Below are 118795 nucleotides of genomic sequence, written 5' to 3'. Positions count from 1 at the left end.
GAGGTCAGTCTAGTTATTTTTCATGTGCAGTAGTTGTTCAGAGATTCGTTGTCAGGCTATGGCCCTTGCGGAGTGTGAAATAGCTCTGTTTGGGTGATTCATGTGGGATGGTGGCATTGCTAATGAGAAGTGTGGTGGCTTTTTAATGGTAGCCCTGAATTTGAAGCCATTTCCAGATTCCCCACTGAGGCCTGCCAAAGGGCAATTCTGACATCTCAACATTCTCCATATTCACTGTATTCACAGGCCTTTCTCTTCTTTGACCTCTGTGATTTGTTTTATTTTTTTGTTTGCTTGGGGTTTTTTTATTAATAGCTGAATGGACAAATGTTTGTTTTGTCTCCGTGTGTCTGTTTCAGTAGAAGTAGAATCCTTCGGCTTCAAAACCCATAATTTGGATGTGTCCCTTAGAGTTTGGAGCTGTGGAGGTGCTTGCTCAAGTGTCCTCTGTCCTTAAAGCCACCTTCTCTCCCCTTTGAGAGGGAGATGCTAATTGTAGTTCTGGTGTGTAAATAGTGTTTGAATTGTAAATAGTAGCATGCATGATTCTTGCACATGACTGCTTTTCTCACCCTAGAAGTGTTTGTAATAGATAAGGGAAGGTGTCCCACCCTGAGAGTGCAGTGCTGGAGTGGCTTCGGCTTCGCCTCTGCAGGAGGGGAAGCAGGAGTGCTTTCCTCGCCTGCCCTCTAGTGCCTACCCAGCCGTCTGCAGCAGGCACCTGCGGCAGGAGGCAAAACCACGGCCACCCACCCGGCCTCGGGTTGGTAGCAGGACCTCCCTTGTCTTTTCCCTCCGCTGCTTAGCGCTGGAACAGCATTAGCCTGCCAGACAGGGAGGGTCGGAGTCAGCAGCCCCTATCAGTTATGGGAAGTTGCCATCACTTGCAGCAGGACTCACCATGGTGCTATAAGAACTGTTCTGGATGTTAATCTGGTTTTACTACCTTAGAGATGCCCTGATGAACAATGTTGGTTTCAGGAGAAACTCATGTGAAAGTTTGCTTCTGTTTTCTTTCTTGCTGTGTGTGCCTTCTGGGTGCATTGAAATGGCAGTTCTGCAAGTACCTGGGAAGGCGATTAGATCTCAACAGGTGTTGAGCACCACTGAAGGTTCTCTAGTTCCTCCCATTTTTGTCTTCTCTCAGAAGCTTTTTCAGGTATCTGTTACTGGTTATGAAACTGTCTGAAGCAAACAAAATAAAACTACCCTATTAGTTACCAAATTTTGCCACTTAAATAAAAATCCATCTCCTTTAACATGCAGTATAACAGTAAGTGTTGTGACTGCTAGTGTGCAGCAGGCAGCACTGCTAGTGGTCTTTTCTGTTTCAGCAATATAAATGTGTTAATGAAAAGCTCCATCTGTATGTGTGTTCGTGTTCATGTTCATGCTGTGTACATGGTCGAGATGGACCCAAAACTGCCCTGAGCTCTGAGGAGCCTGGGATTTGGGTTTTGTGACTCAGCCCCATCTCTGATCTGTATATTCCACATCAGTTCCAACTGAGTCTCTCTTTCTCTCTGGGGTTCATCCTGGGGTGTACAGCAAGGTGTTGATATTTCCCCTTTGTGTATCATTCCTTTTTATACGAATGTATTCTCTTGTGTTCCTTTTTTAAAATGGGTTGTAAAATTGATTGTAAAAGCCAGCTACACTTACTGATTGAAAGTATTGCTATAACAGAACTGCATGCCCAGTAGAGTTTGACTCGAGCTTTATTTCTCTGATTTTTTTTTTTTTTTTGGGCTGGTTACCTTTTGTCTAGGAGAAAAGCATAGAACAGGTGCATAATGTTATTACTTGTCATCTTTAGCATTAGACTGTGGTATTGTATCACATGCTGAGCTCAATGGATGTAACTGGAGTCTACTTAGGAAGTCAACACAACTTCCTGTTAATTTCATTTTAAGCTATTGAAAGTGGTCTTGATCATGCTACTTGTGTTCTTGGGTTTTTGGTTTTTAATAGAGGCATTTTTTTAGGAATGTTTTAATACACTTATGATGGACAATACAATAGTTTTAATAGTTGTGCAGTATTCTGTATTTACTTGAAGTAAATCATTTTATATGCAATTTGTTAGATAATGACAATTTTATAAATAAAACTGCGTGAAATATGACGTTGTAAATGCGTACTCTTGATGCAGCACTGCACCTTAATGGTACAAAGATACATTCCTGCAAGATTCCTCCAGGAGAAGACTCCTGCCTGCCCTCCCTCTAACTAGCCGGGGAAAAAAATCCCCAAGCCTCTCGTATGCAATGAATATTGTGTCCTAATTAAGTCACAGAATGCATTATCACACTGCCAGCAGCTGCCCTTAAATGAATAAAAAGCTAATACATGAAGAGCACGTCCCCATGTGAAGAGATCCCGTATCTGCTGTCAACTGTTGTTGAAGTCTAATGAACATGCTCTGCTTCTTCCTGACAGGTCGGTGATGTTCCTCGGGCTGCTGTGGCTGCTGGTTAGTACAACTGCTGGAGCTCTCCCCATAATAATTCTAGTGAGCCTGAGGTGTTCAGGAGTTGCTGCTTTGCAGGGAGCAGCACTAGAAGGGTTTGTCACGATGTTAATTAAACTTCTGTAAAGGGAAGTGGGAATTTCACTTTTCTAAGTGCAACATGACACTGGTTATGCTACACCTTGAGTACTGTGTCCAGTTCTGGGCCCCTCAGTTTAAGAACGATGTTGAGATGCTTGAATGTGGCCTGAGAAGGGCAATAAGGCTTGTGAGGGGTCTGGAGCACAAGCTCTGTGAGGAGCAGCTGAGGGAGCTGGGGTTGTTTAGTCTGGAGAAGAGGAGGCTCAGGGGAGACCTTATTGCTCTCTACAACTACCTGAAGGGAGGCTGTAGCCAGGTGGGGGTCTGTTTCTTCTCCCAGGAAAGTGGTGACAGAACAAGAGGACACAGTCTCAAGCTGTGCCAGGGGAGGTTCAGGCTGGATGTGAGGAAGAAATTCTTCCCAGAAAGAGAGATTGGCCACTGAAATGGGTTGGGGCGGGGAGGTGGTAGAGTCACCGTCCCTGGAAGTGTTTAGAAACAGTCTGGATGAGGTACTTAGTGCCATGGTTTAGTTGATCAGATGGTGCTGGGTGACAGGTTGGACTTGATGATCTCGGAGGTCTTTTCCAACCTGGTTAATTCTGTGATTCTGTGATGCCCTTAAAAGTGGTGAGACCTGCCATATTTTATTGTGCAGGTAAAAATGGGTAACGATGACCTTCTCTGTATAGACAGAGGAAGAAGAAGCCCATCTTTTAGCACTGCAAAACCTGTAGAGGCAAGCTAATCCAGTTCAGTATCTCAGACCTACAATTTTGTCCACAGAAGACCACTGTGACTGATTTGAAAGCATGTTTCTATATCCAAATTGAAGTCCAATGCTTTTTGCATGTTTCAGGTACATACAGTTATCTGAATGTAGGGAAATGACTTGGCAAAATAAGAATGCAGATGTGAAGGCCTTGGCAAGGGAAGGAAGAACAAATTCAGCCAAAAAGAAGTTGAAGGTATTGCCTAAATCTTTGTAACATGCAACAGATGTGAGACACATGGATAAGCTATGTTCATGATGGGGGGATACCTGCAGTCTGTGAATCTTAACAGACTTGTTCTTGACATTGTGCCTGGGGAACATTTCTGTGGTGTTTGAACAAATGACTTCTGGGTCTGATGGTCTCACTTGATCATTGGAATCCCTCTGGATCTGTGGCACGTATTGTTGGGGCTTATGCCTTACCCAGGCAGAAACTGTTCCTTGTGTTTCTGTAGTGTGAAATGTGAAAAAAAACACACGCTTTTTGTCTTCCTGACTGGTGTGATGCTGGGTTTTGAAAAAGTCCTGCAGATGCAGACAAATGTAGCTCACCAGGGAGACACTGCCTGCAGTGTGACAGCAGTGCCAGTTTTGGCTTGGTTTGCTGTGACAAATGAAAAAGCCCCGAATCTGGCTTCACCTTCATAAAGACAGTCTGAGCAGCAGGTACCCAGCTGTGCTAAGCATCTAATCACTTCTGTCAACAGGTTCAATTCAGTTGACTTTTGTCAAGTGAGTAGTGAAACACACATTAGGGTCACATCCTTAGGTCCTGTTTCTCTTACTAGAAAGGCCCAGAGGATAAATGATTTACCAGCTATGCAGAGATGAGCTGCTGGCTGCAGCATACCTCAGAACAGCACAGCATGCACATGGATAGAAGGAGTCTCTTCAGCTACCCTCTTCAATTTGCCCTCAGGCAGACTTTCCTTCTGTGCATGCGCTTAGTGTGGATCTTGTCTAGAAATGAGTCACTTGATATTCCATCGAGGGAAAACATCTGGAAGTAGGACATTGGTGCTGGCCTATGTTTGTGCTTGCTGTGACAGTGATATCCCTAACAAGTGTTTGGTGGTAAGGACATGGCTAATGCTCAACCTGAGGTCCAGTTAAGACAGGCATGTGGTTGGAATGGGAATTTTGCTGGTGTCACAACTTTGTCAGGATCATGTTGGGAGCAATTAGTTTATACTTATGTCAGAAGGAACAGTCTCCTCCTAGAACCAGGTAAGTCATTGATAACATCTTTTCAAATGTGTTTTGAAATCTTTTAAAAATCAATGCAAATTATTTCCTTGCCAGGGAACACTTGGGGTCATGTGGGTCACTGTGAACTCTGATTGTGAACATGTTACTTACATTAAGTGGTGCAGAGGTTCTGTGTTTTGGAGAATCCCCTGATGTCACAACATCCTGGTCTGTGTTTACAGCTCTGCACTGTCAGTGGCTTTGTCAGACCACTACTAGCAAATGTGTTTTGATTTTTTTTTTTTTTTTTTTTTTTTTTAAATAAGAGACTGTTGTACAGTTGTCATAGGTTGAGTTGAAACTCTGCTGCTGTTACCCATACCACACTGCAGCCATACCAGCTTCAAAAACGAAAGTGCTAACTGGAACAAAGTATTATGGAGCTTGAACTTCAGACTGCAACATGGGAGCCTTCCTGTTCTGGTTGCTGATTTTGGGTTCCAGGTTCTTGGGTCTAGGCTTTTTTCTGCAGGCATGCAGGCAAGATGGGTGGGAGTCAGGTAGCTGCTGGCTTTGGCTTTCTGTTTTATGCTGGTTTTTTGGTTTTTTTTTTTTTTCCCTGTATTTCACTGTGTTGCTTCTGCAAATAGGTTTTTTGGTAATTATGCATTGCATTATTAGATGAATTAGATTATTAGCTAAGGTAATTATGCATTGTGATATCTTATATTAAACTTTCATCTCTTTATCTCAACCCTGAGTTGTGTGGGTTACTCTTTCCTTTGCTTTTGTGTTGGGGAGCAGGCAAGTTAGCCCTTGCATTAACCCCTTAGTATTAGACACTGCTTCTGTGTGTTTCTGCCACCAGATTAAATGGATGTGGAACCTCTGTTGCGTGATGCTCCTTTAGCATCTGCTGCGTTTTGCTATGGTCTTAGAGGTTAAACTATCTGAGGCGAGTTTCTTTTTATACCCAGTTTATGTACATAATCCCATTCCCAGCATGACTGACATCTTCCCCTCTCAGTACACGTGGGATAGGCAGTGGTTTCAAGGAGTTGGGAAGTCAGTTTTGTAGGTGTTTTTGCAGCCCCATGGCATGGGATTGCACATGTGCTTGGCTTCTTGAGCTTGCCCCTTCTGATGATTAGAAAAGGAGCCTGAAACTTCTGAGGCTGGCACTTAAGCACTGGCAGTGCTGAACTTGGTTTAAAATGTTGTAGATGTTATGATCTTTGTGCATTGTGTCTCTGATCAGGCTGGACAATGATATCATATGGTGAAAAATAACATGTGCTGGCTGGCTGGAAACTGCTTTCCCAGCTGTTCTGTCTTCCATGAGAGCTGTCTGCTGCTTCACTCACTGCCATGTTACAGATCTACAAAAGAGCAGCTGTGAGATAAGATACTTAAACTGGCAATTTCCCAGCTCTACCTAGGAAAGGAGGAAAAGGAAGACTCTTGCATGCTGCATTTCTCACTCAATGGGTTCTGTTGAAAAGTTGTTGCAAGATAAACCTTTAAAAATCCATCCACAAAAAAACCCAATCCAAGCAAGCCCCAGAGTGCTCATACCATATGGCTGTAAGGAAGAAGGATCGTCCAGTGTATGCCTGTTAGAAAGCAGGATTGTTAAACCACACAGTGCCTCTGTGAGTGCACACAGTGAAAGTGGTTGGAAGAGTTTCCTTTGTATTTGCTCAGCTGAAAGCCAGTGATTGCATCAGGGCCAGAGCCAGGAACGAAAAGTGCTCCTCACCAGTGCATGGTGGTGCAGCCATGGCCTCTGCATGTGATTACAATAAAGGACAAACCACAGGATAAAGTGAGAGCACTGAAATTTTTATTTGTTACCTCTAGGTACCACGAGTTTGACATTAATAGGCAAGACCAGTGAATGAGCAGCAGTACGTTGCATTCAAACCCGAATCTCCAAAGCACCAAAAATGGAGCTAGATTTACTTCTTAATCTTACAGTCAGCACGCTAGTCTGGACTTGCTGCCTCTTGTACTGTCCCTAATTTAGTAGTACATTGTTATGCAGTTAGGGGCATGAGGAAAGAGTCATTGTGTAGTACCACTTCTACATCATCATAGGACTACAACATGCACATTCTACTACGTGGCCCAAGCAACAAGAATACAAGTAGAACAGTTACAGGTGAAGACAGGTTCATGGTAACACCACCTATGAAGTTGTAGAAACCTTTTGGGATGGTACCTACAGCAGTTCATCCGTTTGTGTGGGAACATTACACGCATGCACAAGTGATACAGTGGAAAACAGAGCAGGAGCAGCAGCAGGACGGAGGACAAAGGTGAAATCTGTGATGGGATGCACCGGAAAGGAGACCTTCCTCAGCTTTCTACAGCGAGTCTCTGCTCTGTTAGCGAGGCCTGCTGGGCAACAGTTTTGTTCTCATGGCTGCGGAGTTTCGAGACAACTTCTAGAAACGCCATGCTCTGCACTTCCTTTTGGAGAGGCTCTGGGAAAAGAGTAAAAGAAATGGTGCTTTGTATGAGACCAGCAAAGAAACAGAAAAGCTTGGCAAGGGCAAGAAAGGCCTCTGCACACAAGTGCAGAAATGTGTGCGTATGCATCATCTTCTTACTGACTTCTTTTAATTGCTTTTGTGGATGGACAGAGAACTCTCCGGGGCCTGGGGCATGCAGACTCTGTGGGTTTCAGGCAGAGATGCATCACAAAGCTGCCGCATAGCAGTTAAAAAGTCCACCTGGGTTGCCTTCTAAAACAGGCTTGGGAAGTACTTTCAGTGACAATGCTCTTCTGCTTTATTCCTTAGTCTGTATCAAATCAGCTCTGGTTGGTTGTGAGGGAGTGGAGTGGGTGATGTGGTTCTTTAATGGAAGTGTCACCACTTGGTCACTGTTAGCTGTCATTAGTAACTCTGAAGTTAAACACAGATAGCATGTGGTGCAATGCCCACTGCTGTACTTATGTTCTACTCAAAGCTACGAGACGCTGCCCTATGATTCTCATCCTGGATTGCACTGTACCTTGTATAGGACAAGGGCAATGGCTTCAAACTAGAGAAGAGCAGGTTTCGATTGGATGTTAGGAACAGGTTCTTTACTATGAGAGTGGTGGAACACTGCAACAGGTTGCCCGGGGAGGTGGTTGAGGCCCACAGCCCTGGAAATATTCAAAGTGAGGCTCAACAGGACTCTGGGCAGCCTGATCTGTTTGAGGATGTCCCTGCTGACTGCAGAGGGGGTTGGACTGGATGACCTTCAGAGGTCCCTTCTGACCCAGACTGTTCTATGATTCTATTAATAAGCAGAGGTTGAGAACAACCCACAAAAACAGAGCAATTAAAAACAAATTTAATGAGCTTTCTGAAAGGCCAGTGCTCTGGATATCTCACAGTTGAGAGCAAAAGCAGTTAGGTTTGTTTAATGCCCTGTTCAGGCCACTCTCATGAACTCTCACTCAGTCACAAATATTTACATACAGTTTTGTTTCCCAGGTGCTGCTGGGAGCCTCATCTTTGAGCTTCACAGGAGAAGTCCCAATCCTCTGTTTCAGATAGCTATGCTGTATGCATATTATTCTTTTTAGTAGCAAATGTTGACATTTTGTTTCCCTTCCTACCTACATTTTGTTGACAAGTTTATACACCTGTGTATACAGAGGGTGAAGCACTTGGGGTGGTTATGCTCTGTAAGCAATCTCTGCTCTTCCTGAGATACCATCATGTTTAAGCAGATGTTACTGAACAGTGTAAGCAATTCACAGTAGCTGAGTATCTATTCAGCTGTGCTATTCAACTGTACTTAATATCCAGGTTCCTGTGAGCCTGGAGACCCTCACATAGAGAAGTGACTGTGCTAGCTGTGAATGCTCTGCTTTTGCTGATGTTCCATGTTTCTGTTTTCCATTGTTTCCTCTTTCCACCCATTTGCTCAGTTTCAAGAGCAAATTCCAGATGGCAAAAATTACATAAATATATATATTTACTTCTTAACACACAGCTGTTGGCAGTATCAAGTAAAATGTTGTGCCAGATACCCTGTAACAAAGGACAGTAACAACAGCAATCTCTAGAGAATTAAATTTGCCAATAATTAAAACAATGCAACCCCTTCTGGTTTTATGGAACTGTACTGGGGGTCAATTACTTTAAAATGACTGCACAAGTTTGATGACAGCAGAATACAGAGATGTCATTATAAATGCTCACTGTGTGGAGATGGTGGTGGAAATAAGAGAGCTGGAAGAGAGATGTATTTTAGTATTGTCACATGCAAAGAACAGGCTTTGCTCTTTGACACTCTTCCTCCCCCTTGTTTACAATTTAGAAGTGAAAGCCTGGGTTGCTCAGTTGTGACTCATGTACTCACTGGGCTGTTCATCAGGAAGCAGGGCTGAACACTGGGCCTTAACTTTGCATCCCCATGTTGCAGTTATGTGCTGTCTGTTCCCTGTGAGCCTGGGTGTGGGATAGGGCACCTCAAGTCTAAGCAAAGCTGATGGTGTGGTGGCAGACCGAACTCTGCCAGGTGGGTAACACTAAAAACCTCTTAGACAAGACTGCTCCTTACTCTGGTGGAATAGAGACAGGTATTTGATGTTAACTCTGTCAGATCTGTCTGCAGATGGCAAGACCCAGGGAAGAGAAAATGCAAGTGTCAGGCAGAACTTTTGGGGATGATGTTTTTAGTTGGAAGCAGTGGGAATGCTCACAAGACATCACAGTGAGGCTGAGGGGTACCCTCTGCAGAAAGGCTTCTGCTCTAAAATTGAATGGGTAATCTCAAGCAGGAAATGGCTCAAGAAGGTTGTGAGTAATAACTAAATTACATTGTCTTGGCATTAAAGTGAATGCTTACAGGGAGCTGAGGCTTGTTAGTGAAGTCTGAGCACAATCTTTGTATACTGCTCTCAAAAAATTGTTTGTTCCTTTAAGATGGCAGCAATGCAGCATTCACTCACATGGATGTACAGGCCACCAGAGTTCACTTACAGCAGGCATGGTGAACTCTGTTTAAGGGGGGGGGAAAGGCAGCTTTGTTTACAGAGAGAGTACACAGCTATGATAACTTAATTCAGCTGAATTGCTCTAAATTCATCTCTGAAGAACCTGCAGATGTTTCACACTTGGCAAGTCATATGCAGACAGGCTCTGAGTTTCTACCTTGCTGTACTTAATCCAGTTCATTGTCATCTTACTTGTCTGTAAAGTTCTGAAACCTTTATGGAATGAAATTTGTTCTCCTTCCACCGAGTAAACACTTCTTAAAGAACTAACTAAAGGAAATGTAGCTACTTCTTGAAACCTCAGTTGGAAACCAAATTTCCCCATGAAATCTTGCTGCTTTTTGTTTTGTTTTTATGTGCCCACGCAGAGGCAGGAAGCTGCAGTATCAAACCACAGGCTGCTGCACCATCCTCAGAACATCTGACCTCTTAGCAGAGAGTTAGCTCAGAAAGATTAGAGTTTACAGTGTCCAGCAGTGATGAGCCAGAGCATGTCCTGCTTGCCTTTCAAAGCAATCACAAACAGTTGTGCCTGCATGTGAGGGCTGCCAAGGACTCATCCTAGTGAGGTAAGTGTGGGGATCTCTCCTAAAGAAGGATTGTTGCTCTAAGTACTCAGCTGTGTGCACACATGTCCTTGCAGACATTACCTGTGTAGCTTTATTTGTTTCCTACCGTTTTTGTAGGAATTTAAAACTACAAGCGAGGCAGCTCCTTGCAACATTCTACCATATTGTACTTGGCTAAGTTGACCAATAAAAAAAAGAAGCCATTACACATTGATTATGGGGAACTTGTAGCTGAAGGGGAAAATGGAAGTTCTTATTATCTCCATATTTGCTAGGAGAGCCTGATAACAGTGGCATTCTAAATGCCTTTCATTTCTCTCCTGTCAGCTGAAATGTCAGTTTCTGCAGTTAATACCTAAAACTGAGTTAACAGCCTCTTTTTTTGACACTATAGAGAAACACCATAAAGAAAGTGTCACAGTAAACTGAACCCTTCTGTATAGGCTCCTTGTGACTGGAGAACCAGTCTCAGAGTTTCTGCCCATGCTCTATGCTCAGGCTAAGAAGAGTTTAAAATACATAAACCTCTTAGGATAGCAGCCTCTCCTGAGTACTCACCAGATCCTATAAGGGCACAGATCAGCACCATGGAGTTGTATTTTATTTCTGGAGCGCTCCTGTCATCTGAGAGCAGTCTGTGTAGAATCTGAACAAGCTGAGCGTTTTCCAGATCCTTTTCAGCAGTGCCTGAAACATAAGTGAAAATGTGTAAATCAGAAGTGCTGTTTGCTTTGATGCTTCTGTCTGTTACTCATTTGGTGAAACATGCATCTCTCACAGTAGTGAAAGCAGTGCTGTGGTGCATAAAACTGAAGCATGTATTAGGTGGTGTGATAACAGAAATCACAGCTCTTGCTATAAAAAAAGGTTAAACAACCTAACTGCTTGGAAAGACAATCAGAGAGTTTAATGACAAAATCCAATCTTAAACATGCAGTGAGCTGATGGAAAAGCCACCAGAGCTTTGGTAGCTATTTCTGCAATATTTAAGCTTTCCACTGCCTGGATTTGCTCTTGGAAATTGAGTAAATACTGATGGTGTAATTCTTGATTCCAGGATAGAGGGAGCTCAGGGTCCATTATAAGGGCTGTGAAAAACTTAGAAGATCAGAATGTGAGATACTTCCTTTGTAGTTTTCTAGGAAACATTATATACTGATTTCAGGATCAAGAGCTTTCATGTCTGAAAATGAGATAAAGAAAGCCTAGACAATCTGTGTGAATAGGAACATTTTTCCCTTTTAATTAAAAGAATTCCCTGCTGTATTGATGTGGAAGTCAAATGTAGCATTCCTGTAATATGCAATGGCAAGAGATGAAATCAAGAGCAAAACTATGTAATGTTGCTTGCTTAGTTCCTTATCTTAGTTGGCAAGCAAGGAAATAGGATAAACAGAACCTCTCTGGGGCATTTGCCTTTCTGTTTGGTGAGCTGAGGTACTTCAAAGGCAGGTCAAGACATGTAATCATCTCTGCCTTCATGTGGCAGCTCTTGCACCTTTTGCTGTGGAACGTTTTGGGAGCATCATCCACCTCTGCATGCTCTTTGGCTCTCACTGCAGAGGTAGCTGGAAGCTTTACTTTGACAAGCCCTCTCAGGAGGAGACGAACTGTTCCACTGTAGGAATGCAGGCAGTTCACACAGGCTTCACTATAAAGAATGATGTTTTTATCACTATAAAGAATGATGTTTTTAGCCCAAATCTGAAAGTTCTGTTGAAGGGCCTTTCTAGATCATATAATCACCTACCAGAGTGATGGAGCAGACATTACCAGCAGACATCAGTCCTCTGCATAACTTGACTGCCTGCCTATGACTGCATGAACTGTAAACTACTTCCATGCTTCTGAAAGGCAGGTGGAAGGAGGAGGTTGCTCTACATTGTGAAAGAAACTCAGACAGGTCTCCCTGGAGCTCTCTCTTCTTTCACAGACTGGAAGGAGAATAGGTAGTGAACTGCTGGGATACTCACCCAACTCTAAGGCTGCTATTAGTGCCAGTGCAACGAGAGCTTCGTTTTGCATTATTACGTGTTCACTGGTTGCCATGGTTACTAAATGCTTGATGCCACCGCTCTGTACAATGGTCCTAATTACATCCTAAAATAAATAAGAGAGATGAAGAAGAATTCCATGGCATACAAACTCTGTTAAGGAACAAACTTGTCACGACTGCTGGATTATCTTTGGGTAAGGGTACTCAATGGCTTTATGCACAAGTAATCGCTTCATACCTAAATGAACGTGCGTGTGGGCCTGCAAACATCTGCTGTTACTCTGCAAGTGCAGGGCACAAGCAGTTAGCCCAAGTTAGTTAACCATGTCACTAAATTAAGACACATGTAACTGACTGCAGTTATACTGTGTAACTCAAGTTCTTCTGGTGTGCCATCAACTGCCTAACAGTGACTCCGATGTGACCTCTGAACAGCTTGAGCTGAGTTCAGGCTTTATTAGTTTTACAATCACAGAATTGTCAGGGTTGGAAGGGACCTTAAGGATCGTCCAGTTTCAACCCCCCTGCCCTGGGCAGGGACACCTCATACTAGATCAGGTTCCTCAGAGCCACATCCAGCCAGGCCTTGAAAACCTCCAGGGATGAGGCTTCCACCACCTCCTTGGGGAACCTGTTCCCGTGTCTCACCACCCTCATGGGGAAGAACTTGCCCTAACATCCAATCTGAATCCACCCATTTCTAGTTTTGCTCCATTCCCCCTAGTCCTATCACTACCCTAAAAAGTCTCTCACCAGCTTTCTTAAGGCTCCCTTCAGATACTGGAGGGACAGAATAAAGTCTCCCTGGAACCTTCTCTTCTCCACACTGAACAACCCCAAGTCTCTTAGTCTGTCTCCATAGGAGAGGAGCTCCAGCCCTCTGATCATCCTTGTGGTCCTTCTCTGGACACATTCCAGCACATCCCTTCTTTATGGTGCGATGTTCAAAGCAGTTTATTAAAAGCACCCAACAAACCATTTGTGTGGGATAAGGAGACATGAGGACATTGTTTTAATAAAGCAATCAAATGCTTCATCTCTCTCCAAAAATTTTCAGGCTTTATTTAAAATGTTCAGGGAGCTGCACCTTGCTCTGGAACAGAAAAGCTGTACTTGAAAAAAGGTTTTTAGAAATGGGAGGGTAAATGAACTGCACTCTCTTGAAGAGCAATTCCACAACAGTTCAAACACAAAGCAGGTTAGGAAAGGATAGTTATGGGGTGCAAATGTGTTTGTTTCTGTTCTAAAGCCAGCGATTAAAATGAACTGTTGCCTAGTATCTAGGAAATGAAAATGCTGAATGGGTTAAATGGCTTTAAAGCAGTTCAAAACTAGGCAACTGGGATTCCCTTGTCAAGTCCAAGATTTGGTCTAACTCAAATGTGTCACAAAGGAGGAATAAAGATTTCTGCTGCCTGCAGGTCTTTGATTGCTTGTTAATTGCTGTTTAAAAAGTCATTTTGCATCTAATGTTTTCTTCGTTATATGTCCCAAAATGCTTGCAACATGTTTGAGAATGAGGTAATTTGGCACCTGCAAGGGAAGCTGAGGAAATGTGATTTGTTCTTTTTTTCATTTGTTCTGTGAGTGAATCAAGTTTTGAAATAGCAGTTACGTCTTGAAATAATTTGATAAAAAAATGAAGGTGCTGAATTTGCATTTGAAGTACACATTCATTTCTAACTTGAGCCACTAGACAACTCATTACCTGATAGGTGTGTTTAGAATGGTTTCTGTTCCAGTGCTTGCACAGGCTATGTGGTGACATTCTTTATGCAAGCAGACAGACACAAGGTTATGTTTTAAGCCCATGCACAATGCTTACCACCTAGAAGCCAATGCTTAGCCCCTTCCCAAGCTCTTATCCTCCGGTTAGGCAGTGAGCACAATGTCACATAGTATGGAACAGGCTGCCCAGGAGGGTTGTGGTGTCTCCCTCTCTGGAGATATTCAAGACTCATCTAGAGGTGTTCCTGTGTGATCTGGTCTAGGTGATCTTGTTCTGGCAGGGAGGTTGGACTGGATGATCTTTTGAGGTCCCTTCCAGCCCCTAATATTCTGTGAATATCCCCTTGGCTAATGGATCTATCATCTCACAGCTTCTTGTGAAAATGAACCTTGTCCCAGCCAAACCCATGACACTCAATGTGATCATAATCCTTAAAAACAGAAATACTTTTGGATGATCACACTGAAGATGCTAGTGGCACAAGTCACAGCCTGGTGACTGGAGAGTTTCACATTTAAGACAATTTTGGTTTTTTTGTCTGAATGACATAATATGAGTATGACAAGCATGTCAGTATGATGTTATTTGTGATGGTGGAATTCCCAAGGACTTTTGAGATTTCTATTTGAATTGGTGTGGAATTTTGGCTGTATAAGCCTTAGGAATCAATCAGCACTTTTGACATGAAAATTATTTTTTAATGTGAACATCACCCTCTAAAAGGCAGTACCAAACAGACAGAAGAGATGGCAGTGGTTGGGTTTGGTGCTAGTGTGGCTTAACTTGCAAGTACCCACTCCCTTTTTCAGAATGAGACATAAGCTTTCTAAATCACTGTTGTTTTTGTAAATATTACCCCAAATCCTTTAAAATTAAATCCTAAATCTGGTGCGAAGAACCATACAGTCGTGCTCATTCAAAACTAGAGGGCAGTAAAAGCATTAAAAACCTCATTCTCTCAGCTCTGTTTACAGGTAAGCTTCCTCTGTGAGTACAGAAACCACCCAAAAGCCATAACTAACTTCTCTGTTAATATCTATTTGATGCCATCAAGTGTCTCTTTATTTAGAACTGAATTCTGTTTTCCTGTGAAGGGTATTGATAAAAACTTGCATCTGTGGCAGCATGTGCCACCTACACAGGCATCTTGGGGACTCTGTGTGTAGTGCAGAAAGAAATGAGAACTTCAGGGGGAAATGAAACCTGGTCAGTTTTAGATGCTGAACATAAAGAATGGGCATTAGAAAGAGATAGTAATATTAGAAATCAGCAAAGGCTGAAATCTCCCTCAGGAAGGCTCAGTAGAGATCAACAATGTTTTTCACTCTGCAAATGCTATGCCTGAATGAAGAGGTCACTGTTGAAGACTGAGTTCTCCAAATCACACTTTTTATTTAAGCTCAGTCCTGCAGGCTGTGTTCCTGTCAGTGAACACGATAAATGAACTCTGAGCCTAGAATAGCTTCTTTCCAGAGGAGATGCTTTTGTCCCTTCTGAAGATCTGCTTTGCCTAATGGTCTCCTGAGCAGGACAGTAGGCTTGGACTGCTTATTTAAAGGTCTTTGGTCTCAATGTCTCTCTTTTGCCAAGTTTTGATAGAATTTGGAATCAATGACAGTTTGTAGTGATCAGTTGGAATCTTAAGACTCTGAAATAGTCTATCTCCCTACTCTTCATACAGCATATTTCTAGATCTCAGTATAAATACTTACCAAGATGGTAACAACTGAGTGCAATGATTCCTCATGTATTGCATCAATAAAACATAGAGAACATGCTGAACTTCAAGAGGATACAAATAAAACAAAGTAAAGACAGACAGGTGAATCCTAACAGTGTTGCTTCAGCTGGCCTGCCACTCTGAAATTGGGTATTTTGGGTTTTTTAACTACCTATTTGCAGTGAGCATTTAAACCTGTGCTTATGTCTGACTGGCAGGTCCCAGAGGCAAAGGAGATGTAACCCATGAATTCACCCCCTTGGCTCTCTAGAAGGATTACATACCACAGTTCAGAGGTAACTCTTAGTTCCCACAAGCTGACTGGTTTTTTTTCCGACTTACTTTTGATTTGCTGTGGCGTATAAGTGCAGAAAGTAGTCTGTTGGACTCTCCCATCACACCTGCGTGATCCTTGGCTTCACACCATTCCACCAATCGTTCCACCAGTTTTACATTTTTGCCCAGCTGTTCAGCTGCTTCTGCTACATGGTGCCGGGGCCAACAACAGAACAAAAAAGTTGTCACTTTAAGCAAGTGCTAGAAAAATAAGCTGAAAGTTACTAACTAGAAGGAGTGAAGAACAACTTTACTAGCTTGCACTAACAGTGGGAGAAGTTTAGGTTGAATGGAAGCAAGTAAAGCCAGTCAAAATGGACACAAAATACAGAAAAATATTTATAATCCAGTTTTTGAAAGCAATTTATTAGCCCAGTTCATGAGGAATGTGCACTGAAAACACAGGTGGTGTCCCACCCTCGTGTGAGGCAACTCCAAAATGTAGACCTAGAGGGAGCTGGAAGGGAGCACTGTGCTCAGTTAGATTAGGTTTCATAGACTCTAAGCCACATATATTTCTTCAGTGAATTTCTATTTCACACCTAATAGTTTTGTGAAAACTGTAGTGGAGCTTCCAAAAAAACGTGCAGGACTGGGTCAGAAATAAACACTTAGCTAATTTCTCTCATTAACTGGTTTTGGTTGTTAGCAGACTTCTGATTTGATAAATCCTCATCCTGATAAGCTAAAAGATGCTTTGTTCATTTTGAAATCTCCCTTCATTGATGAACAAGTGGATTGGTCTGTTCCAAGGAGCTAGGTAAGTGAGCAGTGGAACAGGAGTAGTGGCTTGGGACACTCACACCTCAGTACCCTCTCCTAACGTGACAGTGTAGAGGTCTGAAGCACAAAAGTAAATAAGCATTTGACACCTTATTCTGAGTGTCCTGCATAGCCAAGTTAGGAATTCTGGGGGGAGAAAAAAAAATCAACCCACATTCTATTCCGTTACATTTATTCCAATACTCTAGAAATAAAATGTTAAGAACCCCTCTGCTTCTCTCTTACAAGAATGTTAGCAGCATATGACAGACTGAACCAAAGAGAACCATTTAACATAGAGGACACTTTATTTTTACCTTGTGCATCTATTAACATTCTTAATGTTCCCAGAAGCTTGAATTGAACAGGGGGCATCTCCGATCTGAGGAATTTCAACACAGCTTCTGCAACGCCAGCTGATAGCATCTTTGCCTTATTTACAACTGCATGAATAAAGAACAGGGATCATCTCAGGAGCATTTCTGGAAGATGCAGTTAATTTCAAAGTCCGGAAGAGAAGGCTCTGATGTGGTTTGAAAAATAGCTTGTGAACACAGACTTGAGGAACATGACTGCGTGCTGACAGTACTGCCTTGTGGAAAAATGTCCTACTTGCTAAGGCGCTGGTGTGAAACTCACTGCTTTTTCCTAGCACACACATCTGCTTTTCAGTGTTCAGCCTGAACGTAAACTGAAGGCTAGTCTTTCCCCCTTGGTCTAGGAAAGGTGTCGCCCACAAAAGGCATCAAGTAGAAGCCCAGACTAGCAGTTACACTCAAAAACATTAGGAAACCTCCCTGTTTCCCACCAACGATCTTCTGGTTTACGTAGGCAAAGGAACTAAAGTGTCCAATTAGCAGGATAACCTACTACCCACTTCCAGTGCTTGATACAAACACCACTGTGGTTGTGGCCTGACAGTCCTTGTATTGCCCCCCTAAACTCTTTCATCCCCTCTTTTATCCCCTCCACTTGTCTCTGTTCTCTGCTTTCACAGAGCTCTCCAAACTAAATATGTAAGGTGCAAACTTGGTCCAGTATAGAATTTAGCAAGAGGCACTTATTCCGTATTCAAAGTAGCATTTCACAAGCAGTTAAACACAAGCACTGAGGTGTTAAGCACTGAGGCCAGTTAGGACTTGCTCGTTTTTCTGTAACAATGTACATGAAATGTTACCTAGGCCTCTGGCAGTCATCCTTGAGCATAGGCTACAGGGGAGCTTGCAGACTGATGGAAGTTCATGGAATTACTCACCTGAGACAGCTAAGCAAGTGGCACACCTCTAAAGCTGTGTGACTAATTATTGTATGCATGAATGTTTCTGGAAAGTTTTGGTTATCACAACTGCAAATATTAAAATGAGGTTAAATGGATGAAAGGTTATTTTTGGCTTGCTACGGGAAAGCATGCTCAAGTATTACAGACCTGCTTTGGTTTTATGTGCATGTGCTCTGCCTTTTATGCTTGGGTAATCAAAACTCACGTGAGTTATTAAAAATTGCCAAATTAGCATTCAGTTCACTGCCTACAAAGAGTAACTAATTGCAATAGGCTGCTGTTCTAACAGTCTGCCTCCAGCTCTGCTTTGGGAACTGTCAAAGCCTCAGGAAGTTTCAGGAAGATGATGTTTCCACAAAGTGGGCACTGCTGTCTGGTGGGGACTTTTCAGCTGTGAGAGCAATCCCAAATGAAACAAAACAAAATGCACACAAATACAGAGCTCTGTGCAGAAAGGAATGAGAAATCCTATCTGAGGCCTCCTCAGCTGCCTGCCTGTCACTAATGCTGCTGTTTCCTATGTGGGATCAAAGTGGCTAAGGACGGTCAATGGGCCTGTGATTATTTAAAACTGCTTGACACTACTGCTGTGTAAGAGCCATAAAAATGCTGATAGGCCTGAATGATGGGCACCAGTCTGACCTGCCCCTAGGACTGGGCAGTCAGTTCTCCCACCCTCATGCCCTGCAGGGTGCAGTGGAAGAAGAGCATTTTACCTTTGGGTAATGCAAAGTGAGACTTACCAGGAATAGCCAGGTTTCTGAGAGCACTCAGAGCAGCATGCTGCACAGTCACATTTCCATCCTCCACATGTCTGTCTAGCAGATCCATCAGCTTTTGAACTATGCCATTATCCACCATATGGATGCAGTTTCCATCTGTGCAAGATGACACATGTCACTTATGAATGGAAGATTATTGCTAAGATTTTTACAAGAGCTTTTTAAGAATAAAAGGGTTATTTCCTTGCTCCTTCCTAGATTTCCTTCTTGAGAATTTGACCACTCTTATCTGTGGTGTGGTAGTCACAATCAGTGATTGTGACAAACTTAGAGTGATGCAAGAAACAATGAAAGGAGGCAAAAAATCCCCTATACTTCTCTGCAAATGTGAAACAGTGTTTTAAAATTAGGCTTACCACTTTTTTGGAGTGTAAAGTATAAAATGACTGATGTAGCTGCAGAGCTCAATACCAGCTTTACTGCAACACACAGGTTGTGTTTATAGCTGTACGGAAAGAGCATGATAGAAGGGCACAGATACATTTACATAAATCTTTAAGGCATATTCTTACCATTCCTGGCAAAATTTGCAATGGCCAATGCTCCTGCAAGCTGTAGCTGATGGCTGTTGGAAGGAATCCATGATAGTACTCTTTGGAACACGCTGCCTTTTCCTCCTTCAAATAACTTTTGCATGGACTCATCTAGGGTAAAAAGCATAGACAGTCAGCAAGCCAAGGGAGTGATTGTTAGGGAAAATTCTTCATTTTTGTGCAGCTCTGCTGGCTTCACTACAATTCATGGGATGAGAGGAAATCTTGACCCATTGAATGTTAACTGGCAGGCAGCAGATCCTCTAAGTTACTCAAAAAATGAATCAACCGTAGAACTCAGCAGCCAAATGGCATTAGAGGTGTCTGGTGTTGCTTTGTGAAAGACAGCGAGAGAGCAGACTTACCCCCAAGCAATAATAAAACCATCAGATCAGAAGCTGTTTTAAGCTCTGCAACATCATCCTCTTTGTCACTGTCCACAGTCTTCTGGACGATCTCAAGTAAGCACTCCACCAAGCCTGCCTCAACCAGCTGCAGTTTAATGACATCTGAAAAACATCATGGATAAGAGGAGTCAGAATGGTGATTTTTGTTTTAAATACCTCCATGTAAGCAATACACATTGGTGAAAAGAAGTAGTGATGTCAATGGTTTCATCACTAATAGCTTGTGTAGATAAAACTGCAGCTTCTCAGGGGCAACTGCTGCTATCATTCACCTACCAGCCACTGTCTGGGCAGAACAAATTTAGGGTTCTTATTGTGTTTCATGTACAGAACTTTGGTGACTTCAGTGTCTTCCTGATTCCTACAGTTCCTACAGAACTTCCTGATTAAATCTCAGAGCAAATCATCACCTCTTTCTTGTAGCTGAAACAAGATTTCTACCATCTGCTGAAAGGGCTGCGGAAGTACAGTGAGGCGAAATCCAAACGGCTGAGTTGGGAGAGAAATTTGCTGTGATTGAAGAAGAACTGGAAACTGATGAAGCAAACCCATGTCTTGGTTCCTGGCAACAAGGCTCAACAGGTGGGGACATAAAACTTTTGGGAGCAATATTTTTTCTGTTGTTTCTACAACATAATCTTTAACAGATTTTTTTTTTTCCCAGTGAACTTGGAGCTGGGAATCTCCTTTACATGCCTAAATTCCCTTTCTGTTAAGTGGGACTGGCAGGTGGCCTGATGCTGTGCTATGTCTTTTCGTGATGTGAAAGTGATTCCGGTAGTTTTTGCACCCTGAATATAGAAAACACAGTCATGAATCTCTGCAGAAACGTGGATTTCTCTCAGCCCTCTGTATGAAATCATGTAGTAACAATAAGAAGTTTATCCCAAGTTAAAATGCTTTTAAAAGGCCAAAGCTTTGGGAGTATTTTTTTCACACAGTTTTTAAGCAACAGCTGGGTGAGGAAAAGAGTTCCACCTCTGGCGACAGATGTATCTGACTCTCAGTTTCCTGTTGTCAGTAGCTTTTTGCCTGAGTTCAATTCATTGTTTCTCTTAAAAGTAGGTGACCTTCTCATGAACTTGTTAGGGAATGTAAAATACCCAGTTGGGATTTTTTTAAATAGGCAAAGTATCCAGTTGGGTTTGGTTGTTGTTTTTTGTTGTTGTTTTTTTTAATAGGCACTTTTGAACTGAGGCACTTAAAAAAAGAAATAGAGAGCTTCCTTAGTTACAGAATATCAGGCTGCAGATGTTCTGTGATTCGAAATATAAATTGCTACAGCAGTGTGCTTAAACAGCAACAAAACAAAATGAACCTCAAAAACCCCCAAGGACCAAAATCGAGACTCTGCAAACACTTCATTTAGATGTTTTTGTCTCCTGACCTATTGCTAATTATCTATAATCAACAGCACTCAAACAGTACCAGCACAGTGAGCTCACTGAAGTATGCTTTGAATCCTCAGTGGGAGAGCAGCTGACTACCTTGTAATGCAAGCACCTGAGTTATGTTCAGCAGCAGTAAACTTAGCAAATTCTACTGTGACTACAAAATACAGTCTGAGAGAAATTAAGCAGCTGAACTATGTCAAACTTGCCAAAGTTTCAACCCAATTTTGTGCCAGTCTCTAAGGATGGAACAATCTTAGGCCAACTTGCTAGTTCTTATATAATAAATGAACCTGTTTTGGCAAAATGTGGATTTTTGTAACTGAACCCTGTTTTCATGTACCACTTCATATAAAAGACAAAATAACTTCTTTAGCTGAAGTAAAAATTTACTTTGATTTATACTATGGAAAAAAGATAGTCTGTGGTGTGTACAATAGAGTAGGATGAAACCTGAATCTTCAGAGTTTACAGTTCTGTCCAGTAATTTGTTAGCTTTAATGCCAATCTGATTACAACAGGGCTATAGAGCTGTCAAATATTGTCAGGTCATCCACACTCAGAACTGCTTCCCACTTTAGTCCAGCTCCACCTGTTAACTACCTCATTTCTTTCTTTTCTTTAAGGGCAGGTGGTAGGTTATACAAACCACCCAGAACTCCTTTGGGAGGAAGGTCCCTAAAGGGGTGATTTGGCACACACATTCCAGCACTGCCTTGATCAGTGAATGAAAATCAAGTTTCCTGAGGCTACCTGGAGCTATCATAATGTATGGCACCAAAAACCCAAATTAAATTCCTATAATCCCTCAATCTGAGAGCATCCAGTTTTTAAGCTCTACCATTAACATGCCCCTTGCAAAAGTGGCATCTCTAGGAAATGGAACTGCTGGTGGTTCTGTAATTCCAGGAAATGACACCATGGCCCATGTCCTCCTGCTGGAGTCACAGAATTATTGAGGCTCCAATAGACCTCCCAGATTATCGAGTCCAAGTGGACTGTCAGTGCCTGAGCCTGTGTTTTGCAGACAAAATGTAAGGCCCTCTAAAAAGCAGCTTTCAATATTCCCACCATGGGCACAGAGAAGTAGAATGTAACACAACCAGGCACAGAGTGAATCGGAGGTGCAATTAGCATCAACAGTGTGATAGCTCCTGTCATATGCTCAGACAATTAAGACCTATTCACTTCCTGAGAAACTATCATCCCAAGACCTGTTCTGGTAGCTTCTGAACAAGGCAGCCAGTTACTCTGCACTTAGTCCCTAAAAAAAAAAAAAAAAGACATTTCTATTAAAAATATCACATATAGGGGAAAAAATACATATAGGGAAACAAACAAATACTGTATGAAAAAAAACTCAAATTCTTACCATTTTCTGCCAAGGGAGCCAAAACTTCAAAAATCATCTCTTTTTTGTCATGCTCTATTTGCTTCTTGAACAGTTTCACAAGCTCTTCAGCAATGTTTGTGTAGGCGAACTGCTCTTTACTTGACTCTGTGAAGCAAAAGGAAAAATTTCAGTATCAAGTAAAGAAATCACATCAAAAGGCAGGGCTTTTTTTTTTTTTTTCTCTTTATTACCAAGTTTATTCAATATTGCTCTTCTCTGTGAAGAGCAATAGCCTTGTGCTTGTCACTAAATGAAAAATGCCTTAACGCTTTAAGATAAACATACTGACCTGAATTAGTTATGTTTAAGGCTGTTTAAATATACATAAATATACAATCAAGGTCATTGGGCTGTTTCTGCCTAACAGAAAGTAAAGGTAGCTATAGAAACAGTAATGCTACAGAAATATCTATTAAGTCTTTGGCTCCCTTCAGCTTACCAGGAAGGCTAGCAGATTATATATCACTTTTTCTGGGGGGAAGAGGAAGAGTTGTACTGAATGCTTTAATATTTACACGTTTTCACGATGGTGACCTTAAACTTGAAAGCTGGGCGTGGCTGTTGGGGGTCATTTCATACTGCAGAGACAGCATAAAGCAGCTTTACAGATGGGTGAGCTTGCCACCAGATAGTGGGTCTTCAAAGGTAGGTTCCACAAAAGCATCTCTTATTTCATCACCTGTATCTTACTCCTCCTCACTGGCAGTATTACAGGGGATACAGGTGGTAGGGTTGGTGTCCTGCATTCTCCAGTTGCCACCTTCTGAGGGCCATCTGTAGTTAGCAAACCTTCCAGCACTTTTTTTACTGCTCTGATGGATGATTAGAGATTATTTGTAAAATTGACATTGAGGCCTGGGGAAACGCTTGAACTGCAGACCTAGACCCTTTTGTGCACTCCTATGATTGTTTTCTCTGAATAGGCACAACTGCAAGCATAATGCAATGACTTTAAGCTGGAGAAGGGCAGGTTTAGATTGGGTGTTAGGAACAAGTTCTTTACTATGAGGGTGCTGGAGGTGGTTGAGGCCCCTTCCCTGGAGATATTCACGGTGAGGCTTGACGATGCCCTGGGCAACATGATCTACCTGGGGGTGTCCTGGCTGACTGTGGGAATGACCTTTGGAGGTCCCTTCTGTCCCAGACCCTTCTATGATTCTATAATCTAAGTGGATTTTTTGACCTTTCCAGTATTTTTAAAAGCAGAACCATCACTATCTTTATTGGGATTTTGCCCTACTTTGATACAGAATAAGAGTTTCATATAATGCATCTCAAGGGATCTATGTAATGCAGTTGTCTCCTAAGTGATGAAAAATGACAACCTCACAATAAAATTCCCTGAGGTTACAAGGCAAAAATAAAATATTAGAGTTACAATGTGACTGACTAAGCTATTGCTTAAGGGAGATTAAAGTATTACAAGCTAAATTAATTCTGTGCCAATCTTAAAGAGCAAACATCTTTTCAGCCTATGGGAACAGGAAGGGAAGCAGCTGCTGTTAAGCTTCTTTCTCATGGTTGTTATTACTCAACTGGACAGAGCAGGGTCTTTCCAAAGAGGGAAAGAAAATGTAGTTCTCAGTGAAAATACCATTTATTATCTTTAATATCTTTATGGGTTTAGTTGCATTGTAGCAGTAGAATTTCTAGTATACAATGCCTATTATGCTTTCTGTTGTGCAGATAAAATATATGATGCCCATCTTGAAGATCTCTGATCTAGTAATGTCTTTAGGGCTCTTTTGATGCCTTTCTGTTGCCATCTCCCAAATATCGTAGGCCTAAAATTTCACATAATAGGCTGGCAAAAGAAAAATAGTAATGTAAAACTCAAGTGACAATAAAACATGAGCCCTACAACCTGTTGGTTTGCATGTGGTGGAATTCCAATGAAAACTAATCCACTTCCAAAGACACTGGATCAAAGCAGGCTCACAACCTTCAACTGAAATGATACTAACTAAAAAGAACATCTGCATCTGAGTAGTATTCATGGTTTGTACATGCAAGTATTTAGACTAGAACACATTAAAGCTCTACATCTGTATAGGCAGATTGATGAGCTGTGCCTGTCTCAGCTTCACTCAGTGATTTCCAGGAGCCAAATGTAATCCTGATATAACTTGTGGAGTTACACCAGAATGGATTATTCGTGTCATTAATAAATACTTCACATTAAGTAGCATGCTCAATGAAATACTGCTTAGATGATTTAAAATGTGCTTAGGTGTAGTTGCATTGAGGAATGATAACATAAAATGTAAGTACCCAAATAAATTTCAGTTACTTAAGGGGGGAACCCCAAAAGACAACCACCTATTACAGAGACAATAAGCAGAAATTGCTTGCTTTAAATTTTGAATGCACCAAAAGGAATGCAACAGGCACCAGTGCAAGGCTTTTGTTAGTCTTAAGATTTAACTTTATGAAAACTGGATGTAAATGGAGATAAATATTGTGAACTTACCAAGTTCTGCTAAATTGCCAAATGCAACAAGGCACATCTCTGTCAGAGCTGCATTTTGGCAATGAATACCCAACAATTTCACTAATGTAGGAATAACACCCATATTGATAAGCTGTGACTGCAGGGTATCTACATAAAAAGAAAGTACAACAGTGAGTTAGCATTTCTGTTCCTAGTACTATTCATTACACCAAAAAAAAAAAGAGACTTTTTTTTCCACATAAAACAACTCCTAGGCTAAGAAGCATTAAAACATCTGTCGACTCTACACTTCTGCACTAGGACCTGGTCCAGACTTAAGATATGGACTCTTAAACCCCCCTGCCCCTAGCAATGGGATGTATTCCCAGAAATATTGCCTCCTGATATGGCACAATGAATTACACAGCTCCTGGTAACTATGTGGTCATTAGGATCCTACCTAATACATGTTGGGTTTGATTCTGAGCTCACTGACACTAACTGACTGAAATCAAACAAAACTATATCAGTGAAATAATTATTTGTTTGACAGGGTGTTCCTATATACTGTTTTCCCTTAAAGATCAAAACTGGAAAATTAAAATTAGAATGAATATAAACTGGCACTGAAATAAACATGAGAAGTCTTATAAACACAGCAAGTCACAATGCAGATTATGAGGAGCTTAAGAAAAAAGAAAGTTTAATAAAGACAAAAAAATGGAAGGTTTAAGAAAAGTCCTTAGAAGCCATTCTGATACTTTTTTTTTTTTTTTGCTTAAGATGAAAGTTTATAGTGATTACAAGTAAGTTAGTTATTGCTCCTAGATGTCTGCAAATAGAAAGATGCTTTGATGGTTAGGCAGAAACATGATTGTTTTAAAAGATTATTTATTACAGTGTTTTCTCTTACACACTTTACCTATAACAGCAAAGAAGAAAAGCTTTGTATCACAGCTGAACAGAATGAAGCAGAAATGAACATACCAGATGTTGTTTAGTAGTTCTTCCAATCATCTTTTTCTTTGATTCTAAGCACTTTAACCAGGTTTAAATAGTTACTCTAAAGACAAGGATCCAAAGCCTGGTTAATGCAAGAGAATTTAACTTTTGTTCAAAGCCCTTTTGTTCAAATTCAGGGCAATTAGTTGGTTTGGGGTTTTTTGGGGGTTTTGTTTGTTTGTTTGGGGTTTTTTTAGGAATCAATTCTGAGTAGGTGAAATAAGTTGGAGTTTTTATATCTGTGGAATTGAGACATAAAAATTAGAGGTTTTTACAGGGAGATAAAAACATAGTATATCTGAAGTCTAGCAAATTTAGTATAACCTTGTGCTCTCAGAAAACTGTTTGCCTTCAAGATTCTGTCAAGTGTTTAGAATGTTTATATAATAAAAATGATGAATGCTGAGTTCCTTTATTATTCAATGTAAAATACTTTTATAATAATTAGCCATTTGGTACACTAAGTAAGTGTTACTGGGGATGAGCAGGAAACCTTATGGTTTGACTAGACTGTATGGTTTTAATAGACTGTATTACTTACCAGTAACTGAATTTCCTTTTTTTTGGGGGGTGGAGGGGTTACCTCTTCCACAGATTCGAGATCTTTATAGAGAAATTTATGAGAACCCCACGTCAAACACCAAAGAGCTGTTGAAGCTGTCAAATTTCAGGTAAGTTCAAGTTGCACCAGCGCATGCATTGAATGCCATTTTACCTCCAGCAGATGTGTGAGTCACTACTACATCCTCCTACTTCAATCCAAACTGACTGTAAAAAGCTGCCTCTGAATAGGAAAATTGCGGAAGGGGTAGGTGGAATGGTTCTGTGGAGAAAATGATTGTGTAGGAGAACTCAAGTTACTGGTAAATAATCTGGGTTTGTCCTTGGTTTGTGATTGTCCCCTGTGAACACTGAAACATTCTGAAGGGAAAATGGTAGTCATGGAGAGCTGGAGAACAAAGACACAAATCACAAATGCCATAGAAAATTACATGAGAAGGAATTTCTCTATTACTAGACCTATGCCTTTAGTCACTCTAAAATCACTTCATCCAGCTGTAATGGGTGAAGAGACAATTAATCTCTATGGGCTTTGTTTGGCAGAATATTCTGACATCAGCAGCATAAATTCTATTTTAAGCTGTGGTTTGTTTGGTTTGGTTTTTTTTTAATGCTGTCTCTTAATACAAAATATATAAAAGGTGAGGAGCAGAAGACAAGTGGAAAAAGGGAAACCATATCCATCTTTGAATGGAAACAGGAATCTTAAGAGCCAAATAGAAGGATGTATTGTTGTGCAAGAGAGCATGGAATGCACTGATTAAAGGGCCTCTAGAATTCCCAAGTAGGAATGAAAAAAAGGAAACAGAAAATAGACTAAGGAAGAACATTTATGCTGGGTCAAAAGTCAGGTATTATACCTGATCCCATACTAGTCTCGTTTCCCTGGAGTAGAAGGATGGCACCTGCTCACAGGGGTGGCCTACAGTGTGGTAGGAATGGGATTACAATAACTACCTATTAGGTAAATATTGATGCCTTAACTGCCATAAGCAAAAGGATACACCTTGTCCTCTGCCAAAGACAGGAGAACCCTGTGAGCCACAAAACTGCACAAGAGGCAAAACCTTTGAAAATAAAAGGCTGCCAGCAGCTATTTGCTATGCTTGTGCTTAAGCCTGAGCTTGCCATGCAAATTGTCAAATCCTGAATGTGTAGTTTGCATCTGTCATTATGAGCAATGGAGGCTTCTTCTTTAGTAAATACAAGAGCGAAGTCTATTAAGAAGAGGTTTAAAAATAGTATGGGGACCTACAGCACTTAATAGTTGAGAGAAATTAAAAACATCTGAGCGGTTCAGTCTTAGCTGAAGGGACTGCCAGCAGTTCTCTATCTGTCCTATGAAAGGCTGCAGACTGGGTAACACAGAGTAACTGCTTACCTCAGTCTTTCACTGCAGGAAGTGTGCAAGGCCCTACTACAGCGGGAGGCACACTCAGGGAACGCATGCATCCTTCCTATGAGCACTTGCCTAACACAGGATTAAAATGAGCCATGAAGCCAGGCATCATCATCATGTCTCAGGACAAAACAGCATTTCTATCAGCTTCCTAGGCAGAACTTGATGCATAGTGAGCAGGAAGCATGAAAAACTGAATGCTCCTTCTGAATTTATGACTTAAAGCTGCAAAGGAGACTCTCTCAGATTTTACACTACTGCTGTATGTGGCACTAGTAAGAGGCCTCTGTGTTCTCTCAGGGTGAAAAGCACTGACAGGGATGCTGTACAGATGCATATACAGGTAGATAAAAGGCAATCAATACATGCGCCAGCACAAAGAATTACCTACCTAAAACTTGCATTTCAATGGCTCCATGTCCTTCGGTGACACACATGGAAACTCCAAAGAGTAAGATCTGGGGAGAATATCCCAAATTGAGAACTTTATCCGGGGGTATTTCAGTTAAAAATGCTGATTTAGGCTTGATCATGATTTTGGATAGAGTTTCAGAAAACAACTAGTCTTTGCCTGCCTCACGAGTGACCATGATTATAATGCTAAAGGAAATGTTCTTTTGTACAAATGAATGGCATCATTTCACACCTTAGAGAAACCTGCTTGTAATCCCCGTGTCTGTATTAAACCATCACATAAGTGACTGTAGTGATTATCTATCAATAAGATAGATAACCATCTTAAGAAACTATCATAAGAAACACACTTTTTATTTGCTTTTAGGTTACTTTGCATTTAAGTGATTTAGGTTTTAAAAGCGTGCTAGACATCTTTAGCTTGTGATGTAAATGAAGCAAAAACCACAGCAAGCATGAAAATCAGCAAAGGTAAGTCTTAGAAGGAAGCATTACTTGAAATACTGCTGTTAGACCTTAATAATGGTGCCACAAATCTTCCTTATTTATATAGCTCCTACAGATGGTAAACAGTGCAAATCAGTCCTCAACATTCATTCCAGTCCCTATGTTTGTGAGAATAAGAGAGGCTTGGCAGGTGTATGATTTAACATCAGATTGTTGCAATTTACAAAGGCACTGAAGGAAAGACAACCTCGACAGGCTGAAGTTTAATATGAAATGAGATGAGCAAGCAACCTACAGGCAGAATTATTTTCATCTACATATGTACACAATGTAAATATATGTATACTTTCACACATCTACTGGGTACAGTTAACTTCTGCTCTCCAGTTTGACCATCTAGAGCAAGCCAGCTGGCCCAGTTCTTCCATCAGTTCTGCATTTAACAAATGCTTTCATGGTTTGCTTTATAAATCTTAAGCTACCATGTAGACTGATCCCATTAATTTAGTCTTGGCTCACAGGATTATGAGATCTACAGCGTAACTGCTCACTTCACCAACTCTTTCACATGAATGTTTGCATATGATTATAAGTTATATATATAAGTTATTATAAGTAGAGTACTTATTACTTTTTAACTCTTTATCCAAGCCTGCTTTGCCTCTTGCTTTTAAGCAGATTCATTGCTACACAAGGACTATAGGTGGGAATAATAATAGTCTCTTCAAAACAGGAGAAGCACAACAACATTGTGGCAGGTGCCACAATAGCAGCTTTAAGCATGGGTGCTGTGTACCCCAAATGAAGTTTGCATAGCTTGGCAAAGAAAGAGTTCTTATAGGTCTTTGCCAAGACCTGCTTCTTCTGGGATTAAGCTATGAGCAAAACCATTCACAAACAAGTGTTTTTTTTCCATCCCTAGCCATACCTGCAACTTTGCATTTTAAGAATAACTGAAAGCAGGGATGAGCTACTTGTGTCTGACTGAATTTGGGCAGTAAAATACAATTGTGATAGAGAGGGTCAAGATAATCTGAGCTGAAGGCAAAGGGGTATGTGCCATCAGAAAAAAAAAGCTGCTGATTTCTAGCAACGCAATTAAAAATCAACACTGTTTAAAGCTTAAAAGAACTGCAAGAGATGCCAAAGCCAAGCTTGTTTTGTTAAATAGAAGCCACTAATGAAATGATCAAATTTCAAGGAGGCAAAGGAAGAACTGAGAAACAGCAGGCAAAAATAATTCCTGAACACAAGCAGATGTCACAGGAACCTTGTAATAGGAATCTTAGTTTTAAAGCTTAGTCAACAGTGTTACGGAGTTACAACTGCAAGGTGAGTGTCCAGAATTGGGATGAGATACAAGAATGCTCTGTTTAGGAAAAGAAAACATTATATGGAGCTGCTCTTTAGCTGCCATTTTTGTGTGACAAATCCCTATGCTAATGAAAAAAAGAATGAGTGTCTCGTGTTAAAGAAAAAAAAGACATTGATAGCTATTAAGAATAAAGCAGTAGCTAAGTAGCTATTGGAAAAAGAGGGCAATTAATTGACAGGGAGTGACAAACTGTTTAGAACCAAATGAAACAATTTATATAAAGGATTAGAAAATATTAGGATTTTCACAGACAATTAGATGCAACTAAGAACCAAATGTGGTGGAATGATCCTTCTCTGGATAGCCAGTGCGACTTCAAAGAGTATGAGTCATTAAAATCAGTAAAGAAATCTTCTAAGTCCCTACCTGTAATTTCGTAACATAGCATGCTAAGCAGGGAAAGATTACAGAAACAAGAGAAGGCACAAGTACTATTTCAAGAATTGAAACGTTTCCTTTCTCACATGTCTAATTTTTTCCTCCCCCCCCAGTTTGTTTCCGTAACTACAGAAGCAATCTGGGACTCCAGGCTGCAATCCCATACTCTTCGTCCTTCAGCAAACCAATGCAGTGCTTATCTACTTCCTAAGTAACACGGGATCAAGCCTCTGTAAGTACATCCTGGAAATTATATCTGCTAATCTGTGAGCACAATTAACTGTCAGGGCAGTCTGAGTTTTCATGTTTAACAGGTCAGCAAAGAACTAGATTGACTCAGAGTATCATCTACTGGATGCTGTAGTGCATAGAAGTAAGTAAGTGACTTTCTGAGGCTCGTGTTTGACATTGGCTGTTCTGAAAATTTATGATGGTCCACAGTTCAGAGCTATGGTCCAGCTGTACTTGTGGCTCTTAGGGCTGGCAAAGCAAGCCCAGCTCCTTGCCTCTGCATTCACATGTTGCAGGTACAGTCACTGACTTCTTTTCTAAAACTGTAATCTCCTTACTCATTTTAAAATAAATTGAAAAAAAAAGAAAATCAAAGAACCCACTCCAACTGATTTGGCAGATTATCTGGGGTTTAATTCAATGTTTGCCCCAGTCAGTGACCAAATTCACAATGGAACTACAAGACACAAGTCTTACGCAGCACACTGATGGGTCCTGGGCCAAACAGGAGCTGGGTCCCAACAGAAGGAGCCACTAAGTAAGGTGAGGATTTGGTAAGCCCCCCAGTATTCCTCCCTGATGCAATGGTAGAACACAGTGGTGGCATCCAGATCCAGAAGCTGGGAATACTTCTGCATTTCTCAGTTCTGACATTGCTTCAGTGGCCCCTGTGAATATTGTGTCTGTTCATTGGTTAGTGTGAGATGAAAGATGTCATTTAGCAGAGTGGAAAGCAGCTAGTGGATCCTCCTAGTTGTCACTCAACTACAAAACTGCTTTATGAATTGCATCAGAATAATCTCTCTTAATAGATGGAATGAGTAATTTATTCAATGTTTGTAACAGTTAAACTGTTCAGAAGCTGCTTGCTTGGGAGATTTATCATATAATTAATTTTCTGGAAGATCTTCTGGGATCTTGGTCATTAAATCAGAGCTGATAGGTTGTTTTTTCCCTGTGCAGCACTTTTGGACTTGTCTAAGTCTTGAGCCACCAAATATACTGCATGCTTATTAGTCTTAATTAATCCAGAGTATTCCACTATCTTAGAGGTGACACTATCTTAGAGGCTCCAAGTATTTTAACAAATAAAGACAACATGGAGTTATCACTGTGAAACAGAATGAAGTGTGACACTCATGCAGTTCCTGAACATGATCTGAAATAAAGGAACTAGAAAGTTGCTGTTTGGAGAAGAAAGAAGTACTGTAAACAAGCATTCTTAGATAATACTAGGAAAAGAGGAGGGGAAAAATGTAAGAACAAAAGAGGTGAGACATACAGCAGTGATATTTGGAGCTGGATGAGTAACACTAAGAGCTGAGAACTCTGGAGAGATGGCACAGAAAACACACTATGCTAGAAGAGATGAGGAAAGCAGATTAAAAGTTTATACAGTAAAGGTGGAAAAAAAAATTAAGTCTATGGACCATCCTGAAAGGCAGAAGAGATTTGGGAACATAGGACTTGAAGAGACCCTACAAGAAAGCCAGGAAGGCACTTTTTACAAGGGCTTGTAGTGATAGGATGAGAGGGAATGGACTGAAGCTTGAGGAGGGCAGACTGAGACTGGAGATTAGGAAGAAATTCTTTCCAGTGAGGGTGGTGAGACACTGGAACAGGCTGCCCAGGGAGGTCATGGATGTTCCCTCCCTGGAGGTATTCAAGGCTAGGTTGGATGAGGCCTTGAGCAACCTGGGCTAGTGGAAGGTGTCCCTGCTTGTGGCAGGGAGGTTGGAACTTAGATGATCTTTTAAGGTCCCTTCCAACCCAAACCATTCTCTGAATGTATGAAAGCGAGTTACAGCAAGTGACAGCTTTAAGGGTCTGGTGAGCAGCTAATAAAGAAGCTATGCCTTCCTAAGATACAACACTGCAGCTCAGGGAATGGACATGAGCAAAGAAATGGTGTAACAAGCTAAGTGTATTTCAATCTGTGCCATTACGACTCAGAACAGCCTCTCTTGAGCCTTCCTCATTTATCCCAATTGTTTAGAGATTCAAATGTTGAAAACGTGGAGATGTGTGAATGCTGTAAAATATGCTTGGGCATATCACCATGCTTGTGAGCAGGAGCAAGCTAAGTACTCAAATACCAGCACATCCTTATAACTAGTGTGGAAAGCTACTTTCTAACCCTCACTGGTCACGGATTTCTCGTTTAAGATACTTCCTTTTTACTGTTGTCCCAGCCCCTAAACATCTCCATTTAACAGGGTAAGGAACATAAACTTATAAATTTTTAGACACACACCAGAGCTGATCATACACATTGATTATTTTCCATTTATCTTAGAAGAAAGTAACACGTTCCACAAGGAGCAAAATAACTAAGGATACAATCATCAACAAGGCAACACTGCACATCTGCAACAAATTAATCTTATGGTGGTGTTTGATACTAAATGAAAAAGGAAGGACTTTTAGTTTACTTCTGTTGAATCACAGAATTGTTTTGGTTGGAAAAGACCTCTAAGATCATCGAGTAGGGTCCTCTATCTGGGTTAGGGCAATCCCAGGCACTGATATAGGCTGGGCAGTGACTGGCTTGAGAGCAGCCCTGAAGGAAAGCACTTGGGGGTGCTGGTAGATGAGAAGTTCAATATAAGCTGCAGATGTACACTTGCAGCCCAGAAAGCCAATTCTATCCTGGGCTGCATCAAGAGAAGTGTGGTCAGCAGGTGAGGGAGGTGATTCTCCCCCTCTACACTGCTCTCGTGAGACCCCAGCTGGAGCCAGTGCTGCTGTCCAGCTCTGGAGCCCCTATTACAGGAAAGATCTGGAGGTGCTGGAACGTGTCCAGAGAAGGACCACAAGGATGATCAGAGGGCTGGAGCTCCTCGGCTATGAGAACAGGCTCAGAGAGTTAGGGTTGTTCAGCCTGGAGAAAAGAAGGCTCTGAGGAGACCTTATTGTGGCCTTCCAGTATCTTAAGGAGGCCTACAAGAAAGCTGGGGAGGGACTTTTTAGGGTGTCAGGGAGCAATAGGACTGGGGGGAATGAAGCAAAATTAGAGGAGGGGAGATTTAGATTTAGACGTTAGGAAGAAGTTATTCCCCATGAGGGTGGTGAGACACTGGAACAGGTTGCCCAGGGACGTGGTAGAAGCCTCATCCCTGGAGTTTTTTAAGGCCAGTCTGGATGTGGCTTTGAGCAACCTGATGTAGTCTGAGGTGACCCTGTCCATGGCAGGGGATTTGGAACTAGATGATCCTTGAGGTCCCTTCCAATCCTGAAATATCTGTGATTCTGTAAGTCCAATCACGAACCTAACACCACCGTGGCCATTAAACCAGGTCCCATAGTGCCATGTGCACAGACTTCTGGAATGTTTTTTTCCCTAAGATGTACGATAGATCTCCGTGTATTTCTTTTAGACAAAGTAGTAAATTCTAGATGTACATTTTAAAACTTTTATATGGTACACTACATGGGACTGCATAGTATCTTTGGGAACATAATTTTACTGAAACAGCGAATTCTATATGTGAATGAAGGTGCTTGATCTTTTCAGAATAACTTAGTGTTAGTATCCACAATGTAAACCTAGAGTTGACTTTAACTTTTATCTTTTACTTTTTTGAGGGAGTTGTTCTCCTGGTAGACATAAAGCAAATGTTTGGTGTTGTTTACCATTCTCATTGCTATAGTTCATCAGCATGCCACAAAAGACAGTCAAGAGCTTCTCACTGGCTGGATCTGTTTTACTGCACAGTGACCTTATCTGGTCTACTACAATATGTGCACCACCTGCATGGTCAACTGCGTTCCTGCCCTCATCTGTAAAACAAAGAGTTACATTAAAAAAAGAAAAAAAAGAAAGAAATCAAATCCCATTGTAGAGTCCCAAACGTAACAGTAATCATTGAAAACAAAGTTGTTAAACAGAGTGAAGTCATTCATCCAGTGCTGTCAAATTCAGCTAGAGAGATGCTTGAGGGCCAGCTTTTAGTGCCACAGAACTAAGAAAGTGAAAGCACCTACAACAAAAAGGAATCAACCACTTGGCACTGATACCTTTGCAAAGAAGTTCAGTGTTTGAGGCAGAGCTGCTGCAGCTGATAAATAACATTCTGTACATTGGGTTTTGCCAGAGGGAGGTTCTGAGCACTTTGCAAAGTCTAGTCCATACGTCCTTGTGGACCAGGTAAATTATTCTTGCTGTTATGCACAAGACATTGAAACGCAGAAAATAAATTGCTTAGGTTATGTGGAAACAAAATGGGAAATAAACCAAAGCCAACAGGGGTACCAGTTCCCAGCCACAAGCTGTTTGTACACTCTCTGCCACACAGCGTGTCACAGGATCACAGGATGCTAGGGGTTGGAAGGGACCTGTGGAGATCAGAGAATCCAAACCTCTTGCCAGAGCAGGACCATAGAGTCTAGTGCATTTGCTCTTCTGTGCCTGCCATTTAATACGACTAGCAGATGCTTAGCCATTCAGACAATGGCTAGGAGAAAAATTTGCTCTTAATCTATAAAAGACTACAATGCTCTGAGGTGTCATAAATAACACTACAATCTCTGTAAGGAACTCCTTCTGTGTAACAAATCAGATTTGATGTATCAGTGTAGGAATAACAGAAAAATTGGTCTTCTGTTACAGTAATTGATATTACCACTTCCTTTCCCAGCAGGCAATCAGCAACAAACAATCAATAACCTAAATTCCAGGATTTCCAAAAGGAGAAATTTCCAAGTGAGTCACAGTTACAATCAACTGGAAAATCTGGACCAAACCAAAACCCTGGGGAGCAAATCACTACAGGAAAAGCTTTTGTAGATTAAGAAAAAAACCCCACCCTCTCCTCAATTTCTCAATGGCCTCAAAGCAAATCACAGAATCACAATCTCCTCTTTCCCTTGTTATTCACCCCTCTATAATCACTATTCTCTCTCCTTGTTGTATGTAGAGGTCAAACTACCAGGTTTTCTTCACTCTGCAAAGTGTGCAGTATGAAAATCCAGGTTGTCTACATTTAGAGTATGATCTTCCACTATAAAGTGTTCCAGAGTTCTTGCTAATATTGTTTGTGAGGCATATGTACCCCTTACATTATACATATATATATATATACACACACACACATATATGTATACACACACATATATATGATAAGTATTTTATATACACCTACATGGATATATTCATTAATATAAATATATATATATATATATATGTGAGGGGCATATACAGGGACTTAAGATAATTTGCTGAGTGGAGCTGAAAGAGGAAGGGTAATTCTTGCTGGATCTAAGCTATTAAATATATTACCACTGCAATAAGTGTTTTGCAGAATATCTGAGATGGATGCAACAGAGGAAAAAAACATCACTGCCATGTCTGTCTCCACCTTGAATGTGATCAGGACGTCAGGGGTCTGTGTTTCACTGCAAGTATGTATCTCCATTTGAAAAAGGAGAAAATGGAATCTGTATACAGTTCAACAAATCCAAGGTAAGATTCTGTGTCAAGGAAAGACTATTTAAAAAAAGGAGAATTATAAAAGAAAGAAATCTCTCACATCCTTGAAGCAGTGACAAATTTAAGCGTAATGCTGAACTGAAAGGAAGTCCCCCACCAACAGTGAGACAACACAGTCAGGTGTTCAGATTCAGTGCTTACATTTACCAAACCAGCAAAGAAAAAAACCAACACTGGCTGGAATATTCCAACATCCTGTTTTATTTATCCTTATTGATTCCAGCATCCTCTTCTTGTGTTTGTTTATTATGAATGTTACACAAATACACGATTTTGTATTTGACTCAACTCTTATGAGTTGAGTCAAAACAGGTAGGCAAAATAAAACCGAATCACTGATTCTAGATCAGATAGACTCAATGTAGTCCAGAAATTACCATAATGCAATTGAAATCAGCAAACTAAAACCATAAAAAAATGAAGCTTAAGATCAGAGTTGTCAGTCCTGTACCTGTGCTGTGATATGGAACTGCATATGCAGTATGTGAGCAGAGAACAATATAGAGTTGGGTGAGGGTTAGGAGCAAGGGTTTAAAGATTCCAAAAACCAGTTACAAGCCAAGTTCCTTACCTGGATGGAATTTGGCACAACTCCACTGAAAACAACTGTTTGATAATGTCTTACAACAAATGAAAATCTAACTTGTATATCCCTTTACTTCCATTCCCTCTGTTTTTGTCAAAGAAGTTATATATCAAAAGCTGCTGTATCTGTAAGTAGGTAATAGTCTCTCACTTCAAATACGAAATTCTTATCCACGCAATATTTTTGTTAGGTGGATAGATATCAGCTTCCGCTCTCCAGACAGCAAAAGTAAGTCAGAAAGATTCACAAATAAACCTCATTCCAAGAAATGACTTTCTGTATCTATAGTATAACCAAAAAGAACAAAATGAACTTTAGGATCCCTCCCAAGAAGGTGGCAAGCTATAGTTGCCAGGTGTTGATGGGACTATATAGGCTGGTAGATTAATATTGCTGGTAGATTAATAAAATGACTTAATTGAGTTTGTTGCTTCAACTCTTTCCCATGCTAGAGCTCACTCTGGGTAGCTGCCTTGGGCATCTGGGTGAAGATCAGACCTGGGTTAGTGCTATAATTAGGATTTCCTGATGCTGCCTTCTTAGGCTCAAGAGGATTAACTCAGCTCATTAGTGCAGAGCCACAAAGAATCCTGTATCTAACGTAGGAGGAAAAATCTGAAGGTGCTGACTACCCACTCCAAGCTCACACTGTGCCATCCTGTTGCATCCCCAAGCAAAAAGCATGCTTCTGACTCAGAATGCTCTATGTACTTTTTACTGACTCGCTTCTCCCTGCTCCGTCGCTAAGAAACAGATTTTGCACACAAGACTACTCACTGGGCTCCAAATCATTTACAGTCAAAGCAAGACCACAGCATGTTGCTGTGCCTTGTTCTTGATCCAACTACTACTTTGCAGTTCAGCAGCTCTATGAACTCCCACACTTAACGTGCTTCCAGCCTCCCAGAAGCTGTGCTGATTTTTTTTTCCTGTGACCTTTTAAAATAAACATTTGTTATTCCTAAGAGATCAGTGATGGAACAGTTTCTGCTTAAAACTGCTTCGCTGCAGCTCACAAAGGGAAATGCTGCTGTGTAGCTTTTGTTTTTTCTTAAGTACACACAATACTGTTTAAAGATGTTTAAACAACCCAAGCAACCACAGAGGGTTTTTTTTTCCATGAGTTATTACTTCCACTGTGTTCTTTAGCCCAATGCCACAACCATGTCTAAGAATTAGTACAGTCTCTTTTTATATCATGAGTGGCTTACAGAAGTCTTCTGTAAAACTAAATGTGGATGATCAAATTACTGTGACTGCTCACATTCCCTCCATGAACACAGGCTTATTTCAGGGTGGCAATCAAATGCAAGCCAGATTCAATTCCACAATTTAATTCCAATAACGTTTGCCTATTTTTCATATTCCTCTTATGTCAGACACATATCAGAAAAATCCCAAGTTTCTGATTTCAGACAAAAGAACAGTGATGAGTTTACTGTTCAAGATTTTTTTAGTAGTTTTTTAGTAGTTCACTCCCAGTGGACCTGAGATTTCAGTAACAGCAGAAATGTTTTTATTAGCATCAAGAACAAAATGCTGCTAGTCTCAGTACTGACAGGTGATTTGTTCTGGCTTCCAAAGAGATTTTGGTTCTGAAGTAGAGCAAATTCTATTTGAAAATGAAGAAGCCATCCAGTATGAAAAAGTTCTACTAGATCTATAAAAGCAAGGTAAAGGCCCTCAAAGCTGAAGGGAACACTTCCCTCTGCCTTGCTTTTCATGTGCAACATGCTGACAGCAGATTCTTCAGTTGAGTTTATGACTCTATGTAATTCCTTAGTAATTCCATTGCAGTGAAACAAATTAGGTTTATGGAAGCACAAGTCAGAGCTGAAGCCAGCCTGTGCTGCTTATTTCATACAGCATGAAATAAATCATGGAATCCAATTACACAGCAAAATATCAGGCAGTTTTTCCTACACTGGCAAATAGACATTTATAGCACCACATGCTATTAACAAAATAAACTTGCACACAGCAATTAATCTAGAAATTTTACTCCCAAGCCTTGAGTGCAATGCTTCAGATGGTCCAAGAATAAGAAACAAAAACTAAATCCAAACCAAAAAAACCCACCATAAAGTATATTTGTGGGTCCTGCTAGGCACTGGGAAGAAAATTATTCAGTGAGAATGAAACAAGTGGCCCTGGGATCTAGGAAAAGCTGAGGTGAGTGTTGGGTTTGGGGTCAGTGCTATCCTTGCCCCAAATCATAAAGCATAGGGGGAAGTAAGAGGACCTGGCCTTCTGAAGCAGCTCCAAACAGAACATACAGACTGTTGCTTGTTTGTATGCAGCCTGCACAGAGGAGCTGACCTGTAGAAGATTCTTGTATCTGAAAAATTGTAGGATACGGCCTGAGCAATACCTGCAAAGTGTTTTGTTTCAAGAAATCTTTTATCTCCCTAGCAGGAGGCAACCCACTGGTTTGACTGGAGGGCAGCTAGCAATGCCCTACAACTGGAGAACAATCCCCACTCAAAAGAGGCCAGGTAGTGCCAGGATGAGGTTGATACACTGGACACTGTCTCAGGTAAGTGACTCTTCTTCAGGGAAATGTGGATGCTGTTGTAGGTAGGGTTTTCAAGGCATTCACTCTTGACTCCTCAGGCTGTTCTGCTGCCTGCACAACTAACCAGATACAGCAGTAGCAGGATCCAAGAGGCTTAAAGACTAACTTCATACATGCTAACATTTCATGTGGCTGGAACACAGCTCAGTTACTGCTAATGCTAACCATCTTGCTATTACCTGTAGTTTCACCTAACTCTTTCCTCACTATCTTTTAGCAGATAATTAGACTGCAACTTCCTTTGGTGGATGCTCTCTTGATTTATATTTGTGTATGAACAGTAGTATAAAAACTCTCCAAGTAAAGAGAGTCCTGGTCCCCTGGCTGTGACATCCAAGAGCTTCACTGCACTAAGGGAGAGATTGTAATACTGCAGTTCTTTGCCGATAGTGTCCAGTTTCAGAGAGTTGCCCAGTATTACTCAGATAAGAACACAACAAGTGTAACTGAATTTAGGTGGTTTGCACCTTGGATGCTAACTCTGTGCTGTTACTACACTGTATGAACTGCTGTATAAAATCAGATGCCTGTGTGGCCATCGTGTCAACAACCACAAGGCTCAGCCTGTGCCATGTAAGCATGGTATGTGCAGTACAGTATATTCTACATTATTATTTAAGAAGCTACAATTATATAGTCAGACTGTATTAAAACCTAAAGCTAAAAGGAGAATAATGATGGCTGCAAGCTTAACAAAAAGTATTAATAAACATTTATTTCCCAGTTATACTGAAGCAGTTCTTAGCGAGGTGCTAATATTTTTAATTCTGTTTTCCCTGGATGATTTTTTTTTTGCAATTGCTGATCCGGTGACATTTGATATTTGTGGTCACATAACGTCTGCTTTTTTAACTGAAGTTGAACAAGGTTTTACATTTGGGCCATGTCTAGACACTCAACTATCAAACTTTATATTCTGAGGGGCTTGAAAGCACCATGACTGTACAATTGTCTATAAATATGAACAATTTCAAATAAAAGGCAAAGCGATAAAAGATGTGAAAACAGAGGTTGAATGAAAAGAACAGTGAGATACATATTTTGTGTAGTTCACTTGTTACTGAAATTCTAAAAGCTTTTCTTCCTGATGGGGACTTTTTTTTAGTCTTCATAAATACTAGGGGAATTCCAAGGTTTGGTCTTTCCTACTTTGTTTAGCTTTGAAGTATGAACAAGTAGCTCAGTCCTTAAAGTCTAAATTCTTAACTGGCTTTTAGGGTGGCAGGAAGATCTAGGGGATAAAGTGAGATTTTTTTTCCAAGTCTGCACATGACCTTGTTTAAGACTCTGGAAACACTTTCCTTTGTGTTTTGTTTGTTTTTTTTTTTTAAATGTTTATTTTCTTGCTGCCTGTGGCTTCTGTTTTGACTGTAAATTAAGCAGATGTGTCCTCTGAGCTTGTTGAAGTATGAGCAATACACAAACTTCACAGACTGTGAATGAAATGCTCGAGGGGGAGTAAGTAAGGAATTGGAAAAAGATCTGCTTTGTTTCTTAGATTTTATTTTCTATGTACCTGTACTGACTGAATTCTGATCTACTTTTTCTGTTTATTAAAATAAATCTCCCTGGTAAAAACAGGAAGAAATAAATATCTGCATTGAAAAAGTAAGCAGGACATGCCATACCTATACTCTAAAACAACAGAAAATCAGGCCTCATACCTTCAGCTTAGAGAGTGCAAAAGCTCCAAATCTATGGCAATTTGGGCTTGGTGGGGTTTTATTGAGTTTTTTCTTTTTTTCCTCCATGTGAGCTTTTGTTAAGTTCTGACTTAAGTCATGAGAGTTTTGTTGCTTGTTTCAGTAGAGTTAGTATTTAGAATGTGTATTTTAAAAAGAGTAATAGCCTGAGAATGAGAATTTGGCTTTGATATTTCTTTAACAGCTCTTTTTGATGCTCTAGGAAGATTTCCTCATCACAATGATGAGGCCAGTCAAAAATAAGGAAATTAGAGTAATATCATTTTAACAGCTTCCTAAGAAACATTAATGATGAGTTGCTGTTAAGTATTAAATACTACTGTGAAAGTAATATGTTGGCATACACATGGTATGTGTAGTTTCTAGCTGATGCAGTACTTGTGCTGCAGAGGCTTGGGAAAAAATACTGCATGTCAAAGGACTTCTAACTTTAAGATTGCTATAGTTTTCTAAGGTAAAATACTGTTGTTGTACAATTAGAAACTCAAATTTTAATTCTCTGCAAGCTGTTCTAAACAGTTTTCAATCAACAAGTTAAAGCCTCTGGTCTCAATGTCATGATATTGCTTGAGGAAAGAGCTTAGTAGATGGCATTTGCATTTGGTAGGATCCACTACAATGAAAAAATTGTGGCCAGATGCCACAAGGGTGACCTTCATAAAAATGATGAGCCAGTCGTGTGCCATTATCAATACCAGTTGTGTTCCAGGATTCTGCTGGTTTTCCATATGGTACTGAAAAAGGTTATGCCATTTTTTGAAGAAAACTGAATTTGACTTGTTTCCAGTATGTTTAATTCTTAAGTGTCTGGTTTCTTGCTTTAGATCCTGAGGTACAATTGAGTAGCTTTTTATTTTTGTACTTAGCCTGTCTTAGCAGATCTCTGCAAGAGGTCTGTGCATCCTTAAACAGGCAGCTGAATACACATAAGATCTTTTTAAAGAGAAGTGGTACAGTATCACAGAAACATTCAGGTTGGAAAAGACTCTCAGGACCACCAAATCCAACCAATAACCCTACTCTGCAAGGTTCACCCCTAAACCATATCCCCAAGGACAGATCCAAACCACCTTTAAACACATCCAGGGTTGGTGACTCAACCACCTCCCTGGGCAGCACATTCCAATTCCAATGTCTGACTGCTCTTTCCCTGAAAAAAAATTGTTCCTAATGTCCAAACCTACCCAGTCACAGCTTGAGGCCATTCCCTCTTGTTCTATCACTAATTACTTGTGAGAAGAGACCAGCCCAGACTCTCTACAACATCCTTTCAAGTAGCTGTAGACAGCCCATGAGGTCTCCCCTCAGCCTCCTCTTTTTCAAACTGAACAGCCCCAGTGTTCAAGGTCTAGTATTAAGGCAGAGGTAAGAGAGCTCTGGGTCTTAGGGTCTTGAACTGGGCAATGCCTAAGAATTTAGCTTTGATTGTAAGTGAAATAAACTGTAACTGGTGGTTAAAAGGAATGGGTGGGCTTGAAGCTTTGCATCTAGTAATAGAATTCAGTCAAAATTCTGTCCCTGAGTGAGGCTGAGGAACCCCTTGCCTGGGGATACAGAAGTAAAAGCAGCTGTACTTGGCACAGGCTGCAGATAGAGTCAGGGAGAAAGCAGGAGGGAGAGATCATGTCTCCATTTCTTTGCTTTGCACTTTCTGCTTTGACAAAAACTTGAGGGCAAAGGTGTATGTGGCATTTTGAAGATAAAGCATGTTCAACAATTACAGCCTATACAGGAACACCCAGCAATGAATCTGCTCTTAAATTGTAGGACATCACTGAACAGTCTGCATACTGTGATTAGTTACATTCATTGCTGCAGATTTAAAATCCTTTTGGCTGTCTCAACTGTTTCTTTCTCTTCTAGTTCTCTAGGAAGTTCTGGGAGACTTAGATGCCTCAGCAGCCCTAACAAGGCTTCCTTCTACTCTCCTTTGCAGCTACATTTGCCTGTGTTCTTGATGTTCAGAGAGTCACATGAAGCAGATGTCTTCACCACATAAATACTTTAAAAAGGATGCTCTCAGGGCTGCTTGGGATAAATTTGACCTCATTTTTCCTCTGCTCATGAAATGCACTTAAATCTCTCTATTTTTTTTCAACACTCAGGTGATGAAATATTAATTTTGGGGGCTAGCCCTGAGAAGCACCCGAACATAACTCTGCACATAGGTACCTCAAACTTAATAGAGAAGAAAATCCTGTAAGTAAACAGGATTTCATTTCAAGTTTTCTGTGAGGAGATGAGTCTATTCAGTAAGGTCTCTGGCCAGCACATGTGTAATTCCACTTTCACCTTCAGGAAGGTACTAAACCTCTTCCAGCATTGGGACTTACTTAGCCCTGAGTTACCTTTCCACAGCAGCTGTGTTCCACGAGTAGCCCCTCCTGAACTTAAGTGGAAATGGTCTTGCCTTCATGGAGCAATTCTGGGATCTGTGAATTCTGAGAAACCACTGCCATTTTCATATAACCAAGAAAAAATGTCAGGCAATCCTCCTCTGCAAGGCCACTTTTAAGGGGGCTTCCCAGCAGGTAAAGCCTTTTGCCCCATAAGTTTCATCCTGCACCATGCAGTCTTCTCTCAAAACCAGAGACCTGATGAACAAATTCTTGCAAAAAATGTCACTAAGCAAAGTGATGCATGCCTGCTGGGATGAAATACAAGATAATTGGGGCTTTCAATAAATAGAAATATTGCTATGAGTCATTCAATATGGGCTTGATTTTGTAACTTCAGCCTAATATTGATTTAGGATTTAAAGGCCTTCTTCATCACTGCATGTTGTAATTACATGGGCAGGAGAAATGAAAAAACACTCCTGTATAAGGCAAAATGCAGTTGTTTGTGTATTTCAAGTTTCTGTATGAGTCCAAATTATCAGTAAGTAAGAGCTGTTTCTTTCTCAAGTGAGAAGGCTATCAATGCACAACATTTTTCTCTAGAATTATAGGCTTCCACATCTTGTCTTCATTATACTTTGAAAGTCTTTGTTTTTCTTTTAAAGTTCTTTGTTAGGGAAAAATAAGAGTCAGAAATTAAAAGCAGATTAAATTTTGTAGTAATTGAAAGTATTTGTCCTAAATAAAAATTTAGGATAGGATACATAACTACATAATCATTGCACATTAAGATAACATACAAAATAAAAGTCAGATAGGGTGGATATGATAAATGAGCACTGTGAATAGCCTCTTCCCCTCAAATTCAAGGTGCTAATCTTGATTTTTGTGACATTTTATTACCTTTTATTCAGTAATCTTATCCAAAGGCATGCAGTAGGTAGTGACTATCCTCCCAGAGGAGCACAGCAACACATGCCATACACATTACTGATTACTGTAGATTTTTATCAGGGCCAGCTTTGCTCCACAGAAGGGCAACACAAAGTGTGTTAGCACAGCTTTTCTGTACTGGGTAAATCCTGCACCACAAAAGGCAGCTGTAATCCAAAGTAACTGATACCACAAAACCATTTCTGTGGGTCCTTATTCTATTTCATGAACGAAGGTGAGGATAATGACACGAATAGTTATGTCGATTTGACTTATTAGGACATAAAGCACTGCCACCTTGGAGTGAGCTTTACATCACATAAGACCCTGAAATAAACTGTAATAAGTAAATTAAGTTACAGAAAGCTCAACAGCTTCTACTTGAAGTTTCCAGGGGGAAGCAGTTGTTCAGTTGATTGGTCACCTTAAAGAAAATCCTAAATGAGAGAATTATACATTAACATCCTCAAGCAGTAGTTGTCTGTAAATGAAAATTCCAGCATGGAAAAATCTAGTTAGATTCCCCAAGATCAAAGGCAAGGTAACTAAAAACAATAAAAAATGCAAATTTCCAAACTAGGATGAAAAAAACCAGCTAGGAGAAAGGCTACTAATAATTCCATTCTTTCAACAAACAGTATTCAGAACAGCAAAGCTTGTAGTAAATGCAGCACATAGTACAAAGACAATTCCTTGCCGCATGAAATAAGTCACTAAATCTCAAGGTAACAAAATGCTTTTATAGTTTCATCTCACTTCCAATCTGCAGACATCCATAGGCTTCCTTCATTGCACAGAAAGATGTTCCTGTCATCCCTACTTCTGTACCAAAATGGGATAATGAGGCTGCCTTTTCAAAACACTGCAACCCGTGGCTTGGGTTTGCAAACGACATATCCACACATGTGATCAGCACATGGAGTCTCAGTTGCGTTTCAAAACTCAATTGCTTGGCTGTGCAAAATTTATTGTCCTCATAAAAACCTAAAAAAACCCAATCTCCCCCCACAACTCTTGACTCCTAAAAAAAACAGTATGTAACCTTGGAGCAATTGATTGGACATGTCAAAATCATGAGAATCAAATGAGAGCTTAGGCATCATTTCAGCCATATATGCATCTTTGCACACCCCTGAGACTGGTAAAATGTGAATACTCCCTCCTGACTCATCTGTTCGCTTCTGAGACGTTCTCTTTGAGGAAAAAACTAACTATTCAGGCTTCTGTGTATGCTGCACCTGCTCTTTGAAAAACCAGCTAATTACGTTTAAAAAAACCAAAACAAACCCAGGATCACAAATATTTTCTGGTTTTATATCCAGTTATATTGCAATACTGCAACAGGGTTTTTTAATCTTTCTGTCCCAAAAGCAAAATGCCAGGTGTGACATTCAGTTGTCCCATACAATCACAAGAGTCATGTGGTAAATAAAAATGAAGAAAAGAGGAAAATGACCCCCACAGCACACAATGTACAGAAGATCAAAACATTCCCCTCCCTCCTACAGGAGCATCTACCAACTATGGCATAGTTCAACACTCACGGCTGTCGTAGCATATATTGCCCAGAGCACGTCCTGTTTGAAGCAGCACTTCCTGGTCTTTGCAGTTTAAGAGCTGCACCAAAGGAGGGACCAAGCCAGCATCCACACACGGGTTCCGCATGAATTCTGCAAACAATGCACAGCCTGTTACGAGCACGCCAGCAGGTTCCAGTTTCAGCCACCCTAAGTCACACTGGCACTGCAGCTGGGCCTTGTGTGAGAATAAACAGCAGCACAGAAAAAGCAATGTCAGTTTTCATACAAGTTTCTAGAGAATAAGACCAAGGCAGGAGCTGAGGTTGTATTCTTTCTGTTTCCACACCTGGAATACGGTGCCCAGTTTTGAGTTCCCCAATTCAAGACAGACAGGGATCTGCTGGAGAGAATCCAACAGAGAACCACGAGGATGATTAGGGCACTAGATCATCTCCCCTACAACGAGAGACTGAGAGCCCTGGGGCTGTTTAGTCTGGAGAAGAGAAGGCTGAGAGGGATCTGATCAATGTCTATCAATAGCTGAGGGGTGGGGGGCAAGTGGAGGGGGCCAGGCTCTTTTCGGTGGTGTGCAGTAATAAGCCAAGGAACAATGGAGACAAACTTGAACAGAGAAGGTTTCACCTCAACGTGAGGAGAAACTTCTTTACAGTGAGGGTGACAGAGCCCTGGAGCAGGCTGCCCAGAGAGGTTGTGGAGTCTCCTTCTCTGGACACATTCAAAACCCACCTGGATGCGTTCCTGTGTGGACTACCCTAAGTGATTTTACTTTTGGCAGGGGGGTTGGACTTGATGATCTCTGGAGGTCCCTTCCAACCTCTAACATTCTGTGATTCTGTGATTATTCGTTAATTTAGAAGGAATTAAGAGTATTTAGTTGACTTTCATGGCAACAAACTTAATGTTGCTCAGGCTGAGCCTGTTTTTAACACCATAAGGAAGTGCTGAAAAGAACAGTGAATTCATAACCTTTCCTTCACCCCAACAAATTCAACATAAATTAAAACTACTAAATGAGACAAAAGATGACTTTAAATTAGTATTCATGCTTCAAAATGAGCAGCAATTTCTACTCCCTGTCCCCTTAATTAGAACTCCCAAAAAATTTCTGCTTTAAACACTTTTTTTTAAAAAAAGGAATTCAAGCTAAGTTACATATTCATTATTTGGAAAACAAGGAAAAGAAAATGAAAGGATGGGAAATACAAGAAAGACTATGTGAGCCCAAAGACTTGTACCTTTCCACAGCCTAACATGTGGGAAATGTCCTTGCCATGGGAGGAAAGCCAGAAGACCCATCCATGGGAGGCTCTCTGCCTTTCTGTCCTTCTTTCCTTCTGCACCCCCAGTCACAGGGAACCAAAGTGTTACTTCACATCCACACAAGTCATAGAATTAAGCTGGTGTCAGAGATGTAAGGGACTGGTGTCCAGAAGGAGGCACAGGCAGACAGGCACTGTGCTGCACATTTTACATGGGAAGTTTACAGAAGCAACCACCTGACACAGCAGTAGTCATTGGTATAGTCAATGGATGGAGCCAGGCACAAGGGGCAATGGGTGGAAGCTGAGGCATAGGAAGTTCAATGGAAACAGAAGGAAAAATTATTTTACTGTGAGGGTGACAGAAGACTGGAACAGGCTGCCCAGGGGGGTTGTGGAGTCTCCCTCTCTGGAGATATTCAAAACCCCCTGGAAGTGTTCCTGTGTGATCTGGTATAGGTGATCCTGCTCTGGCAGGGGGGGATGGACTAGATGATGCTTCAAGGTCTATTCCTGCCCCTAACATTCTGTGATTTTATGATTAATAGTAATAGTTTACCACAGAACACCTTTCAGAGACATAGCATTGCAATAGGCATGTTTTCATTTGCAGTCAGTTGCAAATCACGTTTCTTCCTGATCCTGGACTCTTCCAAAATCCTTTACTTTCCTGTTCCTTGGTCATTTATTGTCATGGGTTTAGCCAGTTGCATCTGCTGATGTGTATATTCAATACCATTCTGCTGTCATGCTAGCTTCAAAATGAAAGTGCTGGCTGGAGCAAAGTATCATGAGGCTTGAAGTTCAGATTGTAATATGAGAGGCTTGCTTTTCCAGTTGCTTCTTCCAGTTTCTGGTTTGGGGTGTTGTCCTTTTCCACTGGGCTGGCTGCAGGCTTCAGGGGTGGGGAGGTTGTTTTACTGCTGGCTTCTGCTGCTGCTTCTGCTTTTCTGAGAAACATGCTAAGGTAATTCTACATTGTGTCATTTCATTAACTCCTTATTTCAACCACAGGGCTCTTTGGTTACTTTCTCTGCTCTTTTTTTTTTTTTTTTGGGGGGGGCGGTGGAGGGAGGTGTGTGGAGGTGTGGGGGGTGGGCTTGCTTGTGAGAGCAGGCTGTGTTAAACCAGGATATTTATGAGACAGAATGAACCAGGATGTACAGTCCCCATAAAAAGAGGTGAGAACATTTTTCTGATTCTGGATCAACAGAACATGTCAATAACTCAAACATTTCATACAATGCTTGAAGGATGAATACATCTTCTTAAGTACTCCCTCTGTTGCACTTAATCTATTTCAATGTTCTTTGATCTTTCTGTAGCTCCAAAATCTTGCACCTTTTGTTGTTAGTCTTGCAGTGTTATTTTAGCTAACAAAGTAACTGTCACAGAGGTAAGCAATCCCCATGTGACGGTAAACTTCGATGTACCAACAAGCAGTTAAGTAGAACCAGCAGTATCTATCCTCTGATACTGTAAACATTTTAGAACTGTAGACAGATGCTATATTGTGATTGCATGCATCATAATGAACATGACAAATATCAGTTACATTTTGTCTTTATTGCTGGTCTTCCCATGGCCTTGTTAACTTTTTGTTTCCTTGCCACCCACTTTCCTTTTCGTCTCAATGTTTATTTGCTAAAGGCATTGTTCCTCCCTCTTTCCTCTCCTCCATCTGAAGCTCTTTCTCTCTTAATTGCCTATAAAAATTGTTTCCTGTTTCTCAGTTCTCCTTACATCATTTTCTTTTACACCTGTTAATTTGCTATAGTTTCTAAATCAGTCAGGTTTTTTAATTTTTTTTTCTCTTTGTGACAGGAAATGGAAGTTGTTCTCCTCTGAAAGATTCAGACATCTCAGTCTGTTCTGTTGTATGTTTAGGTTCTTGCTCCTGTGGTAAACAGGAATAAGAAAGCCCTCCTCCACCATCTCCCCATTCAGAATGAACAGAAGCTTTCACTTTGCCATTCAGCAGCAAAATAACTAAGCAACATATTAATAAAATTCGTATTTACCAAGGTCATGCAAGGGCAAGAAGTAAAAGAATTGGTGCCATATATAGTAACATAGATCTGAGACAGCAAGAAAAATGTAGTAGCTGCAGGTGATATACTACACAGGAGTAATAGAAGAAAGTAAGCAACAATGGAGTCATTTAGAAGGTTTCCACTAACCTGCTGGGGAAGTGAAGCTGATCCTTTGAAGGAAACAGTGAAAATCAGGTAAGTTAGGAGAACCATTGAGGACAGAGAAACATAAACCAGAGGAGGACAAGATCGCAAAAGACAAATGCAATTGTGTTGTAGCATTACAGATTGTGAAGATGATGTTCTCATTCCTACACCTGGCAAAGAACAGGAGACTAAATAACTCAGGAGGGGGGTGAAAAGGTCCACAGTGATGAGAGAAGCTCCACATAGCAAGGGTGTATTATCATTCAGCATACTCACAGTTGAAAGGGAAATGGCTGTAGCTGGATAGACAAGAGTGGTTAAAGGGAATTTTATGTGTTTGGGTATCTAAAATGGCAGAGACTAACACAAGCTCATGCTGGGAGGAGGAAGAGTCATGTGTGGAACATCTTCCTTATGAGGAGAGACTGCGGGAGCTGGGGCTCTTAAGCTTGGAGAAGAGGAGACTAACAGATGACCTCATTCATGTTGATAAAGATGTGCAGGGTGAGTGCCCAGAGGCTGGAGCCAGGCTCTGCTCAGTGGTGCCCAATGACAGGACAAGGGGCAATGGTGGAAGTTGAGGCATAGGAAGTTTCATGGAAGCATGAGGGAAATTTTTTTCCCTGTGAGGATGACAGAACACTGGAACAGGCTGCCCAGGGGGGTTGTGGAGTCTCCCTCTCTGGAGATATTCAAAACCCACCTGGAAGTGTTCCTGTGTGATCTGGTCTAGGTGATCCTGCTCTGGCAGGGGGGTTGGACTGGATGAGCTTTCAAGGTCCCTTCCAGCCCCTAACATTCTGTGATTCATGTGAGCTGGAGAGGTGAAACAAAGCAAGAGCACCAAGAGGTGAAAAGGAGGAGCTGAAACATGAGAAAACCACTGAGGCAAGTAGAGGAATTTGATGTGACCAGATGTGTGTGTTTAGGACCAGATGAGGGGAATGGGAAAGGAAAACAAGAAGTTGGGAAGAAAAGGATGCTCTTTTATCAGTAAAGCCCAGATTCAGTCAGAGGCACTATTCCCAGCTCTGCTTGTGCTGCGTGGCATGACCATAGGGAAATCAGTTCAATTGCCTGCGTTTAATGCCTACTATCTGTAGGATGTTGATAACACCGATTTCTCCAAGTGCTTGCTGAAAAAAGGTGCAATATAACCACAAAACACTTGTGTGCTTATGTACGAAGACAAACAACAGAATTCAAATGAGGTGCTCCCTGCTATCCTAATTAAGCAACTATTTCAACAGAGTTACACTTCAGAGGGAAACACCCAGCTCCTCTCTGTCTTGAAAAGAACAAGACAAATGCTATTTTGTATGATGAAGCAGATAGAATGCCAGCTCTACTGAAGAGTGAACTTGTAACAGAAATCTATAAGCTGGCAGGGTAAAGGTTACATTAGAAACTATTCAGAGATTCCATTAATTAAATTGGATTTGAGAGATACTGACTGTAGTAGTCATGAGGTCTTGGGTGACAGGTTGGACTTGATGATCCTTGAGGTCTTTTCCAACCTTATTGATTCTGTGATTCTGTGTGATTTTGTGAAGTGCTCTGTGAGAGAATCTTGCAGGAAACAATGCTCAGTACTCAGTTAAAATCTATTGTGGGCATTGGTTTTATTCTTAACTTTCCCCCTTCTGAGGCTGGAGCTAAAAGGACTAACTGTGAGGGCACGCAGTTGACAGTGATATTCTAAATGTATTTATTATGAATTTATTAAGCACAGAATAAGGATGTGATACGGTTGCATAAAATCTCTATCGTTCAGAAACATTCCTAGGTTTAAATTTCTGTGTTGACATTTTTTACTGGCTATTTATCTCCCTAATTTTAAAACTTAAAAATCTAACCACATATATCTTCTTGTTAATTTTGTTTCTGAATATCCATTGCTGGAGAGATGGCCCAGGTGAACTTCACAAGGTTCAAAAAAGAGCAAGTGCAGGGCTCTGCACCTGGACTGTAACAATCCTCATTATCGATACAGGCTGGGGGATGAGATGTTAGAAAGCAGCCCTGTGGAGAAAGACTTGGGGGTGCTGCTGGATGAGAAGCTGGACACTGGAGGAGCAGGCAGTGTGAGCTTGCAGCCCAGAAAGCAAATCACATCCTAGGCTGCATCAAAAGCAGCATTGCCACCAGATCCAGAGAGGTGATTCTGCCACTTTGCTCTGCTCTGGTGAGACCTCACCTGCAGTACTGCGTCCAGGCCTGGAGCCTTCAATACAGGAAGGACATGGACCTGATGGAGCAGGTCCAGAGGAGGGCCATGAAAATCATCAGGGGGTTGGAGCACCTCTGCTATGAAGACAGACTGAGGGAGCTGGGGGTGTTTAGCCTAGAGAAGAGGAGGCTCTGGGCTGACCTAATAGCAGCCTTCCAGTACCTAAAGGGGACCTGCATGAAGGATGGGGAGAAACTATTTACAAAAGCCTGCAATGACAGGACAAGGGTCAATGGCTTCAAACTAGAGCAGAGCAGATTTAGATTGGATGTTAGAAACAGGTTCTTACCATGAGGGTGGTGGAACACTGCAACAGGTTGCCCAGGGAGGTGGTTGAGGCTCCTTCCCTGGAGGCTTGACAGGGCTCTGGGCAGCCTGATCTAGTTGGGGATGTCCCTGCTGACTGCAGAGGGGGTTGGACTGGATGACCTTTGAAGGTCCCTTCCAGCCCATACGATTCTATGATTGTCTTAAAATAAGTGAGGTCACACACAGGCTATCAGTTAGAAGCTGTAGTATTGTGACTCCAAAGAAAAGGTGGAAAGGACAGTAATGATGTAGGCCCTCCTCTGAAGAAGCAGCGTGAGAGTTGAGAAGGAGGAAGCTGCCAAGCTGCCAGACCTGCATCCAGACAGCAGTTACAAAGCATCCTACTTTTTTCTGCTTGGCATCTGGGGAGGGAAAGTGCACAATGCAATCTGTGCCTCTGGATGGGACAGCAACAAGTCAAGGTGTAAGAAAAGTCAGCCACAAACCTCCTCTACCCTTGGTACAGGGTCTGTCAGTAGCACCTGCCTACAGGTAAGAGGCATTTTTTTGAGGGTATTGGATGAACTTTAAGATAATTCTTTCTAAAGAAAAAAATTTAAATAGTTTTAGATTATCTCCTGTATATGACTGCATGTATATAATACATACCAAAATGGAGCCCTGATTCTCATCTGAGATCTTGGGCTCTTACCTTAACATGTGTAATAAATACCCTTTAGGTTAGCAGTAACTGGTTTTAGTGTAGTATCAAAGGCCTTATGATGGTAACAATGTTATTATAAATCTCAGACCAAAGAAACATGTATTATCCCGTAACCACCTGTATACACACTACTGTTTCAACTGCTGGATGTAGAAATGATGCACATCTTTTTCTTTCATTATGCCTTTCATAAAGCCAGTGGCTTGCTACTTCTGCCCAATATATTATACTATTGATTCTCTTAAAAAAATAATAGCACGAAAGTAAGGACTACAGAATTTCCAGCAGCCAAATGCGGTTTTGATTGTATTAACAAGCAGCCAAACAAAATCTGACGAAACAAAAAGAGCGGAAGGGAGGGATACGAAAGGTGTTGTCTAATCTACAAAATGAAAACATAAATGAAGTAAAACATACTGACAAGTGAGGTGAAAAACTGAAGATGTTCCAGCAGAAAAGTTCTTGTAGAAAACCTCACCATTTCTGGCTACTTCCGCTATGATGTTAGCTACTTTTGCTGTGCAGGAAGATTGTGGCGTCAACAGACTCGCGAACACCTGAAGAACTCCACTTTTCTGGATTTTTTCACTTGTCTCCATATCTGAAAAACACATCACACACAAAAAAATGACTTGTGTATCTACTTGCTCTGGGGAAGAAAGAAAAGCAAAAGGGAAGTGAGGTCTTCTCCAAGGTAATTATTAAAGTAATTATTCTGCCATGTAGTAAACCAGCTGCTATTGCAATTATCTTCTTTATTTTATATGATGTGCTCACAGACCTTAGTACTTTGCCATTCCTGACAAATTCATCTTTATAAGGTGACTCAGTGTTATGTAAGCAAATGCAGATACACAATCATGCATACATAGGGAAACTACTGGGGAGAGTGGTAGAAAAGACTAGAAGTCATGGAGTGATACACAGCAGCCTAAAGTACTATGTAAAAATCAAGGAGCAGTACTGTCCGGTGATCAATTATTGGAAGCATCTGTAGAACGATGGGGAAGATTCTTACAGATGAGGTAGAGGTTCATGTGGTGTAGGAGTCAAACTGGAGAAGAGGGAGAGCTAAGCTGATCCTGTCAAGACTCTGCTTCACTCTTGTGTTGCTCTACTAAGCTCCAGTAGCTCCAGTATAATCTCAGGAAAAAGAACACTAAGTGTCGTGTAGCAGATATCAAAGATCTGGGACAAAATCTTTCCTCTTTTTGCATGTAGTAGAGAGGAACTGTGTAGTTGCTCCATAACAGGGCCTCACCTAGCATTTGCTCTGTAGCGAAATGAAAATTAACATTGATTCAGCTGCAATTAAGGTACTAGCTGCTAAACCATACTTTGCTAATACTTTCAAATAACAGCATATTTGAGATGAATATGAGTGTGACATAGAGTTATTAGATGGCAGATATCACTTTAGAAAGTGATGACTGTGAGGTGCTCGAATTGATGACTTTTGCAAAGCAGAAGAAATCCAAATGAATCCCAAGGCTCACTGTTTGACAGCCCTGTCTCACAGGGCCATTTCTAAGCAGTAAAGCATGCACAAACTCCCTCACATCACTTAAAATAAAAGCTTTACAGTAAGAGCAAGTTAAAATTAAAAAAAACAGAGCTTGCCAGTAACTGTGAGAAACAGATGTAGACATTTCAGAGCTGAGAAGACAGACCTCTAAGTATCACTTTCTGCAGTTTCTTAGAAGCACCTTTACTCTGGTCTGAGAGCTATCAACACAATCAGGCTGGGCAGCAATAGTAGTAATCAATAGATAGATATAACGTCTTTCAAATCCAGGAGTAAAGGGAGAGGATATTATATACACTTGAATAGCAAAAGAGAAACCTTAATATAATCCAGTATTTTTTTTCAAGATGTTCTCTGTTTTTCTCCTAGTAAATGCACATTTTGTGTACCACAACTCATCTTCTAGGGAAGCAGTTTGCAACCCCTCTTTAGCTGTGCTTCACAGTGAATTAGTAATGATGTATCACTGGAATCACCATCTTCTCCAATCCTGCAATTGATTTTTGACATGTGTGGCTCCAGGACAACATCAGCTGCCTGCAAGCACAGGAAGGATCCGCTCAGGCTGGTCCTGAGCAGGAAACAGCACAAGCCTGGCTGAAGTGACTCAAATGGGTTTTGTGGCTCACAAAATTTACAGGTATGTAAATGCTTTGCTGGCTGGGAGCCAGTGATGTCTCTGTGACAGAAAATGGACTAAAAGGAGAGAACTTCAAGTTTGGGTTACTTTTGTGACTCTGTAATTTTACCTTCAATTTCATCTTGGAATGTTGGTCTTTGGCTAGGACTACTCTACAACTACCTGAAGGGAAGCTGTAGTCAGTTGGGGGTTGGTCTCTTCTCCCAGGCAACTAGCAACAGAACAAGAGGACACAGTCTCAAGCTGTGCCAGAGGATGTTTAGGCTGATGTTAGGAAAGAATTCTTCACAGAAAGAGTTATTGGCCATTGGGATGTGCTGCCCAGGGAGGTGGTGGAGTCACTGTCCCTGGAAGTGTTTAAAAACAGCCTGGATGAGGCACTTAGTGCCATGGTTTAGTTGATTAGATGGTGTGGGGTGATAGGTTGGACTTGACAATCTCAAAGGTCTTTCCCAACCTGGTTAATTCTGTGGTTCTGTGATACTCATCTACAATATGTCAATGATAACATCTGATTACAAACAGATTAGGTATAAAATGAATATTGATTGATTTTAACATAATGCATAATACAAGTGCTAATTATTATTAATCTGTTTGCAATCTAGTTAATCACAATTTTTTAAATAGACTAAGCACTCTTATAAGATATAATGTAGATTATGGCTTATTTGAAAGCTTTTTAAAGTTCTGACATACAGCATATAACTTGATAGATATATTCTCCCATGGATATATACAGATTAAAGATAAGCTTGAATTCAAAAACATCTTGTCAAGACTAAAGATGTCTTGTCAGACATCTTAGCTGCCTATTAACAAGGAGCTCCTCCTCCTCTCTTAAATTCCAAACTGAAAGTACAGAATTTGAAATTGGAAATGTAGATACCTGTGTACCTCTGTGGTATCCACAACTGGTAGGTGGGAGACATTAATGCACTTTCTCCTGCCACACTGCTGGGATACACAGCATCCAGTCTTATAAGTGTTGAATTACATTTCTGTCTTGGTTTAAAGAGCAGGCAGAAATGATTTTACTCCCAAAGGAGGTAAACTGGAGACGCTCTCGTTGAATTGCAGAGAAATACAGAAATTGCATTCAGAAATACGCAGACCCTGGTCTGCACGATGTGCTGAAGGTATAACTACAGCAGTAAAAGACTGCAGCTGCTGACAGCATGAAAAAGCAGATAACCACCTGATATTAAGCCAAGCTTTTCTTCTCCTTTTTTTTCACTTGCAACTAGAGAGTGGCATGGTTGTCAGGGCAGGGGCTTTAGGAAGCATGGATTTAGACTGCCTGCCTGTTAAGGCCCAGGCATGTCTGTCTCTTTTTTGCTCAGCTTTATATAACATGAGTCCTATCTAAAAGCGTGAAAGGCAAAGGGACATAGACTGAAATGAAGGAAAGTGTGTGTGTGTGAGCATTCTTTTGGAGAGGAGGATGAAGAGCTCTGTGAGACCCCACCTGGAATACTGTGTCCAATTCTGGAGCCCCTATTACAGGAAAGATATGGATGTGCTGGAGCATGTCTGGAGAAGGGCCACAAGGATGATCGGAGGGCTGGAGCTCCTCTCCCATGAGGACAGACTGAAAGAGTTGGGGCTGTTCAGTCTGGAGAAGAGAAGGCTCTGAGGAGACCTTACTGTGGCCTTCCAGTGTCTGAAGGGACATCTGGGGAGGGATTTTTTAGGGTATCAGAGAGTGATAGGACTACGGGAAATGGAAAGAAAATACAAATGGGTAGATTCAGATTGGATGTTAGAAAGAAGTGCTTCACCATGAGGGTGGTGAAACACCGGAACAGGTTGCCCAGGGAGGTGGTAGAAGCCTCATCCCTGGAGGTTTTTAAGGCCAGGCTGGATGTGGCTCTGAGCAACCTGATGTAGTGTGAGGTGTCCCTGCCCATGGCAGGAGGGTTGGAATTAGATGATCCTTGAGGTCCCTTCCAACCCTAACAATTCTATGATTCTATGACTGTGCTGGTAAAAACCATTATTTGGTTTTCCTTCTGCAGAACCTAAGGCTGGAAGACCACATATCAATGTTGCCAATCATACTACTGCCTGTATGCATGAAAGAGGTATTATTTGTCAAGAATATGAATCTGCTTCATGCTAGCTTCATTTAGTTGTCACCTTTTGAATTGCTGTTTCAGTGTATCATCAGTTGTAACCGGACCAAGTAAAATCGAATGGTTCTCTAGATGCAAGAAAGATACAGGCAAAATCTCCACTACATAATCTCCTCTCATGCTTTCTATAGCACAGAAAAAGAAATTACAGCCAACAATCATACACTAAAAAGCTGGCTTATGCTTACTGTTTTAACTGCTTTAGCAGAACTAGATCCCCTTTCAAATGTATTCAGTTTGTCTCTTTAGAAAACTTAATCTAGGCAGCCAGATGTCAGGGTGCTGCCTTTAAGTCCTATATGTTACTGTATGTGATATCCAGATTTCAAATGCTGTCTTTTAAAGCCCAATTTTTGGTCTGCATGCACCAAGCCACCTGTAGAGCACCCAGTGTCCCCAGTTTTAAAGCAAAGAGACTGTAGGATTGTAACAATGCTGCCTTAGAAACAGCCCTTTTGCACATGATATAATACAGGGGGGAAAACCTCTAAGGTTAAACCTGCAGCTTTAGATGTCTCTGTATCACTAGATATCAAAGCAAAGAGTATGTTAGATCACATAGTGTCAAAATCTTATTAATGTCCTAGCTGGGGTGGTTAAAATGTCAATATCCTTGCTTTTCATGGGTTTTGCAGTGCCTGCAGTCAGAATAATAAAGGGTGTGGGCAGGAAATTCATTAATGCCACAGATAAGAGCTGGGGAGCTCAGCGCCGTGGCTATCAGACTGCTTAATTAAGTAGCAGAAATCGCTGCAAGACAAAAATTCCAACAAGTGTCTCAAATTAAATTCTAGATTCTCTCCCGTCTCAGCTCTATTTCATGTGAAATTTCATGCTTCTCTCTTTCACTCTTTTCTTCTCCCTGCATCACTTCCTCCACCTTCAAGTGAAAGAAAAGGCAGTGAGGGGGAAAGGAAAGGCAAGGCATATTTGTCAGAAGTGCTAATTTGCCCCCAGTAGCAAAAGAAAATTATAGGTTCACCATTCCTATGCTCTATGCACAGTGAGTTTAAGTTACACTGTTGGATATAACCCAACTGTAGTCAAGGCTAGCACTGAAATAATTCCCCTGTTGTGGAGTTTTACATGAGAAACAAGGCAGGCAACAGAACTGTAAACGAGGAGCTTTCTGAGTGCCCTCTTTATTAAGCCAACCATGTCTGTAATGTATTCTTTTGAAAAATGTATATATTTCTAGTTGCAAAGATGTTTTATAAACCTCCTGAAACTAGTACAGAAAATTACCTTGGCTTTGTAATGTCCCTCCTACATGTACTCTCATCAGAAAGATGAACTCACAAATAAATAACGATGAGCCATGTATATCATGAAAGGAACCTTCCATCTGCTCTTGCAGAAGGGAGGAGAATGAAGAGAGCAAGGATATCTAACTGTCATATTCCCCTAACCACCACAGTAAAAAAAGGTTCACATGACCAAGAGCAAGTATGGATGCTCTCTCCATGTATGGCCTCCCTGCAGAAGCACTGTCTCTTTGTAGCCTCCTACTGTAATTTCCAAACCACAAAATGCAGATTTTAGTCTGACTATAAGAGCACAAAAACTGTGTTGGAAAGAACATCAGTGAAACAAATGTGTTCTCACGCAACAAATAATGTTGCTTTTGCTTAACATACCTTAGCCAAAAAAAACCCCAAACTATTCAAATTATGAAGAATTCTTTCTGTAGGAAAAAAAATCCTCTAATAATAATTTTTATATAGAAATAAATCTGTAAATATAACTTCATTTTGGCATGCTCCTCCTTACGTGGGGAAATCCCATCAAACACAACCTGCTTGCTCACCTATCCTTCAAATTAGATTCCTAGGAGACAGGGCAGGAGGATTCTCCTTTAGCTGCGTCAAAGTTTCCATCACGGTGTTTGCTCTGTTCTGTCTCTGCCAGCAGCAATAGGGAAACTTCAATTCCTATATTTAATGAAGAAACTGAGATAGTGCACAGATGTTTGTAATTAAAGTCTCAGCTCTAACAAGGAAGGAAGGACGGACAGATGGAGAGACAGATTCACCAACCAACTAGCTGCATGATTCCCACTGATTAAATTCTCCAAAAGCTATACCCAAAGAATAAAAAGTGAATTTCAGGAGACCCACCCCTTGAATAGGCTGTTGCAGCTACTAGTGAGAACATTTAATAAAACTACATGCCAGCTTTGCCTTCAGTGAATAAATATGCACATCAAAACTTCCATGCATATGTCATAACACAAGGCAGAATATTAAAGTCGGGCAACCCCTGAGTTCCTGAACTGGATCTAATTCAGAGTTCTGAGCTGTTAGTTCCCACATTCATCTTTTCAGACACACCCTCTGCAGGAGCCTAACCACTTTTACAGCAGAGTTGCTGAAAGAGTTTGATATTAGTGTCTCAGCTGCCAAATTTGTTTTCTGGCATCTTAGTACAAATGCCATCCACTAGCACCTTCATGTTTTATACTCGGTCTGTATTGATATTTTAATCTGCCTCCTCTGTTTTTTGTACTAACTGGACTTAGTTAAGGCTAGGTTCCTCTAATACCCTCATTCTGTTCTATTATCTGGAACTGCTATTCACTGATGTCTTCTGTGGAAAAAAAAATAAATATAATAGTTAATCTTTATTTGGCACATTGTGTATTCAATGAATAGCACTTGGAATTTAACACTTGGATAAACATCATTTAACTATCTGGCACTAACTAAATACATCACTATTAAGAAGAATTTATGTAAAATAATCCTACTAAAGTAGCAATGATTACCATTCAGTATCATTAGGCTCTGCCAGTTTACTGGGAGGCAGTCCAATAAAAAGCAGTCACTTTGATTTAGTATGTTCCAATTAAGTAGGTATGCTGTAATAATAGATTATACACAGTACTCAGGATGAAACATTTCTGGATTATGTGTATACAGTGCCACAAAAAGGCAACAGCTTCATGTGCTAAGATGCAACAACCACCTTCAGCAAAGAGAAGGAATGCTTCCCAATGCAGTACTTGTGCCAAAACTCCCTCCTGTACAATATCCATCAGGATCCCCACCTTGCAGAAGAGCATTTGACGAGACGTCTTCTCAGGTAAGCTTAATGGACTGCAAAGAGCTTAACTGACTGAGCTGGCCCAGTTGTATTGGAAGCTTTGGCTATACTACAGTAGATTATTTGCATCAGAGGCTGACTAGAAATTCTTGCTTGTGGAAGTACACTGGTCCAAGATACAGGTTTTTGATTTGACAGCTTTCTACCAGCAAACTCTTACTCTGATGCAACTATACTGCTAAAAGCTACAAAAATAACAAAGGACTATTTTTTGGTAATGTTACTTTCTGAGGGATGTGGTCTAAGGTATTGTAGCAAAGGAATGTTGTAGGCAGTAGAAACTGCATCTGTACTAAGGTAGTTTTCACCCTTGCTAGTGCCAAAGCAGGCCTCAGTTTTCCCTAGCAGCAGAATATAAACCCTTCTCTCTACATGAAAGTGCTCCTGAAACAAAATAGATTTTTTCTTTTTATTTTATTCCTCTGTCATCTGTGATTACCATTTCTATGTAATGTGAGATACATGAGATGTAAGACTTGATTTTATTGCATACAAGCCAATCCAAAAGATTTTGGTCATGCAAGATATTCCCATGCATGTTAAATGTTTTATTAACTTCTACTAATATAGATGTTGTAAAACATAATTCAATGGCAAAAGTTAAATGTGTATGTCATGCTTTTTCCTTCAGTTTTACAGCTTTTTACTTCCCATCAAGAAAACCAGGTTTATATGACACCCAGCAAAGACAGTGTACTAAGAAATAAACTGGAAATACATCGTTGAAGGAAGAACACTTTTGACACCTGCTCTTATATAAAAATCAGGACTAATGATGACTCAAACCAAAGGAATTGCTAAAGGAGTCTGTACACATTTTGACTGTGAATGTGCAAATGCTTTGCCATGTGTATCAAGCTCTTGAGCTCAGTGGGACTACCAGAATGTAAGAATATATGTCCTTAAAGGTAAGAATATATGTAAATGTTGGCAGAATCAGGACTTTTCTTTATATTCCTTTTACTAATTTTACTCTGTGCTCTAAACATGTACCATGCTGCCTTAACATACTGAGCTAAATCAGTAGTGCTCCTGAGTGTAAGTACCTGCTGCAGAAGGCAGTGGAAATTATGAAGATATGGCATCCACTGCCTCTTAGTTCCATGCATTTAGTTTGTTTCTTCTTGCAAATCTGTCCTTCCCTTCTCCCATTTCTCTCCTCTGAAAAATCTCATGCACTACTTCGTTCCTGTTAATCATCCACTTGGTTTCACTTCTTCCTTTTTAATTTCTATTCACGTTCCCTCCCTTGTTTTGCATAGACATTAAATACATCATCCCTGCAACACTAAAGTCCAGAGAAGCTAGATCAAGATCTAGCAGTCGCTAAACAAACACCAGTTCATGTCTTCAGTACACAAACTTAGTGAGTTGTAGTTTCCAAGAAAAACCAGGAAAAATGAAGTGGTAAAACAATATTTGTCATTGTACTTAATTCTACTGGTTATCATTTGGTCTCACAGGGCATTCATCCAACTGGTACCATTGTTAATCTACTAGCTTGTGCTACACTACCTCAAAGTGCTTGCACATGGGTTTGTTTTGTTACAGCTTGCTTGTTACTAACATATTAAATCCATGGGGATGCTGACTGCTCCTCTTCTTTTTATATGAGACAATAGTAGACAAAAGTTAATCCTAGAAGTGAGGCCCTACAAATAGTGCCTACAGACAATTTTGTTTGAAGCTATAATGCTTTGCAATCATTCGGAGTCATGAAAGCATTGTTACTTGGTCACAATCCACATGAAATGATTGTCACCTCGTTTTATGCTTACAACTCATTTTACTCTTGTCCTGCTCAAAGAGTCTCTTCAAAACAGTGAAAGTTTAGTTGGGTGATGTTTAAAAGACAGGTTTGCTTTAGTGCATGCTGTGAAATGTGGAGTTTTTACTCCATGCTTCAGAAAGGCAAAGGAGTAGGTTTAAAACATCTAGCAAATGGAAAAAAATGAAAGCTATTTCAGGTAATTTTTATTCCTCAGAATAACTCTGCTAGGACAAAAGGTTCTACAACTTAATTTTTCCTATGTTTGGAGTGTGAAGGTAGCAGGTCTTTTATACTGATGCGTGTCACGGTCACAGAAACAAAAGATTCAATGACTATTGCTAAATTCTGCTTGTACTAAAGAAGTACAAGACTTCACCAAAATCAGATGGCATCCATGCTGAAAGTTAAGCTGAGCCATGTGCCTGACTCTGCAACGAATGAATAAGGGTATGTATATTAAACTGTCAAAAATGTCCAAAAAAAGGAAGCAGGGACAGGTTAACACTCTTTTTTCTTCATAAATCAAAAGCATTACTAGTGACAGTAATACATTTCAAAATTTCAGAGAAGCAGTATTTTTTTTTTTAAGTTGAGCCCTGAATTTAACAATTACAAAGCATCTCTAAATTCTTCTTAATTTTTCTGTTCCAGTAGAGGAATTGTTCTATCTTCTATGGCCAGTGAAGATCAGACAAAAAAGGAACATCAAATATAGAAACAGCACGAGTACTAACAAAATTCAACAACATATGGAAACCACAGCTATAAAGAACAGAATAAAATGAAGGATTTCCAACTCAAGTATAACCTCTGTGTTAACATATAGTGGTGAGAACTGGAAATCCACCAAAACATCAAAGACAAGAAACTAGATGCCTTTGAAAGCAAATGCCTACAGAAGATTCAGGCCGTTGGATAGAAAGTTTCAGCACTGATAAAGGAATGTGAGAAACCTGCAGTCTCTGCAGAAATCTAACATTTTCTTAAGCACTCCAGATGCTAACACATCCTCCTCTGAGATGCCATCAAATAGGAACCAACACATTTCAGAAAACCCACTGGTGACTTTCAAGAGAAAACTTGAGCAGAAGCTTTAGGTAGGAGGGCTGAGCTCATGATCTCAACAGTAGAAAGCTCAAACAGCAGAAGTGACTGCAAAGAATGCCAGCAGTTGTCCTGGGAGTTTGTTACACGGTGTTATTTTCTCTGATACAACAGGGTAAGCATATTCAAAACAAAACAAAACATGGCTATAGTATATAGCCAAAGTATGTTTTAGGGTGAAAGAAAACAGCATAAAGAAACTGCATTCATTATGGGAAGAAAACTGACATGCCAAAGACACCTTATAATAATGTTTAAATGCCCAGTTTCAAACAAACATGAATTTAAAGTTTTCCTGTGTCATTTGATGGTTGAGTTACCAGGTATCAGCATAGCATGAGGCATCTTAGCCAATCATATCTTCAAGGTAAAGTCCATTATTTCAACCCTTTTTCTTTGAGCTGCAAGACCTTTCCAAAAATGCTAAACCCCTTCCAAAATTGGGGCTCTGCCCTCTCACTTTTTATTTATGTGATTTTGCTTAAGCATTTTGACACACAAGCTTGTAAACTCATATTCTTAGCCTCCCAAAATACATATGTAACAAAGAAAAAAACAAAACCCAAAACATTTCAAATGCATGTGTTTGCCTTTGCCCTTCAATACCATACCAGACATTTTTCAGAGCCAGGTGCTGGGATTAGTGGGCATTTTCAGCCTCCTTACACTCACTATATCAGAGCCAAAAAGAATGTTCTCAGCAGATTTTTCAGATTTCTCATCTGTCAAAATTGGGTTATTTATGTCTGCTATAGCCTCTTGTATGTGAAATACAGTACATCTGCACTAGCAATAACATTTAATATTTTTTTTGTTACTGCAATAATTCTATCCCAGAAGGCCTACGGTTTAAAAGAAAATTTCTATTTCCCTCTTCCTTTTTCTCAGGCAGTCCTTTTTTTGTGGACCTCCATATGAGGATGGTGGGATAGCTTCACTTTTTTGATAGGCACAATATTTATGAGATCACGCTTAACAGATAGAAATCTTTATATGTTGACATAAAATTATGGCAAATACTGTTTTCTGGTTTATTTCCTTACAGAACAGAGTTAACCTTTGGTTCCCAAAAAATCCAATAGTACATACCTACATTTTCCTTTGGGTGTGAGATAAAAAACCAAAGCATTTACTACCTCTTTCCAGAAATCTAACTGTATGATCTGTTAAAACACTTTTCTCCAGTGCATAAGTGCTTTACTCATCCTTTTGACAAGTTGTTATTCTTTTTTTTTTTTTAAACAGATTCCATGCTGCAAAGCATATATTAAGCCACCATATTTTCTCTGTTAGTTTAGTCTGCCATTGATTTAAGGCTTAAATTAAAAATATCCAAGCCAGTAAAATCATAAATGGATGCAATTGTATCCACTGTCTCACAGACCTTTTCCTCCATATAACAAGTTTAGTTCTAACTACTATGTTCTTTCAATTCACAGAGATCATCTAGTTGCAATCCCCCTGTCATGGGCGGGGACAGTCTCCACTAGATCAGGTTGCCCTGATCTACATTGATCAATATTTTGGTTCATAAACAAGAAATTCATTAACAATTAGTTCTGTAGTAATCAGATGCAAATTTATCCAATTAGGAAACATGTCTTTTAAGTCCATCAACTAAAATGTGTCTGTTCAGAATTCAGAAAAAGAGTTGCAAAGAGAATCCCATTGCTGCTTCGCATCTAAGCATTTCCATAATTTTTCCTTTGTCTTAAAGATCACACAATCACAGAATGTTAGGGGCTGGAAGGGACCTCAAAAGCTCATCCAGTCCAACCCCCCTGCCAGAGCAGGATGACCTAGAGCAGATCACAGAGGAACACATCCAGGCAGGTTTTGAATATCTCCAGAGAGGGAGACTCCACAATGCCCCCCCTGGGCAGCCTGTTCCAGTGTGCTGTCACCCTCACAGGGAAACAATTCTTTCCTCATGTTTCCATGGAACTTCCTATGCCTCAACTTTCACCCATTGCCCCTTGTGCTGTCACTGGGCATCACCAAGCAGAGCCTGGCTCCATCCTCTTGGCACTCACCCTTTACATCTTTATAAATATGAATGAGATCCCCCCTTAGTCTCCTCTTCTCCAAGCTAAAGTGCCCCAGCTCCCTCAGTCCCTCCTCATAAGGATACTAACTTCTACATTCCTGAAGCATTTTAAGTCAAGACTATTAATCATCTTAGTTAGACAAGCAACTTTCTAACCACAACAACAATCAAAAGAATCAAACCTGGAGTGACTACAGATCCAGTGATGGAAGAATCCTAAGTCGTCATGACAATCTTGCAAGATAAAGCTAGAAGGAGCTACTGCTGCTGCCAGAAAAAACCCAACATCACAAGTAGTGTAGAAAGGAGTGGTTTAGTAATAGTAAATAGTAATAGTAGCCAGTTACATCTTACTCATTTCTCCAGAAATGAAAAAGCCAGAAACAGTCCTTGAAACCAGCTTTCCATAAATGTTTAAAAACTTGTGTTTCAAAAAGGGAGTATCTTGTATTTCACTTGCACATTGCAGCTGACTCGAAGCATAAAAATACCATCCTTTCCCTTGGGAAATGGGTACAATTCTTAGATTGTTAGTGACATTCTGGGTTTTTTAAAATTTATAAATTCTGATCTAGAAATTAAGACTAGTAAACTCTCCTTACAGCTAGTAATTCATAAAACATTGTGCTTTTAGAAAAAAACCCTTGAAAACAATATAGGCTTGGGTTCCAAATTTGAGCTTGTAACATTCAGCTGCTTTTATCATTTAAAAAAAAAAAAGATAAAATTCAGTAATATATCAATCAAATTATGCCACTGGTCCTACTGTTTAATACTTTTATTTTCCTACAGTATTTACACAGAGAATTTCTGCTGGTCAGAAAAGAAAATATGGCTTCCTTGCATCTTTCAGCACATAAGGGAAGAATGAGATTTCAGAGAATATTCCTCTGTAAGTTGTCATTAAAAAAAAAAATCCTTTAATTGCTTGAAATTGCTAAATATAGTAGAAACTTAGCAAAAATATTAGAGCATATATACAGCTTCCATAACTATGGCTTAAGACCTCAAGGTAGATGACTGTGGGCTGCAGACAAGTATGCAAAATGTGTGTTGGTCAGAGGGCAGCCCAAAGCCCAGAGGGAGGCAACTCACTCTGCTGCAGTGAGCACAGGGAAGTGCCACAACTGCATTTCTCTGAGAAAAAATGCATCCAGATTCACCTGCCCTAGCTCTCCTTCCCCCAGTCTCATACTCTGGGTTTTCTGCAGACTTGAATTCTTTTCCTCTTCACACACACTATGATAAAGCAGCTACAAGAGAAGCTGTTTCTTCATCTAGTCCATTTGAAGGGCAAGAGGAGGGAAGAAAATGATGACTGTTTGTAAAATTCTCAATTTATTGTGTAAGGAATTTCAACATAAGAAATACAAAATTTAAATTCATTTTGCAACATACAGTTAATCTCAGAGGGTTTTTTTAAAGCTGAATAAAAAAAAAACCCAAACAGTTGCAGAACCTCAGAATCATATTCTCTGACAAAGTCATTCCTGCTTTTTGCCTTTTGTGATTGTTATGATCATTCTATCTGCCATATTACACTGAACAGTCTACTTCCAGATCAGCAAATTTCTTTCTGACAGCCCACATCAAACTATGTTTATATAGAAAGTCTCCAAACTCTATGGAGCAGCCAATGAAGTAATTTAATAGATTGTTTTTAAAAGCAAACACATGTAATAGATGAATTTCACCTCCTGATTCTCTACTTTGTGCAGTGCATGGCTGACTGTTTCTTTGCTTAAGGATCATGCACAACAACTTCTCTTTAAAAATATAAATTATGAAAAGTTCAGCAGTCTAGAGATGGTGAAGACTGGCAGGTGGAGAAAGATCAAGCATTTGTGTTTTCCTTTAAGAAATAAGGTGGACAGAGTCTCAGCTTACGTGAATGAGGTAGAACCACAGAGGTGAAAGGAGCTGTGGCAACTTCCAGGAGCTGAGAATCTAAACTAATATTACTGTAAATCTTTGCTACTGCAGGCTTTCTTTATGGGTGCAAAGCCTGGAGCTATCCCCAGCAGACTTCACAGGCAATGCTGAAGGAAGGCCACACAAAATGAGGTATGTTCTTATTACTCCAAAGCATTTCTAATGCACATTTATCTCTATTCCTCTGTTGTTGTCGCCCCTTTCAGCTTAAATTTCGTGGTTTTATCTAGTGCCTCAAGCTACACTGGCCTCAGCCAGGAATGTTGGTGTCAGATAAGAACTAAAGTATCTGCAGAAATTAAAAAAAAAAAAGGACTATACATCTCTCCAAACATGTCTCATAAAGAAACCATCTCTGCAGGATTTTCAGACCTGTGTCTCGGATGCAAAGGGTTATACAACTTTCTCTCTATAGATAAATAGTAGCTAAATCAATTTGCGTTTGGCTTGCCAAATATTTACCAGCAGTTATCACATTCAGCAAAGTATTTAACTCACCCTTGTGTGCTATAGCATGTGTGTGTGCATACACCTTAATGTGATTGCTGTGACAAATGTCAGAATAGCTTGCAAAGCCAGACAGGAGCTATCGTGTTCCAGGCTACTGTCTGGGATTATCAAAAGATCAGGAAGAGTGTGAAAAACAAAAGAAAGAGAGTTGTATTGCATAAAAAGAAAGTCAAAGCTACAATATTCATTACAAGTTTGCCACCCCTTTTTATATGGCAGACAATAATGGATGCATTCCTGGGTGGACTACCCTTGGTGATCCTGATTTTGGCAGGGGGGTTGGACTTTGATGATCTCTGGAGGTCCCTTCCGACCTCTGACATTCTGTGATTGTGTAATATGGGAAGAAGTTGGTTTGTAATGCCTTAAATTTGATGAAAGGTTGAAAGATTGTATGCAAAGTAAATGGGAATTATAATTGTCACTGTTTTGTTAGAGAGTAAGAAATTTAACCTTTAGAATCACGGAATTGTTAGGGTTGGAAAGGACCTCAAAGAACATCTAGTTCCAACACCCCTATGCCATGGGCAGGGACATCTCAGAGACACCTTTGTTTCTGCACCACCCACAACCCTATGCTGCATGCATGGTTAGCAATTAAGAGGAGTGTAAGGGTCTCTGAAAAATAATGATGTACATTTAATATGCCCAGACCAAAGTCTTGGAAATTATTATTCCCTTTGTTAAAAATCCTAATGTTGTATTAACACTGGGTTTAACTGCTGGGTTTGGCTAGCAGTAGATAGGAGTGAGTTGCATTAGTGTATTAATAACATACTACTTTTTTATAAGAGAAGATTTTTCTCTCCAAGACTTAATGAAGTGAATAAATCTAAATTGTGTGATTTATGATACCACCACAAGATCCCAATCCTATAAAATTATCTTAAATAAACTCCATTCCTTGCATGCCTTATTTTTCTGATGCTACTCTAATACTGTGATTTACTGAACTATAATTAGCATGCATACATCATGAATGTAATCATACCCAGAGGAGTATACGAAAGGAAAGCAGAACGAGAAAATACAAGAAATCCTATTTAAATGACTTCTGTCACAACTAACATGAGGTTTTATACAAATAATAATTCACACACAAACACAGAGGTACAGTGTGTATCATCACATCCATGTGACATTAGGTTTTGTAATCACACTGCAACTAAAAATCCATTGATGAATAAAATCTGCATTAAGACTTTAACTGGATGGATGAGAAATATGAGAAAGGATATTCACGGGTTTTTTGGTCAAAGGAAGGACAGTCATAAGATGCTGGCAGCTAAATAATAACTCTGAGACTTGCAGCATTTTGAAAACCAATTCTCTATCTATTTATTGAATCCATCTATTACATGCAATGTCATAGAATTACAGAATGTTTTGGGTTGTAAGGGACCTTTAAAGGTCAGCCAGTCTGACCTCCCTGCAGCAAGCAGGGACATCTCTAACTAGATCAGGTTGCTCAGATCCCTGTACAACCTGACACTGAATGTTTCCAGGGATGAGGCATCTCTAGGTGACCTCTCTAGGCAAACTTGGGCAATTTACCTCATAACCTCTGAAGTTTTTTGAATGTACTGCTGTTCTCACAAATTTATTCCAAAACAGAAACCTGTCTTCTATGAAGACTAGGTTGCTTTTTTTCTCAAATCATCAAACTATCTTGACAACTAAAGCCTGTTGTCCAAAGAGACTCAGAACTTGGGTATTGAAGCCTCTAATTCACTTGAAAGGGAATTGATATACGGGCTCTTAAATCATCAGCAAGCTGTTGAAAGAACTGTCTCATCTGGCCTATCTAATTTTCAGTGAGTTATTTTAGCTGTCTTTCATTTTGGGCAACTGAAACTATGTGGAGATGGTTATGATTTGGTGGTTCAGCAGGGTTATATTCATGTTACTGACTTACAAGCAAAGAACATGGTGAATGGTGGAGGTATCATAGCTACATTTTGTAAAACTGCCCAAAAGAGGGAGGTCAAAATCCTAATAATCTGCTTATCTGATCTGGCAGCTGTGATTCTAGAAGAGAAAAGATTTTGTAAGTAAGCAAAGCCCTAGACTGAAGTGGAAGAGCATCAGCTGGTTGCAAGGAAGCATTGGTAATTTGCTGTACATTAGTCAACATTATTTTGCATCTGTCAAGCTCGTTCTGTGACATAGCTTTGTGACCTTCATAACAAAATGATAAACTCTGTTATTTATGCTAAGCACTCTGTCATTTTTCATACCATCTACGTTTTAGTAGTTATCGTTTGAGGCTTAAAAGTACTGGAAGTACCAAATCCAGCTGGAAGTTGGAGATACCTTATAAATAAACCTGCAAGAAAAATGAGTCAGCATCTTCAAAAAAATGGGTTGATCTAAACTACAAATATTTTATTCTTTCCTGGCTGACATCTCCTTGCAAACTATTCAGAATTAAAAATCCACTACCACTAAAAGCAGAGTAATAAAAACCTGGATTTGATTTCACAGGGTTGGTGCTTATATTGTGCTGTAAAAAACCTCATCAAGTGTTTTACACCAGCTAAGCCAAATAGCTGTGATTTACAGGATGCCACCACAGGAAAGAACTATGACTTATTAATAATATGTACTTTTGAGTGTATTGATATTTGCAAAGGACCAACTTCTTTTTTTTTTTTTAATCAAGAATTCCTAATCATGGCATCTCCACCTGCCATCTTACATGGATTTTTCTCCTGTCACCATCTACAGCACTAAGTAAGCTAAACTCTGTAAAGTCTTATAAGCTGTCACCTTCATTTACCATACCTTTCTGCCTACTGTGAGTGGGGACACACATTCTATAGCTTTTGGTGAAAAAGACATCTTGTTCCATTCTTAAGTTATTTTTTTTAATCATACCACATGACAAATTTGGACTGTCTGGATATCCAGCCTATTTCTGCCAATTGAAACTACTGGAAATAACAACTATGTAATCAGAAGTATGTTGAAAAATACATTACAAATACAAAACTATGCTCTTTTAACCAGAATTCTGAACCTTAGGAAGAGAGACTGAGTGACCTGGGGCTCTTTAGTCTTGAGAAGAGAAAACTGAGAGGGGATCTGATCAATGCCTATCAGTATCTCAGGGGTGGGGGTCAAGTGGAGAGGGCCAAGCTCATTTGGGTGGTGCACAGCAATAAGCCGAGGAACAATGGATACAAACTTGAACACATAAGGTTTCACCTCAACATGAGGAAAAACTTCTTTACAGTGAGGGTGACAGAGCACTGGAACAGGCTGCCCAGGAGGGTTGTAGAGTCTCCTTCTCTGGAGCCTTTCCAAACCCACCTGGTTGCATTCCTGTGTGGACTGCCCTGGGTGATCCTGCTCTGGCAGGGGGGCTGGACTGGATGATCTCTTGAGGTGCCTTCCAATCTCTAACATTCTATGATTCTATGAATTAGCAAGCAGCTCCCATATCCCTCTCCTTATACTATCAGGCTTATTTGCCCTTCTCTGTTCTTTGTTTCTCAAGTGATCCACTGGAAAACTAATTGTGCTGTTTCATTATATTGGAAAAAAGACTGGACTACAGCTGTTCCAAACATCCAGGTACACATTGTCACTGTCTTCAGTGTTATCTTCATGTTCCGGATATACAGGGGTTAAAATCAACCAATCCAACAGCCTACTGCTTGAGTTAGTCTTCCTGCCCCATTTTAATTCACTGATCTCATTACACTCTTATATATCTCATTATACATAAAATCTGAAAGGTCCATGCAACTTACTGTTTTGTGCCAGAGCCTGAAGCAAACAGTCCAAGCATCCCTCCAAGCTATCTGTTGTGCTGTCAGTGGTTGTTATCTTCAGCTTTTTCAGGGCATCACTTAGATTATCTGCTTGATAAACACAGAGAAAAAAAAAAAAAACAGAAAAATCAGTGTCTTCATCACTTTGGTAACAGCATTATAGCCTTAAATGTAAATAGCTACTGCAAAGTAAGATAGATCCAGTATCAATGAAGAAGGCAAGCATGATCTGTATTCTGAGAATACAGAAAGCCAGGAGTCAAAGGTTATAGATTAAATTAAACTTCTCAAATTTAAATATACATTTATCATTCTCCATCTGAGAACAGGGTGCCAGCAGGCACTTTATGAAATGCCACAGAACGGCAATTTAGCTATCAATATTTTCTCAGCCTAGCTGGTGCAGAAAACCAGCAACAGCTTCTTCCATTTAATGCTTGTGTGTAAGAAAAAATGATGGAACTAAGTGCCTCTTGAACTTCTTCATCAATAAAGGAAAAGTAACTGAAAATGTCATTTTCTGCGTGCTGTCTTATGTTTCCATCTTGGCTATACATCCCAGATCTGAAGTGCTAAGCTTTTAGCTTTTCAAGTATGATGCCATTTTCCGAGACAATCTTAGAATCACCACTGTTCATATGAACTGTGTTGACTCTCTTAAATCCATAAAAACATATGGCATCTTCTGGAAATAAGAAAGTTCTGTTGTGGATGTCAGATAATTAAATAACTCTCCCCTCTTTAAAAAAGAAAACAACACCCAAACCACATAATACAATTCTCAATAGATGCATATTTTTTCCCACATAAGTTGGGGTTATATGACTGCTACCATTTCAAATGTTCTGTCTGTTCATCGGCAAGGTCTAAGTGTTAGCAGCTGCAGCCTGAGTTTCTTTGGTTTGCCTGATGATGACTAACCTCTCTCTGAATGGACTATCTTTTAAAAAGGAGCTGATTCAGTTTCTATGCCAACTCTGTCAGTAAGCAGAAAGTGTTACTCAAAACAAATAATGTTAAATAGTGTCTACCTCTCTCTTGTTCTCCAGTGACTAATCAGAAAGCCTTGACCCAAGCCCTGCAGCACAGTTTCTTTGCAATGCATCACTAGTATCTTCTGCACCTGAAAGGCTGCCAGTGCTGCCTTAGAGCTTCACACTAATGTAGGAAGCTCCTTTCGTAGATAGCTGGCAGCTGCTGGGCTTTGCCTCCTCTTCATTTGCCCACATATAGGGTGGTGCAAAGGAAAAAAGGCATGGCAAGAACTTCCCTTTATTTGTCTTTGAGGCTCTGGTGGCCCAGCAGAGACATAGCAGACATTCCACAAAGCATGGATCTCGCTCCTCCTCGAGCTGCTTTGCTTCTTGAACAGCTTTGTCCTACCTCTGTATTTTGTTAGTGTCTGCTTTTGTGGCCTGATATCCCATACAGATAAAGGTCAGATGCTTCATTTTTGAACTGCTCAGTATTCAGGTGTAAAATTCATGAAGAGATTGTTTATCAGGCAGTTAGTGTCTATTCAGCAATGAACAAGATTCTTAGCTACACTATGGCCAGAAATGCCATTACTCCTAAAGGCAGAGAGCCAGCAATGTGCAGGCAACACTGTAAAAGCTTTTAGGCAGCTGCACTTAGTTGTGCTTTTTGAGATACCTGTCTCCCTATCATCTCTCACCACACTAAACTGACACCTCCTGGAACAAAGGTACCAAAAAAAAAACAATCTCATTTTCCCTGGTACTGACTTATGTTGCTCTCTAGCAGGTTTATTGCAGCACATTTATTGGATGATGCAACCAAGAGTAGAGCTGAACATGTACTGCTAAGTCTCATTGCTTAAATCAATTATTCAGGAAATATCACTGGAATTAGTCAGACGGCAGGGGTGCAGTACCCAGTAACCAGCCCCAGCACTACAACCTAACGTTGCACACTCCATCTCATTTTGTACTTTCCTTATCCATCTCTCATCTCATACTCCTCTCTTCATTTTTTTGCTAATATAGCACTAATTCTCTTCCACCCTACAGGCTCCTCATCTCCCTTTAAATTCACACACTTAGCTTTGAAACTGTAGCAACCATTAATCATGAGAGAGCTGAATCTACTACACGTATATCAAAACCAGGGGGGATTTCTTACCATAGGTAAAAAATCCACCTTCATACCAGGTTTTGCAGACTATGGAGAGAGGATGTTGTTATTGGAGAGCACACCCAGACTTTATTTCTCTCTTACAGCCTCTTCTACCTTGCATGTGCCAAATAAATCACAAGTCCCCACGTATTTAATTTTGCTGTGCAAAGAGTTGAGTGCTTTACCTCAAATACTTGGAATTTCTTCCAGTCCATGCCACATTAGAATCTGCTACCTCTATTAAGTTACCACAGTCTCTCCAGTCTTTTTTTCCTACCTCCCATTTTTACTCAATGCCACAGTAAGTTTTTCTGGGGAAAACTGTTTTAATATGATACAGTTGCATATGATATGCAAAATGATTCATTCATTTCCTAGGACAAGCAGCTCAGTTTTTCATGGTATTGAGTATGTGCACATCCTACTGACATATGTGGACATTTAACTTTAGACACACCTCAAGAATCAATGTACAGGTGTGGCAATGAAATGCCATGTTACTTTTAGGATGTCCTATGAAAGTATGCAGCAATATGTGCCAAACTGCCATTTAACCAGATAGTTTGATACTCTAAGTACTTAAAAAAATAAGATAAATTGACTTAGAAGCCATATACATAGAATGTTTCTAAAATCAATTACAATAACCCTTGATTTTCTAACATGTATAACTCCAAACTCACTGCAGCTTGAGACTTACTCAAGTAGGAATACTGTAGAAACAACAGACCTCTGGGCTCCATGTCAGAAAGCCATAGGCACAGAGTCAAAAAAAGACAGGAAAGACTTGCCAGCTTTGCCTCTTTCTGCAAACCCAAGTCTTTCCAAACAGGGTCAGTACCTTGAAAGACACATTTACTTCTGAAACCTGAGAATCTTGGACATATGCAAATACATCTTAAACAGATTCAGAGGTTTTGTTCAGTTGTTTGTTGGTTTGGGCTTTTTTTTTCCTTTTGCTGTTCTGGAGAGAACAAAATCCTACAGTTTGAGATGACACTGACAGGCATATTCAGAAAGAAAACACTGTAGGGTTCTAGCAGACTCTTACCATATAAAAGGCTTCCTGACTTCTGCAGTTTCACAATTGCCCTGAACCTGTCATTTAGTGAAGAAGCTGCAGATGCTTGTCTCCATGTACAAACCCCCCATTTTTTTCTTGTGGTTAAATCCTGTTCTCTTCCTCCCTTTCTACAGAAGCTGTTTCCAGTAGGCTTGTTACTGCACAGGCTGATCAGATTCACAGATACAAAAACCCAGTGGGTAAAACCAAAATAAGTTATCTTTCTGCTGGAGTGTCATGGAAAAGTAAGTAGATTTTGCTACTGTATAAGGTCATGTGGAAGCTCACATTGGTTGGGAAGAGCTAATGAAGCAAGATCAGGATGGTAGTGGTAAAAATGAGGCTAGTAATGTTCCCTGTGGCACAGCTGGTCAGCAGTCTGGTATGAGTTTGTGAGGCATCAAGTTAGAAATTTAACCTAAGTATCTAATTTTATTATGAATCCAAGCACAGGGAATTGCTCAGTTACACCTGGATTAGTGGTTTGCTTTCAGAAGATTTGGTTCTTTTATCTAGACAGAAAGCCCTGAATCCCATAGACCTTAATCCCCTATATCCTAATGATAAAAAATGATAAATCAGGAAGTGGAGTCTGGCAAGAGCTGTCAGAGCTGTCTGGCACATCCCACCTAGCGTTACATTTTGTTTTCCCCTGGTAACTGCTCCTGCACAAACACTCACTAAAATGAGGTGGTTTGAATTCTACAGTAGCTCATGTTGCTTTTGGTGGCATAGCATCACTACTATCTCTCACAAACTGTTGCTGTATTTCTTGCATTTTTACAGAGGAAAAGAGTAAGAAACTAACAGAAGTAAACGCCTTAATATTCCATTTCAGGTCACTGTGCCTTTTTTTTTTTTTTCTGAGAGCTTTTCTGTGATTCATCCCTATTTTCAGTCACTAGTGTGTTTTATACAGAAAGACTGTTCTTTCACCTTGTAAAAATGTGGTAGTTGTTTAGGGTCAGGGTCCCAGGAATGCTGTCCAGGCTGCAGATAGTTTTGCAAGGTACTCAATAGCGTATCTGTGGATGCAGCTTTTGTGGACAAGAATCAAGCTGCTAATTTTGCCTTAAGTGCACAGCATCTTCAAACCACAAAGTCAAGGTACACAAAAAAAAGCCATCTTTTAGGACTGATGTTAAAAAAATATTTAGAATGTCTTGGCTGAATATTTAGATGGATGTTTTTTGTTTGGATAGCTTTTTAATATATTTTTTGTTCTTTTTTTCCAGTATGGTATTTTCTCTATAAATAAGACTTTGAATACGCTGTTCACATTTCCTGTACCTTTTGATTGGCACCTCATATATTGCTGTTATTACAGGGACTATTATATTATACATGCAGCTGAACAGATAAAAAGTTCAAAATGAATAGATATTGAAATGGAATGTACTGAAACAGGCTGATCAGATAAGAAGCTCAAGCAGTTCTGCTGTTACAAGCGTGTACTCAGAGCCTTTTGAGCCTGTTTTTGAGTCTGAGCCACCAAAGTGAGCAGAAGGCATGATGCCATTTTATGGGCCTCCTTCTGTTACAAAGACAGCATAGATGTCTTTAAAATATAAGCATCTACATAGACTAGACATCAGAAAATATTTAATTTTCTTATATGGACTTCACCTTCCTCTAATTTCAGTACAAATGGAAAAATCCACCACTGATACACCATAGTTGTTCTTGAATCAAGTGTGTTCTGAAGTTGTATCAGTTGAGAACATATGAACTGATACACATCCCAAACACAAAATACATTTAGGTGAGTATTCAGGGTGTTGTTGTATGTAGGGATGGGTGTTGGAGTGGTTTGTTGATCCTGAAGCTGGCTGCCTGGAGAGTAGACATATCTGGGCTGAATTACTTTTTGCAGGAGGAAGCTCAGCAACTGGTGAGATCTGAAGCATTGTCCTGGTCTTTCATGATATCAGATCCCCCTTCCCCAAAGAAGAAGGGCCTGCTAGTTCACAGGACATTGAATAAGCTGGCAGCAATCCACAGGGTGGGTTCTTCATGAACCCACATAGGGAAAAGCTGAGAAGTTAGGAGAACATCACTCTCTACTTCCCTACCTCCTTCCCCTGCCCTGCCCAGTCTATTCCTAGACACAAGCTACTGATCAGTCAATGTTAGAAACAGGGCTATTGGGTGCACTGACTTTTGGCTATACGTAGTCATATGGCATTGGCATTGTCACCTCAGTGCTCTGCTCCACCAAGAAAAGAAGAGAGCCAAACAAAGCTCCTCAGATGTGTTTAGAATTTACTGGGCCATCTGTTTAGATCTAGCAAGCTTGAAAAGATTTCAGGCTCTGCAGCTTCTCCACAGCCAGTAAGGCAATTCCTATGTTATCATCTGCATCTTTGGTGCTGAACAGGTCCTGAGGCTGATCCTGGCTCTTAACCAGATTTAACACTTAACTCCATGAACATCCTGACATATAATCAGTGAGGAGGAACTTTGTTTACTCGTTTAAACAGAAATCTGGCTTGTCTTTTTCAGTCCTACCATGTTCACTGAGATGTGTGTACTTACTTTTTTCCCCCCCACCACCTGATATTACTAGTTCTAGGGAAATACTGATAGATCATTAACTGCAGGGCTCCTGCTGCAACCTGTTTTTAACTTAGGTAGATTTGCTCTACTTTTTTCTCATAGTAACTAATTTTAATAAGAGTGCCTATTTTTGTCAGCACTTCAGCTGCTTCATTCTTAAACACTTTCTGAATCTTAGATATATACCATCTGCTCACAGAGACTTGTTACTCTTTCATTTATCCCTTTGCTTCAGCATCTGTTCTTCTGACATCTTGATTTCTCATGAAGCTTCTTCTTTATTACCTCAAAATACTGACACACTGTGACTCATTGCCACCTGAGCAGTAAGCTACCTCATTATTTTTTCATAATTATCAGGTCAGTCTATACATGCTAACAACTCCTTTGTCTATATTTAAGATCAGGAAAGAAGCCTAAACAAAGTAGCATCACCCAGCATTCAGTTCACTTGGAACCTCTTGCCAATGCAAATTTTCATTTTGCTGTAGCATTCTGGCTAATTTTAAGCATAAAGAGTGATGTGGTGGTGTTGAGGGGTTTTTACTACTTTGGAACTGCCTCAGTAATATGTAAGCAGAATTACAAGGCTCAACTCTAAAGCAGAAAGAGAGATTAACTAAAATTAATTTTTTCCCTTGTTTTCCGGATTGGTTTTGGTTTGTTTTGTTTGTTTTTTCACCTTGGAGGAAATTTGAGGTCTGTAGTTGCAGATAAACAATAGATATTAACACAAACATATTTACAATATTGCAAGGTATATTGATCTGTAGAAATAGCTGAAATCTGTAATTGATTTCTGTATGCTGATGAACATTTCTCTATTATTTAAATCCTGAGTTGCAAAGTGCTAGACTATAAGAATGACATTTCAGAAGATTTTGCAGGATCTTGGGAGACTTTTGTCCCTTCACTAAGAAATTGTGGTACAGATTTAGTTATCTTTATATTTCATAATTAAACAATGATGATCTGGAGTTACCTTAAGGTCTAAAGAAACTGATCAAAATTCAGTAAAATCAGTGTAACAACTTTTACTGATTTCTAAAGAGATCTAAAAGGTCTTGCTTAAAACAGATATTTATAGACATTACTCAGATCCCCTCTCAGTCTTCTCCTCTCCAGACTAAAAGAAGGATGAGATAGAGGTTTTTTCCATATATAAAAAAGAAATACATTGTTTCATAATCTGTACTGTATGAATTTCACTTTAGAATCAGCTATGAAAGATAGAAAAGTAATTATTTCAACTGAAGAACACATAAAGTTCCCAGTTTATGGAAAGGTCTTTCCTGGTATTCTGTTACTAGGAATTGAAGACAAAATCATATACAAGATGGCTACCAATTTGCAAGGAATTACATTTAATTGACAAATAACTGCATATTTTATTTTCATATTGTTTATTCTCTCCAGGTGCCTGATCTGCACTGAGCCACACTGCAAAAACCCAGGAGAGATGCAGAGCATAACAGAAAGTACTAATGGGGACTTCTGACAGACAGCAGCCTTTTAAATTCTCGCTGGGTCCTCGGTGAGCAAGAAACACAACATCATCTGTAATCAACATTGAATCCACATTAGTGGTTTTAGTCAATGCTCTGTTATAAAACTGGTAATTAAGAAGGTAAGATGCTTGTTTGTTTGTTGCCTTTTTTTTTTCCCTAAGTGATGTGTTGTATCAAAATAGTCAAATTTCAGAGAAAAATTGTTTGGGTGCTGAATGGAAGCAAAATATTTTACTGTCTCTACAGTTAAGTAATACAGAATTTTCCTCTGTGTCCTACAATTTAATTCTCACATATTCATATTACTATTTCAATAAATATATTACTTTCATACAGTAATGTATATCACAGCTAATTTCTTCAGAATCACCCTATTGAATAGAACTTACCCTTTTTTCTTACTTAGAAAGATTTCTGAAGACAATCTGTAGGTGATTTTCCTCTCCAGATTACTATACAGCATCAGAACTGGTATACAGAGGAAAATCAAAGTTCATTGCAGCAGTTTTCCCATGTGGAAAAAAAGGCTAAGGTAAGTCAGGGCACTTGCCCTGTGTCCTTACAAAACAGAAATACCCTTTGATGCTTCAGCTACTGCCAGCAATAAAACAGAAAGCAAAGCTGCAAGATAGTAAAAAACCTAATTTTAGCATCTTGGGAGTTTGTGTAGTTTCTATCTGTCCACTTAGGAGGTCTCTGAACCTCTTCCAAGGAAATCTGTACATATAATGTAGCTCAAAAATAGTAATCTTCCTAACCTTTCTACTGTATTTACATGGAAAAACTACCAACTCATCTGGGTGATGAGATCCCACCAGGAAAGGAAATAACAGCTCAAGCACAGAGGTATGTCAAGACCAAAGGAAAATTATAAACTATATATCACAACCTAAGCCTTCAAATAGCAAATCCTGTTAAGGCTCAACTTTTTTACATCCTGTGAGGATAACTAATGCAGGAGACAAGTACCTTGTGTATTATGATGTATATGGATTTTTCCTACCCTGTGCAACTGGGTAAAATCTGCAATGTTATTGAAAACAGAAAATGTTCTCAATTTGACAAGATTTTTGTCAAAACCTATGCTAATTGCCATGCTACATAGAAGTACTAAGGCCAGGGACACTGTTTTCTCTAGACAAACACCCTTAGTTTGTTCAGAAAAGGGATGGAAACCATACAGTTACTTGAAATCACGTTGTGTAGGTGCACCATGGCACAACTCTGCTTGCTAGGTGTGATGGCTGTCATGCAGCTTCTTCCTCCTGCCCCCCACAGGTCTGATCTGTGGCAGTACATAGATGAGAGCTCATGAACAACACTTGGGAGCTGAAGCTCAGGCTGCAGCCATCCTTTCAGCACTGCCAGTCTCCCTCAGGCCCTGACAAGGGACATGGGAGTGACCACCAAGAAGTAAGCAGGTTTCTTCCAGGATTCGGGTCGATGGTTGGACGTGATGATCTTAGAGGTCTTTTCTAACCTTAATGATTCTATGATTTAAGCTCCTACAGGCTGCAATGAACTGGCTTTATGAAAGAGATATCCAGCTGGCCACTATGTGTGGGCACAGCAGTCACAGAATCACAGAATCAATAAGGTTGGAAAAAACCTCAAGGATCATCAAAGTCCAACCTGTCACCCAAGAGCTCATGACCACTAAACCATGTCACCAAGTGCAACGTCCAATCCCCTCTTGAATGCCTCCAGGGATGGTGACTCCACCACCTCCCTGGGTTCACAAAAGAAAACAGGGTATTTCCTTGTCAGACAGATTCTGATTTTTTTAGCTCAAATTACAGAAATTAATTGTTTGGTTTGGTGGCCTCTCACACTATCTCCCAAGAACAGTTAAAATTGCACAATTCCCAGGTAGCCAATTGTCACAGTATTGCTGTGTGTTAGCTGGTATTTCCCCACAGGCATGAATCTCTCAGATACCTGAGAATGTGAGGTTTCATTTCTCAGCGGAACATATGGAAAAAACCAACAACTTGAAAACATAAACTTAGATATTGCAAGAAAAAAACAGAAAGAAATTAAAGGCTTATCCTTTAACAAAATGATGACTTTTAAAGCCAGTATCAAGGACTTTTTTGCTTTGCTCATCGTTCGGCATATTCACAGCATCACAGGATGTTAGGGGTTGGAAGGGACCTCTGGAGATCTTCGAGTCCAACTCCCTTGCCAGAGCAGGACCATAGAATCTAGCACAAGTTGCAGAGGAATGCAGCCAGATAGGGCTGGAAAGTCTCCAGAGAAGGAGACTCTACAACCTCTCTGGGGAGCCTGTTCCAGTGCTCTGTGACCCTTATAGTAAAGAAGCTCTTCCTCATGTTGAGGTGGAACTCCCTGTGCTGTAGTTTACATTCACTGCCCCTTGTCCTGCCAAAGGGTACAAGTGAGCAGAGGCTGCCCCTTCCTTCCTGACACCCAGCCCTCAGATATTTATAGACGTTGATGAGATCCCCTCTCAGTCTTCTCCTCTCCACACTAAAGAGCCCCACATCTCTCAGCCTCTCCTTATCAGGCAGTGCTCCAGGATGCTATAATGCAGGACAATGATTTAAACTTGAACTATACATTCCTTATCTATATAACAAGGTTAATCTAACTGTTAGAATTTTCAATAAACAAGTTAAAATAACTTTTTCCTCTTGTAACAATATTGTGCCAATCATCTTCTCTCTGAAAGGTATGAAGAGAGCTGGGGCATTAATGAAAATAAAATAAACACATAAGGTGTTAGGTCGACGGTTTGACCCCATATCTTAGAGGTCTTTTCCAACTGAAATAATTCTATGATTCTACAAATAAATAAAAATCAGGCAATACAAGGCTGAGGATACAAAGTTCCAGGACTGGCAACAGTACTGAGGAAGCTGAGAGCATCTCTCATTCAAGTCAACAAGCCTTGGATCTGGTCTTTGGCCCTCTACTATGCAAGTAAGTACATATAAATTATACAATGTACATACACAGTACAGTATTTGTCATACACTATACTTATGCTACCAGTTTGAGTTATTGAACAAGTATGGGACCTGATTATGTACAAAGCCCTCAGGCTCATCTTTCACCATCAACAGTGAGAACTTTGCCTAAATAAGATACCCAGACTCAAAATTAGTACTGCTAGCTCTAACTGTATATCACATCAGTGTTCTTCTGACAGGTGTTATGAAATACTAACCTGTAACACATCAATGAGTTCATTGAAAACCTGTGGATAGGGAAAGCAAGCATTCAAAAGACACAGGGCAAAAGATGAGTCCATAGTGTGTTACAGATTTTGGTTCTCAAGCTCTCTGGTTTGAAGGCCATGCTGCAATTTCCCAGAGACAACGGAGATTTTCAGATATTTCTTACTGACAATAAACCAATGATGATGCCAGAAAAGGAAGACTTACATACATCCATATAGTTGTGTATGGTTACCAGCTCTTAAATGGAAATCTGACATCACTACTGTCAGTGGTTACTGATATCAGAAATCAAGGTTATTTTAATACATTGATATTTTTGATCTCTCTTATAAAAATACATTCTTTAAGTCTGCTTATTAAAAAGCCTACTTCTAAATTCTGCTAGTATATGACCACTAATTGTGTATAGAAAAGCACCTTTTTCAAATTCACTAAAAAGCTGTTCTATTTGAATTAACATACATCACAGATCTCTTTTTCTTACCCACATCACAGACATGACAACTTCTGAAGGAGTCAACATCTTTGCATTACGGGAAGGTATGTGTGTAACTTTCTGTAGTAGGAAAAAATATCAAGCTTTCTGACACATTCCTTACAAGTGTTTCAAATATAGTAAGTTAAGAAACAAAATCTCAGCCCTTGTCCTGTTAAGTGTTAATAAATTTCCATCTGGTCACTTAGGAGCTCTGCCAACATTACCACACAAAGAGCCTTTGAGCTGTCTGAATGTTCAAGAGCAGTTTGACAGCTTTCTTTGTTTACCTTTTTTTTTTTTTTTGGTCAAGTATGCACCTAATAGTGTACAGATGGTTAGGTTCTAACAAGTTTACTTGCATGTAAACTTGAAACTAACCTTGAAAGTAAACTGCTGAGGTTTTGCTTTGGGTTGCTGCTTGGGTTTCTATTTTTTTTTTTCTAACATTTAGGATTGTTCAGTCTACTGCTGCTCCAAGTTTCTTATTAGGTAAACACAAAGTGAAAGTGAAAGTGAAAGCCTGGTGCACAGCTGTTCTAAAACTGCAAGCATAGTAAGAACCTGCTCAGCCTGCTCAGGGCCAATGGAATGGGACTAGGTAACAGGGAGTTGCAGTTACAGCAGAGAGCAAATTAACTGTTCAGTAAAGAAACATGGGAAAGAGATCTCAGAACCCACTCTCAGCAATGAAAGAGATGTCAGCAACAGATGGGTGCTACACTCAGTATATATTAATTATACATCTTTTAGTGCCAAAATCAGCTATAGATTTATTCTCTAGTCATTGTACTAAAATACCTATATTTAATAGAGAAAAATAAATTTCACACTAATTCATATTCACATTTGCTTTGGAAAAGCAAAACTGGTTTGCCAAAAAAACCCTACCTCCAATTAAAAAAAAATGTTCTAGGCAATCTGATCTATCTTCAGCATTAGCCCAGCTTGGCACAGGAGGTTGTATTAGGCAACCTCTGGTGTCTGTGATGACTGAGACTCACAGAATTGTCAGGGTTGGAAGGGACCTCAAGGATCATGCAGTTCCAACCCCCCTGCCATGGGCAGGGACAACTCACACTAGAGCAGACTGCTCAGAGCCACATCCAGCCTGGCCTTAAAAACCTCCAGGGATGAGGCTTCCACCACCTCTCTGGGCAGCCTATTCCAGTGTCTCACCACTCTCATGGTGAAGAACATCTTCCTAACGTCTAACCTAAACCTCCTCGCCTCTAGCTTGGCTCCATCCCCCCCAGTCCTATCACTCCCTGACACCCTAAGAAGTCCCTCACCAGTTTTTTGGCAGGCCCCCGTCAGATACCGGAAGGCCACAAGAAGGTCTCCTCGGAGCCTTCTCCAAACTGAACAACCCCCAACTCTCTCTCAGCCTGTCTTCAGCATCACATGAACCCACCTCCAACTAAAAAAGATGTTCTAGACAAACTGATCTACCTTCAGTGTTAGACCAGCCTGGCACAGGAGGCTGTTTAGGCAAAACCTAAAGGTGTCTGTGATGACTTAAGACTCATAGCATCACATGAAAAATTATCTGATAAGTTTGTACACATCATAAACACCTAGCATTGAATTGCTGGGCCTGGTCTATGGCCTTTAATGCAGCTAAAACAGCTACTAAAATAGGCAAATTATCAGGGAGGATTTGGTGTTGCAAAACTGGCAGAGGTAACCTAGGTGATCCACACCTGCATTATATGAAGAGACAAGTAAAACAGACTCAGCTAGAGTCAAAAAGCCATTTCAGTTATAAGAAGGGGTTTGACAACATTCCTCATTCCTATCCCTATCCTATCTCTGTAGGATAAGAGCTCAGGAGGCAGGTAAGGGCCTTATTCTGTCACTAGTTACCTTTGAGTAACTTTTTTCATGCTTATTGGAGTATTTCTGTAAGAAGTCTTCCATGTGTGCAGCAACACTTGGAGGTCCTAACATGTAATGAGATACTAAATGGAATAGAACTGTAAAAATACAGACTGTTTTTGTTGTTGCTTTAATTAACTTGTAGGAAATTCAACAAAATGGGAATTTGGGATAGGATCTGAATAGAAAGATCTTTGTTCTGACATTCTCTTTCAGCTCTGGGCTGTGGATTTAATTAAAACTAGCTACTCCAAACTTCAAAGCCCTAACATACAAATGATTAGGACCCAAGGAAGAATCTACTACAGGAAATAAAATAGACCTGAGCAGTGGAAAAATAGTGACTAACCTAGAAAAATCTGAGAAGCTATAAAAGACCTAATAACAGCACATAATGATATTCCTTCATGTTCTATAATTACTCACTTAGTCTTACATTTTTAAAGGTATCCTGGTGAATTAAATGAAGTTGTCAATGAAAAGTAACAATTAATGTAACCTGATTTTTGTACTTTTGCTCTGAAACCTTAAATTTTTACCAGTTAATGACTATTCCTTATTTTCATACTTTGTTTTGCATGTGATTATGGAATACAAACTGTTGTACCTGCCTGCAGATGCACACCATACTAGAAGAGAGCCTATACCTTCACTATCTTTCTGAGCGGTAAGCCCTTTAAAAACTCTTACAAAGTGTTGAAATTTCCAGTCAGTATCACAGTATATCAGAGGTTGGAAGGCACCTCCAGAGATCATCAGGTCCAACCACCCTGCCAAAGCAGGATCACCTAGGATAGTCTGCAGAGGAATGCATCCAGGTGGGTTTTGAAAGTCTCCAGAGGATGAGACTCCACAACCCTCCTGGGCAGCCTGTTCCAGGGCTCTGTCACCCTCACTGTAAAGAAGTTTCTCCTCATATTGAGGTGAAATCTTCTATGTTCTAGTTTGAACCCATTGTTCCTTGTCCTGTCACCATGTACCACCAAAAAGAGCTTGGTCCCTTCCACTTGCCCCCCACCCCTCAGCTACTGATAGACATTGATCAGATCTTCTCTCAGTCTTCTCTTCTCCAGACTAAACAGCCCCAGGGCTCTCAGTCTCTCTTCACAGGGGAGATGCTCAAGTCCCCTAAGCATCCTTGTGGCTCAGTCCTCTTCCAAGATAAGAAATTGGGGGGTTGCTGGGTCTTCAAATACCTAGTTTTAATTTCCAAGGTTGATCATAGAACTCTTAGCAAACTATTTTCTCCTGGTTCAGCTACTGACTTAGTTTCTCTCTGTGTCCCATGCTTATGTAGTTTCCATAGCATGTTAGCTCTATGAGAAACCTCTGATACCTGACACAAGATTGTTAACACCAGACACTGAAAATCTGAGGGCTCAGACGATGTGCTTCAACAGAAAGCATAAATATTTACTCTGATATAATTATAAAGGTCAGTTTTTATTCTTTTATTTACATTTTATAGAGAGATAAAAATCTGAAAACAACTGTCACTGATAAAATAAAGCTTAAAAACACATTAAAAAAATTAACTTAGCTGTTCCTAATTAAAAGAGCATAAAACATTCTGTTATGCAAAAACTTGCAACAATGCAAGTTCCATTTTCCTTCTTGACAATAAGATACATATCCTAAACCAGATGGTCTACTATGCTTGCCCTCCTAAGTTATTTTTTTATAGAAGTATGCAGTTTTCCCCCAATTTCCTATCCCAGCAGAAGATTGAGACTTGCAGCCTCTGCGTCTTGTCAGACTTGGAGGACTTCACAATGATGTCCAAAAGAGCACATAATACTTATATGTGAAGTCTTAACAGTGATTTATGCTATTTTCCAGGGAACTTTGAAAATCTGCTTTTGTTTTTATTTATTTTTCCCCCTAATAATAATAATTTAAAACCCTACTACTTTTAATTACAAGCTACATGATAATTACAAATCATGCATAAAAGCTTTCAGCCCACAAAATACAGTTTGAATGTGAAGTTTAGAATGGAGTTGACCTGCCATTTGTGTTATTGTTTTGTTTTGAGTGAAAGTATGTTAGAAAGAGATCAGTTGCATATCTAATACCTGACTCTAAACCTCTTTATTTACAAACATCTTACAATTAAAAATTCACATGGTGGTAAGTGCTCCTACTGAAGTTACTCCTGCCAAAACATTCTTGTCCCAAGGAAGGAAGGGAAGGAAAGAATAGCACATAAGAATGTGCCTTTCTTCCTCGTAACACAGTTGTTAGAACCTGTAATTCAACAATTTTCCTTAACCACAAAAGGGCTGATAGAAGTATGACAGTCTCCTTATGCCTTGGAGAAAAAGGCTTTTAATAGTTTCTGGTGTTGAAGACAGATTCAAAGGAAATTAAGTCAGTCCTGGACAGCACTGCTTCCTGACTGATGAGACTGATGCCACTAGTCCTTCAATTTAGCAGTTTAGCACAAATTACTAAAATGGCCTCAAACCAACAACATGCACTTTGTAGGCAGATTGTGGTGCCCACATACTGTAAATTGAAGACTGAGTTGTCAGTATTGTTCATTTGGCCCCTTATATGTACTGCAGAGTTTGTTTTTAAAGGTATCATGAACTGCCTTAAACCTGGTGTTACTAAGATTATGAGACATCTGTGGTTAATCCCTTTAGTGATAAATATTTACCTATTAATGCAGTTATTTGTTCTCACTCACAAATGCATAGGATGTAGAGCATCAATACAAACACTGCAATGATAGGATCAGCTCAGATGCTCTCTGGAAACCGAGTTTTCATGTATGCCTGATATGAACCCGCATGCTCAGATGGCAAAATTGAAACAGTGCACAAAATGTTTAATACAACTCCATTTAAAAGAAAGACTTCCACAAAGCCAACTAGTATTCTGCATGACTGCTGCAGTTGTAAGTGCTCATTAACCTCTGCACAGTATTTAAGAGCTTTATTTAGTAAAAAATTATACAACAGTGACAGTGCAGTAAACATGGTACTGATGTTCTGAGGCAGCACGTTAGAGGATGTATGCACAGCTGGGTAAATCACAAACCAAATGTTACAGACCTCAACTATTACTTCAAACCACTATGATGAACATTTGAATGAGTGAGGAGATGTGAGGCCAGAACAATCCTCACTATCAATACAGGCTGGGGAATGAGTTGTTAGAAAGCAAACCTGTGGAAAAGCACTTGGGGGTGCTGCTGGATGAGAAGCTGGACATGAGCAGGCAGTGTGAGCTTGCAGCACAGAAGGCAAATCATATCCTGGGCTGCATCAAAAGCAGCATTGCCAGCAGAGCCAGAGAGGTGATTCTGCCACTTTGCTCTGCTCTGCTGAGACCTCACCTGGAATACTGCATCCAGCTCTGGAGCCCTCAATGCAGGAAGGACATGGACCTGATGGAGCAGGTCCAGAGGAGGGCTACAAAAATGCTCAGGGGGTTGGAGCACCTCTGCTACGAGGACAGGCTGAGGGAGCTGGGGGTGTTCAGCCCGGAGCAAAGAAGGCTCCAGGGAGACCTAATAGCAGCCTTCTGGTACCTGAAGGGGGCTACAGATAGGATGGAGAGAGACTGTTCACAAAGGCCTGCAGTGACAGGATGAGGGGCAATGGCTTCAAACTGGAGAACAGCAGATTTAGATTGGATATAAGGAGGAAGTTCTTCACTATGAGGGTGGTGGATCACTGGAACAGGTTGCCCAGGGAGGTGGTTTGGGGCCCCATCCCTGGAGATACTCAAAGTGAGACTTGCCAGGGCGCAGGGGCATCCTCAACCTGATCTAGTTCAGGATGTCCCTGCTTACTGCAGAGGGGGTTGGACTAGATGACCTTCCAAGGTTCCTTCCAACCCAGGCCATTCTATGATTTCTGCCAAATGCCACTTGTTACATTAAACTGCAACTCACGTGTTTCCTTCAGAAGGAAGATCTGAGTGTGTTTCAAAGAGGAGGAGTGCTTTGCTTTCACTGCTTAATAACCATCTCTCAGTCTAAGGAAAGAGTCATACTGACAGAAGCTGAAAAGAGTCAGGCTCTGCATCAAATCTGCAAGAATGAAAGGAGGTCAAACGAGTCCTTGGGATGTTTCACGAGGGAGGCAAGGTTCCGTGACAACTGGACACGGTTGTAAATATTGTGGCACTTAAATCAAGAATGTCTGTTGTATTTTCAAAGACATAGTTATTCCTCTGATGACCAAGCAAATCTTGGCTGATCCTTTAAATCTCTAGAAAGCCTACCTCCAATGGTCCCATTCACCTGTCACCAAATTCTGGATAAATGTAACCTTTCTTCTTTTGAAATTCCACATGCATTCACCTTAAACCTAAATCCAGAACCTTCCTAGTCCTCTCAGGCAGCTTAATAACTAAATCCATGAATTAGCTTTCTTGGGATCTCTCAAGGAGAGGCTCTTCTTGGCTCTTCTTAAAATGTGCCCCATACACACAAGGCAACACAGCAATCCCTGGAAAAAGGCACTAGTGTCCAACAGAAAGTAAATGGCAAAACCATGAAAGAGCCTTTTGCACATTAGCTTAAACATGAGAATAAACCAAATTATACTCTCTGCCTGAAAGGATTTCAGTGCTATTTCCCAGAAGCACACTCAAATCAGATGTTTATATTTTTTCATGTTAGGACTGAAACACTTTCTACCTCTTCTTGTTGAAGATGTAGTTTATATTAAGCAGCCATTGCATATAACAAATGAGTCACAGGAAAAAGTGCTGGAACTCAACACCTCCACCTTTTAAGAAACATTCCTTGACTAATAGGCTATGAACACATACTGTTATTAGGCTGTTTGCTGGTCTGTTTCAGGGCACAGCTTCAATTTTTGAGCAGAGAAAAAGCCTGGATTACTCTCTTTCCTGTGTACAAGTGTGTCTGTCCCAAGGAGGGTGAAGATGGTAACCCAGGTGGGTCCTTCCTCCATTCACATTTGAATAGGAGGAATGAAGGTTCAGACTTTCATGGAAAAGGTGCAGGCATCCATCTCTAATAATCAAGGCCCTGGGCTTAAGGCCAGAACTGTGCTGATCAGAAAATGGTATGCATATTAATTACAGGTGGTTTCTTGCTGAGCTTAGTTGTTGAACCTACTCTGAACTCTCCAGGCACTGTTAATGTAGAGAGCCATGGCTTGGCTTTCTGAATGCCACACTGGGAACCAGCACCTAAAATCCAGAGCATATGTGTAAGGCAGTCTGCCCTTAATCACACATCTACAGAGAAACTTCCACTGCAGTTCAGAATTTTCATGTTATTTATTTTATGCCACTTTTAATCATTGTCTCAGAGAACTGTATCACTGTTAACTGCAGTTCTGCTGTTACACTTGTCTGTAATATCACTAAACTACCCAACACTGACAGACTTTCAGGATTGAGCTACTGATCGACTGCCAGTCCTTTTGCCACTAGAGCTGAAAGATGCAATCATACTTCAGAAGGCAGAGATGCAGAGAAGTCAAAACCTAGCACAGCCTTCTGAGAGGTGATTTCCTGAACAACTCCTGCATGTAACATGGATGCTGCTTTGGTATAACTGAGTGCACTGAGGAGTTATTTATGGACTGCTTGACAGGCAAGAGACAAAGAATCTTTGCAACAGTCTTGTCACTAGTCTGAAAAACTCCTAACAATGTGCTGTAGTCCATCTTGCACCAGCATTATAAGGAACAGCACAGTCCTCTCTGTATCATATGTTTCTAGTGTTTGTGCCAAGGAAATTCCTCTTGGTCAGCACATATAGCTCCCACAGATGCCAGCCACAAATGGACCACAGTTGAGGAAAGAATCTCTCCTATTAAGTTTTCCAGTTATGGTGGTGGTGTTTTGTTTTTTTTTTAAGAAACTTTATTTTCTCAGTTGTAATTGGTCCTTTGAATGTGGAAGGAAGGGAAGGTAGAGAAATTAATAGTTCAGAAGCTGTCACACATTACAGGAGGAAAGCTTAGTGATATATTTCATGGAGTAAATGCGTGGATAATGCACCAGCCTAAAGCTGCTGTCAATTTTAACTACCGTTGATATGCTGAGGTTATAATGAAATGAGGAAAAGACCAGGATGCTTCAGCAAGGTATAGATCAGTGCAGCTTTGTGGCTGCTGCTATTCCAGAAGCTGCATGTAAGAATTACAATTTTTACAAGCATTATCAGGTTTAATATCTTTCCTCTCCATTTCATTAACACACAAAAGCCTCATATGGGATGTTACTGAGGTGATACGGCGTCAGCAATTGATCCTTAAAGCAATATTTATATGGAAAATTGCTAATGTCTCAGCTATAAACCCAAGGTAAGTCTCTCCTTCCTTGTGTCCATTGAAATAGGCAGCTAGGCACAATGAGCAGTAGTTTGGCAACTCCTGGCCATTTCAAATCTCCTATAGATCCAGTAGATGACAGGACATGCAGACCTCCTCCTATGTCTCATCTACACAGGAGGCCTTCTCAGACTAAGCACTACCCTAGTCTATGTCAGCACTTTTCATGTGTAATCAGAGCTGGACCCCTTTAAGGAAAAGACTAGAGGAAGACCCAGAGGGAGAGAACTAACTAACTCTACTAGCACTGAAGAACCTAAAATATCCCAGGAAATATGTCTGTGCATTTCCACCCTTCCATACTGAAGTCTGTCTTTCTTGTGAGCAGGATCCACTGTGATAATCCCTTGAAAAACAGCACTGTTATGTCCCACTAGAGAAGCACTAAATGCCTCTGTCAAAAGGAATTATTGTCTGATGTGGCTGCACAGAAGTTTTTATTGTCCTCTTTCAGGTCTACATCATGCTCTAGAGGGATAAAAATAATGGCAGATGTTATCAAATAACTCTGATAGTGTAAACTCATCTGTCTTGACAAAGTTTATTTTTGCTCCAAGTTGGTAAAAATTTAATATTGAAGCTGAGGGGGAAGAGGGGGAATTAAATAAATAAGAATACACAAATAAAAGCACAATGTGTTGATATAAATGACCCTAATTTAAGTTGAGGCTTTTACCTGTATATTTAAGTCAGATATGAGCTATGACTAAACTTAGGGACTTGGGAAGGCTTCTGTGTTCTGGCTCATCACAATCCATGTCAAAGAAAGCTGAAGGTATGCAATGTCCCCTGCTTAGGTGGCAAGGAAAATGGATGACTAAACAAGGTGTAAGCTACAGCACGCTCAATAGGGCTCCCACAAACAACTGGGAGATCTGGACCCAGTGGTTTCCCATCAATCACTCCTGCAAGTCAATCTCAACGCATTTCTCATCAGCCACATAATGTAGCACAGAACAAAGCTGAAATCCTTCTTACCCTCTACTCTGCCCTAGTGAAACCACACCTGGAAATACTGTGTTCAATTTTGGGCTTCCCAGTTCAAGAGAGACAGGGACCTGCTGGAGAGAGTCCAATAGAGAGCCACAAAGATGATTATAGGGGACTTGAGCATCTCCTCTACAAAGAGAGAGCCCTGGGGCTGTTTAGTCTTGAGAAGAGAAGCCTGAGAGGGGATCTGATCCATGTCCATAAATATCTGAGGGGTGGGTGTCAAGTGGAGGGGGCCAATCTCTTTTGGGTGGTGTGCAATAATAAGACAAGGAACAATGGATACAAACTTGAACATAGAAGGTTTCACCTCAACATGAGGAGAAACATGAGGAGGGTGACAGAACTCTGGAACAGGCTGCCCAGAGAGGTTGTGGAGTCTCCTTCTCTGGAGACTTCCAAAACCCACCTGGATGCATTCCTGTGCAGACTACCCTGAGTGATCCTGCTTTGGCAGGGGAGTTGGACTGGATGATCTCTGGAGGTCCCTTCCAATCTCTAATGTTCTGTGATTCTGTGATCCCACTTAGGCTACAGCTGAGAATCCATATTTCATTATCAGTGTGATTCTGCAGAAGTAAGGTTGTTGGGTTTGTACAAATTAAGGTCTGCCATCCTCTATTAATTTGCATTAAATGATTTCCAGTAACTCAGGTTGACTTGCAACTGCAAATGGTAGTCTAACAAATGCTCCTAGGCATTTTTGCAAGTGTACAGACTTCTTTAGTTTTCCTACAGTCACAAACACGAAGCGCTCATCATTGCTTTACTTAGTGGCAAGAAGTCATCTGTGAGTCTACACAGCCCTGTATGAACTGGTTAAGCTGCAGGGTTTCAGTATGCAGTTTGTGTTTGCAAGCAGCATAGCCTGAAGGCAGATATGCATTTGTAATCTTTTGCAGACATTTCCCTAAATTTCGGGGAGCAGCTGAAATACCAAACAGCAACCCAGAAGCACCTTTCAGAAATTTGAGGGCTGGATCAACAGAAGTCTTATCAAGTTCAACAAGGATACGTGCCAAGTTCTGCAGCTAAGGCAGAATAACCTGAGGCATGGATGCAGGCTGGGAACAAACTGTTGAAAAGACCCAGGGGTTGCAGTGGATGCCAAGTAAAACATGAGGCAGCAGCGTGCTCTCAAGGTAAATAAAGCAAGCTGTATATTGCTTATATTAGGAGCATGGCCAGCATATCAAAGGCTCTCCTTGACGCCTGGCAAGGATTTGTGTCCCCAAATTCACTGTCTTGTTCTGGGTGTCCCAGGTCAAGAAGGATGCTGTACAACTGGGGAGAGTCTGTGACAAGGCTACCAAGATATAGGCATGTGTTCACAACACATTACATGTAAGGGGCAGTTGGTGGCCTCTTTAGTCTGACAAAGAGAAGGCTACCTGAAGGGACATAGCCTCTGTAGCTGACGCGGTTCTAGTGTTGGCTACCGTCCTGTTTCAAAACCCTTCCAAATGACCATTCTGTATTTCTTCTGTGATTCCATGCATCTGTCCAAATTTCAGCTCAAAACACCTTCACTGTTTCTACCACAGAGCTAATTACAGTGCCTGTGAGGAGGACATGATTATTACAGGCACATCTAAGTATTGCTGTGTGACAGAAATGTCAACTGCTTGGTCACACTAAAAATTAGCAGAACACAGACTGGAAGAATTCTGATCTGACTATTCCTGCCATCTAATTCTTGCATAACAGATCTTTTCCTTTTCTTCCCAAAGATCCAAGTACCCTTTGTTCAACAAAACGTAGCAGCTTGGAGCTCAAGAAGAAAAATCCTCAAAACACAGGTAACAGAGCACTCCTTTGTATGTATAAAATAATTCCTTTTCTCTTGCTAACATACTGTTAATTTTTATTGTGAGATTCTTATCTTGCATTTACTCAACAGCATATGCGTTTTTGGTACTGCTTGAATTCCCGCATATGAGAAGACAGACTGTGATTATAAAATGTCACAGAGGTTAGGTCTTACTATTTGGAAAAAGCAACATGTTGAGTATAATGCAATATCATCTTGATTGGTAAATCCTTCAAATTATTCCAGAAGGATCTGAGCACAGATCCTTCTGTGAGAAAGGAGAAAATGGTCTCCTTTACATTGTGATCTTTGGTTCTAAGGGCAAACAATAAGAGCCTGAATGAGGCTTGCTTTCTGTAGCAATATTGTAATACTGAGGAAAGATTATTAATTATTTTTATCTCTGAAAAAAAGCATTAAAAATGTCAATTACAGTCTAAAAAAGAATCTCAAAATTTGTGATATGACAGCGTGCATGACATAAATGGAACAGAAGTGCCACAGAGGAGATTTTATGAACTGTTTACTAGTGGAGCTACAAAAATACATTAACTCTCCACATTCCTATTAAAACAAGTGCTTAGGAACTTCCCAGCCTATTAATTATAAGGAAATATGTATATAAGGAAATAATGAGTATTTTAAAATGAGACTCCAAGTCATCTCAAATATGAAGGCATCATATGTATCATTTTATTACCCATTATTCTATGGGTATTTATGCCCAGGCAGAATATAAAAGCTACAATCTGGGCCCAGATACCATCTGTAACAGTGTGAGAGCTGAAATCCCCCCACACTGACAATAACCAGGCTAGCTCAGCCTGGAAGCAAATGAAAGCTGTATTTACAAGCAAATCTACAATCTATGATGAAATGCAATGAATATGTACAAATATACACCATTCACAACATTTACAAATACATGCAATCGGTGTGGGGGGATTTCAGGAAATAATTGTCAAAATAGCCAGGTGAATAGGAGCTGTGGTCTGAACACAGGCCTTTGAAAATAATTGTTTGAATTCTGGCTGTCATTGTGACACCATTTGCACCTTGATATCTCCATGATGCAGTGTCACACTAGATAATCACCACTTAGGAGCAAATGTTTTCACATATGCTGAACCAGCATCACTTTTGTACAGCATGCCTTTCCATTGTTAGGCATTTCATGTCTCTGAAACTTTCATGTTTCAGAGTTCAAGGAACAAACATCGTTTCCACTATTTCCCAATCTGGGTCAGTAGCAGCCTTCTGCAATACATGAACTTAAAATCCTGCATGAGGATCAGCATAAAGAGGAAGACAATTTTTTTTCAATCTACTGTCTTGGTCTTGTTCACCCTTTTACAATCTACTGTCTTGGTCTTGTTCACCCTTTTACAATCTACTGTCTTGGTCTTCTTGTTTTCATTTTTTAAAAGAAATAGATGGGGTGAGGGGAACTTACTTTGAGTTTGGTTTTATTTCCCTGTTTCAATTTTCATGTAGTTAAACATAATATTACCTTCACCCCCTCACTTAGGCAGCTATTTAGATGAATGCTTATAGATCTCACTTATTTTTTTTAATCATTGAGTTCAGTGCTCTTTTCAGTAGCTGTCTGTTATCCATGACCACAACATGTGATAGCACAAGGGGCAATGGTTTTAAGCTTGAGCTGATTTAGATATTAGAAAGAAGTTCTTTACTATGGGGGTGGCAAGACACTGGAATGGCTTGCCCAGAGAAGTTGTGGATGCCTCATCCCTGAAAGTGTTAAAGACTTGGCTGAATGAGGCTTTGAGCAGCCTGGACTAGTGGGAGCTGTCCCTGCCTAAGGCAAGGAGGGGTGAAACTACACAATCTTTAAAGTCCCTTCCATCTCAAGCCATTCTATAATTCCATGATCTACCTTTTCTCTCCAACGAAGTCAGATTTCCTCATCTGTGTCTGCCATCACGATACACTGAATCGACTGGTCGTTTAAGAGTACAACTCCTAGCTCTCTGCTGCTGCAAATTCTCCAGCATACCAAACATCTGCAGCTGTGAGTCACTGTAGCTGCAAAACTGTATGCAGATTTTAAAAAGCCATGAATTCCACTAAACTGTGATGAGTATTTAAAAATGAGACTCCAAGCCATCTCAAATATGAAGGCATCATCATATGTATCATTTTATTATCTGTTATTCTATTGGCATTTATGCCCAGGCAGAATATAAAAGCTACAATCTGGGCCCAGATACCATCTTAAATCAAATTTGCATTCACTTTATGCATAATAAAGGACAGTGGAGAACTGAGGCCATAACCTGACTACACAGAGGCTTCAGCAGCAAAGCTTGTTTCAAGAGATTACCTTTGCTAAATACTCTGCAACCAGGCCACTTAAAATGCTACAGTACAGCATCATTTAAAACTACAACAGACGCTTAAACTTGTCATTCCATAGAGATTTCTGTATTCAGTTTAAAGAAGTCATGTCTTGACACCAAATAAGTTTTACTTACATTAAATTATTGCCTCTCTAAGCTCTGTGTTGAGGATGTAGATCTTTCATGTGAAAGCAACCAGACTTCCCTATCTGATGGTTTACATTACCCTTAGATTGCACTAGAAGCAGCAGCAGAAACCTCTAGAACTAAAAGATTCAAATGATAAAAGGAATTCTGGGAACAAATAACTTCCACAAATACAGAGCAGCAGAATATGCTCAAGCAGAATTTGGCTTTAAACTTGCACTGTCCCTCTGAAGGTCTGAGAAAAATAACACCAAAGTCCAACACATCCTGCAGAACGAAAGCTTAAATAGAAAACTCTTTACCGTTACATAAATAGAATAACCATAGTGGCCATCAAAAACTTACTCTAATTATTGTACTCTTTTTTGGTTTTTTTTATTATACTCTAAAAATGTAAGTGTTAAACCAAAAATATTTTCCTTCCAAATTGTGACCAAAATCCAAAAAGACCTGTTTTATAAACAGCTGCTTTTGCAAGGAGTTTGAGTCTGAGGAAAAGAAAGAAAGCAAAAACATTTAAGGACCTTGAAAGAATTCCTAAGTTTTCAAGTCTGATACCTTGATCTCAGAGCTACATCTCCTCACCTCACCTGGAGTACTGTGTCCAGGTCTGGAGCCCTCAATATAGGAAAGACATGGATCTGATAGAGCAGGTCCAGAGGAGGGCCACAAAAATCATCAGGGGTTGGAGCAGCTCTGCTATGAGGACAGGCTGAGGGAGCTGGGGATGTTCAGCCTGGAGAAGAGGAGGTTCAGGGGAGACCTAATAGCAGCCTACCAGTACCTGAAGGGGACCTACAGGAAGGATGGAGAGAGACTGTTTGCAAAGGCTGCAGTGACAGGATGAGGGGCAATGGCTTCAAACTAGAGCAGAGCAGATTTAGACTGGAGGTTAGGAACAGATTCTTTCCTATGAGGGTGGTGGATCACTAGAACAGGTTGCTCAGGGAGGTGGTCGAGGCCCCATCCCTGGAGATATTCAAGGTGAGGCTCAACATGGCTCTGGGCAGCCTGATCTAGTTGAGGATGCCCCTGCTGACTGCAGAGGGGGTTGGACTGGATGACTTTCAGAGGTCCCTTCCAACACAGACCATTTTATGATTCTATGATCTCTATCTGCCCAAACAGAGACTAATCTTAATCCACAAGCAGGCTCTTCAGCATAGTTCTGATTTTAAGAAATTAATTTCTGGTAATGGGGAAAAAAAAAAAAGGAAAGAAAGAAAAAAAGGCTCATCTATTTATTCTTTTAAAACATAAAAGGGGGCAAACAGAATAAGTTTGTGTTTCAAAAAAACCTGCCAAAGATTAAGCAATTTGTAAAATATGCCTATTAGCCAGATTCCAGGAAGTTCTTTATGTACAGCCAAAAATGCTGTTTTGTTGATGATAATTTCTGATTTTAGAAAAGAAAGCAGTTTGGTTTAAATAGTTGCTGAGTATGCTGTCTTCCATGTGACACCTTGCTGTGGTAATCAGTGAAATACAGAAAACTGTTCAACGTTGGAAGTGCTAAGTAGGCTAAAAACAATCCAGTAGCCCTCAGCTGTAGCTTTTTATCAGAAAGCCTATTTAATACCAATTTAAAGAAAAAAAGGAAAACTTAAAACAGGCCTCCCCTTGCTAACACAAAATGCTGTATTATCTAGGGCATTTCTCTCTCCAGCCATCTGTTTTGAACTAGGTATGTGCACTAAACTCAAATTTTATGTTCACAAGAGAGCTCTTCCAGTCTCTTCCAGAGACTGTATAAGAAGTCTTAAATTCTACCTTGTTCTCAACAGACAAAAAAAAAAAAACAAACAAAAAAAAACTGTGCTGCCTTTGCTCATAAAGGGAGAAGTTATGGTCTTCATAAAGATAAACAAGCACTTCAGATCATTTCTGGGATCAAAATGCATTCTGAAGAAGTGTACTGAATTGATTTTTGTTCCTTTCCACCGTTCTTGTCTTTGGAGCATTAAGTGTCTCCATTCTGATACATGTCTTCAGAAGCATAACGTGTAGCAGTCTTGCAAAGAGGGATTTCTAACATTTTCTGGGAATATCAGAAAGTATCAAAAGCTTCCATCTAATGGCTACAAAGTAAGGTTCTGGAACAGAATTCTGAAAACACAATTTTTCTTTTCCCCCTATGCTGCTAGAAGATAAACCAAGGGTAACTATGTATATTAATGACTTATGACACCGTGCTTACTATTCCATTTACAGGAGGAGAATGTTCTAATATGATGATCTCTGTGCTATATTTGTTTCTTCTTTGATATAACAGATTAGACTATATAATTCCATCCATTTTTAAGAAAAAACAAGTTCACCAAATCATTTTCTTTCTCATAGGATATGGCTCGCTCTTCATTTGGTGCTACATGTTAGCATAGCATTGTACCTATGAATAAAAGACATTTTAACAGTGCTTCTGATGGTCAAAAATCAGTCCAATGTTTGCCATTTTCCCTCCAACTGTACAAGCAGGACAGCAAACATTATCACATCTTGAAAGGCTATTTTACACCCTAACAGGACAGTTTAAGCTCCACCAGAGCTGAGCCAGAAAAGCAAGATCCCAGTGACTTCAGTGATATCAGTGTGGGCTTTGTGTGGGTACAATGCTGTATAAATAGCATTTACATGAAGAGGGCCCATTTCTGTACAATTTCTTTCCTAAGAGATATATTCTTCCATATATTCACATTTATTGTACATCAGGCAAAACCGAAGCATGACTCTGATATTTAGCTGGAGTGGAAAAAAGAAATCACTTCAGCTCTCCAAATTAGAAAGTGGAGCACCAGTGTTTCAATTCTTTCCTCAACAAAGATAGTGGAAAGGGCAGATGATGGAAGATGCTGTCACATAATTAATTAATAAAGACAGAACAAGAGGAGGAGAAAGAGTGGGAGATTGGAGGAAAGAAGGAAAAGAACAGATAACTGGAGGAGGTAGAGAGGAGGAAGACATTTATACAAAACAGGGCAATGAAATGAAAAAAACCTGAAGAAATAGGATGGCTGTGGAAGACAGTGCAAGAGGACTTTCAGATAAAACAGAAAAGACTTGAAGAAAATAAGCATGTTGTAACAACAGATAGAGGAGTGTGGGTTTTGCCTGGAAAGTGCATACTGTATTTTGGGCACTGCTGCACATAAATGTTTTGGGGTAAATAAGAGACCTAAACCAAAACAGACTTAAACCAAAAAGAAACCCCACCAAAACCCTGGCAACAGCTGCCACCTCCAACCAGTAAATTCCCACATTAACTTGCTGGGCTAAACTCTTTTTCCAGATGGATAGTTTTTTTTGGGGGGGCATTCCCCCTTTATTTTCAGGAAAACATCTACCTCAGTGTCTATAAAAGCATTCTTCACTGACCAATGAGAACCTCTGAAAAGAGCTTTGTCTTCAGTTAGGGACAATATTGGGCTGCAGCAGCATGTAACAGAGGTCTGGTGCCAGACCACGGTTTGCACAACAATAACCCATCCTGCAAAATGTTCTGTGGAAAAGCTTTCACTCTATGGCCTTGATTCAGTCCAATCAAAGATTGGACTGAAGCACTATCTAGCTGTAAATGGGTGATTTAATTTTCATTGTGAAGGTTTGAAAACAAACAAAGGCACCAAATCTGCTTCCTTTCTGTCAGCAATCCCTTAGAGCCATGTTCCACCATCTCTTTCCCTTAATCACCAATGTTTCCCTGCTTTTCCCCTAATTCCACATGCCAGGAACCAGCATGTCTGTATATTCACCCCGAGCTTTGTGGAGAACCAGGTAAGAGAATGCCCAGCAGGTTTTGCAGGGTAAGAGCAAATGTATTCATATAAAGCATATTAATGGATTTCTAAATGTATTTAATCACACCAGACATTTTTACAACTCATGTGATCACAAACCAGTGTTATTTCATGGTTGGCCTGCCTTTTTTTTTTTTTTCCTTTTCCCTCCTCATAGAATATCCTGTTCCTAAAATCAGGAAGGGGAAAAGAAAAAAACAGAAATTTATGTGTGGGAACACCTCGTAACATCTCATTGCTGCTGCCACTCCTCTTGATGGTCACACTCACTGCATTTCCTTGCAAACTGCTCACTGAAGTTCAGGCGGGGTGTCATAGATATTTCATAAAATCATAGAATTGTCAGAGTTGGAAGGGATCTCAAGGATTATCTAGGTCCAACCGCACTGCCACGGGCAGGGACACCTCACACTACATCAGGTTGCTCACAGCCACATCCAGCCTGGCTGCAAAAACCTCCAGGGATGAGGCTTCCACCACCTCCCTCAGCAACCTATTCCAGTGTCTCACCACCCTCATGGTGAAGAACTTCTTCCTAACATCCAATCTGAATCTCCCCATTTCTATTTTTGCTAGTACTATCACTACCTGACACCCTAAAAAGTTCCTCATCAGCTTTCTTGTAGGCCCCCTTAAGATACTGGAAGGCCACAGTAAGGTCTCCTTGGAGCCTTCTCTTTTCCAAACTGAACAACCCCAACTCTCTCAGTCTGTCTCCATAGGAGAGGAGCTCCAGCCCTTTGTACAACAGAGTCCTACCATGACCAGCAATCCAGTGACTTCCAGTGTGCACATCGAAAGATTGCTGAAAGAAGTGGTCAGAGATATGAAGATGCTATTACCAAGTACATCAGATTTAGAAAACTGACTTCAGTCAGTTTCCTCTAGAGGCCCAGGAGGGGCAAGTTAAACATTCTGTGGACAGGAAAGATTTAGAGAAGAAAGATGTGTACAATCCTGCTTTGGTTTTAAATCCCTTTTCTCTTCCCATGCTTTGTTCCTGCTGTCAAGATCAAACAGCATTTTGATTTAAGGGAATCGTTCCAAAGCCTTCATGTAGCACAAGTAGCTATTTGGCAGCACTGAACTCAAGTTATGCCTGCAGGATACTGGGTGCTGTTGACTGCGATCACAATGGGAATCTCCCCACAGAAAAGGGATACAGGAATCAGCAAGGCTTGAGAAGGGGACAAGGTGTGCTACTGGCCCTGTAAATAGTGACACGAACTTGTAAGGCTGCATTTAAGGGTAGAAATGTTAAAATAGTACCATTAAGATAAGTCACTGGATTGTCAAGTCCAGCATCAAAGACAGGAAGCATTTCTGATACACTCCCAAGAGGAGTTCCTAGGTGCCAGAGCAGGATGACCTCAGCAACATGCAGACCCCCCCTGCCAAACACTCCATTCACCCCAGAGACCATATTTTATGATTTTATATTTAAGAGCTAGGATAGTAGAATTTTCAGCTTCCACCCATGAAACATTGTCACAGAATTAATCCATATGGTACAATGCAATTTGAGTTTCTGGTCTGGGTACAATTAAAAGCAAAAGAGGGAGAATGGAGTTTGTAAAGTGCTAGATATAACAGTCCCTTCCAAACTGCAGACCTCTACCGTATGGAAGACAGGATGAGAGGAAGATGAGTATACTGCTATATGTTGGGAGTTTTCCAGACTGGTGTATTGTAGAGGTAAAGACATTTTCTGGAAAGTGGAAAAAGGACAGGGTTTCAACTGTAGGTTTTGCGCCCTGATGCTCCCACACTAGTATATCAGGAAGGTCATAAAAACGTACAGACAGCTGACAGTGGATATGCAAACTCAAGACTACCAAGAGATGCTGAGCTGTCACCTCAACAGGTCTCCCAGACATAAGCCTGCTTCCCACAGGCTCCCTGGTAGCCTTGACATATTTCTCCAAGGGTCCGTTCAATTCTTATCACATCATCCATCCCATGATGCTGAGCTGCTCTCCTCCTTGAATCTGTCTTCTCACTCAGTCTCCATCTCTGTCATAATTTTCATATTATTCTCTGCCCAGTTTTCCCTCCAAGTACATTTGCAGAGCACAGGCAGTAAGCCTGAAAGAAAGGCTGCTATTTTCTCCATGAATTTCTCCATTCTAACTGGATTTAATCAAATATTGAAATAACTTGCCAAACCTGAGTCAACTGTGATAGGAAAGGTCCATTAAAAAAATTATACACACACTTTGCACATCTCTTCAAAATCATATCCATCAGGCTGGTAAGTATCAGTGGGTAAAACCAACTGATGGATTTAAACAACATTGATTAACTTTTGTAAATCTCCCTCAGCTGCCACCAACACAATTAATAGCTCAGTGTTTTAATAAAGCTCAGAACTAAGTTGTGCCTCAGATGAAGCAGTAAGTTTGTGAAGAGCTGTGAAACAGGAGGAAAATAGGACCTAATACTTAAATGGATCAGTTCAAGTATTTCCTTTGTAAAAGTGGGATTGTAAAAATTTTTCTCTGGTATTTAAATGTGTTTTTTTATGAGGTTCATGTAGAACCTAGAAATGGAAAGCATAAAATGAAAGTGCTTTATTGATTTTAAACCACAGATTTTAGCACAACTTCGTAGAGGCGTCTATATTGTCTCAATGTACGTGTATTTTTTAATGACAACTACTTCACACACAGGTGTTTATTCCTTGGCATTTCTTATCAGAATTTGTGAAAAAGATGCATCTGAAAGTGCTTCAAGTCAGAGACAATTCTACACCACCTGCCTTGCCAGCACACGCTTCTGCTTGTACAGTTAAGGTATGCTGTATTTATTTGCAGGTCCCAAAGCATCCCACACTAAGATCTGTCCTCTGTCTGGAGTTAAATGAACAGCAGTTACCTGGTTTACAGATTTGACAAATTCTCCTGGATATCTGCTGACTTTGTAATCTACTTGAACTACAGCTTAAGAATGGTATGAGATTACCAGGGCTTCAAAGACTCCTAAACTAGAACCACGTAACTCCCAGTCTGAACAAACATCACCAGGCTGCGTGCACAGCTTTAAAGGCTCCTTGAACCACAGCCATTTGTTCTGGAGTTTACAAATTCTACTAGGCATATCTGGAGCACATGTAAATTTTAGTACACAACAGCTATTTTTCCAGCTAAAAGGAAGATCAACACTGAAAAATCTGTGGCTTTTAACTATCATTACGATCATATTACACTAAAACACATTTTGTTTGTCTGCCATTATAGTAAAATTTGCAGACAGAAACAATTTTGTAGGCCACATTTAACAAAAAGGGGACTTGAAAGATTGTTCTTCCAGTGAAAGCTACTACTTGTAAAATCCCTTACTAGGAAAGATGATACTTATACAAGTCCCTTACTAGGAAAAGCTCCTTGAAAGCTCATTGAAAAAAAATTCTCCATTAGCTGGAGAACACGCATGAACATGTTAAGACTCCTTATTTCCAGAAGTTTAGGTGTTCCTAATCTATTTTATCTAGAAACAAGTCAGAATCTGAAATGCAATGCCTCCGACAGTATCAAGACAGCAGGGATGCTCATCTTCTTGAGCACACAGCATGCGAACAGATCCAGGTGGACTAGTCCACAGTGGAAAGTGGGTTTTCTCTTATGTAAGTAACTAGGTCACTATCTAATGTCCCTCTGTTATCCTAAAACGTGAATTACATCCTGCAACAGTTAAGAAGGGATAACGACCAACCTGCTTGACAGATGGCATTAGAATTTCCATAGCTTTCTCTCCTGTCAAATGGTGATGACACCACTCTCCCTTTATTTAACAAATACTATTTTATGTTACAATCTTTCTTTCTATTTAACAAATGCTGCTTTGTGTTACAATCTTTCTCTTTATTTAACAAATGCTATTTTATGTTACAATCTTTCTTCTTTTTATTTTTTTTTTTAAATATTTATAAGTAATTAAATTCTTGGAGCTTCCAGAAATAAATCAGCTTTACTTGAGGAAGATGGAAAATTATGAGTCTTCTCAAGGACTGTCAGATGGTACAAAAGAAGAGTATGTTTGCTTTTATACCACAGCTATTTGTTTTTGGTTTTGGACTATTTGTTTTTGGTTTTGGTTTTTTTTTTTTGCTTCCTTGCGTGAGGGTGGAGGGCACAGAGTAGAATTCTTAATTTGTTTCTCTATTTCCTATGTTGTTCCACTCCTCCATCTATTATCCTTGCCTTTCCTTTGTTTCCAGTATTTCTATCACTCCCCAAGTTGCCCTTAAGGGATTTTTGTTCCCTTCTATTCCTGTCTTGGTAGCTTTCTCATTTTCACTATTAGCAGTTTATTTCCTTCAGGTTTCAGCTATTATTTTACCCTTTTTCTTTCCACTGTTATTTTGACACTACAGAAAGCCAGATGTTCCTCACAGACTTCTGAAACTACCTCTGAAAAACCTGTTCTCAGGAAACAAACTTGTAGGTGAAGCCTTTAAACTAAAGATGGAGACAAGATTGGTTGGTTTCAGTCTCACATAAAAGATCACAAATATTCACCTGAATGCAGGAACAGTATTCATTAAGGAAGGTCAGTCAGACTAATTTAACCTCTCTGGCTGCTTCAGCAGCACACTTTGAGGAACTGAAGTAGCAAAACGTTGCAGTCCAAATGCAGTTTCCTGTCTGTTAGTGTTTTACAGACAAGACTTTTCCCAAAACCAGTCTCATTTTTAGGAAATGCTAATGCAACATTTTATACTGGCTGAAACTGGTGTATTCTGGCTCACTAGAACCAATATGCTGGTGTTGCTGGAAACCTCACTGTTTTACCAAAAACTTGAAAAGAATTTTTAAAAAATTATTTTGTGCAAATGCTGTATGTCTTTTCCAAGCAGTTTATTAGGTTGACTTGCATTTCTCACAAGAAACTAGCAAAAGAGTTCTCAAGATAGAAGTTTCTTTTTTCATTACCTTTTATGCCTCTCACATCTAAGGCCACTGGTTTTTAACAAAAAGGAGGCAGGTTTATTCCTGTCTTCCCAGAAGCAATATTGCACACAGCCATGCCTGAAGGTTCATGCTCTCCTGCCTCCCTTAGTTCCTGAAGTGTCATCCAGAAGACAGGCAGTGTCTTGTTAGAGCCTGACCTGTGGTTCTGTTTGGATTTGGGGTTTGGTCACCACCAGGCTGACCCCGAAACTTTATACATAGTTGCATGTGGTAATTCTTTAAGGAAAGTGGGAGAGAATGTCCAGTGCATTGGCAGGAGAGGGGCAATATAAATCTTTGTTCTGACAACAGCACAGCTAAATGGACAGAATCACACAGAATGTTAGGGGTTGGAAGGGACCTTGAAAGCTCATCTAGTCCAACACCCCTGCCAGAGCAGGACCACCTAGAATAGGTCACTCAGTAACTGGTTTAGACAAATCCTGATGCAACAAAATTACTTTTACCTCAACCAAAGCAAAATGGAGCTTGGAAATCCAGCCCCTTGCACCAGATTCCTCTCCATTCTGAGAGCAGTCAGGTCCCTGTTCCCAGGCCAAACATTTTCTCTCAAGGCAGAGCAGAGCTGGACACCATGGGTGCAGGTGGGAACTAGAAACAGTTCTTCTCTTTCTCAGTGCTATTTGAGAATGGCTGTAGTTAGACTTGATTCAACAGTTATTATGCTTTAAAAAGTAGAGTTCACACAAAAGTATGATGCAAACATTCCCTAAATAACTGCTGGTGCTCCAGCAGAACTGAGCCTTGACAAATAAATCCATCTGTGTTACAGCTGGTGTACCTTACACAGCTTGTCTTTGGGCTATTACTGCTAGGTATTGTAGAAAGAGTCTAGCAGGTTGCTTCCAGTTTGCTGTCCAACTGAGCACCTAACTGCATATTAAGCTTCAGAGTAGAAGGTCCCTTCTGTTTCCTGATAACAAAACCAGTGCTATCAAAATGGAAGGATATTCATTTACAAGTTTACACTATCACAGACCACAAGATCAACACTTCACACAAATTGGTATGTGCCATAAAAAGAATTGTGATCTGTATTTGTCTTCTGCATAAAAACTCTTACATGTGGTGTTTCTCCACCTTTTGCAGCCCATGGATTACTGGTGGAATAACTGCAGGCTGCTTACAGTAACTTCCACAAGGCACTGCTCTAAAATAGATTTTCTTGAATATAGTGTTTGCACGAGTATACCAGTTGTGGATTTTTTGAGATTACAAGAATTGACTGGGGAAAGGGGCAATTCATTGTAAAACTGAAGTATTACACTAGTAACTGAGAAGTAAAAACCTGTTAATTGTTCTTGCTAAACAAGTACTGGTGGGTGCACATGTCATCTCAAGGATTTAAACTGCTCTACTGCCAGGAATACTTAAGGCAACCTGCCTCTTCAAGCCAAAAGTTTAATACTGTATTCAGTATTAATACAGTTTAGTTAATACAGTTTAAACTGTATTCAGACATAACTTTAAAAACTATAAATGCAAGAATAAAAAATTATAATTTTGGAAGGAACTGATACTAATGCCAGGAAAACACTCTCCTCTAGGAGGAAACAGCAGCCAGAAGAATGTCTTCAGAGGACTACACCCTTGGAACCAGAGGGGTTGCAGAGATATTTCTATATAGATCCATGTATAGATAATGTCTTTTTAGCAACAGAAGCCTTTTGATTGGAGTTAGGTTACACTGGAGTTCCACTTTCTATCATTAATATACAAACCAGTTAATACCACGCTAACTTTCATAAATAAAGAATACATCATATGTTTAACTGCAAGGCATAACTACAGTCTGTCATAAACACTTGTCTGTTGAGCACAACTTATGGAATGATACACAAGATCTAGAAAGAGCAAGTTAACCCTTCATTTAATCTTAAGACTTTTCAGCTTTTGCACAATGTGTTACCAAAAAAAAAAAAAAAATACTATAGGCTGAATGAGAGAAGCTACTGCATTGATTGTATGGAAAGTGATGGGAAAAAAAAATTCCTCTATTTTCACAAGCAATCTCTCTGGCCAATTATGGGTAAGTGCTGATAGTTTTTACAGGAAAATCATTTCAGTCTTCCTGAAAAGAACTGTAACTACTCTTACTTATGCAGGAAGCCATAGCAGAATTTCACACTGTTTCACAAACTTACCTGCAACCAATGCACAGCCTCACCCAAAGAGGACTACTGTGCTCATTCAACAGCTTTCCTGAACAGCCTTCAGATGATGCCCTGAAGTTTTTATTTTTGGAAGCCAAAATGGAGTTAGCTACAACTAAACTTTGACTGGTATGATGAGATTAATAGTTCTACTTTGTGAATGGAGGCAAGAAACATAACACAAACTGAATTCTGGTGTTTTTTTCCACCTACCTGAAAAAGGAAATCTTCACTACACTGTTAACAGTTTTACCTAATTCTGATAAAATCTGATAGCTCATTACTTATGCCTGACCCTGGCAGCTTCTAATTTTAAATTTTTCACCAAAGGTTCTTCATTAATTTAAGGGAATTAACCAAAAATTTATCTGAGACACTGCCACTGCTTCTTGCCATGGAAACTTCTAGTTAAAAGTGAAAGATGTGTGATCTGCAAAGAAACTACTGATTTACCTAAAGCCACAGGAAATGCTGATGTCAAACCCAAGCAGAACCCAGGAACTTGTACCTCCTTACCCTGCTTGCGAACAACAGCTCCTTGGCCCTCCAGATCTGCAGCCTAGGTCCCACCATTGCACATGGCAGGCTGGCTGAATTTTGGCAGCTCAAGGGCGGGGGCACTCCTTACCCATCTCTGGGATCTGTATTATAGCAAAATTTATGCGAAATCTGTTGTACAGCATCTGCTTAACACTGGGAGAGCTGTAGGGCGTGCAAGAGGAAGGGGTGGAGAAGGCAAGAGATAAATCATTTAACACTCTGCAAAGAAAAACCAAATACTATACTTTGCAGATTCACATGGCATGTGTTGGAAGCTCCATGCAAGTGGAGATCAGTGTGAAACTTCTTAATTTACAATCTTAAGATAAAAAAGGCAGAAGTAATATGGCTGCATTTGTACGTATGACTAAAGCTCTTCCAAAAGCCAGAGAAATACGAAGATCCTTGTGTCTTCCACAAACAATGAATGGAGATTATAAAATAATCTAAACCTAACTGTCTCCATTATGCAAACAGTAACTGGGAAAACGTCCTGGGGGTGCCTTATATAACTCCTTGCTCCGAACCCCCTTCGCACTCGGGGAAATTCCTTTTCTTCCACCCCAGTTGAATTCACACTCCAGAGCAGGAGTGCTGTGCGGCGAGTACCATCGGGCTGACTAGCCGGGCGCCGGACTGGGGCAGAGCTGGCCGTCCGGCACCAGCGCCGGAGCCCCGGAAACTTCGCGCCGCAGGGGCCGGGCAGTGGCCACGGCAGCGCTGGAAGGGCTCGGCGGAGACCCGCTGCTGTTCCGACCCTCCTCCCGAGCTAAGACATGAGGAGAAGGAAGGTGGCCGATAAAGAAGTTGCACCAGTCGCCCCTCCCCGCCTGCCACAGACGAGCAGGCGGCGGCCTCCGGGGGCAGAGGGGCGGCGGCAGGAGGCTGCACGGTGCGGGGCTGGGGAGACTTACCCATGGTGCCGCCGCGGCCTCCTCCTTCTCCTCCTGCTGCTGTTGCTGCTACGTCCGCCTCTCCGCCCGCGCGGAGGGAGCCGCGGGAGGCGTGTGCGCGGAGCGGGCGGGCGCGGCAGCAGCTCGGAGCCTGCGTGCGGCGCGGCTATGAGTCAGGGTAGCACATCCGGGCAAGGCCGCTTGGGAGACACCCCGCCCGGCGGCACCCTGCCGCTGCTGCTGCTGCTGCTGCCGCCGCCGCCGCCGGGGAAGGGCGGGCAGCCACGGAGGGAGGAGGCGGTGCGTGAGCCGGCGGCAGCGCCCTCGGCCGGGAAGGGGGAGCTGAGGGGCGGGTTCCCGCGGGGAGCGGCAGCTCCCACCGCTCTGCGCGGCCCCGGGCCTTCTTTGTTAGAGGGGCTGCGGTGGGGGCGACCGCCAGGATTCTATGGGGGTGATAGAGTGACCCTCAGGACCGGCTGCGAGCGCACCGCGTGGGGACTGCCACACCCCTCCCCTCTGCCGCTGTCTGAGGCGCTCCTTTATTTCCCCGCCGCCCTGCACCTGTCTGGGTTCTCCAGGCAGAAGGAGCTGAGCTGTTAGCTACGAGGCGGCGTGGGGGACGTTTCTGTCACTGTGGTCATCCCTAGGTGTTCCAAAGAAGGCAGCCCGCCTCGGCTGCGGCTTGTGGTCAGGGCTGCTGGATGGTGAGGGAGAGCGGAATTGAGAGTGGGCTAGGCAGTGGGGCGAGAGTCGGTGGTCTCTGGGTGGGAAGGCAGCCGTCTCTTGGATGTTTCTGCAAGGCCCAGCCGAGGCTCCCTGGCCAGAGTGCTCCAGCAGCCTTCTGCCGCGGGGTCGGGACACAAGCTAAACCTACCGGGAGGGGTGGTCACGTCGTTTATGTGTCAGAATATAGGATCACCTTGTGGAAGTTTTGCTGAAAGGAGGAATTAAGATGAATGGAAAAGCGGATTTTAGGTGGGCTCTGTGAGGGGAGAAAAAAGCAGTGGAGGGAACTGTCAGGTGAGGTCCAACTGCTGTACATTGTGCTGAACCAACAGTGTAAATTCACCTACAAGCTGGGAAGGTAGTTGCGTGGAAGGCATTTTAAACAAGAAAATGAGTCACTGTATTCGGTGTTTCTTTCCTTCCACCCTGGGATACTCATCTGTATTATGCAGGGAACGATGTGGAACCCTCACTGTTACAGCCCTCGAATTATAGTGCTTTCATTGGGAACCATTTTTGGGTGGTGGTTGATATTAACTGAGTAGCTCTTGTAGTTTTTCACCTTTTCTACATCTTTGCATATTTATGTACTCACAGGTTTACCTGAGTGAGTCTTTAAAGTATGGATAAATCGAGTAGGACCAAAGAATGTGATAGAGGGTCTTGCCTGCTCTTACAGAAATGGATAGCCCAGGGACAATGCAGATAAGGGATTCAAAAAGAAGTTGCAGATGAGTCACCCCTCCCAGTGGCTTCACAAGTGACAGCAGTAGTCTGGTTCACCAGCAGTCAGCAGCTGCCAGGGGTTTCCTCTGTGGATGAGATCTTGGGAGCTTTCATGCCTATAAAAGGGCAGTGTGATGTGACAAGCAAAGAATAATCAGTCCTGTGGAGTACAGACTGAAGATGGAGTTGGTCCATTTACTTGGGTGTAGCCTCATGATTCATCAACACTGTCCTTAGTACATCAGAATTTTGCAGTTAATTTCAGCAGGGTTAACCACTGTCCCAGTATGCAGAACCTGATACTGAAGATAGGTAAGTTCATCATCAGCTGGTACTGAAAATTGGTGTATTTCTGCAATGGCAAGGCAACCAAACAGCTTTTGTTATTGTTTTCTTTGCACTATGACTGAAAACAATTAAAACCTAAGCATGCTGGATTTTTAACTACAAGGTTTGTCTGATTCAGTATCTAATAAAATACAGGGATTCTTAAATGAGTCCACATAATGGAAACTTGTGGGGTTTTCTGCTTCCATCAGTTCTCAGATCTTGCCTGAAATTTGTCTTTGTCCTATCTGTTTGCCAGAGAAGACCGAGAGGGGATCTTATCAACGTGTATAACTATCTGAGGGGTGGGTGTGAAGTGGAGGGGGCCAGGCTCTTTTCAGTGGTGTGCAATAATAAGCCAAGGAACAATGGATACAAACTTGAACGTAGAAGATTTCAGCTCAACATGAGGAGAAACTTCTTTACAGTGAGGGTGACAGAGCCCTGGAGGTTGTGGAGTCTCCTTCTCTGGAGACTTCAAAACCCACCTGGATGCATTCCTGTGCAGACTATCCTGGGTGGTCCTGCTTTTGCCAGCGTGTTTGTACTTGTTCTCTGGAGGTCTCTTCCAGCCTGTGATTCTGTGATTATTTCTTTTGCTCAGTTTTGCTTTGGGTCTGTAACTGTGTCCCAAATGTTTCCTCCACTTGTCCTGGGAAAAAGGCAGGAAAATTCTGTTCTTTCTGATCCATTTCTGAGGGATCATGGAGTAGATACTCCACATATTAATCCATAATATTTCCCATTTGGATAAGTCCCTGTAAAATGACTAGGTTTCACGTTAGGCTTGCATGTCCTAATTGAAATGCCCACACATCTCTTTGCAAGACCCAGCAAGGTAAGACTGTTAGTGTTAGGAAAGGATTTTGAGGACAGTGATTTCCAAAGTGTTCTGCTTTTACTGAAATTGTCATAAACAAGTCCTGGCAGTGCAGAACATCTTTGATCATAATTGGTTTTAGTGGATCCGAAAGAACCGTGCAAAACCAGGAAGACTTTTTGGTCTTTTGATGGGATACTCATTCTAGGAGAGAAAGAAAACTCCAGAGGAGCTGACAAATTGATTTTTGTCAATCTTGATTAATTACAAGTTTAAAACAGAACAAAGGGGCTGTTGTAAAATAAATAAATAAAATTTTCAAATAAAAGCCTTCTGTTCACACAGCTGAATACAAGATCCTGAATGTATGGCTACTCATGGCATAGTGCAAAAGGAAGAGAGAGGAGTCTTCCTGAGAGGAATTTCCATTTCCAAGGGACTATACTAAAGGCTTTTGTCTTTTCAGGCTTTACTTCCCATATATGTGGGAGATAATATGCAAAAATCAGTGCACTGATTTTTTTTTTTATGTGCTTAGCACTTGTGAAAATTGGTGCCATGATGCTTATGACAGTGTCTCATTTAAAACAATGAAATTATGAAATTCTTGATGTATTTATTAAGGAAAAAAAAAGCCCAAGTTTCTGATGGAAATGAAACTAGAAGCAAAATACTAAATTAAAGTGAGTTTGCTATAGAAATTGGAAAGAAAACCTGTACAAGAACATTCTGTGGATTTCAAGGGGTGTTTAATTTCAGCAGCAGAGAAGAAATTGAAAGAGTCTTTCATAAAGAAATATCCTTTAGAACAGCTTATGAGATCTCTGCTTGTTCTGCACTTGCAACACAGCTGTGAAGATTGAGTTGCAGACTACAAAAATGACTTAGTGCTCTCCCTTCACTCTCAAGCAATATGTCTGATGTCTTGCAAGAAAATGGAAAATTGGGCCAAAGTGACCTTCCAGTGCTTCATGAGTTTTCTTTTTGATACCTCGCATCAGTTTCAACTTCTCAGCACATCTCCTCACCCCTGATGTAGCAACTCCATGCAAATCTTCTCCTGTACATTGTATCATTTAATTTGGCACAAAGGTTCATGGAAGGAATATATTTTTAATTGTCTCTACTGATGTTAAAAGCCTACGCAAGCAACAGGAGGAAGTTGGGATGATCCAATGCATTGGGAAATATGGTACTGCAGCCTGGTGGAATTTGGATCATCTGATAGGAAATAGGCTGTCACAACTTGTTCCATAAGTAAGGAAGGGAAAAGAAAGCAGAAGTGAGGGTAGTGCTTTACTTCTGTTTCCTATTAAAGGCACAGGCAACACCTCAAGTCCTGGCACCTTGAGAAATTCTTTTAGGCCTGGAGCTGGAACTAGTGCAGTGTTGTCTGTGAACTTGCACATGGAAAACAGGACAAGCTACTTCTTGAGATCCTCCTGTGATATGTGAAAGGGGAGACAACAAAGTGTGCACAAGGAAAGAGTGTTGCCAGGGATGCCTGAGGGTAAGCTGCCTCACATTTTCCGTCAGATAAGAGCAGTAATTAATACAGAAGTGAACACCTGACCTTGGTCTGTGATAACTCTTTCATGTTCCCCTATCTGGTGTGTAAGTATGCATGATAAAGCCTTCCTGGTAAGTGCTGGAAGTTGAAATTGGAAGATTCCAACCTTGACAAAAAGTACAAGTTTCTAGCTGTGACTGCAATTTAAGTACCAGAATGGCTGACATGGGAAAGTTAAATCTGAGGAACTCCAAGGGGTTTTGTATCTCTCAATCCCAAGCTTTCAAAAAGCAAAGCTTTAATCTGGCTGAAAGGAAAGTCTTCACGTGTTACATGTGGGTGCATGTGCATTGTGTCATGCTACAAGGTTCTTTCTGTCTTGACAATCTGGGATTTTTTTGAATGATCAATACCTCCTGCTTTTTTCCTGAGTATTGGGGAGAGTCAAAATGGCATTCATAACACATGAATGAAAACAGTAGCTAGAGGCTAGTCTTACATTTTGGAGCTGAAGAAGTTTTACTGCTTAGCTGGAAAAGAATTTCTTCCTTCTTCCCTTCAAATGTAATTGGACACTTAGTTTATTTTTTTGTTTGCTTGCTAGGGTTTTCTACTGTAGTTTTCCTAGAGCCCTTGAGAAGAGATAGGAGAGCAACTAGAGGTCTCCAAGATTTTGTGTGCATAGAATCTTCTTGGGCAACCTAGTCTTGGTTGCCTTGAGATCTGGGCTTGAGAAAGACTGCTTCCAAATGTGATTTGTAGGGGTCTTGCCTGTATTTGCCTTTCCCTTCGCTCTGTGAAGGTGGTTTGCCAGCTGGACTATGTAAATCTTACTTAACCATCATCTAGTCATGTGGCTGTCTTAAGTACGAGAACTTGGTGGTTCCCATTCCTCAGTGGTGGTACACTGCTGAATTTGACTCAACTCCATTAGGGTTCAGGTCAGTATAGTCAGACTGATCTGTGGAACGCCCAGGTTAAATGTATTGGCCTGTGATACACAGGTGACCTAATGGCCTCTGCTGCCAATACCATAGAATCACAGGGGTCTAAAAGTCATCTAGTCCAACCCTCCTGCAATGAGCAGGGGCATCCTCAACTAGATAGGTCACCCAGAGCCCTGTTGAGCCTCACCTTGAACATCTCCAGGGAAGGGGCCTCAACCACCTCTCTGCACAACCTGTTCCAGTGTTCAACCATGCTCATTGTAAAGAACTTTCTCCTAACATCCAATCTAAATCTACTCTTCTATAATTTCAAACCATTGCCCCTCATCCTATCACTGCAGGCCTTTGTAAACAGTCCCTCTCCAGCCTTCTTGCAGGCCCCCTTCAGGTCCTGGCAGGCTGCTATTCAGTCTCCCCAGAGCCTTCTCTTTTCCAGGCTGAACACCCCACCTTCCTCAGCCTGTCCTTGTAGCAGAGGTGCTCCAGCCCCCTGCTCATTTTCAATGCCCTCCTCTGAACCCACTCCATCAGGTCCGTGTCCTTCCCATGTGGAGGGCTCCAGAGCTGGATGCAGTACTGCAGGTGCAATATGTTTGAGGAAGTGATTCAAGACATCTGAGAACAAAAGTAGTAAAGGATGAACTAGTTTTCTGATTTATATTCCTTAAAGGCAAGTGAGAACTCAACTTTCCTAGGCAATTTAAATACCATAAAATGAAAGAGTTTGAAATATTAATCTAAAAGGGATTTTGTCTGCAGATATCTCCAGCTGTTCTGTAAGAAAATTCTTCCCAATATTGACTGGCTGTCATCACCTAATGTTAGTAATTTTCCTGCTTAAGTTAGAGGAATATGAAATAAATTTTAAAAAACCCAAACCACTTGTATAGATTCACACCATTTTTTTCTGACTGCTAATGCACAGCTCTTGAGTAAAGGCTTATTTTGGAGTTGATAGATCCTCATGGAATTGTTTTTTGTTGAAAAAGACCTTTAAGATCATTGTGTCCAATTGTTATCTGACTCTGCCAAGGCTGGTGCTAAACCATGGCCTTTAGCACCATATCTATGTGTCTTTTAAGTATCTCCAGGGATGGGAATTCAACCACCTCCTGGGGAGCCTATTCAAGTGTTTGTGAGCCCTTCCAGTGAAGATGTTTCATCTAATATCCAATCTAAACCTCCCCTGCTGCAACTCTTTTTGCAGAAACTGCTGAAACTCTCGTTTCCTCTCTTCTTGCTACTTGGAGGAGAAGACTAAAACCCACCTTGCTACAACCCCTTTTCAGAGAGTTCTAGAGAGTGATAAGGTCTCCCCTCAGCCTCCTTTACTACAGACTAAACAATCCCAGTTCCCTCAGCCACTCCTTCTAAGACTTGTTCTCCGTTACTCTTGACCAGCTTGGTTGCCCTTCTGCTGACTTGCTCCAGGACCTGCCCTTCATGAGCTTATGCTTGACTGAGCCTACCCTGCAATGAGGCCAACAAAGCGGTTGTGCAGTGCTCTTTATTTTTAACTGTACACCTTTTGTATATATTCATTTGTGTAAATCACATGGGTTTGCACTTAACCCAGTGAATTGCATGCATCTGGCAGAGATGTTTTATGTAACTATAATGAAGCATTTGATATTTAAATGTTATAATTTATTGCTATATTAATAATGTTACTTTTCTACTGGGACAATTATGCCCTGTTTATTTCTCTGCTTAGAATCATAGAATAGAATCATAGAATCAAGAAGGCTGGAAGAGACCTCAAAGATCATCGAGTCCAGCCTGTCACCCTAAACCTCATGACTATCTAAACCATGGCACCAAGTGCCACATCCAATCCCCTCTTGAACACCTCCAGGGATGGTGACTCCACCACCTCCCTGGGCAGCACATTCCAATGGCCAACCACTCCCTCTGTGAAGAACTTTCTCCTCACCTCCAGCCTAAACCTCCCCTGGCACAGCTTGAGACTATGTCCTCTTGTTCTGGTGCTGGTTGCCTGGGAGAAGAGACCAAACCCCTCCTGGCTACAACCTCCCTTCAGGTAGTTGTAGACAGCAATGAGGTCTCCCCTGAGCCTCCTCTTCTCCAGGCTAAACAGTCCCAGCTCCCTCAGCCTCTCCTCATAGGGCTTGTGCTCAAGGCCTCTCCCCAGCCTCGTTGCCCTTCTCTGGACATGCTCCAGCAATTCAACATCTTTCCTAAACTGAGGGGCCCAGAACTGGACACAGTACTCAAGGTGTGGCCTAACCAGTGCTGTGTCCAGGGGTACAATGACCTCCCTGCTCCTGCTGGCCACACTATTCCTGATGCAGGCCAGGATGCCATTGGCTCTCTTGGCCACCTGGGCACACTGCTGGCTCATGTTCAGGTGCCTGTCAACCAGTACCCCCAGGTCCCTTTCCACCTGGCTGCTCTCCAGCCACTCTGACCCCAGCCTGTAGCTCTGCATGGGGTTGTTGTGGCCAAAGTGGAGGACCCGGCACTTGGATTTGTTGAATGCCATCCTGTTGGACTCTGCCCATCTGCCCAGCCTGCCAAGGTCCCTCTGCAGAGCCCTTCTACCTTCTAGCAGATCAACACCTGCTCCCAGCTTGGTGTCATCTGCAAATTTACTGATGATGGACTCAATCCCCTCATCCAGATCATCAATAAGGATATTGAACAGGATGGGGCCCAGCACTGATCCCTGGGGGACACCACTAGTGACAGGCTGCCAGCTGGATGTGGCACCATTCACCACCACTCTCTGGGCTCGGCCCTCCAGCCAGTTCCTAACCCAGCACAGAGTGCTGCTGTCCAAGCCACAGGCTGACAGCTTGGCCAGGAGTTTGCTGTGGGGGACAGTGTCAAAGGCCTTGCTGAAGTCCAGGTAGACTACATCCACAGCCTTTCCCACGTCCACCAGGATGGTCACCTGAGCATAGAAGGAGGTCAGGTTGGTGAGGCAGGACCTGCCCTTCCTAAATCCATGTTGGCTGGGCCTGGTTCCTTGGCCATCCTTCAGGTGCACCGTGATTGCCCCCAAGACAATCTGCTCCATGATTTTCCCTGGCACTGAGGTCAGGCTGACAGGCCTGTAGTTCCCAGGTTCTTCTGTCCGTCCCTTCTTGTGGATGGGTGTCACATTGGCCAGTTTCCAGTCTTCTGGGACCTCTCCAGTGAGCCAGGACTGGTGGAAAATGATGGAGAGAGGCTTGGCCAGCTCATCTGCCAGCTCTTTCAGCACCCTAGGATGAATCCCATCAGGTCCCATGGACTTGTGAATATCCAAGTGACTCAACAAGTCTCGAACTAATTCCACATGGATTTCAGGAGTACAACACTGCTCCTTGACCCCATCAACCAGCTCAGGAGGCCAGTTATCCTGAAGTCCTCCTGCCTTACTGTTGAAAATGGAGGCAAAGAAGGTATTTAGAATCTCAGCCTTCTCCTCATCCTTAGTCACAATGTTACCCTCCACGTCCAGTAAAGAGTGGAGGCTCCTCTTGCCCCTCTTTTTAGCATTAATATATTCATAAAAATGCTTTTTGTTGTCCTTCACAGAAGCGGCCAGTTTAATTTCTAGCTGTGCTTTTGCCTCTCTAATTTTTCTTCTACATGATCTAGCAACATCCTTAAACATATCACTAGTTGCCTCCCCCCCTTTCCAAAGGCGATAAACCCTCTTTTTTTCCCTTAAATCCTTCAGGAGCTCCTTGCTCATCCAGGCCGGTCGTCTTCCCCGCCGGCTCGTCTTACGGCATGTGGGAACTGCCAGTTCCTGTGCCTTTAGGAGCTCCTGTTTGAAGTAGGTCCAACCATCCTGGACCCCTTTGTTCTTAAGGGCTGTTACCCAGGAAACTTTCTGAATAAGTTGCCTGAACAACCTGAAGTTTGCCCTCCGAAAGTCCAAAGTGAGGGTTCTGTTACTGCTCCTCCCTATCTCCCTGCATATTGAAAACTCCACTATCTCATGGTCGCTGCACCCTAGACAGCCTCCAACCATCACATCTCCCACCAGCCCTTCTCTATTTGAGAACAGCAGATCAAGCAGAGCCTTGCCCCTGGTAGGTTCACCTAAGAGCTGCATCAGGAAGTTGTCATCCATGCACTCTAGGAACCTTCTGGACTGTCTCCTCTCTGCTGAATTAAGTTCCCAGCAGATGTCTGGTAGGTTAAAGTCCCCCACAAGGACAAGGTCTGATGATCTTGAGACAGTTTCCAGCTGCTTATAGAATATCTCATCGGCCTCCTCGTCCTGGTTGGGTGGTCTATAACAGACTCCAACCAGGATGTCAGTTTCTACCTAACAATAACTGAGAGCACCAAGCTATAGCTAAGTAAGGCCACTGTGTTCAGCTGTTGGTGATGTGTAAACCAAAAGACTACAGCACAAGCAACAGAACATTTTAGGGTAGAGTTACAAAACAGACCTGTTTTGAAATCTTTGGAACCTTTAATAGTTTCTAGGTGATAACAGGCAAGTTACCTTGGTCTGTGATTGTATGTCCATGAGGATAGCCTTTCACCAACTGATGGATAAGAACTGATCTGTCGTTGATTGTGTGTATTCTGATAGAATCAACACCCCTCCTCACTGAAGTTCAAGACAAACCCCACTGTGCTGTAGCACATAGTATATCCCTCTGTGACAGGTTCGGTACTGCAGTGTGTTAATAACATCAGTAAGCTCACAGAATTTAAATAAGAAATTAAAGAGATGTGTACACCAGCCTTCCATGTTCAAACCTGTCTGCCCTTTTCCAGCCTTGCAATCCAGCAAGCTTGAGCTTCACCAGTATTCTTTTAACTTTGTCTTAACTCTATTTGCTTCGTCCCTGACAGGAAATAATTTTGCTACACTTAATGACTGAACTAATTCTGACTGAAGTTAACAAGTTAATAACATATTAGACAGATGACTGTGTTCAGAGGCATTGTCTCTGTGTTATTGCTCACAATTTACTAGTGTTTCATCAGTCTGGAGAAGGGAATATCTGGAGAAGGGTCCAGCTCTGGGTCCTGCACTGGCAGGGGGGTTGGACTTGATGATCTTTGGAGATCCCTTCCAACCCCTAACATCCTGTGATCCTGTAATATCCATCTGCCCAGATGGGGTCCTTTGAAAGGCTATCTTTAGTTCAAGCACATGAAATATGAGGTTTATTTATCATGTATGTGGTTGAATTATTTATTTTTTGTTCTTTAGTACAGGAATTAATTTAATACAGGCTATATATTAATTTCTTTTGGGTTTGTATGTGTATATGTAATGCATTTACATGCAAAATTTCTTCAGTGTGTATATATGCAGGACTTTATATATTTTGTGGCTATAGCTTTCATTGTGTTTCAGAAATGGAAATTCCAGCAAATATAATTCACTACATATACACACCTCTATCATCACATGTATTTAATACATACACACGTCTCTCTCTATATATGCACACAAATATATATATGTACATAGATATTTCTCAGATATCTTAAAAATATAAATTTGGTTGTGAATTGAAAAAAAAAAAAGATCTATTTGTGGAAGTCTGAAATAATAACTCTGGATATCACAGACAAAATCCTTAGGCTGTTTCAATATTTCAGATTTTGGCATTTTCCTAAATATGTTACAGTCTTCACATTCCTGTTGAATGCACTATTTTGCTGCAGCTGCATGCCCTTTTTTCCCTTTTTTTCCTCTTGTTTTTCCCTCTTTTTTTTTTCCTTTCTACCCATTGAGCTACTGTAACATGTATTTTCCTAACTGCATTCCAGAACATAGATAATTAGTTGCACCTTGTTGTCCTGGGTCTTATAGATAGAGCCCACTTTGCAATCAAGGCAGCTTCAGGTATAACCTGGTGATCTGAAGTGATTTTTCTGAGCTGTCAGTTTTCCCAGGCCAGCTCTCAAAACTCACACTGTGTTTGAGACACTGCAAGAAACATAGCCTGTGATTTC

The 118795-nt window shown here is 40.8% G+C and overlaps 1 protein-coding gene across 1 annotated transcript; it reads right to left on the bottom strand.

The window, feature by feature from the left end:
* Positions 1 to 6871: 6871 nt before the first annotated feature.
* RAP1GDS1 (Rap1 GTPase-GDP dissociation stimulator 1) lies at positions 6872 to 71316 on the bottom strand. Its single transcript, XM_054382930.1, has 15 exons — positions 71301 to 71316; positions 70977 to 71084; positions 52934 to 53056; positions 45817 to 45942; positions 34282 to 34428; positions 24881 to 25009; positions 22390 to 22515; positions 19585 to 19728; positions 19199 to 19330; positions 18648 to 18782; positions 16943 to 17068; positions 15870 to 16009; positions 12056 to 12182; positions 10641 to 10769; positions 6872 to 7000 (listed from the first exon to the last, which is right to left on the bottom strand). Exons 1-15 carry the CDS (start codon positions 71314 to 71316, stop codon positions 6873 to 6875), a joined length of 1836 nt encoding a protein of 611 aa, XP_054238905.1. The 3' UTR covers position 6872.
* Between the last annotated feature and the right edge of the window lie 47479 nt (positions 71317 to 118795).

This window comes from Indicator indicator, chromosome 8 (genome assembly GCF_027791375.1).
Source record: "Indicator indicator isolate 239-I01 chromosome 8, UM_Iind_1.1, whole genome shotgun sequence".
Taxonomy (NCBI): Eukaryota; Metazoa; Chordata; class Aves; order Piciformes; family Indicatoridae; genus Indicator; species Indicator indicator.
This window is presented reverse-complemented; position numbering and strand designations above follow the sequence as displayed.

What these genes read in the sequence shown, in the direction of transcription:
- RAP1GDS1 (XM_054382930.1), bottom strand. An exon ending in AGCGGAAGTAGCCAGAAATG is followed by an intron (nt 45,943 to 52,933) that starts GTGAGGTTTTCT and finishes CATTGTTTGCAG; the next exon opens with AATTCATGCGGAACCCGTGT. An exon ending in CTGTGCCCTTATAGGATCTG is followed by an intron (nt 7,001 to 10,640) that starts GTGAGTACTCAG and finishes CTCTTTTCCCAG; the next exon opens with AGCCTCTCCAAAAGGAAGTG.